The sequence below is a fragment of the Nomascus leucogenys genome, chromosome 12, assembly GCF_006542625.1.
Source record: "Nomascus leucogenys isolate Asia chromosome 12, Asia_NLE_v1, whole genome shotgun sequence".
In the NCBI taxonomy this organism is placed as follows: domain Eukaryota; kingdom Metazoa; phylum Chordata; class Mammalia; order Primates; family Hylobatidae; genus Nomascus; species Nomascus leucogenys.
In genome coordinates, this window is record NC_044392.1 from 3981022 (window position 1) to 4125200 (window position 144179).

General features: G+C 46.7%; 2 protein-coding genes across 8 annotated transcripts; both read right to left on the bottom strand.

Annotated features, from left to right (window-relative positions):
* Positions 1-33615: 33615 nt before the first annotated feature.
* On the bottom strand, positions 33616-38424 carry SMIM12 (small integral membrane protein 12). Of its 3 annotated transcripts, none has more exons than XM_030823387.1 (2): positions 38285-38424; positions 33616-34562 (listed from the first exon to the last, which is right to left on the bottom strand). In XM_030823387.1, the coding sequence occupies exon 2, from the start codon at positions 34258-34260 to the stop codon at positions 33697-33699; it is 564 nt and encodes a 187-aa protein (XP_030679247.1). In that variant the 5' UTR covers positions 34261-34562; positions 38285-38424; the 3' UTR covers positions 33616-33696. The 3 variants fall into 3 exon arrangements, with proteins under 3 accessions (XP_030679247.1, XP_004089794.1, XP_012366955.2); XM_004089746.3 differs by having other exon boundaries at positions 38285-38418; XM_012511501.2 differs by lacking the exon at positions 38285-38424 and adding an exon at positions 36252-36410 and having other exon boundaries at positions 33624-34562.
* Positions 38425-40981: 2557 nt separating this feature from the next.
* On the bottom strand, positions 40982-107932 carry DLGAP3 (DLG associated protein 3). Of its 5 annotated transcripts, none has more exons than XM_030823391.1 (13): positions 103996-104283; positions 103633-103735; positions 85704-85786; positions 82628-83785; positions 78414-78619; positions 78016-78088; positions 64680-64893; positions 64086-64399; positions 63576-63661; positions 47202-47686; positions 46133-46224; positions 45645-45788; positions 40982-44887 (listed from the first exon to the last, which is right to left on the bottom strand). In XM_030823391.1, the coding sequence occupies exons 4-13, from the start codon at positions 83732-83734 to the stop codon at positions 44669-44671; spliced, it is 2940 nt and encodes a 979-aa protein (XP_030679251.1). In that variant the 5' UTR covers positions 83735-83785; positions 85704-85786; positions 103633-103735; positions 103996-104283; the 3' UTR covers positions 40982-44668. The 5 variants fall into 5 exon arrangements, with proteins under 5 accessions (XP_030679251.1, XP_030679250.1, XP_030679249.1 ...); XM_030823390.1 differs by having other exon boundaries at positions 103633-103740; XM_030823389.1 differs by lacking the exon at positions 103996-104283 and adding an exon at positions 100982-101125 and having other exon boundaries at positions 103633-103784.
* Between the last annotated feature and the right edge of the window lie 36247 nt (positions 107933-144179).

Sequence of the window (144179 nt, forward strand, 5' to 3'; positions counted from 1 at the left end):
TTCTTTGAAAATACGAACAATCAAAGCTTGCTCAAGAAGACATAGATAACCTGGACAGTCTTAGATCTATTAACTAAAGTTCATAGTTTAAAACCTTCCCACGAAGAGAACTCCGGGCCTACATGACATCACTGATAAATGCTATCAAATATGTAAAGAAAAAGCATTAACACTTCTACACAAACTCTTCCAGAAAACAGAAAAAGAGGGAACATATCCCAACTTAATTTGTGAACAAGCATCTGCCTGAGTAAAATAACAGATAGTCACAAAAAAAAGAAAGAAATTACAGACTGTAGCCAGGCACGGTGGCACATGCCTGCAATCTCAGCTACTCGGGAGGCTGCAGCAGAGAACTGCTTAAACCCAGGAGGCAGAGCTTCCAGTGAGCCAAGATCGTGCCACCGCACTCCAGCCTGGGTGACAGAGCGAGACTCCGTCCCCCCAAAAAAAGAAATTACAGACTAATACCCTTTGTGAACATAGACACATAAAATCCTTAATAAAAGTTTAGTGATATATAGAAAAGATAATACATTATGACTAAGTTGGCTGATTCTTGGAATGCAGGATTGGTGTAACATTAGAATATCGGAAACACACGATCATCTCAAAGGATGCAAGAAAAGCGTTTGACAAAATTCAACACCTGATGATTATAAACTCAGTTTTCTAAGAATAGAACTTCCTCAATCTGATAAAGAGTGTCTATAAAAACCCTACAACTAACATCATACTTAACGGTAAATTAGGCAAGGATGTCTGACCACACCACTTCTGTTGAATATTTTACTGTCCAGTGCAATGAGACAAGGAAAAGGTAATAAAGGCATATATCTTGTAAAGGAAAAAGTCAAATTATTTTTATTCTCAGATGACATCATTATTTAGAAAATCCTAAGGAATCTACAAGAAGATACGAGAAATAATAACTGAATTTGGCAGGATCTCAATTTACAAGGCCAATTTACAAAAATCAACTATATTTTTATATACCACAAAGGATCATTGGAATTCAAATTTTTAAAAATACTACTTGCAATAGCATTGAAATCTTTTTTTTTTTTTTTTTTTTTTTTTTGAGACGGAGTCTCGCTCTGTCGCCCAGGCTGGAGTGCAGTGGCGCAATCTCGGCTCACTGCAAGCTCCGCCTCCCGGGTTCACGCCATTCTCCTGCCTCAGCCTCTCCAAGTAGCTGGGACTACAGGCGCCCGCCACCACGCCCGGCTAATTTTTTTGTATTTTTAGTAGAGACGGGGTTTCACCGTGGTCTCGATCTCCTGACCTCGTGATCCACCCGCCTCGGCCTCCCAAAGTGCTGGGATTACAAGCGTGAGCCACCGCGCCTGGCCGAAATCATTTTTTTTAAATCTAGGCATCAATTTAACAAAATGTACAAGACCTCTACTTGGAAAACTATGACACATGGTGAAGAAAATTAAAGATCTAAATAAGTAAGATAGATACCATGTTCATGGATAACAAGACTTCATGTTTTTAAGATGCTGGTTCCCCTGAAATTGATTTATAAATTAAATACAACCTCAATGAAAATCTTAGCAGGCTTTTGGATAAAAACTGACCTAGAAAAAGAACAAGATTGGAGCATATACTTTACCTATTTTCAAGATTTACTATAAAACTACTATGATCAAAAGGGTGTGGTATCAACATAAGGATAAACATATAGAGTAATAAAACAGAATAGAATCCAGAAATAGACATACACATATATAGTCAGTTGATTTTTGACAAAGATCCCAAAGTAAATCAGTGAGGTCAGGATTTTTTTTTTCATTAAATGGTGCTGGAAAAATTGGATATGGAGAAAAAAATTAATGTCAGCCTATACTTCACACCATACATAAAAATTAACTTAAAATAGATTTAAAAACCTGAACGTAAGAGCTAATAATATAAAACTTCCAGAAAAATTCTTGATTTAGGTAAAGATTTGTGACATTGAGTTCTTAACAACACAAAAAGTACAAACCATAAAAGAAAAAAAATGATAAATGGAACTCCATAAAAAGTATTAACTAAAAGACATGAAATGATGCTCAGCAATACTAGTCGTTAAGGAAATACAAGTTAAAACCACAATAAAATGCCACTACAAAACCCTGTAGACAAGCTAAAAAACTGATCACACCAATAACACAGGTGAATCTCAAGAGCATGCTAAGTGAAAAAAGCCAAACACAAAAGATACCATACTATATGATTACATTTATATGAAATTCTACAAAAGACAAAACTTTAGTGAGAGAAAGCAGATGAATAGTTATCAGTTTCCTGATCTATAAAATGGAGGAATCATCTCCGTAAGTACTTACCTTCTTCACAAGGTTGTTGCAAGTATTAAATGAGAATTAAATGAAATAACCTCTATAGAGCAAAGTATCATACACATAAGACTTCAATAATTGTTAGCTGTATTTTTAAATGATTATTATTGTGGTAGAGCCTGCTTGGATTCACTCATATCATGTTGCCCTCTTCTTCCTGACAATGCTGCTGGACCTCTTTCTAGACTCCTTGAATCTAGGGGAACTACACAACTAGTTCTCACCAATAGAATGAGGGTAAAAATGATGTGTGTTACCTCTTGACAAGGTAGCTAAGGCTGCGGTGCCTTCTCCATGCTCTCTGTTTGCTGGAGGATAAAGAGGATGCAATGGAGGACTCAGACCCTAGAAGAAAATGGAACCACAGCATGACAGGGGCCTGAGTCCTTGAATGACTGCCTGGAGCAGAGCTGTCCCCATTGCACTGGACTCTGACATAAGCAAAAACCAAACCTTTATCGTGTTAAGCCATAGAGAGCTGGGTTTTTATTTTTGTTATTGTTACAGTATTAGTCTAACTAATCCAATATACCCAGATATATGTATAACCATATACAATACTGCTCTATCCTTATCTTTCCTACTTTGAACACAACTCCTCAAAAGTCCTAGTTCATACTGAGCTCAGCCTCTTACTCTTCAGTTTCCATTCCTGGCCCTATACTTGAACCTACATCTTTACTTCCTGTTACAATCCTGAGTCTACAATCATTGATGAGCCAAATCTCCACCAACAGTCCAGGATGTTAAGTAGCACATCTTTATCGCTAGGGAGGGAGGCACAACCAAATGAACATGGCTTGGTGTTTCAAAGACCTAGACTGAAATCTCTGCTCTACAAATTACCAGTCACATGGCCTTGGCCATGTGATACCATCTCTCTGAGCCTCAGTGTCACTGTCTATAAGATGGGGATAATAATGCCTTCTTCACAGAGTTCTTGTGAAGATTAAACTAGGTAATGGATGTGTAAGGACCCAGCATAGCGTCTGACACACATGAGTCTCTTGGTAGACCCAGAACTACTTTCCCAATTCCCAAAGAATACTAGAGCTGACCAGGCTCCCAGGGGCCAGCATACCATACAGAGGCCTGTGGATGAGTAAAGTGATGCACCTTCAGCCCCAGTAGAAGTGGCATCTGCTCAGCTCTCTTTCCTGTACCCATGGAAACAAAAGTAAGTACAGACCTCTTACTGGAAATACTGTAACAACCTCCTCTAAATCACACACTGACAATACCACCACCAACAGCAACAGTCTAATGATAGCTAAAATCTATTGGGTTTATTGTGTTGTACACTGCCCATGAGAAAGTTGAGATGCTAGAAGCACATTCAATTTTCACAATAATTCTATAAGGTACATATTCTACAGATGAGGAAAATAGGGCCCCGAGAGATTATGTAACCTGCTGAAAGTCACACAGCCACCAGGTAGCACAGCTAGAAATTAAACGTATTCATATGTTCAACCTTTCATTGATTGGGCCAAGAAATTGTTTCTGCCACGTGCCCTGTGCCAGGTCATACACAGGGCCTGAAGACACAAAGATGCAGAGACATAAAATCCTCAAGGTGCCCCAGGGGAAACAGATCATGACTCATTAGCGACAGTCCCATGCAGAATGCAGCCTGTGCCATGCCAGTCCCACTCTGGCCCCTTCCCCCAGCTCTGCTGCCTCCAAAAGCTGTGGAACCCCAGCAACAGCCCAGAGACGCTTCCTGAGGCCGCTGTTTTCCTTGGCCCTGAGGTGAGAGACGGTGTGCCCAACAAGGTGGAAAACAAGGCAGAGGGTGGGGGAAGCAAGAGGAGAGCAAATCTCTCCACCCCATCAACCTGTCTCTGTCACTGGTGGAAGCAGGGATCAGAGGGGGCTGCCTTTCCACCCACCCACCAGCCCGTCCAAGCCATTGTTCCCTTGTTGTGACAGGGGGTTCAACTGGGGTCCACGGACTGGGGGCTTCCTCCCCAGCTCGCCGTGCTTGGACAGCTGGAGGAAACAGGCGGCTGGCGGGCCAGCTCTCCACTCCAACAACAACAGGCTGCCCGCCCACTGGCGGCCTTGCTGGGGGCCCAGCCTGGAGCCAGAGAGGCCACCCCACTCCACCCCGTCACTGGCAAAACATGTTTTCTTGTTTTCCGAAGGGGAGGAGGAGGACTGTACCCATGCTGAGCAAACACAGGCACTGATAAGCATGGACAGGCCTGGCTGCCAGGTGGGGCTGCAGAGGCAGGGCCAGGACCAGGCTGGCCCTGGAGGTCAGTGTGACCAGCCTGCCAGGTTCGGAGTCAGGTTGGGGGACAGAAAGCGCCTGCCACTCCAGGGATAAAGCACCCAACCACAAGCCTTTCAGAGAAAGAGAAGAGACTGCCAGGCCGCAGATACAATCACTGACCTCAGAAGCACAGCAGGCTAGCCTTCAAGAGCTGGAATGCTCTGTCGGGTGCCTGCTCCTCAGCCAGTCTCTATGCCAGTCCCTTTGCCAGCTATTAATATCCTTTTCAGTGCTTGTACAGACCATGAGAAGTGGGGACTGCTGTCCATGGCCTTCTTCAGATAAGGAAACTGAGGTTTAAAGAGGCTGAGTGACTTGTTCAAAGTCACACAGCAATTGGTACCCAAGTGGGATATTTTTATCTGTCTGACCACAAAGTTCATGTGCTTTTCACCATGCCCTGACCAGTCCCAGAGCCCTCTATATTTGTAGGAGTCTTTAGTTTACAAAGCGCTTACCAGGTTACTGTATTAGTTTCCTAGAGAGCTGCTGCGGAAACCATCATCAACCTGCCAGGGCTGTATCTATTATCAGAAAGCTCACAATAGACCAGTTAGGTTAATGTCTTAGTTTGGGATCCCCCCTCCTCCGTCCAAAGCAGGAGGTAAGGATTTGAGTGCAAGATGGTTTATTTGGGGGTTGATCCCAGAAAGCCACCATAAGAGAAAAGAGATAAGGAAAGGAGGAAAGCAATACAGGGTGAACAGGGAACTGCTGTGGGCAACTGGGGCTCAGTCCCACCAGGGACATCTTGGAGACAGCACAGAACAAAATTGTCCCCCAGAAATGCCATCCAAACCACTGTTCCCTTGTTGTGACAGGGGGTTCAACTGTGGCCCATGGACTGGGGGCTTCCTCCCCAGCTTGCCATGCAGGAAGCTGGAATATTTATCCACCACTCCTACACATCATTGGTTGAGAGCTGCCCCCGGCATCTAAACTCTGTAAGCTTCCAGACTGCTCCGTGATTGAGCTGAGTATCTCCTGTATCCAGAGAATGCCCTCAGGCAGAGAAATGCAACTTGACAGCTGTGCAAGGATGGTCAGTACCGAGGGGGTATGGGCAGGACACTGACAGCCCCTGCTACTGTTGGTAAAGCAGGGAGCATCACCCCCATTTTGTAGATGTTAACTCTTGCTCCCCCAGGCCGCACCATCTCCATACCCTGTACACACAGAGACTCTGGCCCCATTGGTCCCTCTTTAGCTCTAAGGAAAAGAATGACCTCTCTCCAAGGGTCACAGCCCCTGCAGCCAACCTCACAGCTCTGAACACCACCAAGAGATTACATCTTGCCGTCCTTGCCAATTCTGACCCTGCCCAGAGAAAGTTCATGTCCTTTGACTCCACTTCACCTCTGTCTTCCATTCCTATCCATGACCTTCCACTTCAAAAGGCTGGGGCAGTATTTATTTTCCCTCTGTTTGGGGGAAGGTCTTAATAGTACTGTCCAGGAAGCAAATAATCAACTCTCAAATACCTTTCAATCATTTCTCCAACTAAGCCCAGGGGCTCTTGTACAAACAAGACCTCTGGTGTCCACCAGCTTAGGGCCAGAGTGCTTGATGTATACCAGAGTGCTAGAATGAGGCCACACCAGGTGTTTCGCTGCACAGATGAAGAAAAGCTCTAAAAGCCAAGTGATTTGACCAACGCAAAACAGCAAGCTGTCCTTCGAGTCCAAGTCTTTGGAAAAAAGGCAGGGTGCGTCCTGCCCCTGGAGGCTTATAACAGAAGCTAGCAAGGGGTGCTTTGCTTTTGCTCTACCATCTGCACGCGTACAGGGATGTGCCAGAGTGGGGGATGGGAGTGGTCAACCCGAGGTGTGGGCAATAAGGGGGTGCACTGTCTGTGGTAAATTTAAAAAGAACAATACAGCTGCCTAAAACTCAGCCAGCTTTTTATTTTCACCATGCACTGGCAATTCTAGAGGATATTAGTGATAAAATAACCCCCAAAGGTGGGCTGCTCCCACCAATCCCCCAGTGCACTGCTGTACTGTGCTCCTCCCCTCCCTTCCATGACCATGGCACACATTACCAATAAAGTCTTTCTTTCCCACTGAAGTGGGATGCTGCCTCAAAATCCATCTTCCACGCATTACTTTAAGCCACTGCATTCTGAGCTGGCATTGGAACTGATCTCTGGCACCTAAGATCCCTAGGACCTAAGGGTCTTCACCCAGGCCCTGTTCCACAGGCTGTTCTCTAACTAGACCCCATCCTGTCAAACTTAACAACTCCCCATCCCCACCTCTCTGATCTCACAGTCCTCCCTCATCTTCCCTTACTACCCTCAGCTCTATTTTTGCTCTGTCCTTATCCAACTCCACACCTGCTTCCTGCCCCAGGGCACCTAAGGCCCTGGCCTGAGAATTCAATCCAAAAAGGCTTGGCCCCCTGCCGGTCTACCTCTGGGCTGCGCTCTCCCTCTGGCCAGACAGCACAGCCCCACAGGGAGCACTGGAAGGTGACTCCTCGCCTGTGTATTCTGCCATCAATGCAACCTTGAACCCACCAGGGAATCCCCTTCAGGGAGACCAGGCCTTCAGTTCTTATGATTATCTGAAGTTACATTATGGATTTACCTATAGGTTTAGTGTCTGTCTCCCTCCAGTGAGAAGTAAATTTCAAAAGGGCAGTAACCTGGTGTGTCTTATTCCCCAGTACCTACAACAGTGCCTGGAACCTGGTAGGCACTCGATAGCCCTCGGTTGAATGAGGAAGTAAATGAGCTTTCAACCCAGATCCGCCTGGGGTAGCCCCCACACTCAGGATGGCTCTGCCTCAGGATGTAACCCCTGTAACAGGCACACCTGCCCTTCACCCCATGTAAAACCTCAAGCCCTTCTGCCGCCCCATCCTCTGCCCATCAGCCACTACTGTGCTCTCCTGCCTTCCCGTGCCCTCACCTGTCCTCTGGTTCCCTGCAGTCTGGGTCTCTCCCCAGTACCTGTCAAACCAATCGGCAGCCCCGACAAATGGAAAGACAGGAGGTGGAAGAGCAGAGTATTTGAGGGCTAGGACGCTCAGATCAGACAGGCCAAACCACGTGACTCTCGGCTGGTTACTTAACCTTTTTAAGGTTCAGTGTATCTTCATCAACAAAATGACAAAAGTAATAATACCCATTTCAAGAGTTCTTAAGGGATTAAAGAGGGAGTTAAAATATACCAGATGTGTAGTGAGTATTCAGTAATGTGTACCATTATTCATACTAAGTTAAAAGGCTTTTGCAATAGTCCAGAGGAAAACTTCCAACCCACTCAGCTTCCCCCAAGGCTTATAGGGATCCCTGAGAAAAATGTGCAAAACAGGCTTGCATAGAACACAAGTTGAAAAACACTGGTCTAACTGCCACCTATTTTGCACTGCATTAATGTCCCTAATTCTTCATCCCTCCCTCTACCCACAGGCTTTGTCCTAACGCTTTGCAGTTTATCTCACTGAAGAGGCAGGGTTTATTTCCTCACCTTTGAATGTGGCCTGGCTTGTGGCCTACTCTGACCAACAAAATGCAGTAGGAGTGACTGGATACCAGTCCTGAGTCTGGGCCCCCAGAGGCCTTGCATATTTGTATCTGCTCTCTTGTGCCTCCACCATAGCCAAGAGAACAAGCCCGGGTGAGCCTGAGAGAGAAGGAGAGACATGTGGAGCAGAGCAAAGCCATCCTGGTCATCCCAGCCGAGGCAGTGTAGACCAGCCAACACCAACCAACCCCCAGACAGGTGAAGGAGCCCATCCAAGATCAGCAAGGCTGCCTGGCCTGTGAGCCATAAGCCCTTACTGTTGTACAGCACTGAGGTTTTATGGTTCTCACACAGAAAAAGCTGACTGATACACCATCCAGCCAGGTATTGGAACCCCATTGTGATCCAGCCTCTCTACCAACAGCCGACCAGCTTCTGCTCATGCAACCTCCACCAACGGGAATCAGATCACCTTCAGAGGCAGCCTGCTCCAAAACTCTGTCTATATTTTGACCTAAAATCTCTCTATTTGTACTTGAAGCCTTGAAACAATCTCCTAGATCCACACAAAAGAAGCCTAGTCTCTCTCCTAGGCCCATCTGTGTGTTCATTTAGAATCCATGCAGAATGCTACTATACGTGCCCATTCCTGCCTGTGGGGACGGCCTCTCTGAATCCTCCACTGTCCCTTATCTCTAGGCCATCGTCTCTGGATTCTAAGTCTGGAGCCAAGATCACATACCCCCAGCCAGCAGCCAGAAACAGGGAGGAGGAAATATCTTGCTCCTTGTGACCTCCACAGTGAGAGATGGAGCTCTGCTTCCCTCCAGGAATCATATGAGATTCCCTCAAATCAAGGAGGAGGCTTAGGGTGCTGGGCAGGCAAAATCAGGGGACAAGTGTCAACAATAATCCCTAGCCTCAAAGACCTTACATTTTGGAGCAGAGGTGAGGAGGGACCTTAGAGATCATCTATTCGACATTTTCCAAAATGTTATTATAACCACGCCGGACAATTCCTGTTCAACATTTTTTTTTTTTTTTTTTTTGAGACAGAGTTTTGCTCTGTCCCCCAGGCTGGAGTGCAGTGGCACAATCTCGGCTCACTGCAACCTCTGACTCCTGGGTTCAAACAATTCTCCTGCCTCAGCCTCCAGGGTAGCTGGGATTACAGGTGCCCGCCACCACACCTGGCTAATTTTTGTACTTTTAGTAGAGACTGTTGGCCAGGCTGGTCTCGAACTCCAGATCTCAAGTGATCTGCCCACCTTAGCCTCCCAAAGTGCTGGGATTACAGGTGTGAGCCACCATGCCAGGCCTGGTTCAACTTGCATGTAAGAAAGTTATGAGTTGGTTTTGAGTTTGCCAGGGACCCTCAGGTCACATAACCAGAGCATGCCCAGATGAACCAAGCGTGCAACCACAGGGGGATCCTAAGGGCTCAGTCCGAGGAGGGGGGACTGAATTCAGAAGCTGATGCTGGCAGGGCGCGATGGCTCACGCCTGTAATCTCAGCACTTTGGGAGGCCGAGGAGAGCAGATCACGAGGTCAGGAGATTGAGACCAGCCTGGCTAATGCGGTGAAACCCCGTCTCTACTAAAAATACAAAAAATTAGCTGGGCGTGGTGGTGGGCTCCTGTAAGCCCAGCTACTTGGGAGGCTGAGGCAGGAGAATGGCGTGAACCCGGGAGGCAGAGCTTGCAGTGACCCGAGATCGCACCACTGCACTCCATCCTGGACGACAGAGTGAGACTCCGTCTCAAAAAAAAAAGGAGCTGATGCTACATGGCAGGGTCCAGTCAGATCATGCCTCCCGACATCACCTCATTGCAAGATCCAAACAGATCACGCCTCATTATCCTAGGCTTATAAAACCTGACTCAGCCCCAGCTCACAGAGACACTGCTTTGGAAACTACCCCTGGCGTTCTCCTTATTTGTTACATGTAATCAAATCCCCTTGCTAAATCTTTCTTGGTTGTGGTCACTGGGTTGATACCCACCAACAGACTGAACCCATCCATGGTGTGATGAACATTATCAACAGAACACTGGGAGGAGCATGAGAAAGGTTCTGTAGTCTAATAAGTTGCTTGAGAAACACTGGTAAGCTTGGGTTTCTTCATTTCTGGACATCTCAGTCTTTACTATGCCAAAGTGCACTGTGAACATCTAGAAGAAATTGCCAGCTTCTCCCTGGTTTATTTGGCCATCCAACTCGATTCTTGTGGAGTATTTTGTAGGACTCATGTTCAGCAGATCACACTTAGGCAAACTGATCTAACCTAACCCCCTCATTTTCAGACAGAAACTGAGGGACTTTCCTGGCCTCACCAGGTCCCTGGCCTCGTGAGAGTCAGCTCAGGACTCAAGGAAGGGACCAGTTCCCAGAAAGAGGAAGCAAAGATGGAGGTAGGGACCTGGGCCAAGGAAACTGCTCAGGCAGTTTCCAATTCCTGGTCTGGTGCTGCCTTCCCTGTTCTGTCTGCTGACATGAGCTCACCGCCAGGTGCAGCTGAACAATGCACACTCTCTATGCCTTCAGGTCTCACTTCCACCTTCAGGAAACGCCTTCCGGGAAAGAGGGGGAAACATCATGGGCTGCACCAGGCAACTCAGCCCTGCTCCCAGCTGCTTCCACAGCCAGAGGGCGGGGCAGGACACTCCGTATCAGCAGGTGCCAGGGCCTGGTTGTGAAGCAGGGATGCTGGAGTCCAGGCCGGGATCTGCCACATGGCTCTGTGACCTTGAGAAACAATAGTTAATTCTCTGAGCCTCAGTTTCTTCAGCTGAAAAAGAAAACACTGACCAGCTGAGACATTTCAAATGAAAGTATCCAGCACAGTGTAAAGGATTCTGCAAACGTGAAGAGTTATTGTTACACTGGCCATCAGATATGAAACAAATTTTCCTCTTTTTCCTAATAAGAGATCCTGAAAAAAGGATTTCTCAGATGGGTCACAGTATCCAGCACAGTGTAAAGGATTCTGCACATGTGAAGAGTTATTGTTACACTGGATATCAGATATGAAACAAACTTTCCTCTTTTTCCTAATGAGAGATCCTGAAAAAAGATTTCTCAGATGGGTCACAGTAACCCTGGGGGCTTCCCTAAAAGGAGGTGTCTCCTATTTGGTTTAGTTTGGCAGGGCTGTGATCTGCCAAGAAACAGAAATAAAACAGCATAACACTGAAGTGTTTATTCTAGAAATATTCACTGAGTGCTGCTATTGTGCCAGAACTTTGCTTATAGTCTCACACACACAAATATACACACGCACACACCATATCAGCTTGCACCTTCATCTCCACACCTTTTCTCTGATGGTCCAGGCTGCCTAGAATGTGCTGCCCTCTCTTCACCTGGTGAATTTCTATTCATCCTTCTCAACTCAGCTGAGGCATCACTTCCTCAGGGAAGTCCGCCCAGCCTCTCCTCCCTCCAGGCTAAGTTGGGTGCCTCCTTTGTGCTGCAACCATGTAGACTGCCATCACTGACCCTCCTATCCCAGAATGACTCTTACCTGTTTGAACACCTGTCCCCTCTAATAAATTGTGAATGACTTGAAGGCAATGACCCTTGAGCCCAGCCTGGCTCATACAGGTTGATTAAACGAATATGTGACTCAGCTTTCAGCTTTCCCTGTTGAGGGAAGCCTCAGATTTTGCCTCCTGCCAATCCTTGAGCCAAGATTCCACATGTCTTCATATGTCCCCCCCAAGAAAATGCATATCCCAAAGCACCTGAGCACTGAGGGTTTTGTAAGGAAGTCAGAGGTGATGCACACCCCACAGCAAAGCCCCCCAATATTCAGCAGACACGTGTATTCCTCAGTCTCCTTCCTATCAGCAGTAGTCCTTGGTGGAAGGCAGAATGAGGCCCCCACCCCCAAGACGTCCATGTCTTAAGCCCAGAACCTGTGAATATGTTAGGTTACATGGCAAAATGGAATTAAGGCTGCAGACGGAATTAAGGTTGTTAATCAGCTGACATTAAGACAGGGAATTTATCCTGGATTATCAAGGGAGTCAGTAAAAGCACAAGAGGAGGCCAGGCATGGTGGCTCACATCTGTAATCCCAGCACTTTGGGAGGCCGAGGTGGGCAGATCGCTTGAACCTAGGAGTTTGAGACCAGCCTGGGCAACATGATGAAACCCTGTCTCTATAAAAAATACAAAAATTAGCCAGGTGTGGTGGCACATACCTGTAGTCCAGGCTACTTGGGAGGCTGAGGTGGGAGGATCGCTTGAGCCCAGCAGGTGGAGGTTGCAGTGAGCTGAGATGGCACCACTGCACTCCAGCCTGGGCAGCAGAGTGAGTGTCTCAAGAAAAAAAAAAAAAAGGTGCAAGAGGAAGGCAGAAGTGGAGGTCAGAGTAATGTGATGTCACTTGAGCTGGCTTAAAGAAGGTGGAAAGTAGCCATGTGCCAAGGAATGTGCGTGGCCTCTAGAAGCTAGAATGGGTAAGAAAACAGTTTCTCCCCTAAAGCCTGAAGAAAGGATGCAGCCTGCTGACACCTGGATTTTGGCTCAGTAAGATCCACTTCAGACTTCTGGCCTCCAGAACTGTCAGATAATAAATTTGTGTTGCCTTAGGCCACCACATTTGTGGTAATTTATTCAGCAACAATAGGAAACTAATACATCCTCCTTCTTGCCCTTGCCCCATACCATGCCCAGACTCTCCTGTCTCAGACAATTCAGTTCCAGCCCAAAACCTGCAGCACATCTCACTCAGTTAAACAAAAGCCCTGCAGTTGCCCAATCTATCCTCCTTTTTTTTTTTTTTTTTTTTTTTTGACACAGAGTCTCACTTTTTTTGCCCAGGCTGCAGTGCAGTGGCACAATCATAGCTCACTGCAGCCTCGAACTCCTGGGCTCAAGGGATCCTCCCACCTCAGCCTCTCAAAGTGCTGAGATTATAGACATGCGACATGGCACCTGGCTTACCCTCTTTATTTATTTTATTTCTTTATCTTTTCTTTTTTTTTGAGATGGAGTCTCACTCTGTCGCCCAGGCTAGAGTGCAGTGGTGCGATCTCGGCTCACTGCAAACTGCCTCCCAGGTGCGAGTGACTCCCCGCCTCAGCCTCCCGAGTAGCTGGGATTACAGGCATGTGTCACCATGCTCGGCTAATTTTTGTATTTTTAGTGGAAGGAGGTTTCATCATGCTGACCAGGCTGGTCTTGAACTCCTGACCTCAAGTGATCCACCTGCCTTGGCCGCCCAAAGTGCTGGGATTACAGGCGTGAACCACCGCGCCCAGCCTCCACTCTTCAAATAAAGAGTTCAGCAACCATTTGTTGTTACTCAAGGATACATACCTTGACAAGAGGGCTTACCCCCTAGCAACTAGTCAAAGCATCCTTCCCAAGCAGATAGTGTGCTCCCTGAGGGAAGTACTGGTAAATGCAATTTTCTCCATCTTATCACTTGTGAAATAAGAACACAACTAATGTGTGGGAGTACCTGCAGTGGGCCAGGAACTATTCTTAGTGCTTTACATGTATTAACTTGTTTCATCCTCCCAACAACTCAGTGCAGCAGGCACTGGTATCATCTCCACTTTATAGTAGAGGAAACTGAGACACAAGGAGTTCAAACAACTTGCCCAAGGTCACACAGCTGAGATTATAATTCAGGCAATCTGACTCCAGAGTCTGGGCTTTTAATCATCACAGTATAGTCTTCCAGTGTATAAGTAAAGGAATAAATGACATAAACATGGATGCAGGTGTGTGCAGATGCTGAGAAACGGTCATTAAGACAGGTCACCTGTGCTTATAATCCCAGCACTCTAGGAGACTGAGGCAGGAGGATGTGCTTAAGCTCAAGAGTTTTAGACCAGCCTGGGCAACATAGCAAGACCCCATCTCTAAAAAAAATTTAAAAATTAACTGACCATGGTGGCATGTGCCTGTGGTCCCAGCTACTTGGGAAGCTGAGGTGGGAGAATGGCTTGAACCCAGGAGATCAAGAATGCAGTGAGCCATGATCACACCACTGCACTCCAGCACGGACAACAGAGTGAGACCCTGTCTCAAAAAACAACAACAAAAAAAAAAGACAGGGCACCTACCCTCAAGTTTCTCACAGTCCACCTGGGGAAGCAGGGGCGAACTGCATCTACAGCTACACAGAGCTCGGAGAGTTTTCCTGAGCAGAGCTCTGGGAGCAAAGGGGAAGGGTATCTAAATTGGACTGGAGTGAGGGGTCAGAGAAAGCTTTCTGGAAGAGGTGTCACTGAGCTGAGTTTTATAGGGTACATAGGTGATCACTGAGTGAAATGCAGCAAAGGCATTGGGTCAAAAGACCCTGAGGCCTAAAGGAGAAATACAGGGACAGGACAGGGGCACAGAGAGACAGAGAAACACTGACTACAAATGGTAGAGGCAGAGAAAAAGCTACAGAGAAAGAGGCAGAAAATAGCTGATTATGTCGTGACTGGCTGCTCCCAGCCCAACCTCCCTCCAGTCCTGGGACAGAAAATAGCCTGGCTGACCCATAGTGTGCAAAGCATTTCCTGTGCAGCTCTGGGGACCCCTGAGCTGTACTTTCTCAGGGGTGGGGCTGGCTGAAGTCTGGGTGTGAGGGCAGAGGAGGAGGGGTCAAGCAGTCCTGGGCCTGGATGAATTCTCCAGAACGAGAGTGGCTGAAGATGGGAAGGCGCTGGTGTGCATATGTTAGGGTCCGTGTCTGCATACGGGTGTGCGTGTGCCCTTGTCCGTGCCCATGTGGGCAACTGCACCTCGACTCATCCATGTGGCTAATCCTGGGTTTCCATGTGTCTCTCCATGGGCATTGAGGGCTGGACGGGCATAGCAGGGCACAGTGGCCACCTTCCTATCTTGGGTACTCAGGCAAAGGGCAGCTATGAGCCTTCTTGAGGTTACAAGCCACCTCCTCTGGGAAGCTGCCAGCTTCAGTGTTCCTGGAGCAGCTTCCACTTGACTCCTTATCCTGCCTGGTCCCCAAAGACACTACCTCCACGTATCCCTTTATGGGTCAATGACTGGTCCCAACTTTTACTGGGGACTGAATGATCCAGAAAGAACTTTCTCTGGGGGTCTTTCCTAGGGAACAGGGGGAGGGGTTGGGGGACAGTTAGGCCTGGCTCCCAGAACCCAGAACATCTCACTGGGGAGGACACCTTCTTTCAGGAAGCTCTCACACTTCCCAAGTGACTTCTCAATGACTTCAGCCTAGTCCTTTTCCCCTGCCCCCTTGTGGAGTCCCTGTCCCCACCCCTGAGCCTCCACCAATGTTGTTTTCTTGTTTTTGTTTTGTTTTCTTTTGTTTTTTGAGACAGAGTCTCCCTCCGTCACCCAGGCTGGAATCCAGTGGTGCAATCTCGACTCACTGCAACCTCCACCTCCCGGGTTCAAGCATTTCTCCTGCCTCAGCCTCCTGAGTAGCTGGGATTACAGGCACGCACCACCATCCCCAACTAATTTTTGTACTTTTAGTAGAAAAGGGGTTTCACCCTGTTGGCCAGGCTGGTCTTGAACTCCTGACCTCAAGTGATCCACTCATCCCGGCCTCCCAAAGTGCTGAGATTACAGGGCTCACAAAGTGCCGGCCCCCAAGGTTGCTTTTTAGATTAACTATCTTTAAACCAGCTCTCCCCATCCTGTCTTTATGCAGTTTGTTATTTTACCCTCTACTCCTGTTAGATTTTTCTCATTCCAACATACGGAGATGGCTTTGAATCTAGAGCACAGGTCGTTCCTATTCAATGGACCTGCTTTCAGAAGCATCCTAGCAGCAGCTGAGTGACCACCAATGGGGCTGCCGCAGAAGGACTCCTGCCCGGGAGGGAAGCTGGGCTTTCATCTGCAGCAGGGTAGACACACCTGCTGCAGGGGTAGTCCAGGTGAAACACAGGTTTTCGGGATGCCCAAAATATACATTCTTGGGTTGGGCACGGTGGCTCACGCCTGTAATCCCAGCACTTTGGGAGGCCAAGGTGGGTGGATCACTTGAAGTCAGGAGTTCGAGACCAGCCTGGCCAACATGGTGAAACCCCATCTCTTCTAAAAATACAAAAATTAGCCGGGCATGGTGGCGGGCACTGTAATCCCAGCTACTTGGGAGGCTGAGGCAGGAGAATCGCTCGAACCCTGGAGGTGGAGGTTGCAGTGAGCTGAGATCGCACCACTGCACTATAGCCTGGACGACAGAGCAAGACTTCATCTAAAAAAAAAAAAAAAGTACATTCTCTTGCTCCCCCCCTATGTTGGAGGTCTCCTGCCCACATCTCAGCCAGGATTACCTCTCCATGACCTTTGGTCTCATACCCTGGCCCAACTAACCACCAGTTAGGATCTTTGATTCCACCACATTTGGACCCATGGAGCTCCCCTGAAAAGCCCATAGAAGCTGGATGAATGCCAGCTTCATCAGCCAAGCCATGCCAGGTCTTCCTGGCCTTCAGGCCCTGCTCCCCTGCTCAGGCCCTGAAGCAGGCCCTGCTCCCCTGCTCCCCTGGTTTCCCAGCAGCTGCACAAATAAGGGGTGCTAGCATCCCGGCCTTCCCGATAAGACAGCAATGAGTTTGTGAACTGAGGAAATGGAACTAACATTTGTTGAGCATATATCCTGTATCTCCCTTAATCCACACAACAATCCTTCTAAAAGGACACTGTAATTCTAGTGAAGAAGGGCTTTCTAGATATGGCAAGTCAGGATTCAAAGCCAGGTATATCTGATATGTGGAAAGGCCAGCATCCACTCCTCCCAGCGTATGTTTATAAGGGGAGGGTCTGATATGGAAGGAGTGTGCACGGGGCAGGCCTCTGGATGAGGCCAGGGCAAGATGACCCCTCCCTGGCCCAGCTCCTAGGACCAGGGCAGAACCTCAGGAAGAGAGAGGGGATCTTCTGGCAGAGGCCAAAGAACTTTCTTTCCTGGGGGATTTTGTGAGAGAAGCCTCACAAGCTGCACTGCTTTGGGGGCCAGTGACAAGATATGATCTGGATGTGGTGAAAGGAACCTTCTCCTACCTTCTTCACGGAGCTTCAAATGGCTCCAGTTGAATAAGGACCAGTGGAAATATGGTGCCACCTGGAACCTGGGCTGTCTGCAAGTTTGAGGGGACCAGGACAGCACTGGACACAGATGGAGTAAGGACTCCTCCAGGGGCCCTGCAGCCCTTCTGTGGCTTGCAAGCCAGGGCCAGTCATGAACCAGCAGGCTGTGAGCACATGAGAGATAGCCCGGGGTCTTTCTGAGTAGGTAGAAGTCTGGGGTCCCAGAAATAGGGGGGAATATGAGGCAGAAAAAGTGGAACATTAAAGCCAGTGTGATTTCATTGGAATCCACAGATTGATGAGGTCAGGGAAACTCACATCTCGTGCACTTTTAGAGATGGGATCAGAAAGGCCAAGTCACTTGTGGGGGCGGAGCTAATGCCGAGCCTTGGTCTCTCTGGCTCTACAGCCACGTACTTTCCAATACACCGGGCTGCCTGGGCCACTCTTAACACCCATTTCCAGACCACAATCCTAGGAATCCTCTTAGCTATCCTCACTTCAGTTCCATTTTTAAGGCTAGTACACTTCTAAGAAATCACCGGCCGGGCGCGGTGGCTCATACCTGTAATCCCAGCACTTTGGGAGGCCAAGGCGGGTGGATCACGAGGTCAGGAGTTTGAGACCAGCCTGACCAACATGGTGAAACCCCGTCTCTACTAAAAATACAAAAATTAGCCGGGTGTGGTGGCATGCGCCTGTAATCTCAGCTACTGAGGAGGCTAAGGCAGGAGAATCGCTTGAACCCAGGAGGCTGAGGTTGCAGTGAGCCGAGATCATGCCACTTGCACTCCAGCCTGGGCAACAGAGCAAGACTCCATCTCAAAAAAAAAAAAAGAAAAGAAAAGAAAGAAATCACCAAAGCAGAGAAGGCCGGGACCATCCCTGCAAACCCCTGCTCTGCTCAAGAGGAATTGTCACACCTGTTCCTTCTTGAAATGTCATCTGAGGAACCATGTGCCTTCTCTGGGAACTGTGACCCTACCCACAGGCCATTGCAGAAGCTGCCTCATCTTACCTAACATGTCTTCTTCCCAGACACTATTTAGTAGTCAAGGGACACAAGTGCCTGTGTGTCCCTTCTTTAGGATTTTTGGATCTAGAAACCAAATTTGATAGTCAGCCCTCCCCTGTGACTGACAGAACCTGGAACACAGAAGACCTGGGGGCTATCAGTGGCCCTGTTTTCCACCACATGGAAGAAATAGGTCTGCCATGAGAGGCTGGGGCCACCCCAGAGAGAGATGCGGAGGTGAGGGGCAGGGAGATAGTACTGGGGAACCTCGTGTCTGTCGCCGAAGCTGCCCTGGGAACTAGTAAGGTCTTTTTGCCTGAACAAGTTGGATTTTGGTCACTTGCCTAAAGCCTGTCCAGCCCCCACATGCCCTTTCCCATCCTTCCCAAGATAGGAAGGACAAGGGGCAGCAGTGCCAGGGAAAAGAAAAGCCCTGGGGGGCAGGGAGGTAGAGGGAGGCACCCGTTAGACTGTCCCTTGGGTTTCCTCCAACAATGGCATCGGCAGTGACATTGTTTGTTTCTGGGATTGAGATCCCTCCCCGGATACCAACACCCCTTGGCTGGCAATCGGGTGAGGCGGAGGTAGGAATTGGTGGTGGGGCAGTTGCCAGTGTCTTTGGAAACCTGGTGCCTGTGGACCACCTTTCTCACACAACTTCACATGGGCAGGGAGGGAAAGAGGAAGAGATCAGATAGGGGACAAGAGAACAGCTTATTCTGTGCTAGAGAGCAAGAGAGTGACCCCAGGCTTGAATGAAAAGGGCTAGGAGACTTCAGAAGCAACCTGGATGCTTGATCAGTACTCAGACACCCCAGTGTGGCTTCGCGTGGACATTTCTCTGTTCTTTGCCTCAAGACCTACACCTATGCAATGAGCAATGGGAGCAGAACATACTCTGGGCTAGAGACCCTGATCCCTCCCAAGTTTGGGGAAAACTTGGCCTCACACGTGATCCCAGATGGGCTCCTAACCTTGGCACCTGCCAAGCTCCTATGAACTCTAATTGCTGTGACGTCTGGGAAGCCACCCATGGTAGGCCAGCCCACAGGGCCTTCCTAGACCTGTCCAACACCCATGGCCTCAGGTGCCAGGCTTGCTGAGCCTCCACTGTTGGTACAGCTGATGGGAAAGGACAGGAAGCTGGGACGTGGGCAGGGAGGGTGAGTTACTCCAAATACAAGATCCAGCCCAACGCTGGTATCTTGAGGCCAGTTTGATGTGCAGAGCAGACAGATTTCAGAATTGGGGTTTCAGGAAACAGACATGTTCAGACCAGGAGCCCAGTCCAGAGCTTAGAAGTACAGACACCCAGCCCCATTCCTCCAAAGGGAGCAGAGGGGGATGCTGACAAGGCTAGTCAGTGTCAGGAAGCAAAGCAGGGCTGATAAACTGTATAAACTGGGCATGTGCAGCTGAGGTTGGATGGCTTTGGTCCGGGTGTGCCCAGGACTCATGCACACCAGGCTGTTGGCAACAAAGCTAATAATTCCAGAGCCCAGCAGCCCACGAAGGCTCAGGGAGCAGCCTGGCTGAGAGTGGTAGGATCGGTGCCTGCGGCAGAGGAGGGAGAGACTACGAGCCACGTACCAGAACTACAATCTATGCTTGGGGGGATGAGTCTGTCATTGACATCAGGGCAAGGCCATATGATTGTCTACAGTTTCTCGCAAGGATGCGAGACAAAGGGAAGAGTCTAGAGTGGCAAGTATTAGGATAAAAAGTCCTAGGGCAGTTGTGGCTTCCCTGGGCCCAAGCCGTCACAATTCACACCTGTATAGGGGCCACAGAACACAAGGCAAACTCTGTTAGTCAGTAAGGCCTGGCCATGACCCATCCGTGGAGCACAGGGCCTGCTTGGGCAGCTTTCTCAGTCCAGCCCCAGAGGTTCCTGGCATTTGAGCGTTAGTTAGACCAAGTGTGCACTGGATTAACTCCATCAATGGAAGGAGAGAACCAACATCAAGAGTCCAAACCCCATAGACGCTCCAAATAGTAGAGGGATACTATTTCACTCAGTTCTCAGCCACCCAAATCCTTTTTCCTCATTCATTTATTTCCTTCCGCTTATCAGGTTCCATGGTTATATCACATCCTCTCACTCAGCACTAGCCAATGGGACATTCTGTAATGATAGAAATGTCTGTCCCCACTGTCTAATACAACAGCCACTAGCCACATGTGGCTAGTGAGGAGCTAATTTTTCATTTTTGTTCATTTTACTTTAAATAGTCACATGTGGCTAATGGCTACCACAATGAACAGAGGCCTGGTTCTCCTACGCTGTAGGGCAGTAGGATCCTCAAGTCCAAACACTTGACTGTATCTGTACACCAGCAATCATTAGAAAGGGATCTCCACTCAGGGCAGGGCTGAGTGACACAGACAAGAGGAGAAGGGAAAGAAATGGAAGGAAAACACGACTAGGTGAGAGTCATGTGCTTTACCTTATTTTGTCTTCACAGAGACCTGCAAAGTAAATATGATTAAGCTCAGATTATAAGTAAAGAGACAGAGACTCAAGTCAAATAACTTTCCTTGTCACACCATTAGTTAGGGCCAGAGTCAAGATCTGAACCCAAGTGTCTGCCTCCAAAGTCCACGGTTTTCCACCTATCAGACAGCTGAGAAAGAGAGTGGCCTCTTCTTGGCACCGGCGGGTCTCAGAGTTGAGCAGGTCAAATTCATGGGCTGCTAGACAGTTCTCTTAACTCGTCTCCTCCAGAGCAGGTCTGCCCTGTTACAACTGCACTGATGTGAACTTCCAGAAATCAGACACACCCAGATTCACACATAAAGCCAAAGGCACATGGCCAGAAAAAATTATCTGTGACTGTGCCATCCATTAGTGCAGATAATTAACGGTCTATTTGATATTCTTGGCATTAAAAAAAAAAAAGGCAGAAGTAATGCTTTGTTTGGGCTGATATTAAAATATCTCTTCATACCCCTGCACTCACTATTTCACTTGCTCACTGGCAGACCAGGCAGTAGGGTCAGAAGTGAGCTAGAAGGGAAGGAGATGAGGATGGAGAAGGAACTCATATGTCTTAGACATCTAGTAAGTGCTAGGTACCAAGCTAAAGACTTCAACAGATTATTTCAAGCAATGATCATCCCTATGAGTCAGCTCTTACTATCCTCATTTTACAGGAGCAGGACTAAAGCTCAGAGGGGTAGGGTGGTATATGCGCAAAGTTGCACCATTGATAGCAGTGAGGTATGACTTCGAAATCTAGATCTGCCTGACTCCAAGCCCATGCTATGTCACACTGGCCAATGGCAGAGATCTAGAAAGCCCATCACTGCTAATAAAGTGATGGACCTCCTTTCCAGCTCACTCTGGTATCATGCCCAAAGCCAGGCTTCTGTGTAGCCATCTCATCTCCCAGAAGTTCAGGCTCCCATGAGCAGGAGAGGACCCAACCCCCAACCCCATTGTGTAACCAATGACAATGAGAGCCAGGCGTCCCCTTTCTTACCCACCACTTTCCTCCCCACACCATGGGGTGCTGCCAGTTCAGCACAATAGTGCATTCTGTGTCCAAAAGCCTCTGCTGGCAGCCCCTAGTCTTTTGCAGCCCCTCCAGACAATGGCAGAGCCCAAAAGGCCTGATAGCTGGTGACAAACGTATGTGAATGACCAGCTCACAGGAAGTGGCCTTCAATAGTCCGATAGCTTCCTGTATCCTGACATTGTGAAGGCCCACTTCCTGTGCTGTCTCTGAAAATACAGCAAGGCAAAGCTGGGGGCGGGTGCAGAGGCAGGGTTGCCCTGTCTACCCCCTAGCCCGGGCTCCCCTATAAAACGCAACTCTGTTTGCCTAAGGATGCCACCAGCCAGTCTCACCTGACTTCTGATTCAAGGGTGAATTCCTGGCTGGTCTCTGACCAGTCCCTTCACCTCTTAACCAAACCCCACCCAAGCTCAGTCAGAACAAAATGACCTATTTTTAAAGATTTTACAGGCTTCCTCAGTCTCACCCCCGACCCCCCCTTCCAAGTTCCCAGGCCTTCTCCTGCTGGGAAAGGCTTTCTCATGTCTACTCACATACCTTTGCTGCACACTAAACCCATTTCCGTGTGTCCACTGGTCACTCTGCCCTGAATGATAACCTTCGATAGGTTTACAAATGCTCATTAAGTCACCCTTCAAGTTTATCTTCCCAGAGCCGATAATCACAATGCCTTCAGCTTCCTCCGTGTTACAAAAAGCAAAGCGAAGCAAGAGAGCTGGGGAAGCAGGGAGGCCTCCTTTATCTCTGGCTCCAGCTGGACTCAGGAAAGGCTCTCCCAGGTTGTGCCTCCCCACAGCACCTCGCCTCCCAGCAGAAGCTGGCCCAAAAGATCAAGCGCACCTGCCAATTACCAGGAAAGCAGGGGCAAGAGGGAGAACTGATGTCTTCTATGGAATGAGGCACTATGCTAAGAGCTTTCCCCTCAATTACTTGGTGAAGGAGGTAGTAAATCCCTATATTAAAGACTAGGACACAGAGAAGCTAAGTGACTTTGCCCAGGGTCACACAGTAGTGAGAGGGGGAGCCACGTGACCCACAGCCTAGTAAGAGGAAACCCATAGTACCCACAGCCTTGCTTGGCACTGGGAAATGGTTTGGATATGGGGGAATGGGGAGGTTACCGTTTGCTCCCTCCTCTCACACCTGCTCTCAGGACCCTCATATCTCACACATGGAAGGTCGTCTCCCAACTTCCTGGCACGGGAGAAACAGTGCTGGAGGGGGCAGGTGGCTGCACCCAGTCCCGCCAGCAGCCTGTCTCTGAGCATTGTTCTCCACGGTCAACAATGACGGCACTGCATTAGCCTCAGGCCATTGTGGTCGCTGGGGTAGGAGACGTAGTGGGGGTTGGGGATACAGGTCAAGAGGTGACAACCCATTCATTCCCTCCTAGTCATTGGAGATCTGAGAGCTGCAGCCCCGTCAGTCAGGAGCCCTGAGCCCAGCATGTCCAGGAATCAGGGAAAACAAAGAGGTCTCTGGAGATGAAAGGAAAGAGGAGGGGAGGAAGCCCCCACTGACTTTCCCACCCTCCACCCTCCACTGTCCAAGGGGAAGAAAGGCCAAGGGCACCGTGAAGCTGGGAGGAACAGCCAGCTTCACTGGAGGTAGACCAGAGCTCCAAAGCCTGCAGACCTAGGCTTCGCTCCCAGCACAACCACTCACTCAACGTTCGATTCAGTGACTTAGGCCCTGAGTCTCAGTTTCCCCATCTACAAAACGTAGAAAACAACTCCTGCTTTGCAGGGCTCTTGAGAGGATTAAATGAGATATCAGAAGCCTCCGGCCCAACACTTAGCCTAAAGGAGCTCAGGGAGCACAATTTTCCTTCTCTTCTGGGATTTGTCTGCCTTGGGTTCCCAAGACTAATGAAGTCCACAGGAAAAGCAGGGTGGCTGCCTTCTAGCCCTTTTCCAAGAAGCCAGGGAACCTCTGCAATCCTAGGACTCTGTGGACCTGGCTGGGCAGAAGGCAGCGGGCGGCTGGACCTAAAGCATCCATCCTTCCTGCCCCTCCAATGCTGGCTTCTGGGCCTGGGGGGACAAGAGGCCGTGAGAGACCCAGAACTACTGACCCCAGAGGGAGATGTAGGATGCTGGGGGAGGGCAGTGCACCATCAGAGGACCCTGAGATGATCTCTAGCCCACCTAATGGGGCTGCATGAAAGACTGATGGGGAGGTGGGCTCCAGGGCCAGGCAAAACACTGACTTGTCATCTGTGGCCAACTCTGACTCCCAGAAAGTTTCTGAGCCACTTCCCCACCCGCCCTCAGCTTTTATCAGAAAACACATGCACTCAGAGAGGAAAGTCTTTACTAGAATATCAGCCTAAACCAACTCAGTCAGACAAGTAAATCTCCTGGAAAAAATAATAGAAGTGATGTTTGAACTCAGTGCTATTTCTAAACCACTCCCTGCCAGGTGGGGTACGTGGAGAGCTGCAGAGCTCAGCTAAAACAAAGGTGGCGGTGTTACCCCCTTCAAAGTCACTGCTCATTGGGAGAGCCTGGGTCACAGCCTAGAGGTGGAAGGCAGTCGAGGCTCTGATAAGGCAGGGGAAGGATGGGACACTGCCTGGGGCCTGATGACTGTTCCTTCACCCCAGAGACCACAGGGATAATCAGCTCACAGAGCCTTCCGGCCTCAGGCGTTTAGTTCTCACTCTAAGGCCTCTTGTGGGAGAGAGGGAGGAGGACCCAACATCAGCCTCTCCCCAGGGTAGGCTGAGCGCCTCCCCATTAAAGGCTCTGGCTGCAGCCGCTCTCCTGTGCAGAGGTTTCCCCAGAGGCAGCAGCCCGCTTCATGCTGCTGCCGCCTGTCTTTCTGTTACTGCTGAAATGTGTCCCCACAAGATTCATATGTTGAAGTCCTAAACTTCATATTTCTTCACAATATGACTGTATTTGGAGATAGGCTTTTAAAGATAAGATTAAGTTAAAATGTGGCCATTAGGGTGGGCCCTAATCTAACCTGATGGTGTCTTTTTAAGAGGAAATTTGGATACACCAGGAGTGCCCAGGCACAAAGAGATGCCCATGTAAACAGGCAGCAAAAGGGTGCCCACCTGCCAGCCAGAGAGAGAGGCCTCAGAAAAACCCAAGCAGGTTGGCACCTTGATCTTGGACTTCCAGCCTCCAGAACCATGAGAAAATAAGTTTCTGAGGTTGGTGAGCCACTCTGTGGTGTTTCATTACGGCAGCCCTGACAAACTAAGACACTTCCCCTGTCTAGGGGTCATGAGCAAGAGTCTGGGGGACCCCCTCCACACACACTCCCAACAGCCACAGTAGCCCGGGCAGGGTCCCCTCAGCTCAGCGCCACCCTCAGTCAACCCTCAGCTTCTCCAGCCTCCTCCAGAAATCTCTACCTGCCTGAAGGCCAATCAGTGAGCCAACCAAGGCTATGTGCAGGTTGGGATTGCTGCAAGACACCAAGGCAGTCCAGGAAGGGCCTGAGGACTCGGAGCAGGGGCAGTGAAACAGGGGCAGAGAAGCAACAAACAGCACAGCCAACAGGCCTCAGGGCTGAGGATCACAGTTCCCCAGCTGTCAGCCACAGGACTACTGTAGGCCTCAGTTTCCCCACTACACTCAGGCACCCCCTCTTAGACCCCAGAGAGAAATCAGGGTCCTAAAGTGCGGCTAAAACGCATGGAATGGAAAAAATACTCCTCATCACAATAACCAACTTTTCCTAGCGCTAACTATATGTGAGTCACTGTTCCAGATGCTTAGGTGTGTTTTCCTCGAATCCTCGCAATAACCCTATAAGTCATACGTTAGTCCCATTTGACACAGGAGACACTGAGAAGAAGCTTGCCAAAGGACTGCAGCTGTAAGAGGCAGTGCTGGGCTCTGAATGGGAGCAGTCTAGCTCCAGAGCTCAGCTTCTTGAGGAGAGCGGATTGCAGAGTGGGAGGTGGGGTGGGGTGGGGTGGGGTCTGAGCCCATCAAGACCCCAGCATGCATCAGCGAGGTGAGAGCCAGCCAAGGACAGGGCTTTAGGGACAACAGCAGCTGAACAATCCACCTTGTCATCAATCAACCAGATTATAAACACACAGGACTCGCATCTGTGGGAAAGACTGTGACCTCCTACCCTCCCACACGTGGGGAAAACAGCTTGGAGAGGATCAAAGGGGCAGAGGTACCCCCAAGAGTTGATCTTTGGTCTGTGTGCTGGGCAAACAAAACTGGGAGGGGGCAGGAAAAGCAGTCTGCAGCCCTCATCAGAGGTAAGTCACATGAGCCACCAGCCAGAGGGGCTGTGGCTATGCCCTACGGCCAGCTGGCACCCAAGAGGGTTTCCCCTCATCGTCAACTCAAGCAAACTGCAGGCCAGAAGCTGACCTTGGTTTGGCATGATGACAAGGTGCAAGCTGGGAAAGGGAGGGGGCATGGGGTGGTTACAGGGCCAGCTCTGCTAAGAATCCCATTATCTTGGGGGAGCCATTTCCCACTCCAGGGGCAGAAGAAGAATCGGTGATTTTCTCTCTTTTATTTGAACTCCTTGGGAATGACAGACAAGTGGAAAGAGGGTTTCATATAAATACAAGAAGGTTTATAGTCTGCTTCTTGAGGAGGTGGGGAAACCAGAGCCTTCCCCATCTCTATTTTCAATGCTTACAGGCTTTACCTACCAGCCCACCCCACCCTCTTAGGCACGTGGCTAGAGAGAAGGCATGAAGGCGAAAATGGAATAAAACAGACACTCCAGAAGCAGTGGCTCCCACGGGATCTCCACGAAGCCATTCTCAGCCCTTCCCAGGATTCCTCAAACCAAAGGGTTGGTCCAAGGGTCTGCCGAGAGGCTGTTGGAGAGCTCCACCTGGTAAGTGCATTAAGAGGATCCCTGGGCTCAGACCCAGGGCCTTGCTGGATTCCTTGGAGTTTTCCCATCCACCCTGCTGAGCTGCTCCAGAGCTTTGATCACTACTACACGAAGGGTTTCCTGAATGCTTTCCTGAGGACATTGTTCCCCACTATAGAGTCATCAGGGTCAAATTCATCATGGGCTATCCTGATCCAGGTCCTACCCAGGAGGAAAATGCAGCCTTCTGCCCAAGCCCCAGTCCCCTAGAAAATTAAGCCAGTAGTTTCTTTTGGTTCATCCCATTACCAGCGTTGGGGAAGGTAACGCTATAGCAAAACACAGCTGCCATTAGCTCTAAGCTACCAGGCACCTCAAAGCACACACCTGGCAGCCCAGCTCCCTATCCTTCTAAGAGACCTGTCCCCACACCCAGCCCCAGTACCTGCTCCATCCCAGAATCACACTCCAGGACTTCTTAATTCATTCAAGATTTATTGACAATGATCATTTGTGGGGCACTCTGCAAGTGGCAGAGATGTAAGAATCGGTACCTGCCCTCAAGGAACTCACAGTCTAGGGGGGATACAGACACACACCAATCCCAGTGCCTTGTAACAACATTCTCACAGTAGAAGAGTGAACACAGGGCTAGAGAAGCAGAGCAGGAATGACAATCTGTGCTTAGGAAAACTGCATGTGGCCCCACATGCTAAATCCTATAGTGTAACTAGGAGCTCACTAGTTACCAGGCAGCCAGCGAGGGAAGCACCAGGGAGGCACGATGTGTAGGGCACATGGAGGTCTCAAAAGTTTAAACAGGCATAACATATTCAAGATGTGGCAAAAACTAGGTTCTATCACGGGGAACAATGGGAGATGAAGCTAAGGAGGTGGGCGGGGGCACGATGGTCAAAGAGCTTGCATGACATGCAAGGGCCTTTCATTTGTTTCCTGTAGGCGAGGAGCCAGGAAGGTCTTTGGAAAGAAAATGCTGGCAGAAATGGGGAGACTTTTCAGGAAGAGACCAAAAGCTTAGGCAAGGAATGAAGAGGACCAAAAGCAGGGGAGTAAGGCGGAAAACAAAGGATGGATTTCAGATGTAGAAGTGGCCACCATGGGTGGGTGATAGAATCCATGGAAGGGAGGGGGGGCAAGATCAAAAACAGCCTGAACGACAGGACAGAGGGAAGAGACTCTGCCAGACACTGCACTAGGTGTCTTATAATGTCAATGTCACCACTCTGTGAAGTAGGCAGAATTAGCCCCATTTTACAGATGATGTTCAGAAAATTTAAGTAACTTCTCTAGTCACACAGCTAGATTACAGAGTTAGGCTTCAAACCCAGGTCAACATTTCAATCATTATATGATATGGTAAATCTAGACAGAGATGGGCGGTATGCTGTTTTGGGTAATGATCTAGAGTTTAGGGGTAAATTCAGAACTAGAGATATACATTTGAGAGTCATCACCACCGGGGTGGGTGAAGCCACAGATGAGGCTAAGACTGTCCAGCAAGAAAACAGAGGCAAGAATGAAGCTGGAAAAACACTCACATTAGAACAGGAGGGAGCAGGGGCAGGAGAGCTGGAAAAGGAAACTGAGATGTGGTGATGTCAAGGGAGAATCCCATGAAGAGAATGTTGTGTACTGCAAAAAGCGAGAATATGACCAGTACATAAGATTTGCAATTACAAAGGCTTTGAACCAAAATGCCCTCACCACCGTATTGGTGGAGGCAGAGAGCAAGCAGTAAAGAGCAACAAAGGGCACAGGGATGGGGTTGGGAGCCTCGAGGAGCTTGGATTAAAAAAAGATTACCTTGGCCGGGCACGGTGGCTCACACCTGTAATCCCAGCACTTTGGGAGGCTGAGGCAGGCGGATCACAAGGTCAGGAGATCGAGACCATCCTGGCTAACATGGTGAAACCACATCTCTACTAAAAAAATACAAAAAGTTAGCCAGGGATGGTGGCGGGTTCCTGTAGTCCCAGCTACTTGGGAGGCTCAGGCAGGAGAATGGCGTGAACCCAGGAGGCGGAGCTTGCAGTGAGCTGAGATCGTGTCACTGCACTCCAGCCTGGGTGACAAAGTGAGACTCCGTCTCAAAAAAAAAAAAAAAAAAAAAGATTACCTCGAAGTGTTGCAGACTCTGTTGCTCTGTTGCATCCACAACCCATGAAGGAAGACGGCCGGGGCGAGATGGTTATGCAAATTACTCCAGCTGCACTTAGCAGCTTAGGCTCAGAGAAGGAGAAATGGAATTGCAGCAGGGGTTGGAAGTGAAGAAACTGGGCAGTGAGAGAGGGAATAAGGGCCCTAAGGACTTTGGATTCTTCTAGATGGAAAAGCTGCCCTTGCTGAGGCGCTAGTGAGGATTTTTTAAAATCTGAATAATTAGAAGGGCCCATTTGGCATTTTTTAACAAAAAACAAAGCCAGGGTTTACTTTTGTATTATGTGAAAAGGATCTGATTAACAGAAAATTGATGTTAACAAGTTTAATTCAAAAAGAATAAACTGTTTTTTAAGTACCAGAGGCACTGCTGGAACAGGATGAAAACTGATACACCAGTTACTAATTACTCTTCACTCTTCAAACTGATTCCCCTAAAGACTTCTATTTAGCAAATACTATAAAATAGGCTGTGTACAGGAAAGAAATAATAGCACATGTATTTGTATTTTATTATTCAGACTGGCTGCCATCCCAACTAGATAAAGGAGGTTTTACTGGGCTGTAATATCTAGCACTTGCATGTTTTCAGAGCACTCTAAACTGGTTTTCTCACTCTTTTCACATGATCAGCAGGGAACACATTCCCCATTTTGCAGGGAAACCAAGGCCAGTAGAGGTGAAGTGGCATACCCCAGGTCACCACTCACATCTGTTGCCTCCAAGTCCAAGGCCCTTTCCTCTCCCAATTCTCCTGATCTGTGACCTCCTGGGCATTCTGGCCAATCTGCTTCTCTCTGACTTTGCAGACTGCACTGATGGAACTACAACTAAGGCAGGTGTGAAGCCTGCAGTCTCCTGACCAGCTTGTGCTTCTTGGTTCTTATGCAAGCCAGTTCTTTCTGTGAAATATTTCTAAGCAGCTCTCAACCACCAGGTCTATGAGGGTCCCTGTTGTCCCTCAGCCAAGGCTGCTCTCTCCCCTAGATCCCTACCTCACCAGGGTCACAAGGATACACACAACTATTGCAGGAAACGTAGGTTCTTCCTGCAATACAATTAAAACTGCTAACATTTACTGAGTACCTACTGGTTGTTGTGAGGATGAGGTAATGTATGTAAAGTTTTAGCATAGTCTGTGACAATGTATGTAAAGTTCTTAGCATAGTCACTATGCTAAGAACCTTATATAATTACCTCATCCTCACAACAACCCAACAAAAATTCTTACCCCTATTTTACAGGTGAGGATATTGAGGTTCAGAAGGGCTAAGTGACTTGCCCAAGGTCATCAGTTAATTCTTGAGGCAGTATTCATAACTCAAGTCTGTCAGACTCTAGAATCCACTTTATTTTTCCTCTGCTACACTGCCCTAGCTCCCTACCCTACAAGAACTTAGAGATCTAAAGCAAAGTAGAAAAGGAAAAGTGAGGCAAGACGGAGGGGCTTTTACATTTTCACTGCCTGGCTCCCAACCCAGACTCTGGCAAGGCTAATTCCATGATGTTTCACTCAGCGGCAGTCCCGCCAGCCTGAAGCCCTGGGGAGCTGACCAGAGTCAAAAGGCTCCCTGGCAGGCTTGTTCTGGCAGCTGCCCAGCCGACTTGTGCTAACGCAGCAACAGGCACAGGAAAGGGTCTAGAAAGAGTGGAAAAGCACCAGACACTGAACCGCTGCAGGGAGAGAAGTGATTCCTGCCGTGCTCGGACAGGACCCTATACTAAAGCCACCACCATCACGGGGCTAGGAAGAGACGGGAGGAAGGAGGGGGAGCAAAAAGCCCCAAGCACGTCCACTCACTCATGTGTTTCAGTGAACTGTGACTGGAAGGCCAGTTAAAAAGAGGGTCACATGCCTCCAAGGTGAATCCGCAAGCATGGAAGAAAACCGGTCTGCACCTTGGTCCATCCCAGCAACCCTGACCTGTCTCTACCCACATCCACATAAACCTTGCTATCTAACGTCACCTGAGCAGAGGCAAAAGCACATATACTATCTTACAGCCACCGCAATGGCTGATTTCAGCCAGCCTGTGGGAAAGAAAGATCTAGCTGAGAATACTAATAGAGGAAGAATACTAATTGCTAGAGGAAAAAATTCAGTGACGACGTGCCCTTGGAAAGGAAAGAATTTAAAAAGGGGCACAATCAAAGTGAGACTGGAAGAAGGGAGCCACCTGGATTCCCAAAGATAGGGGTCTCTCGACCAGACACCGAGTGGAGGCCAACGGGCGGTGACAGGGATATTTTAAAAGATCTGAAAATCCAAAAATGTCCATGGGAAATGTGTTTGCTATTATTTCTGTAGGCTTTCCATCCTCACGTTTTTCTTGGGTTATTAAGCTGCCTTTGTACAGGATGCCCAAAAGTGTTTTGAGGGAAACCAATTCTGGGATCTAATATTTGTAACAAGTTGTTAGATCGCAAAAAAAAAAAAAAAAAAAAAAAAAAAAACCATATTTCTTAGGTGTCATCAGAAGGAGGGGGCAGCCACTGGGTCAAATTAACCCCACGGGTATGATAGCATGCTTAGAATTTTGTATAATGAATTATCAACACTTAAAAACCAGAAGGTTACACACACCAAAAAAACCCTGAATTTCTAGCATCTTTTCATTTTTTTTTTTTTTTTTTTTACCCCCTCTGGAGTTCTCAGAACACCTTTTAGAAAAATTCAAAACTCTAGTACCACTGGATGAGCAGCAGATTGGAAGGTGAGTCGCCACTGCCCCCTTTCGGCAGGTCTGTACCTTCTGCCAGTGTGGTGGCTCATTTGTCACCTGACCTCAGTCAGCACCAGTTGTTTGGTTTAGCCCAGGGAAGTGATTGCAGGCTTGGTAATGCCCAGGACTGCCATAGGGTGGCAGCACTGGTGTGCCCATGAGGCCTGCTCATCAGCCAGAACCTGCAGCCAGAACCAGAAATCTCCTTACTTGGTAGCTGAGTCTCTCCCCAGGCTCCATCGGATTTGTTCCCTGGGAAGCAACAGCAGCTCATTTCCGCATTCCCACTAGGCCTCAGGGACCTAGAAGAAGCCAACGACTCAACCTGCTCCCTCCTCTCAGGCCACCACCAGGTCCTGGAAGGCACCTCCAGCTGGCACCTCTTCACAGCTGGCACCTCTAACTGTTCAGGAACTCCACCCTCACCCACCTGTGAACACCATCAGGCCTCAAGAGTGAGAACCTAAGAAGCAGGGCCAATACCCACTTCCTTTTAGAGGCAGATTAATTCATCAAATGCTCACTACTGCCCTTTGCTGAGTTTAGTTAAACATCAGTCGGCTTCAAGAGGCAACAGCTTCTTATGCTTCTTCCTGCCCTTTGCTTTTACTCCCCTCACAGCCTTACCAGCAACGTCTTAAGTGGTAACATTTAGAAGAAACTCCTAGAGCCCTTTTGGAAAGACATTTGGTGTTATGCATGAGATCCTCAAAACTGCTCAATTATCCCATTTCATCCAAAATGACATTTACTATTTTTACTGTTTATTCCAAAACGCAGGAAAACCTTCATATAAGATATTCGTCGCAGTATCTAAACGAGTGAACAATCAGAAACAATTCAAACGTCCAGCAATATGGAAATTGTCCAGGATAAACTTACGCCATATTCCCACTTGATAGACAATTACGTTGCTATTAAAAACAGCTACAGCCGGGCGCGGTGGCTCATGCCCGTAATCCCAGCACTTCAGGAGGCCAAGGCGGGCAGATCACAAGGTCAGAAGTTTTGAGACCAGCCTGACCAACATGGTGACACCGTCTCTACTAAAAATACAAAAATTAGCCGGGCATGGTGGCGTGCACCTGTAATCCCAGCTACTCGGGAGGCTGAGGCAGGAGAATCGCTTGAACCCAAGAGGTGGAGGTTGCAGTGAGCCAAGATCACGCCACTGCACTCCAGCCTGGGCAATACAGCGAGACTCCATATTTAAAAAAACAACAACAACAAAAAAAAACTACAGACCGCCAGGCATGGTGCCTCACACCTGTAATCCCAGCACTTTGGGAGGCCAAGGCAGACAGGATCGCTTGAGGTCAGGAGTTCGAGACCAGCCTGGCCAAGATGGTGAAACCCCGTCTTTACTAAAAACACAAAAACTAGCCAGGCATGATGGTGCGCGCCTGTAATCCCAGCTACTTAGGGAGCTGAGGTAGAAGAATCGCTTGAACCCAGGAGGCAGAGGTTGCAGTGAGCCAAGATCATGCCACTGCACTCCAGCCTGGGTGACAGAATGAAATTCCATCTCCAAAAAAAAAAGAAACTACAGGCCAGGGTCGGAGGATCACTCGAGCCCAGGAGTTTGAGACCAGCCTGGGCAACATAGTGAGACCTGGTTCTACAAAAAAATTTAAAAATTAGCTGGGCACGGTGGCATACTCCTGTAGTCCCATCTACCTGAGGAGCTGAAGTGGGAGGATCACTTGAGCCCAGGAGGTCAAGGTTGCACTGAGCCGTGATTGTACTGCACTCCAGCCTGTGTGACAGTGAGACCCTGTCTCCGAAAAACCAATTATGATGACCATATAAAGTGGAAAAATGATAATAGTGAGAAAAGTATGTAAAATTAAGTGTACAGTAATGATAACTATCTTTAAAACCTGTGCAGCGAATTAGTAAAAGACAACAAAATGTTAACGGTTGTTATTAACGAGCTGGGAACATGGGTGACCTTTTTAAAATCCCCACCAAATTTTCTTGAATGTGCATATATACTTTTATAGGGAAAGGCATTTATGTGTGTGTATGTGTGGTCTACTTCCATTTAGACTTGAAGGTGCTACAGCCAATTGTAATAATTGTAAAAAGGTTCCTGGGAATCTGTGCCTCCAGGGTTCAGTGCAACCGCACTAGTAAAGCAGTTTCCAGGGCTCCTTGGCACCCTTTAATACCAATGTTATCCTGCTGTAAAATGCCTGTACTTGCCTAACTCCTAAGACCCCCAAATACCATCTGGATGATAAGATTCGATCATTATGGTTCTCAGATACCACTTTAATCAGGTTTTTCACTATACAGTGATGGGGGTAGAAGATGGTGACTGTTTTCAAGCAAATTCACGAGGCACATGTTCGTCCCTGCCCCAAAGTGAACAGTCTGGGCTTCCCAGAACAGAAAAATGCTTTCCTTCCCAGGGGAATCCCATTCCTGAGCTGACAAGACAGATTTCAGTAAGAATGAGCACAAAGGATAGGGCAAAATAGTGAAGGGAGCCAGGTGCATATTTGAATTCTTTCCAGTGCAGACTGGAACTAGACATGCAGGTGTCCCTCCTAAAGGCAACGCCCAAATCCCAGCCATTCCCACTAGAGGCCAAACCGCCTGCCCACAGAGATTGACAGCCAACGTTCATCTCATAACCCTCCTCCCAGCAGTGCACCAGTAAACTCAGATGCCTGAGTGCTTGTGGCCACCACACAACAGATGCGGCCTTCCTCTTCAATGGCCCCTCGGCTGCTGCTGGGTCTGCCTGGCCATCAAGGACCAGCCAGTATTTGTGTGGCTGTGTGGTGTGGGAGGGGCCAGAATAAGCAACAAAGCCAATCAGATGTGGGTTCTGGGGCTCTGTCAACATGGTAGCAGGACAAGTCACCACCCACGGTAGGACCATAGGGCCCTGTGTCCTCCATTAATTCTTCTCTGGGCGGTTTCTGTTCAGCACAGCTTTCGGGGCAAATTCTAGCTTGTCCTTAAGGCTCACCACCTGCGTGTGGTCCTTGCCTAGAAGCTCATCCAGCTTGCGATCCTCCCGGCGCTCTGAGATGCTCTTTTCCTCCTCCACGGGCTGGGGGTCCTTTCCCCTGATGAACCATTCCAGGTGGTAGCCCACAGCCCCGACCACGAAGGCAACAGGGAATGTGACATAAGGAGCATAGGTACGAACCACGGTCCAAAACACAGGCCACATGACATCTGCGGAAGAGCACAAGGCAGCATTAGAGAACCCAGCATCATCTCCCACCAAATAAGAGCAACCCACTAGGGCTCTCCACTTACCAGGCAGCCTGGCACAATTTTTTTTTCTTTTTTTTTTTTTTTTTTTGAGATGGAGTCTTGCTCTGTCGCCCAGGCTGAAGTGCAGTGGCACGATCTCAGCTCACCGCACCCTCCACCTCCCAGGTTCAAGCAATTATCTGCCTCAGCCGATAAGTAATCCCAAGTAGCTGGGATTACAGCTAATTTTTGTATTTTTTTAGTAGAGACAGGGTTTCACCATGTTGGTCAGGCTGATCTTGAACTCCTGACCTCATGATTCGCCCACCTCGGCCTCCCAAAGTGCTGGGATTACAGGCGTGAGCCACCACATCTGGCCAGCCTGGCACAATTTACTGAGCACCCACCCCCATGCAGAGCAATGCGAGAGGTGGGTCCCTGAAATAATCTAGGAAATTTCAAAAGATTCCATTGTTAGGGAAGAAGGAAGGATCTCCATTTTACGGACTGTACCCTTTGACAAGTGTGCACCAATATATGACAATGTTCCCCACAAGGGGACCTCTGAGCCTCACCTAATAGAGCTTCAAGCCTATTGTTGACCCCAGGACCTAATCTGCCAACATTTCAAGAAGGGAAAAAGACGCCTTTCTCTGCTCTATTAAATTTCTCCATGAGCACAGCCAGCCACCTTTTCCCCATGACACACAATTCTATGATGAATCTCCTGCCTCCATGATATGAAAAGTCGTTCCTTTTCCTCATGTAAAGCATAAGGAGCATATTTAAACAGTCAAATACATAATGCATTATCTAATTATTCTGGATTTTAGGTAAATAGATAATGGTTTTATCCTATTCTGAACCTGGCTTTTCTAACAATGGAATAAACCTATGCTTTACAAATCTGCTGACTAAACCACTTCCAAAATATCCTATCTTGGCTAAAGACGGTGGCTCACACCTGTAATCCCAGAACTTTGGGAGGCTTGTAATCCCCATTACTCAGGAGGCTGAGGCAGGAGAATCACTTGAACCTGGCAGGCGGAGGTTGCAGTGAGCTAAGATCACGCCACTGCACTCCAGCCTGGGCAACAGAATGAAACTCCCTCTCAAGAAAAAAAAAAATCCTATCTTCAACCAAACCCATACCCTCATATTTACATAAAAAGCTCCTGAAAATATCACAAATCATTATACATACTCTGGATACCACAGAACTTAAATTTTCTGTGAAAAACCACTGTACAAGCCTGGGGGGCGGGGGTGGGGCGGGGAGTGGAGTGGAATGGCCTCAGGGCTTCCTGAAATGAAGTAGGGCAATACCAAAGTAATGTAAAAACACACAAATTGGATCACTCTAATGGCCATTCTGTCTCAAATGATTATTACCATTATTATCAATTATCAAAGATCATTCAACAGTTATAATAACACAGCTACCATTTATTGAGCACTTATTACATGCTAGGCCTTGGGCTAGGCACTTCATATACACTCACTCTCTTAATCCTCATGTCCACCACGTGAGGTAGATACATAACCCACTATCAGAGGGTTAAGAGACTTGCCCAAAAGTATCCACTAAAAGATCTTTCTGTTTATGCCCCCGTAGGTATTTCTCCAACACAACTATCTCTGATCTAAAGTGAACAATCGAAATCTCACCAAGGATAAGATGATTCTCCCCCTCTCTTTGGTTCCAATTCTCTTTGAAGGAATCCCAGTGTTCTCTGGGCGTAACACTATAAGGCAGCGGTCCCCAATCTATATTTGGCACCAGGGACCAGTTTCGTGGAAGACAATTTTTCCACGGATGGGGGTTGGAGAGGGATGGTTTCGGGATGAAACTGTTCCAGCTCGGATCATCAGGCATTAGATTCTCAAAAGGAGCACACAACCCAGATCCCTCGCATGCGCGGTTCACAATAGGGTTTGCACTCCTGTGAGAATCTAATGCCGCTGCTGATCTATCAGAAGGTGGAGCTCAGGCGGTAATGCTTGCCAGCTCGCCCACCGCTCACCTCCTGCTGTGCAGCCCAGTTTCTAATGGGCTGAAGACCACCACTGGTCTGTGGCCCAGGGGGTTGAGGACCCCTGCAATAAGGCAGCATCATGAAATTTAAAAAAAAAACAAAAACAAAAAAACTGCAGCATCTCCAAGACTCCTCCCCTTCCTTATTGTCTTAGCACCAGGCACTATGATGACAATTTACACACTAATCATCATCTGATCCTCATAACACCTCTATGATGTAGGAATTATTAGCCCAGACTCTTGTTAAGGCCACAAAGGCTCACAGACATTATGTTAACTTATCCAAGATCACTAGAAGTGATAGAGCCACTGATTTTGAACCCAGGCCTCTCCAATTTCAAAGGCTACACTCTTTCTAGTGGGAAGAACACACTGCAGAGGTATATGGTTTCTGTCCAAATCCTGGACTTAGGGAGAGCTTCCTACAGTTTTTTCCCATCAGCCTGGCATTTCATTACCTAGAAGAGCTTCCCTTTTCCCAAACTCTGAGATTGTACTCAGGGATTTGTGAAATTCAGAGATATGGTAATAGTTAAAAGAGGCACCTCTGAAGAATCCCAAACCTAATACTTCTCCATTTTACTTCCACCTTTAAAGCAAGTCCTCTGTACAAGTGAATGCTTCCCTAAATAGCAATTGTCCATTCAGATTTCCAGATGTGTCTTAAAACATATCGAGCATGAGTTCACAACTATCTCTCACATGCAGCATAAAATCTGTCTACCGTCCTGCTCACATTCTAATCATTCCCAAATAAGTCAATTCATTCCTTTATTCGACACTTATAACCACTTACTCTGTGTCACGCACGATGCTGGCTTACCCTGTCTGCGTTTCTAAAGACACTTTAAGCTCCAAAAGGCTAAGAACCATGTCTGTCTGGCCCAATTGTGCCCTATCCATCCAGGCACCTCTCCCACCCTGCCTGGCAGAGTGCCCAAAAAAGGTCTGCTGAACGAATGAATGACAGCCCAAACAACTCCCTAGTGTGAAATCACAACATCCTCCACCCACTCTCCCCCAAAAGGTGGCAGGAGCATAATGGATGCCTTTGCTGATTACAAAAGCCTAAAGACTCCATCATAGTCGTCCCCAGGCAGGGTATAACAATGAAAGAGGCAAAAGTGTCTGAAAAACACTGTGACGCATATTTCCAGCCCGGCATGGAGGACGTCTGCCAAAAGCATCCGGTAAAGGCCAACTGGGCTGCTGGGAAACCTGCCCCAGTGCGGGGGCCCGGAGGCCCAACGAGGCCAGAAGCCGTGGTCCCAAATTCAAGAACTGCTAACAAGGACAGAGGAGGCCTGAGAAGGCGGAAGAATTAACCCTGAGAGTCACTCGAGCGCACTCCAGGAATGGGAGCGCAAGTGAGGTGAGGGTCCATCCAAATGGCTACCCTTCTCCTTTCTGTGGGGCTCCCGGTCCCCTGTCCCTAGCCCACCTAATTCATGGCCTCATCAACGTCTGTCCTCATTGAGGTGCCGAGAAGCCCTGTCAGCGGAGGGCTACCTGGGCTCCCAGACTTGGCACCAGAACACCCGCCAGAGAGGGGGGCCGGCAGATCTGGCCGGGACCGGGATGGACCCTAGGAATCACTCCTCCCGTAACTCAGAGGTTACTGGCCTGGGCTGACCCGACCTGCTCGCCGGGACCGCGCGCTCACCTGCGGCCCAGCCCACACTCCCCAGTGCGGCCCCCGCTCTCCGCCCGCTCGCCGGGAGCACGGAAGTCGCCGCTCCCAGCGGCCCGCGGGACCTTGCCCTGTGACCCTGCCCACTTGCCGCAGGCTCTCTCGGAGCGCAGGGATTGGCTGAACTTTAGCCAAAGGACGGAAGGAAGCAAGGCGTCCGCAACTGGGCCCCACTGCGCTGAAATGGACGTCGCGCCCCCTGGTGGCCGGGAGGTTTCTCAGTGATGTCGCCACGTGCTTTCTGCGTGGAAAAAGTGAAAGATCATCCAGTCATTTTTTTCAACTGATGTTTATTAGGTGTCTTCTAAGACCTAGGTCTGGGCACGCAAAAACAAAAGACATGATCCCTGACCTCAAGAAGCTCTTCTTAGGAGAGTATAATTTAGTGCTTTAAGACCTCTTGGGAGCCGGGCTAGCTTTCTAGTGATCTTGGGTACATTATTAACCTGTCTGAGCCTCCCTTCCCCTTCTGTGTAGAGGTAACAACACCCATTTCGCAAGGATGGTGTGAGAGTTGGATGAGATAATATTTGTAAAGTACTGTGGCAGGCACAAAGCCAGCAGGGAAATAAATGTGGCTATTGTTAGTGTAAAAATAATTCAAATATAGTAAAACCTAAGTATTACATGACCCCGTGGGTACAAGTATTCACTTCCTCCTCTGTGTCCCCACTGTACCCTATACAGACATCAATTTTATCATATACAGAAAAGTCCCAAAGCTCAAGCTTCTTAATGCTCCCACAAGGCCCTTCCCACCCTCATCCCACTAATCTCAGCCTGCATATTTATTTTGCTCGCACATACTAAACCCGGCAGACCACACTGTTTCACACCTCAGTGCCTTACTGATGCTTTTTCATCTACCTTCCCACCTTTTTTTTTTTTTTTTTCAGTTTCACTCTTGTTGCCCGGGCTGGAGTGCAATGGCACGATCTCGGCTCACCGCAACCTCCACCTCCCAGGTTCAAGCGATTCTCCTGCCCCAGCCTCCCGAGTAGCTGGGATCACAGGCATGCACCACCACGCCAGGCTAATTTTGTATTTTTAATAGAGAAGGGGTTTCTCCATGTTGGTCAGGTTGGTCTCGAACTCCCGACCTCAGGTGATCCGCCCGCCTCGGCCTCCCAAAGTGCTGGGATTACAGGCGTGAGCCACTACGCCTGGCCGCTTTTTTTTTTTTTTTTTTTTTACAAGATCTTGCTCTGTCACCCAGGCTAGAGTGCAGTGGCACAATCATAGCTCACTGCAGCCTCAACCTCCTGGGCTCAAGGGATCCTCCCACTTCAGCCTTCCGAGTAGCTGGGACCACAGATGCACACCACCAGGCCTGGCTAATTTTTGTACTTTTTGTAGAGACTGAGTTTCACCATGTTGCTCAGGCTGGTCTCGAACTCCTGAGCTCAAGCAATCTGCCCGCTTCAGCCTCCCAAAGTGCTGGGATTACAGGCATAAGCCACCGTGCCTGGCCATGTAGTGCCCTTCCCACCTTTCTTTACTATGCCAGATTGTGCTCTGGCACAATTTTCAAGCTTAAGGGTCACCTCCAGAGGACGCCTCATACATAGACTGCTTATCACATTAGATACCCTTCCTCTGTTATCTCAAACGGCTCAAAGCTAAGCTCTGGCAGTGAAGATGGAGAAAATGGAACAGTATTGTAGGGGCTAAGGTTCACTGAAAATCAACTGACAAAAGGCAGATTAATAGGAGAAAAGACATACAAAATTTTATTTTAACGTGCATAGCACGGGGCGGGGGGGCGAGGGGGCGGGAAGGGAAGGGTCACAGGAGAATGATTACCCAATAACCCAATGGGGTACAGAAGCGTATACACTCTTTTTCATAGAGGAAGGGGAGAGATGGAGAATATAGACAATTCTTCTGAGGGCAGCAAGTGATTCTTAGGGCGAAAAAATGGACAGAAATTAACTTGTAAATGATTCTCTTTAGAATTTGAATGAGCCCGAGAAGCAGGCACCAACTTGTGAAAAATCCATCCAGGCGTAGTTGGCTTCCTCCGTCTTCTTTTCTGAGATAGATGAGATTTCCCAGAGGGGAGGAAGGCAATTTTGTTTCTTTTGGAAAGACGTTTTCTTGATCAGATTAGGAAATTCTAGAGAGAGTGCCTCCCTATACTTGGGAGAGAAGGTTAGAGGGACCTTGATTCTGAGGCAGCTTCGAAGGCCTCTCAGCATGTCAAAGCGCCAGTCTTTGGGGTATCGCTTTCTGAGCCCCAACAGTACAAAGAAATATTTAGGAGACCGTTGTTAGCAGAACCGGTTCGCTAATTGAATATGTGGAGAGGAGAAGGGAACAGAACTGCCCAGAGTAACTGGCATTTGGTCAGCCAATCATGTGCTAGGCATTGGGGATGCAAAAATGACTGGGACCAACCTGCCTCCAGAGTTCTCTGACTAAAGAAACAGATGGGTCTACAAAATGTCAATAGAATGTAAGAAATGTGATGACAGAAGTATACACACGCAGCACAGAGGAGGATCTTCAGCCCAGCCAGGAAGATTCAGGGAAGGCTCCCTAGAGGAACCAGGCCTTGAGCTGAGTCTTGAGTCATGGCTAGCAGTTCCCTCAAGCAGAATTGCTGAGGGACTCAGGAGCATAGACTTAGAAATCAGATAGCCATGGGTTCAAATCCTGACTCTTGTCTGCTTATCTCAGAAAAGCTATTTACACTCTTCGTTTTAAAAAAAAGACAATAATAGTACCCACTCCTAGGGTTGCTGTGAGTATTAAATCACCTAAATGTGTATAAAGTGCTTGGCATAGTAGTTTGCACCTTCTCAGTGCTCAGTAAATGGTTATTGACATGTTAAGTATTTCCCAACTGTATTGCTCCTTCGTAATGTCCTATGTCCATTCGTGGCATTACTCATTCATTAAGCCAGAAATCTGAGTGACACCTTCAAGGCGTCCCATCTTTGCATTATTCTCCAGATCCAGCTTATGGCACGTATGCCTCCTAAATGTCTATCAAAGTCAACATCATTATCTCTTACCTGGACCACTTTAGCAGCTCCCTGAATGGTCTCCCTGCTGTCTTGTTGCCCCCTCCAGTCCATTTCCTTTCTTTTGGCTGTAGTTTTATCTTTCAAATAAAACTATGAGGTTTCCATCTCAGCCCCCCACCCCCAAATCTATGGGTCCCTTCTGGCCATATCTCCTCCATGCCCTCCACAGCCACCATAACCTGTCACCCTCTCCAGCCTATGCTTTCATTCCCAACACACATGTGTTTCCATGGCTTTGCCCAGGTTGGTCCCTTGGCTGGAAATGAATTTCTCCCTTCTCTTCCTTGACTACAAAATGCTAATTCATCCTGCAAGATCCAACTCACAAAGCAGAAGGCTTTCCCAGACTGCCTGTGCTATGGTTGTACCCTCCAAAACTTACGCTGAAATTTGTCATTGTAAGTATTAAGAGGTGGAACCTTTAAGAGGTTATTAGGCCAGGAGGGCTACACTCTCATGGGTGGAATTGACGCCCTTCTAAAAGGGCAAGTTCAACTCCCTCTTGCCCTCTCACCTGCCATGGGATGACACAGCAAGAAGGCCCTCACAAGTTGCCAGCACCTTGACACTGAATTCCCCAGCACCCAGAACTGTGAGCCAATAAATACCTGTTCATTATAAGTTACCCAGTCTGTGGTAGTCTGTTATAGCAGCACAAAATGGACTAAAACACCCTGGTTGCTAGAGGCTCTCTCCTCTCAATCCCTTGGCCCCTCTGGGAGAACAGGTCTCCCTTTGCACCATAACTTTCTGTTTATACGCTGGCCATGGCCAGACTGTAAGCAACTCAAGCAAAAGGACTGGACCTAATCTTTCACTGTCTATGGGGCTCAGCATAACTACCTAGGCCACAAGAACCAAAGGAGACTCATCCACACCAGACATAGAAAACTCTATGAATAAAGTCATAGACCCATAAAATGCTGTATAAATGTAAAGGTTAAACTCAGACTCAGCCACTTCCTGGCTTCATGGTTTGAGGTAAGCTGTTTAAACCTCTCCAAGCCCGTTTCCTCATCCGTAAATGGGGGTGAAAACAATATCTGTTTTACAGCATTGCTGTGAGTTCAAACCTCACCCATGCCCCAATTTTAGAGATGATAAGACAATCTCAGAGAGGTAAACGGACCCAGCCCTTCTACTGGAGACCTTTGGACAGTCATCCAATTTAAGTCTTCCCAAAGCTGGCTGCTCAGAATCTTGTGAAGCACTTGTTAAAACCTTATTCAAAGGCAGAGTCTATTCACTAAGTCTTGCACCAGGCCCAGGAGTCTGTATGGGATCACCTCCAAACTGACTGCTTTTGGGAATTCAGATCACATTCGAGCCCTCCTCACCTTCCAGGCTTCTGTGTGTATGTGGACCATCTCTTGCTTTTCCAAAGTTGTCTACCAAACCAGTCTATAAAACGTTCATGCCACTCCTCTGTTCAAAACCCTTCTACGGCTCCCTACAGCCCACAAGACCCAGGCCACCTGCCTCAATGAGACCCAAACACTGATATAATCAAGGCTCTGTGCTCCCAATGTCTCTTCCTCCTCCAGGCCTTTGCACAGCTGTTCCCTGATCTTGGAACATTCTTCCCAGCCCTGACCCTCCTTCAGCAGCTAATCTCTAATCATCTTTCTGGCACTCACTCCTGTATTTTAACTGCTTGCTTATTTGTCTGTTTTTCCCATATGACCATAAGCTCCATTAAGGGTAGAAACTACAATCTCGTTCAGGGCTATTCCTGTGGCGCCCGAAAGTGATAAATGTCTGCTGGACAAATGAATGAGAAGAATTAGCTGACCCAGTGTGGCCCAGAAAAGCAGCCAATCCTGAAGGCTTTTCCTCCTGCCTGGAGGTGACACACCAACCCAAAGAACTGCTCAAGGAGTGGAAAGGGGCTTGCTGGATGGAGAATGCCATCAGCCCTCTCTGGTCTAAGAAGCCTGCAAAACTAAAAGCTCATGATTTGGCATTAGACCTGGGTCCGCCTCAGACAGGTCCTGTAACCTGCCCTGAGCTTTGGCTTTCTCTTCTGTTGTAAGGACCAGCCACATTCATGTAAAGCACTCACCCCTTGCCTGACCCACACTGACCACTCAATAAAGCCATCGATACTAGGTTCTGGTTGCCATTTAGCTTCCCAGGAGAGCTCTGTTCTTTGTACTTCCTCTTCCCCCACCCCAGCCTCCACCAAGGTGGCCACCCATAGGAGGCATCAGAAAATGCGGCAGGACTGAAGTTTTTCTGCTGCTGATCAGGAATGACTGGAGCAGAAGGAACATTGTGCCCCTAGGGGAAGGGAAACCAATTATTTGTCAATACCTAACGATAACCACACTCCCGGTTTATTAAGCACATGCTGCGTGCCCGGCGAGCTCCGGACTTCCCTCTCCGGGGGAACCCTGCGGACTGGGAGGCAGAACGGGATACACCGAAACAGGAAGAACGGAGAGCTTGACACCCTCCTTCTCTTCACCCCGCCTGGGCCCCTCCAGGAGGGTCCAGGCCCTTACTGTGGGCATCAGGGGGCCGAATCTCCTTTCCACCAGCTGGCCCATCCCTGGAAGGAGCTCAGGCAACCCCTGCTGTCTCCAAACCAAGAGAGTGGGCTCCCGGCCCCTTCTCCCTTCACCCCCGTCCTCCCACACACGGGACGGAGGTGGCCTCTTCTGGAGAGAGCAGCTGGCTCGAGTGCAGTTCTGCCGTTTTATTTTTCCTGGGATATTCAAGGGGATGTGGGAACAGCCACAGGTGTGGTGAGGGGAAGCCCCCATCTCCCCTCCCCAGCCGCTGGGAAAGGGGAGAGGCCCAGGCGCCCTGGTCCTGGGTTGGTCCAGCCACTGTGGTCCCTGGGCCTGGTGGGCAGAGGGCTGAGGATGGAGCCCCTGGGAGGACGGGGCGGGCTCCTAGGCGGGGTTCGGGATTCTTCATAAAAAGCCACGAAGCTTGATCCCCACGAAGCCCAGCCCCGCGGGGTGGTGGGGGGGATGCAGAGCCCAGATGAGGGACCCGGCCCGGCCTGGCCCGTGGGGGGAAAGAATGGCAGAGATGGTGCCCATGGGGAGGAGGTGGGGACAAAGCGTCGGACCAGGTGGGCGGAGGATCCAGGTGAGGGGCGCAGGGCGGAGAGGCACGGCCCCCTGCCCAGCCCGGGCGCCTTCGCGTGGGATCAGTAAGGTAAAAAACCCACGAGAGTGTGACGGGCCCGGGGGCCGGGGCGTGCGGTGCCGGTGGGGCGGGCGCACGGGGCGGCCCGCGTTCACAGTGACCTCGACGCTGGGTGTACAGTACGGGTGGAGAACCGCGGGCCCGGGCCGGGCTGGGCGGGCCGGACCAGTCACAGCCTGGTCTGGGCCTCGGGGATGTAGATCTCGATGCTGTCGGCGCTCTCGGTGGCCGAGCTGTGGCGGAAGGAAGCGGCGCGCTTGGCCGCCAGGAGCCGCTTGCGCGCTTCCTGCCGCTGCCGGTCCACGGAGTCCAGGGAGCGCTCCTTCACCGGCACGCCCCGGCCCCGCAGGGGCTTCTTTGGTATCGGCGGAGGGACCTTCTTCTCCTCCTGCGAGCAGAGAGCGGCGCTGAGCTGGGGCGCCGAACCATCCCAACACCCCGGTGCCCGCCCCCGCACCCCCGCACCCCTGCACCCCCGCGCCCGGAGCGCTGATGACCGCGTGGCTCCGAAGGCGATGGCGCTCCGAATCCGCCTCGGATCCCGTGACCTGAAGCCCCAGGTGCGCCTGTCCGACAAGGTCAAATCCCCACATTTTTCACCAAAGCGCGGCGCGTTCGAGCGCCCCCTGGTGGCGCCGTTCTCAACAGCTCGCATCAGAGCCGGGTTTTCACTCCGGGTCCCGACCCGGAGGAGGGAGTTCCCGACCCAGGCTCCGCAATGACGGTGCACATACCGGGCCTGGGGCCCTCACCGCAGACAAGGTCCAGCGACCTGGTGGCTGAGGGGACCCTCAAGGCTCTGCCCTCGATGCCTAGGCCCGAACTGAGGACAGTCTGTCCTTCTGTAAGGTCTACTTTTGCTCTCTCCAGCGGCAGCCGCCACCCGCCCCCCGTGCTCCCCCGCGCTGAGGAAGCCTTGGGGGTTCTGGCAACTCAAGCAGTGACGAGCACTGGGGCCAAGCAGACGGCAGTGGCCACGAGCGTGGTCACTCTGGAAGGGGATGGTCACCTATCACCTGTCCGAGGCTGCCCTTGCTGCCCATGCATCCCTTCCCCTGCCCCCTTGTTCGTCCCACCCTCCACCTCTCTGGGGAGGGGAATTTCCCAGAGTCTGGCCTCTTTGCCTGAAGGGACCCCAGCCCCACCTTAGGCTCCAGGAGTTTCCAGCTGTTGGCCTTGAGTTGCTGTAGCTCCAGGAACTTGAGGGTCACATCCTCGATGGAGAGCTGTAGGAGGTCCCAGAAACCCGCCAGGTCCTGGAAGGTGGGCACAGGGAACGCAGTGGGATCCTGCAACAGAGGAAGATGGAGGGAAAGTGATTGGTCAAGGAGGTCTGAGCCCCAGCCAGGACAAGAGAAAGTCCTATCCACCCTTACTGCCAGGAAGCTCAGCCTGGGAGAGTGGGTGGAGGCTGGGAGACAGGGCGACAAGAAAGAGCCCAGGCCTCCCCTTCTTGTGCACAAACACCTGGTCCTACCTCCAGGCACAAGACTCACAGCTACCCCTGCAGGCATGCAGGCCTGGTCTCACCTCCAGCACACACACACTCTGGGTCACCTGCCTGTCTCACCTCCAGCACACACACACTCTGGGTCACACGTATCTGGCAGGATCTACTACTACGGGCACTCACCATGCTTTGCTGACACAGCCGGAAGAACTGCTGAACTTTCTGGGACAGGAGAAGTTGTGTGCTGCCCACAGCACTGCGGATCTTCTCCAGGACTAGAAAGCAGAAGGAAATTCAGGGAGGGAAATGATGCATCTCCTTCCCCAGCCTCCTGGAAGTCTGCCCTGAATGACGCTGACCCCTCGGTTGCTTGGCACTGTGTATCCGTCAGTCTCCTCCAGCCCCAGCCCCAGCCCATCCTCAAGTTCCTAACAAGTTCTCGCTCCACCACACCAAGACTGTATCCTCAGACACTGATGTTCCCTCCTTCATACAGCCTGCATTTCCTGAGTGCTCATCCTCCTTTATCCTTTCTCCCTCCCATATCAGAGAACAGACAGAAACCAGCCCCAGCCTAGCCCTATAGCCTTGGCCAGGCCATTAGCTCAGTGACCACCCATTGGCTAAGCTTTGTTCATCACTCACCAGTGCATGCAAGACTCCTTGGCTCTTTAAGAATGACCAAGTAATTTCATGTACATAACACATCTTCATAGTCACTGTCCCCTCAACTCAGAGATTCTGGGGTAAGACTGTGTCTCCCAGTGGATCTGACTTACAGGAAGGGCCACACTCTCCCTCGGGCCAGGGCCACGTCTCCCTGGCTGAATCTCCCTCATCTATGCCTCAGACGGGATCTGACATTGTGAACCGCCTCCCTCTCTGTAATCTTGGTCCCACCACCTGGATCCCCACACCAGTCCAGATCTGAACGGAGTTCCCTTAGTCCCCATAAACTTGGTGATTGGGACTAGCAGCCATCCACAGAAGGCCCAGCCCTTTGGCCTGCAGCGTCTGCAGTCCCAGCCCTGGCCTCCAGAGCTGCACTGCGTGCACCCTGCTCCCTTTCAAAAGCTCCTAGCATGTCTTGCTGCCGATGTTGACCCGCCACGCTCCAGTGCAGAAGACCAGTGAGGCACCAACTGAAGGGGCCTCCTGTTACACTGCAGCCCCAGCCACCCCCATCAGGGTCTCCTGAGCACACACGAGGCCATGGTCCCCAGAGTCCCCTTGTTCCGATGCCGTGACTCACTCTCCTCGGGTAGCTCATAGTCCTCCGCCTCACGCTCCATCTGCTGGCACCAGTGCTCCAGCTTCTCCACCTCTGCCCGCAGCATCTTGATGAACCACTCGCCGTCCCGTGGGCAGGGGGACGCGCGGCCTGAGTCGGGGAGGCTACGTGAACCGCGCTCTATCCAGGAGTCACGGCGGCCGGCCCCGGGGCCAGGGGTGGGGGCGGGGGCAGGGCCGGGCGACCCATCGGTGGCCGGCGGCTCATACGGCAGTGGGTAGCCCTCGCGGTAGGCCCACTGGCCCTGCGTGTGGACCGTGCGGAAGACTGAGTAGGTGGGGGCCCGGGGCCCAGGCTGGGGCTCAGAGGCGTGCCTCTGGAAGGAGCGTCCAAACTGCAGGGCCTTGTCTTCTGTGGCCACCGTGGCCAGGCCTGCCAGGCCCTCCAGCTCCAGGTCTGCCTGCACACCGGCCGTCACACTGTTGGAGCGCTTGAACCTTGCTCTCCTGGGGAAAGGGGTGGCTGTCATCCCCCATTGCCCAGGCTCATGCCAGCTCTCACCCCCACCCCAAGCAAAAAAAAAGGAAGGGAATGAGAAAGGGAACCTACAGAGTGATGGACGTTAACCTATGCACTTTAAATATATTGGTCCTTGCAACAGCTACGTACATAGTATACCTACCTATTGCACTGCCTCTAGATAGGGGTCATATCCAAGCTATTTAGCAACCAGTTCAGTCCATGGACAGAGCAGATGCTGGCATACACCAGGCAGAGCAGGCACAGACCAAAATGCTGCAGCAGTGCCCTGGAGAGGCTAGATTGCGGGGTGGGCTAGAGGGGTCACGGAGGAGCCAGGGTGGTGGCTTTTTACCAGTGAAGGCAGAAGGTATTTCAGGTTTTTTTTGGAGATGGAGTTTTGCTCTTGTTGCCCAGGCTGGAGTGCAATGGTGCGATCTCGGCTCACCACAACCTCCGCCTCCCGGGTTCAAGCGATTCTCCTGCTTCACCCTCCCAAGTAACTGGGATTACAGGCGTGCGCCTTTTGTCTCTTTTTGGAAGAGGCAGGGTTTCTCCATGTTGGTCAGGCTGGTCTCGAACTCCCGACCTCAGGTTATCCACCCGCCTTGGCCTCCCAAAGTGCTGGGATTATAGGCATGAGCCACCACGCCTGGCCAAAGTATTTCAATATTTTAACAGATTCTGTGTCTATGTTAGTTTACACCAGCTGCACCACAGTGTCCTCAGCTCTTCCTAGAGATGAGTAAACTAAGTAAACCCAGCTTCAAAGTAGCAGAGCCAGGATTTGGACTCGGTGCTGCTGGGCTCCACAGTCCAAGCGCTTCGCACTGCACCAGCTGCTAGAACATCACAGGAAGTAATGCCTTGGGGCAGCTGGAGGTGGAGTGGGCCTGCAGCTGGGAGGACTTCTCTAGGGACCCCGATGGCTCAGCCCAGAGCCTGGCCAGACACAGTTAAGTCAGTGCCAGTGGAGCTGAATTAAGTTGTTTGCAGGAATGACACAGGGCCTGGAAATGTCTTGTCTTTGAGTTAATAATATGCAAATCTTATGCAAACCAGAAAGTCAACTGGCCTTGTTCATTTTTTCCCTGAATTCAGAGTTCTTTTCTATAAAGAAGTCAGTGGCCCCTTAAGATGCATGAGGTTGGGACCAGGCAATACTTTAAGAAGTGGGAGTCAGGAGATGTGGGAGGTGGGGGATAAACAGAAGATCAAGGTTTGGAAATTCAAGGACCACAAAAGAAAAGCCTGTGTGTCCTGAGCTACCTCCACCCCTACATGGTCAGAAGGGATTATGGGGTCAGCTCTAGGGTCCCTCCACCTCTCCAAGAGACTCTCCCAACCCCCGCAACTTCAGCCTTTCTCTTGCTGCCCAGGCCTTCTCTCCCTGCCTGCCTGCCTACTTCTCTCCAGCTGGCAGGCTGCCTGCTGGGAGCCTGTTGCCATAGAAACCAGGCCCAGAAGGATGCTGCAGGACCCAGGAAGGAGAGATGCACTCATGTGCAGTCTCCAACCAGCCCTATGTCCCAACCCCCACCCAGAGAGGGAGAGGAAGAGAGAACATATCCTCATTGCCTCCCACATGGTCTTCCCCTCAGTGTCTGCCCTGTCCTGCCCTGGTCAAGGCTTGCATCCTATCTGCCCTGACGATTAGACTGGCCTCCTTTCAGATACCTCTGCCTCCATCAGTACCCTGCAGAGGAAGAGCACGGGGCCAGGAGTTAGCTCTGAGTTCTAATGCTGGCTTTGTCACTGTGTGCCTTTGTCACTCACCCTCCATCTAGGTCATCCAATGTGTATATGTGTATGTACTTAAAATATACATATTAGATATAAATATACACACATATATACATCTAAAAATACACACATATATACAATTATAGAAATAGATAAGTAATTGCCAAGGTAGTTCCTCTCTCTAAAATTATATTTTGCATATTTTAAGATCTGGGGCCCTCCCCAGTCCACCCAAGACTGGAATAGTCTTCCTAGAGCTGAGCTCTGCCAAGTCATTCCCCTGCTCAAAACCCTTCCACAGCCCCCTACTACCAACAAGACAAAGTTCAGACTTCCCGTACCAGCATTATCTGAGGCCCTGATGTCCTGGACACACTCCTCCTCTTCAACCTCATCTCCCCCGCATTCTCCTTGTTCCCCGAATCGACTCTAAGCGATCCTGACTCCAGGCCTTTGCACACGCTATTCCTCTGCCTGAAATGGCCCTTCCTCCTCCTGGCTCCTTGTCCATTCCCTGCTTACGTCCTGTTTCCCCTCCACTGCCCACAAGACCACTCCTGAGTACCACGCCTCCCTCAGCAGCCCTCCTGGCTTCAGAGGCAGCCCTGCCGTTCGGGCAGATTGTTCTCTTTCTGGTGAGAGTCTTGAGTGTCTAACTGCACTGTTAGGATGCACCTTGACTCGCTTTGAATGTTTTTGTGCCTTTGTGCTCTAGTTAGCTTGTGGCTCCTTCACAGCTACAGCTGTTGCAAACCACAAACGTAAAGGAGGGGGTTGCTCCAATGAATACGTGCCTGATGATCTGCCACACCTGCGTGCTTTCCTGTCACCCCTGCTAAACGCAGCTCTGTCCTTCGGCACTGCCATGTTCGCTGCCTTCCGCCTATACTCTGAGATGTCTTGAGGGGATCCCATGCCATCGCGATGGAAACAGCCATACTGCCGGGAACAGAAGGACCAAGTGCCCCAGGCTGCGTGCTTCTCAAGCCACTGCCTCAGTGAGCTCTCTCACATGTCTGCCTCAAAGGAGACCAAGGAAGTTGAGGAGCTGATGGGATGACCAGAAGCACAGTCCTCACCAACGCTCCTGGTCAGCAGCCAGAGATGTGTACAGCACAAGCAGGAGGCGCTTATCCCTGTGCAAGTGGCATTTAAAACCAGCAGTGTGGGACAAGCTCACCCAAGAAAAGAAAAACAGATCCAAGATCCAAACCCCGGGGGAACACGGACATTTCAGGGGTGGGTGGAGATGGTGCAGCTCATAGAGGAGTCTAAGCCAGAAAGGAAGGGGGAGAAACCCACCAGAAAGTGACATAAAAGCAGAGAGGGGACCGAAAGGTCTCATGAAGGAATGGGCAGCTAACATGGAAAATGCAGCCGGTTAAGAATGAAAGGTGCCCACGGATTTTGCAATCTGGAAGCCACGGGTGATCCAAGCAAGAGTGGGTTTGGTGGAATGTGGGGGCAGATGCAGACTGCAGCAGGTTGTCAGGAGGTGGAGAAAACTAGTCAAGGCAACCCTCAAAAAGCCTGGCTGAGAAGGGAGGAAGACAGAAGAGAATGTACTGTTAAAGAGGGATATTTTGTTTTGGGTGCTTCTTGCTTGCTGTATCCCAAGAGGAAAGAACCTGTGGTGTAGGCAGAATAACAGCCACCAAAGGAAGCCACATCCTAATCCCCAGAACCCAGGAATATGTTACCTTCCACGGCAAAAAGGAATTTGCAGATGTGATGAAGTTAAGGATACTAAGAAGAGGAGACTCTCCTGGATTATCCTGGTGTAATCACATTTTATAAATGAAAGAGGGAGGAAGAAGAGTCAGAGAAGAAGATGGAATGACAGAATCAAGGTTGGAATAATGCAACCTGGGGACTCAACCCACCACTGCTGGCTCTGAAGACAGAAGCAAGCTGCAAGCGAAGGAATGCAGATAGCCTCTATAAACGGGGAAAAGGTGACAAATGGATTCTTCCCAGAGCCTCCCAGAGCCCAGTTTGAAACCCCATTGAGACTCTGACCCCAGATAATAAATATGTATTGTTTTCCATCACTGAATTTGTGGTAATTTGTTTCAGCAGGAATACGACATTAACACAACCCGTAAAGAGAAATGGAATGAAGAGAAGAGAGAAGGAACCAGATATAAGGAAGATAAAAAATAATAACATCTTCTAAACACTTAGTATGTGCCAGGAGAAGCACTTTCCGTGAATAAACACACTCGATCCTCACAAACAGTCCCACTCTATGGGTGTTCGTGTCAGCCCTACTTGTAGATCAGAAAACCAAGGCTTAGAGGGGTTGACTCCTAAGATGAAGGCAGGGCTGGTGGAAGAGGCAAGGGAAGAGATCTAAGTAAGCTGGGGTTTGGCTTGGAAGTGGACAGAAGTCCCACCAGTTGACCCCAATCATCACAATGAAGTGGGTGATGGGGGGTGGTTATCTGCTGGAGATGTCTGGGGAGTAGGGGAAGGAATGAAAATGAGCAGCTTTGGGTGGGGGCAGCAGAACGGAGCGGTTAGGCCTGTGTGCTCTGGAGCCTTGCCCGGGTCCAAAACCCAGCTCGGTGGCTTGTGCCTCATTTCCCCATCTGTAAATGAGAATGATAATAGTAGCAGTTCATAAGATTGTTGTGAGATAATATCCATAAAGAACTCAGAACAGCACCCTGCCTGCGCATTGTGTTAGCTATTCTAGAGAAGTAAAATGGTTTGCAGCTCTCACTGAAAAGAAAGGGAGCTGGACAAACACAATCATCGGAATGTAGCACTGAGAACCCGGGTAGGGCATTGTAGTTATTAATTATTATGATTGCTGTTGATCATTTCCATCTGTTCTCCCACAGTGCTTTGAACAAAACTCTTTTATACTCCATATCACATTGTATCATGGCTGGTTATTTGCATAAGTGTCTCCTCACTAAATAGGGCAGTTCATCACACTGGTTGGTTGGTTGGTTGGTTGGTTGGAAGGAAGGAAGGATGGTAGAGACTACTAACTGTCTTCCAAGATCCACTCTCCATTTTTCCCCTTAGTAACAGAACCCCACCATTTTATGCTGGACACATGGCTACTTTGAATTAAGATTCTTTCCCAATCTCCCTACCAACTAAATGTAGCCATGTGCCTACATTCTAGCCCATGAGATAAAAGTAGAAGTGGCATGTGCAACTTCCAGAAAGTGTCCTTAAAAGGAGGGGGTATGCCCTTCCTTGTCTCTTCCTCCTTCTCGATCACCAGAATGCAGACATGATGGCTGGACCTCAAGCAGCCATTCTGGAACATGAGACCAAAGAGAAGTGCTAAGTGGGGTGGGGGATGAGGAATAAGATAGAAGGCTCCAGGTCCTGACACTGTGGGGCACCTACCAGACCTCAACTAACTCTCCCTGGATTTCCTCTAAGAGAGAAATAAACTTCTATCATACTTAAATCACTGTTGTTTGGGGGGTTTTCTATAACTCACAGTCAAACCCACTCCTAACTATAACAGATGAATTTTTAGAATAGTGAAGTTAAGGGCTTATGTCGCTATTTAGTTTTGGATTTGGCAGTATTTGCTGTGGTCTCCACCAAGAGCTGTCAGCACAGGATAAAAACTGGCTTCAGCTGTGAATTGTCATTAATGCGTAACAATGCGTTCACAATATTTTCTCCCAAGCCTTTAAATGCGGCTGCAGAAGCCTCCTCCCTTTGAGTGCTCCAAGGTGACAATGATTACATTCCTGATGATTCTGCAAGTTGTTATCATGGTTACTTCAGGGAGAGTTTCCACTGCGATTCTACTTCAGGGAGAGTTTCTACTGTTATTCTCTGGGGGATAACATAAAAGCCTCTGGGTAGAAGCTGGATTATCCCAAGAGACACAGTATCCAAGGAAAGCTCTATATCCAGAAGTTGTCGAGAGGTTTTGCCAGGAGAATTTGGCAGCAGGCTGGAAGGGTGGGAGGGGGAGTAGGCAGGGAGGGGGAAGGACGGTGTCGTTTCAACTAGGCATAGCCTTCAAACTAGCTTCTATAGACGCTCCTGTGTGAAGGCATCTAAGAGCCTAAACATATAATCAAGCAGGGGTCACTGAACCCACCACTCCAGCCTGGGGGCTGTGACAGGGATACCAAGGTGGGGCTAGGGTGGGAGATTCAGGAGGAGTCATGAGGGTCAGTCAGGAACCGTCCTAAAGTTGCAGGCTCAGGAATGGAGGTGGCGTCTGCGCCCAGGGCTTTGGGCAGTCAGCTTCTTGTTGCTTTTGCAGGACTGTTCTTGGAGTATAACTTAATGGGGATGGAAGCTTCCTTCCCAGCCCTCAAGGGGCCATTCTTTCAGCACATACCCTTCCCAAGCTCCCAAAGCTAGAGATGACCATAATGTTAAGGAAAGGTAGGCAGGTCTTCTTCCACAGAGTTCTCCAGGAGGCCCTTAGTGGGCACAAGCAGGTATAAGTAGAGTTGTCAGATAAAATATAGGACTCCCAGTTGAATTTGAATTTCAGATAAATAACAGATTTTTTTACTATGAGTATGTCCCAAATATTGCATGTGACATACTAAAATGTATTCATTGTTTATCTGATCATCGAATTTAACTGGGCATCCTGGTGGTTTTTGTTTATTTTGGTGGGTTTTGCTGTTGATATTGTTGGTTTTGTTTTGCTAAATTTACAATTTAAGATAAGGTCTGTCTGGGAGGAATTAGAGGTGGAAGATACAGGCAGATCCCTATGGTTAGACAGACTTGGAGGCAAAAATCCCATTTTCTATGACTTCAGAGGGCCCTTTGCTAATATTCAGCAAGACATCTGATGCATCCATTTATCATGGCCCGGAGTGTGCTGGGTCTAGGGAAACAGGTGCTGTAAGGACATGTTGAGACACAGCTGGTAACTGATTAAGTATGTTCTGTCTCACCACAAGGCCTGAGCATATGCTATTCCTTCTGCCTGGAACCTTATCTCCCATTTTTCACTCAATTAATTTTTGTTCATCCTTCAGATCTCCACCCAAACGTCACTTCCCAGGGAAGCCATGCCTGACCCCTCTGACAGACTCAAAGCCCCATAGTCTCCACTGTCATGGCTCACATGCCTCTCCTTTGTGGCACCCGGCACAGCGGCTACATCATTAATGAGATTCTTAGATTAACTTGGTGGTAAGCTTTGCACGGGCAGGAGCTGTCTCTGGTTCTGCTCACCTTTGCATCCTCAGTGCCCAGCACAGTGTTTGGCAAATAATACAGATCCAAAAAATATCTGTGGACAGATGAATCTTGGCGGGGGGTGGGGGGGTGTGTGCAATGGAGACAGAACTGAAGGGGTGCCAGCCCCCTCTCCTTATATTCTAAGCCAAGTCATCACTGATGCTGGGCAACTGGAAGGACTCACAGACAATTCCCAGACAGAAAGGACAGTAAGTCCAAAATCCTCACTCAAGACGTGAGCAGGGAACACCCTGAAAGGCAGAAGAGAAGAGATATTTCCTGCCCAGCAATTTTTAAAACCAAAGTACAGAGAGAGAAACAGATACTGGGATGAGCGAGACAGCAGTAAGGACAAGAGAGTCAAAGAAAACGGGGCTGGGCTGTGTGCGGCGGGCTAGGCCTGAATGCTGGCCAGGCGAGGCTGCTGGAATTCATGGCTCGCTTTTATGCACCAGTTGGGGCATGGTGTGTGAGGAGTGAGACTTAAAGTGCCAGGGACATAAGGGACAGAAAGGACTGTGCAGGTGTATGACTAAGGACGCCTGCAGCAGACAGGCCAGGAAGCCTGGCCAAAGAGATGGGCCAGATTTCCCCTCTCCCCACCTGTCACTCCCTCTGAATTCCCAGTGTGATCACCTGTCCGAGGCAATTTGGTTCTTTAGATGCTTATTCAACACCATGTCCTCTCCTCAGCCCGCCACATCAAGACCTCACCAAGCACTTACACGAGAGCAAGGAAGGCCACGTTCTCTGCCTGTCCCTGCCCTTCCCTGACTTTCATTCCAAAATGCTGCTCAAATTCGCCCACTTCTCTCTGTATCCACTGCTCTCAGCCTTACCCAGACCACTGATCAATAGAGTAGACTGAATTAACTTAGGAAGCTCCCACTCACACCCTAAACGCATAGAAATGCTGGGTTTTTAAAAACCAAAAAGGTGTTTTTGCTACAATGGTGGGTTTGAAAATAGGAGCGAGAAATTTCTGGGTATCAGAAACAGGAAGGAAATTCAAAGCCCATATAGTGAGAAGGGGTCTAAGCCAAGTGAACCACAGGGAGATCACACCAGACATATGCTAGAGGCTGGATGAAAACGCTGAGGGAGGATGAGAGGAGAGACCCCAAACCTGTGCAGCAAGGGGAGCTGGAAAGAGACCCTGTGCGCAAAGCCGGCAGCCAAGAAGGTCTGTTTCATTTGCAAACTTGGACTCGAAATGCTCATGCCAGGGACGCAGGAATGTGGCCTGGAAGGAGGATGCTGGGAAATCGGAACATGAAGGCTTCCTTGTGTGGAGGTGTGGGGTTCAAATGAGTATTACCTGTGAAACACAAGAAACCTCGAGCCTCAAGGGGAGACATTAATTTTAAAACTTCAAGCAGTGCTTCGGCATGAAGGAAACTGAACCAGGAGGAAGAAGAAGGCAGTAACAAACAATAGTGAACACACAAATTACAGAAACACCTTTGTAAATCTAAACTGTAAAAGCATAAAAGATACAACAGCAGCTGATTTCGCGGAGACTTTTAAAGAGGTATAATCAAACTACTAGATAAACATAACATGGAAGATGGGAGGAGAAAATTAAGAAGGAAATTAAAGTGTTCCAAGATTCTTGTTTTGTGCCTAAGAGGGACAGAAGCATTGACTAATGTTAGACTTTATTAGGAAAATATGAAATTAAGTATATCTGTCAAATTTTTAAGGGAAATCACTACTAAAATGTAAACTTCCAAACCAGTGGAGAGAAGAAGAGAAATAAAGTAAACTCTATTTACTGTTGATCAGTTCAACATAAGATAAAAAATAAGAGAGGGAGAAAGCAAAGAAAAAGCATGTCAACTAGAAAATTTTTAAAGAGATGATAGAAATAAACTCAGATCAGTAATGAAAAATATATACATGGATTAAATATGTCTAAACTCCAGCTATAAATCGCTTACAAGCAACACACATAGGCCAGGCATGGTGGCTCACTCCTGTAATCCCAACACTTTGGGAGGCCGAGCCGGGTGGATCACCTAAGGTCAGGAGTTCGAGACCAGCCTGGCCAACATGGCGAAACCCCGTCTCTCCTTAAAATACAAAAAAATTAGCCAGGTGTGGTGGCACACGCCTATAAACCCAGCTACCCAGGTGGCTGAGGCAGGAGAATTGCTAGAACCCAGGAAGCGAGGTTGCAGTGAGCTGAGATCATGCCAGTGCACTCCAGCCTGGGTGACAGAGCAAGACTCATCTCAAAAAAATAAAAATAAAAATAAAAAAATAAGCAACACATCTAAAACATAAGGATATAGGAAGGTTGAAAATGAAAGGATGGAAAAAGATGTATTGGAAAATTAACCAAAAGCAAGCAGCCATAGCAATAAAAATCAGGCAAAAAAGACTTCAAGGCAAAAGCCATTAGTAAGGATGAAAAGCAGCCTATTTAATGATAAAAGAGCCAAGCCATCAAGAAGATACAACAATCATAAGCTTGAATGCTTATAAACAGCACACTCTCAAACTGAAGTAAAAATTAACAAAGTTACCAGGGAAAATGACATATCCACAATCATAGTGAGACATTTTTAACACACCTCTCAGAACTGGTAGATCAAATGTACAAAAAAAAAAAAATACATTTGAAAAACATAATTTATAAATTTGACCATATATGACAGCGGTCCCCAACCTTTTTGGCACCAGGGACTAGTTTTGTGGAAGACAATTTTTCCAGAAGCTGGCCAGGCACAGTGGCCCACGCCTGTAATCCCAGAGCTTTGGGAGGCCGAGGCGGGCGGATCACGAGGTCAGGAGATGGAGACCATCCTGGCTAACATGGTGAAATCCCGTCTCTACTAAAAATATAAAAAAATTAGCCGGGCATGGTAGCGGGCACCTGTAGTCCCAGCTACTTGGGAGGCTGAGGCAGGAGAATGGCGTGAACCTGGGAGGCGGAGCTGGCAGTGAGCCGAGATCACCCCACTGCACTCCAGCCTGGGCGAGAGCGAGACTTCGTCTCAAAAACAAAAAAAAAATGTCCAGAAGCTGCAGGGGGGCGTAGTAGGGGATGGTTTCAGGATGATTCAAGCGCATTACATTTATTGGGCATTTTATTTCTACTATTATTATTACACTGTAATATATAATAAAATAATTATTCAACTCATCATAATGTAGAATCAGTGGGAGCCCTGAGCTTGTTTTCCTGCAACTAGACGGTCCCATCTGAGGGTAACGGGAAACAGATTATCAAACATTAGATTCTCATAAGGAGCACACAACCAAGATCCCTCACATACGCACGCAGTTCACAATAGGGTTCAGGCTCCGGTGAGAATCGAATGCTACCGCAGATCTGACAGCAGGCGGAGCTCGGGCAGTAATGCTCACTCACCTGCTGCACACCTCCTGCTGTGCCGCCTGGTTCCCAACAGGCCATGGATAAGTACCAGTCCCCGGCCCAGCGTTTGGGGACCCCTGATATATGATATATATACATATAATGAGGGAGGTCTCAACAAATTCTAAGCAATAAATACAATAGATACATAATATGACCACAGTGTAGCAAATTTGGAAATCAATAATGAAAACGCAGTCCCCTGTCAAAAAAATTCATTTGAAAACTAAAAAAAAAAAATTATTCTAAAAATTCATAGGTTAAAAAGGAAATTATGATAAAAGTGATGAAAGATGAAAGTTACATATTCAGAAATGTACAATAAAAATACCGCTTCTCAAAACTTATGAGATATAGCCATAAAAGGATAGAGTTACAAGGGAAATTATAGCCCTAACAGCACATGTTAAAAAATAAAAAATATTGAAAGTTAGGGATGAATTCAAGAGGCATAAAGAAAGACAAACACAGCAGACAAAAGAAAATCACCAAAAGTAGAAGAAATATGAAAGATTGCTCACCAAAACGAAAAACTAGTTTTTTTCAAAGACGAATAAAATATAAGTCTCAACATACGTATTTTTTTCTTTCCCCCCCTTTTTTTTCTTTGACACAAGGTCTCACTGTCTCAAAGACAGGCTGAAGTACAGTGGTGTGATCAGAGACCACTGCACCCTCAAACCCGTGGGTTCAAGTTATCCACCCGCCTCAGCCTCCCCAGGAGCTGGAACTACAGAGGCATGCCACCATGTCCAGCTAATTTTTGTAGAGATCAGGTCTCACTATGTTGCCCAGACTCGTCTTGAACTCCTGATCTCAAGCAATCCTCCCGCCTCAGCCTCCCAAAGTACTGGGATTATAGGTATGAGTTACTGTGTCCAGCCTAAAAATATATTTAAATTATAAAATATACAAACCTCAGGCAAGGCTGACTCAAGAAAGACAGGTAAGACATAAATACATGGTATTAGAAATAAAAAGGCAGCCAAGCACAGTGGCTCACGCCTGTAATCCCAGGACTTTGGGAGGCTGAGGCAGGCGGATCACCTGAGGTCAGAAGTTCGAGACCAGCCTGGTCAACATGGTGAAAACCCGTCTCTACTAAAAATACAAAAATTAGCCGGGCATGGTGGCAGATGCCTGTAATCCCAGCTACTCGGGAGGTGGAGGTTGCAGTGAGCCAAGATCACACCACTGCACTCCAGAGTGAGACTCTGTCTCAGAAAAAAAAAAAAAAGAAGAAGAAGAAGAAGAAATGCAAAGGGAGATATCAATAATATCAATATAGAGATGCAATAAATATTGATAACATTTTAATACTATGAGAAAGAATATTTGTGCCAAAAACTTTGAAAACTGTCAATTTTTATAAAATGTTTCTTTTTTTAAATAAAATATAAATCACCAAAATGATTCAAGAAAAAAAATAAAACCAGAATAGGTCAATAATCACAAAAGAAACCGAAGCTGTAGTTTTAAAAGTCTCTCCTATCCCCAAAAGGCATCAGGCCTAGATAATTTTATAGGCAACCTTTACCAAACCTAAAGAATAGATAATTCTTGTCTTACACAAATTGTTCCAAAGAACAAGAACACAGAGAAACCTACTAAATTCATTTTAGGAGCCTATCTTAGCTCTAATACCTGAATTGAATAGCAGCAAAAAATTGTAGGCTTACAATTATTATGATATATCACTTATGATATATTCATAAATCTAAATGATTTAAAATTTTAAAGTAGCAACTGTTCAAAAATCTAATAATGTATATAAAAATAATATAGCAAAACTGTAACAAAAACCCCTAGAGCTCCACATAGCTATTCTTTGTCTTTAGGCATGAGAACCCTGATTCTTAGCTAAGTAGTTTACACCCTCCACATTGCTTCCCAGCCAAAAGACTATATAACCCACAGCCTCCCTTGCAGCTAGGTGCCACCATGTGATGAGATTTTATCCAATGTGATGAAAGTGGTTGTGTGTAACTTTCAGGAAGTCTTTTTAAAAAGGAAGGACTGCATCCCTCTTCCTCTTTCCTCCTTCTCACTGCTCAGAATGCAGACATGACTGGGGGAGCTTGAACTTGACGTCCCTAGACATGAAATGATGTACAAAATAGAAGGAGCCTGGAGTTCTAACACTGCATGCCCTACATCTAAGCTGGCTTTTTTTTTTTTTTAAGTGAGAGAAAAATACACTTGTTTAAGACACTGCTGAGGCCCTGTGACTCACAGCCAAATTTAATCCCAACTGACAATGGGATCAAGCAGGGTTTATCCCAGGAATGAAAGAATGGAAAATCCATTCATTCATATAATTCACCATGTTACACATGGAAGGAGAAAAATCTATGATCATCTAAATAGATTCTGAGAAAGATTCAATAAAATTTCACTCATATTTTCTATTTTAGAAAATAAAAATAAGATGCTTATCCAACTAGGAATAGAAAGGGATTTCCTTAACCTGACAAATGGTATCCATCAAAATTTGCAGCAAACATCATCTTGAAAAAACATAGCCACTAAAGTCAATACTACTGAACATTGAACAGAAGTCCTATTCAATGCAATATTACAAGAAAAATAAATGAAAATACAGATTTAAAAGAAATATCTTCACACACAGAAAAATAACTGACTATATAGGAAGCCCATCATGATTTTCAGATAACCTATAAGACTAATAAGAGAGACCTAATTCAGCAGCAACGTTACTGAATACAAAATCAACATACAAAACATACAAAACCTAACAGTAGAGGCCGGGTGCGGTAGCTCATGCCCGTAATCCCAGCACTTTGGGAGGCCGAGGCGGGCTGATCACCTGAGGTCAGGAGTTTGAGACCAGCCTGGCTAACATGGCAACACCCCGTCTCTACTAAAAACACAAAAAGTTAGCCGTGCGTGGTGGCGGGTGCCTGTAATCCCAGCTACTTGAGAGGCTGAAGCAGGAGAATGGCGTGAACCCGGGAGGCAGAGGTTGCAGTGAGCCGAGATCATGCCACTGCACTCCAGCCTGGACGACAAGAGCAAAATGCCATCTCAAAAATAATAAAAATAAAAATAAATAAACCTAACAGTGCTACCACACACTAGCAGTGCCTAGTTGTAAAATGCAATAGAAGAAAAACATCCCAATCACAATAGCCACCATATTGCAAAACACAATCACCTTTCTTCTGGATCATGAAAAATCCTCCTAACTAGCCTTCTCGTTTCCACTATTACTTTCTTCGAATTCATTCTCCACTCAGCAGCTTGTGATCTTTCATGAACATAAGTTAGATCATGTTGCATTCCTTCTTTAACCTTTACATGGCTACTCATTTCTCATAATTAGATTCCAATTCCTTATCATGTCCATGCTCTGCATAACCTGCCCCTGCCTGTTCTCCAATTAACTCCCTTCCCACTCCCCTGCCCCACTCCACACCAGCCGCATGGACCTTCTTTCAGTTCCCGATGCATGTCAAACTCTTTCCTGCCCCAACACCTCCACATATGCTGTTCCCTCTCCCCAGAATGCTTTTCCTCCAATCATCACCTGAGACTTCTTAGTCAATCCTCAAGTCTCAGCTTAAATGTCACCTGCTTAATCTAAATAAGGTCCCTTCTCTCTTATCTCCTCCTTTTTTATTTCATATTCCCTCATAATATGCAATAAAATCCCACTACCTATTATATCATAATGTGTTGTCATATTTTTATTCAAGGATTATTTATTCATTGCCTTGATTTCCCTCTAGACCATAGCTCCTGTGAGCGCAGGAGTCATGTCATTGATGTTTCCTGAAGCATTTAACACAGTGCATAGGAGCTATCATACAACATGTGCTTAGTAAGTATCTGATGAATGAATGAATCAATCAATGAATGACAAGAGTTTGCTGATTTAGCAAGAGTCTCAGCTAGAAGGCCTGCAGCACTCTTCCCAGGATTCAAGGGTTATTAGGAGGAATGTGGGGAACCCCCACCCCCCCGGACCTATCTACACAAGGAACCAAAAAGCCTCTAAAGGGAATGAGTGGGCTTGGTGGTTCACGGGATAGCACTAGAATTGGGGGTGGGTAGGATTCAGAACATAGAGTTGCATCCATCCATGACTCCTACCCCATCTCTCAATAATTCAAGTCACAGATTTGCAAATTGAGTTTGCCACAAAATGCTATTTTTCTGAAATCTTTGTGGCACAGTAAAAGTTTGGAGGGCAGCAGCTTTAGAAGTCATGCAGGCAACCAGGGCAGCATTATGCCCCCCTCGATGAAGGCATTTACAGCCCCAGGAGCATACAGAACTTCAGGGAGCCAAATCAGAAGTTGAGAAAAATGGTGAATCCCATAGGAATACCAAAAAAATTTCATCAGGCACAAACACAAGACATCCCGATGACATCCCAGAAATAGCTGGGGAAATCTGGGCGAAGGACGGCAACTGGGAACAGAGCTGCGAGGAACCACTGCTAGTGGGACACTAGTTTTTGTGTGTTTTTGTTTTTTGTTTTTGTTTTTTTTTTTTTGAGATAGTCTCGCTCAGTCGCCCAGGCTGGAGTGCAGTGGTGCAATCTCAGCTCGCTGCAACCTCAGGCTCCTGGGTTCAATCAATTCTCGTGCCTCAGCCTCTCAAGCAGCTGAGACTACAGGAGTGTGCCACCATGCTCAGCTAATTTTTGTATTTTTAGTAGAGATGGGGTTTTGCCATGTTGGCCAGGCTGGTCTCAAGCTCCTAGCCTCAAGTGATCCACCCACCCTGGCCTCCCAAAGTGCTGGGATTACAGGCGTGAGCCACTGCGCCCGGCCTCGGACATTAGTTTTATTCCTCCAGTCGTATGGTCTGGGAAGCTCAGATTACCATGAAACCGTTATGGCCAGCCCCTGGCAAGTTCCCAGACACCCTTTCTCCCCACAGGCACCCAACAACAGAGAGGCCTCTTTCTGGTATCCCCTCCAGAGCTGGCAATGCTAATTCTTCAGTGAAAATTAAGGAGTCAATGTTTCTGAGGCCACCTAATGCCAGAATAGTGGCTGCTGGTAATTGTACTATCTCAGGTACACCACAGACTCAGGCATGTAATAGGTACCCCCAACTGCTTAAATGCTTGTGTGAGCCAAATGAGGAGGAGTGTCATATCTGCCAGGGGCCCCTGAGAGGCAATCTTCCTGTTTGTTTCTTTTTGAGCTCACATACTTGTACACCACAGGATGTAATGAGGGATTGGCAGATCCTATCATCCCCTGGAAAGGACAATTGCTGGAGGCCTGCTCGGCACCTACATGTAACCTTTCCCATCCTCTCCTTCCCTGCAACTGCTGTATATCTCCCGTCTGCCTCTGAGCACCTGGGGTGGGCATGGGCACAAGAACTCTAGGTCTGATAACTCCTCTGGTGACATCTCTATGGAACAGCCCCTGTGGCTGCTCTGACCACCCTCTATAAAAAGGCTTGCTCTCACCTCCAGGAAAAGAGGATGTGCAGGAAGACTGGGCTAGTGGGGACACTACGCAGCCCTCTCTCCTCCTGTCTCCCAACGAAGCCTGGGCAGTCCCACCGTGACCTACCTCTTGTCCTCTTCCACCTGCACGCCGATGGAGTGGAACTCCCTCCGGCTCCTGTTCTCGGTGTCCGAATCTGAGATCGTCTCCACCTGGTGGCAGGGTGGAGGAGTCAGTGGCTGTGGCGAGCCAAGGTGAAAGCCCTTCCCGGGGAGAACGGCTAGCAATGGCTGCGCCCCAAGCCAGCTGGCAGGTCCTGCAAAGACCATCTGCCTGAACGAGATGAGAGACCCAGGCGGTCGGTCACAGGCCTCAAAGTGGCAACCACTGGGCACGGCCCTCCAGCGCCCTCCATTAGCCAGGAGAGGCGATGGTGCCAGGACGAGGGACGAGGGACGAGGGAGTGGGCGGGGGCTGGCTGGAGCAGCCCCGTCGATGTCCAGGCACGGGGTTCACTTGCAGCTCAAGGCAAGCCAGAAAGAATGTCGACATATCCAGAAGGCCGCTTCCAGCCCCTCACCCCAGCCCCGACCGGCCAGGGTCAGCGCCTTTCGTGGGCGCCTCCCCGTTCCATACCTGCACCCCAATGGACGGCCGCCACTTCCGCTGCCGCGCCAGGCTCCGCAGCTCCTCCCTGCCAGGGATGGTCTTGATGATGAGTGTGGGGGGTTTGGGGCTGGCCCGGGGCGGCACCGGCGCCAACTCCAGGGTGCGCGCACCCATGGCGGGGCCGTCCAGCCCGTCGGCGGAGCTGCAGCGCCGGGCGGGGCCCTCGGCCGCCGTGAAGCTCTCGTGCGCGGAGTCGGTGCTGCTCTGGGCGGTGATGGAGATGCGGGGCGGGGCCTGGCTTCCCGGCGGGATGGGGGGCGGGGCCTTTCTGAAGTTGAAGGCTGTGGCCGGCGAGCGCAGAGACGCAGTGCGTGAGGCTCGCGGCCCTGCCTGGGTCCTGGGCCCGCGCCCGACTCCCACCCCCAGGAGGCCCTACGGGACCCTGCCGCGGCGCGCACTCCACGTGCTGCTGCACACACGCCAAGGGACGCTCTCCCCGTCATCCGACCCCGGGAGCGAGCGATCTGCGCGGGTCACAGCACAGTCGAGGGGGAGGCCAGAACCCGGACCCAGGGCGCTCTCCAGCCTAGGGCCGGGCCAGGGGCAGGGAGGTGTACTCACAGGAGCCGGGCCTCCCTGAGACAGCGGCAGGGGCAGCGAGGAGGGGCAGGCAGTCGTCGTCTTGAGAGCAGCCGGCCTGGATGGCCCGGAGGTAGCTGTGGCTCCGCATGCGGAAACAGCCGGGCAGGTCCAGGGCGTCCACGGCCTGGGACTCCAGCTCCCCAAACACCGACCCGCACACGGCCTCCAGCTGCTGGTTCAACTCATCGCTGAGCTGGGGGCAGGGCGTCAGGAGGACAGTTATGAGGTGCCGGGAGGGGGTGGAAGTCCCTGGGGTGCTCTGCCTTAGGGGAAGACCTCTCTATATCTGCAGAGGCTGTGGGCGACTCTTCCGCATTTGAACTACAAGAAACCCTAACTCTTTGCAAAGAAAGATGGGGGCATCTCTGCCCCATTCTGCTCCCCAGGCTTGTCTTGGGGCCCAGTCTTTCCTCTAAATATCCCACCCCCACCCCCACCTCCACCCCACCTATGCCTCTTCCAGGCGTCTGGCTGGCTGCACTCCGGGCTGCACACCACCGTGTTTTCCTCTCCACCTAGTCCCATCCCCTGACGTTTCTCTCACCTGACCCCGACAGAGAGGACCAGGGACCTGGCATGCACCCTCCTGCCCAGTATGGGGGTGGGGACTTCATGGAGGACACCTTTTATTTTATTATTTATAATCCATTACATTACAAAATTGATTGAAAGCTATATATATATATATATATACACACACTATATATATACACTACATATATGTACTATATATATAATATATATATAGTACATATGTACCATACATATACTATATATATACTACATATATATACTATATATACACACTACATGTATATATGCTATATATATATAAAATACCAAGTGGCAGGATGGAAACTAATGCGTAAGTGATGGAGCAAAGTTATTAACCTGCCAGTGTCCCAAGCCTTCCCCCACCTTCTTTTTTTTTTTTTTTTTTTGAGACAGAGTCTCTCTCAGTTGCCCAGGCTGGAGTGCAGTGGCGTGATCTCGGCTCACTGCAAGCTCTGCCTCCCGGGTTCACCCTATTCTCCTGCCTCAGCCTCCCAAGTAGCTGGGACTACAGGCAGCTGCCACCACACCCGGCTAATTTTTTTGTATTTCTAGTAGAGACGGGGTTTCACCGTGTTAGCCAGGATGGTCTCGATCTCCTGACCTCATAATCCGCCCGTCTCAGCCTCCCAAAGTGCTGGGATTACAGGCGTGAGCCACCGCACCCGGCCCTTGCCTTCCCCAACCTTCTATCCACTCACTCGGGTTCTGGCTTAACCTGTGGGTTCCTTCTCTACCCTCCCCCACTGAGGAAAGCTTAGCCATCGCTGGATGAGGTTCTTGGTTTTGTTTTTGGTATTTTGGTGGTGCAGAATCCATGGCGTTAAAAAAAAAAAAAAGTTAAAGTATGAAAAAAAGCAAAACAAAAATTTGTTCATGGAACTGTGCCGCACGCCACCACACAAAGACTAAATATACCACAGAGGTTGCAGCTTCATTCACATTACATGAGAAAACTGGTGCAAAGAAAAAGTAAAGGCAGGAAAAGGTGCTACCAGAGGTAAGTGCTACACCCAGAATACAGGTGACAAGGTCCTGAACATTGCTCAAGATGGGCACATATTTAACCCTGAGCTTCCAAGCAGGCAAAGCATCAGGGAGTATAGCCTCAGAGTTGCCTGCATGGGCTATGAGTGAGACTTCTCCTAGATTCAAGTGCTGGCTCTACCACTTCCTAGCAGAATGGCCTGGGAAAGTTAAAGCTTGGGGGCCTCAGTTTGCTCTCCTGTCAAATGGGAGTGATAATGGTACCATCTTCATAGGGCTATTGGGGGGACTCAAAGAAAAACATGTGAGGCATTTGGTACAGGCACTGGCACACAGTAAGCCCTCGGCTAGCGGCATGCGAAGGTCTCAGGGCCTGCCTGGTAAACACAGGCCAGATGCCCATGAGAACCACAACAATTCCTGTCCCTGAGACTAAGAGACAATCATCCCCTGTGGATGATTATGTGGAGTCCATTGGATGAAGTCCTCGACAGCATCCCATGGCAAACGTAACAGCAAGTATCACATGGCTGCCTCTTGTGACATCTCCCAGGAAAGATTCACGGCATTATCTTGATGTGCAGTCAACAGAGGCTCAAAGGAGTGGCCTGATCCATGTGTAAACTGCAGCTCCATGTTTCCACAATTCAGCCTCCAAAGCATAACATGGTTTCACTGGATTCTACTTCAAATAGAGCCATTTCTATTCCAATCTATTAATGGACAAACAAGACCCAGAGAGGGCAGATGAATTGCCTAAGGATGCCCAGCTGGTAGGTGATAAAACTGAAATTAAATGTCATGCTTCCTGGCTCCCATGTAAGGCTGATTGAGCAACAGATTCTCTTGGTGAGCTTGTTAAACCTACATTAACTCAGGCCCCACCCCAAGGATCTGAACCCAGGGTTAACAAAACACCTCTCTTGCTTTGGCTGCTTAGAAGCTCAGAGCCAAATTTGCTGGAGATTTAGATTCATTGGTTGCAATGTGGGCCTGCTAATTAAAAAGAAGGATTGTCTGAACTTTTTGAAGCTTTTTCTAAAGGAGCTTCATTACAAGTGCATGGAAATCCCAGGCCATGGAAAATCAATCTGAGACCCCGTAGAAGTTAAGTTCTATCATATTTGACTGACACAAGCCACACTTGTGTGACAGTTGTGGCTTTCACCATGATACTCTATCATCTACCTCTCAGTCTTTCTGTCTCTGTATTTCTGAGGCACCAAAGACAACAGTTGCCAGTGTATTTCCTAAAACACAGGAACTGAACTAACTCCTGCTATTTCTGGGCTAGGCTCAAGACACTCCCCAATTAGAACAAATGCAGCCCAGCGTGTCCCTCTTGGAGCACAGGGGAGCTCATCTAACCCTAGCAGAAAGCACGCTGGTCTCAAGTCCAGACACCAGGGATGAAAGGAATCTCACTCCGTAGTATATTTCTGTATCTCTAGCCCTGTTCTGTGTATAAAGCACTAGGCATAATATCTGGCACACAGTAGATGCTCAATAAACTTTAGGTACTATTATTAGCAACAAGAGGCTGCTAAATCACGGTGACAATACCACTCAGAATGAGAAGTGCCTGTTTCCCTGGGGTTCTGCATCTCTTGAAATCCCACCCACAGGCAATACTCACAACCAATTCTATCCAAGGCAGACAAAAGAGGGCGAACAACTCCCTGGGGTCATACACCTGCCAGCTCAGCTGGCCAAGAGGAGCTTCTGGGGTTCCAACAGGAGACCAGGACACAAGGGGAACACGGACTCAGAGACTCTCAGAGAAATATTACACCCAAGTTGATCTTTACTATCTTACAATTATAAAACTGTAACATTGTACTGTGAATGCTCCTATTATCCCTGCACCGACTTGCACCCTGCTTCCCCCAACACCCACTTACAGGAGACTCAAAGTCAAAGAATCCCCTTGGGATGAGATCCTTAGCCTTTCTCCGAACCAGACTGGAATCAGTAGCTATTTCCAAGCTCATGGAATATTTAAAGTAAAAATGCTTCGTGTCTGATTGGAAATTGTCCAGACTAGAGTTGGTGGGTCCGACAGGGGGCCAGGCAACATCCTGTATGCTTTACTTGCGTTATTTAGTTTAGGTAACCTTTAGAAAACTCTCCCATTTCAAAACATTGGATAAAATATGACAAATGTTGCTTTATATGCATAGCTGAGCTCACAAGAAAGCGAGATAAGTCCCCAGGGAACAAAAGCAAAGAGGAGACTGGAAAATCAGAATATTAACTGTGTGAGCCAATGCTGCAAACAGCCCAGTGGAGGCGGGAGGTGGGGGCAGGGGCTGTTGGTCTCAGCGTTTTGGTAAAAGCTTAAGTTTTAACACCCACTTGGGCATAGGAGGAAGGCTTCGGGCCCACATGAAGCATGGAATTGGAAAGGAGAACCTGCATAAAGTTAGGAAAAGTGAAACCTTTGATGAAAATGTAGACTAAAATAAAAAAATTAGTCATCACCACAGGCTGATGACAAGGAAGCTGGTCTGAAGTACAGGGATGGCGGGAAAGGAAAAGAGGCAAATCCCCTAAGAATCTGTACCTGCAAGCTTGTCCTCACACAGCCACGGTACTGTGTATCTGCATGAACCTTCATGGGCCACACCCCCAAAATTAAAAATTAACATAAAATAGTCCCAAACCAGGGATATTCTAACAGAAGCAATTGCAAAATATTTCCTGGGGAACTCACTCCTAACCCAAGCTGCTCACGCTTCTCACAGATAAATTTCCACTGAAGGTGAGTGTACCACGTGGGAGATAGCCTCTGACATACCTCCTAATGATCTCCATCCCCTGGAACTCACACCCTTGTGTAATCCCTTCCTCATGAGTGTGGACCGGACTTATTGGCCCACTTCTAATGAATAGAATATGGCAGATACAATGGGATATCACTTCTGAGATTAGGTTACAAACAGACCCTGGCTTCCATCTTAGACAGCTTTTCTTATTCTCTTTCTCTCAGAGCCTTTGCTCTGGGGGAAGCAAGCTGCTATGCTGTGAGTAGCCCTGTAGTGAGTCCCACATAGAAGAAATTGATGTCCCTGGTTAGTAACTAGCAAGGATCTGTAGCCTGCCAAGAGCCATGTGAGTGAGCACGGAAGCAGATCTTCACCCAGTCAAGCCTTGAGATGCTGCAGCCTTGGCCAACACCTTGATTGCAACTTTCTGAGACACTTGACCCAGTCGCACCCAGCCAGGCTGCACTCAGATTCCTGACCCACTGAAACTGTGAGATAATACATATTTGTTGTTTAAAGACACTACATTTGGGGATAGCTTACATAGCAATAGAAAATACAAATTGTGACATAAACAAAAACTAAACTTTTATTGAGTTAAGCCATTGAGAATTCAAGATTTCTCTGTTATAGCAGCTAGTACTACCCTAGGTAAAACAAAATAACTTTTAAGTGATGTTTAAAAGTCCTAAGCTTAAAAGATGGAACTGAAAACAGAAGAAAATACGACTCTAAAGCAGGACAAAACTGTCAAAAACCACCATTTTATCGTTCTGCAAATCAATCAAAGACATACAACAAAGAAACATGTATTCATAAAAATTACTGAACTTTGGGTAAGAATAGCACAACTCTATCGTATTCTTGCCTGAGGCTGCCCTCGTTCACCAGGCCCCCGACACTATCAGTTGCAATACTTCAACAAACGTGGTGCCGCCTGTGAAAAATCAGCTGCTTCACTGCCTCTGCCAGAGGGCTCCACTTAATTTGGGGCATTGTCAGTTATAATATCAAGAACAGGGAAGGCCAGAAGCACTGTTAGGCTGGGTTTCAGCAATGTTTTGGCCAAACAATGGACTGGCAAACTAGCCAGGAATTTATCAGAAAATTCCAGGGAGTGAGACAGACCAAGGGAGTTTGATAAGCTCTCCACATATCTTGGGTTAACTTGAAGCTAGGTGAATGCACAGCAGAGACCAGAGAAGCCTGAGCCACCCACACATCCAATGGAGCCTATATACGTGTGCAGGGGAAATAAAAGAGTCTGGTGAAGAGTAAAAGCCAGGGTAGGTTTGAAAACAACCTGAACTTTGCCCTCCCCAGCTCAGACGTAGAACTATAGGCAGAGAAAAAGTCTAACTAGCTTGAGGTTCTTGAGCACAACCTCCGAAAAATCTCTGGCTGAACACTAAGCTATGCAGATATGGGGGAAATCCCTAAGAAAAAAGGCTTAAAAATAAAAATAAGAAGGAAATAAAACTGAATGGAAACATCAGAGGCCGCATGTTGTCAGGAAGACAGATTTCACAGATTACATTCAGGGATTAACAAACAAATAAAGCAATAACAATCTTCAAGAGGAAAACATAAGAATCTAGAATTACTACAATATATTACCTAAAATGTTCAATATTTAACAAAAAATTATGAGACATGCAGCCGGGCGCGGTGGCTCACACTTGTAATCCCAGCACTTTGGGAGGCCGAGGCGGGCGGATCACAAGGTCAGGAGATCCAGACCACGGTGAAACCCCGGCTCTACTTAAAAATACAAAAAAAAATTAGCCGGGCATGGTGGCGGGTGCCTGTAGTCCCAGCTACTCAGAGAGGCTGAGGCAGGAGAATGGCGTGAACCCAGGAGGCGGAGCTTGCAGCGAGCCGAGATTGCGCCACTGCACTCCAGCCTGGGTGACAGAGCGAGACTCCGTCTCAAAAAAAAAAAAAAAAAAAAAAATTATGAGACATGCAAATAAACAAGAAGGTATGCATATCCCCAAATGTTGGATTTATCAGACAAAGACTACAAAGCAGCTATTATAAATATGTCAAAGAATTAAAGGAAACCATGCTTAAAGATTTAAAGGAAAGCATGACAACAATGACTTCATGAATACAAATCACAACAAAGAGAGAGAGATTAAAAAAAGGAACAAATGGAAATTCTGGAGCTGAAGAGTATAGTAACTGAAATTAAAAATTCAGTAGAGGGGCTCAACATAATAAATGATCAGTAAACATGAAGATGGATCTGTATAAATTCTCCAGTATGAATAATGGAGAAAAAAAATATTAAACAGAAATGAACACAGCCTCAGAGGCCTATGGGACAACATCAAGCATACCACCATACATGTGATGGGAGTTCCAGAAGGAGGAGGAGAAAAAAGAGGAAAAGGAAGAGACAGGGCAGAAAAAAATATTTGGAGAGACAATAGCCAAAAACTTTCCTTTTGTTTTTATTCTTGTTTTTTGTTTTTTGTTTTTGTTTTCTTTAGAGATGAGGTCTCACTATGTTGCCCAGGCTTCAGTGCAGTGGGTATTCACAGGCACAATCATAACATATTGCACTACAGGTCAAACTTGTGGGCTGAAGCAATCCTCCTGCCTCCACTTCCCAAGTGGCTAGGGGTACAGGTGCCCACTACTGTGCCTAGCTACCAAATTTAATTAAAAAGCAAAAAACATTAGAGATCAAAGAAGCTCAATGGACCTAAAGTAGGTTAAACACTAAGAGATCTATATTCACACAAATTACAGTCAAAATGTTGAAAGCTGAAAACAGAGAAAATCTTAACAGCAGCACAAGAAAAACAGTTCATCACATAGAGGGAAACAACTCACTTTTCATCAAAAATAATGAACACCAGAAGGCAGTGGAATGGTGTATTCAAAGTGCTGAAAGAAAAATAACTGTGAGCCAGGAATTCTATATCCAGCAAAACTATTCCTCCAAGATAAAGTAAAAATAAAAACATTTCCAGATAAATGTAGACTGAATAATTTATTGCCAGGAGACTTATATTATGAGAAGCACTAATGGAAGTCCTTCAGGCTAAAAAGAAAATAAAGTAACACCCAATGGTAACTCAAATACAGAAGAAGAAACAAAGAGCACCAGAAATGGTAAATATGTGAGTAAATACAAGAGCCTCTATAAATATATTTTCCTCGCTTCCTCTCTTAACCTTTTTAAAAGACGTAAGGTTACACAAAGCACTTATTATAATACCAATGTTGGTTTATAACAAGTGTTAGGTTTAAAACATATATAGGTAATATATGACAGTAATAGCACAAAGGGGGAAAATGAGTTATAATAGAGCAATGCTTCTATATTTTACCGTGATTATATTTTGATAAGCTACGATATACATTGTAATTCCTAGTGCAATCACTAGGAAAGTAACTCAAACTGTATAGTAAAAAAATTAACAAATAAATGTAAATGATACGCTAAAATATTTATTGATTTAATACAAAAGAAGACAGTAAAGAAGGAACAGAAGATCAAAAAATGGTATAAGACAATCCAACCACATCAATCACCACATTAAGATGTGAAGGCCTGGCATGGTGGCTCATGCCTGTAATCTCAGAACTTTGGGAGGCCAAGGTGGGTGGATCACTTGAGCTCAGAAGTTCTGAGACCAACCTGGGCAACATGGTGAAGCCCCATCTCTGCAAGAAATACAAAAATCAGCCAGCCATGGTGGTATGTGTCTCTAGTCCCAGCTACTTGGGGAACTGGGGTGGGAGGATAGATTGAGCCTGGGAGGTCAAGGCTGCAGTGAGCCATGTTCACACCACTACATTGTAGCTTAATGACAGAACAAGACCCTACCTCAAAAACAAATTAAATAAATAAAATAAAACATGAGTGGACAAAACACTCATTCAAAAGGCATAGTGATAAGATAAAGCAAAAAAAAAAAAAAAACCCATTAGATGCTGTCTACAAGAGACATACCTTAAATCTGAAACACAAACAGTTGAAAGTAAAAGGATGGGGAAAAGATATACTATGCAAACTATAACATGAGAGAATTTTCCAGAATTGATGAAAAACAGGAATCCACAGATCTATGGAGCACACACATGAACATATCATAGCAAAACTGCAGAACAATGAAATCAAAGCAAGATCTCAACAGCAACCTGAGAGAAATTAAAACTACTTACAAAGACAATCAGGATGATAGCAGACTCCTTAATGGCAACAACAGACAGATGACAAAAGAATATCTTCAAAACACTGAGAGAAAATAAATGTTAAGCTAGAATTCCCACAATAAGCTAAACTGTATCAAACAGTATGGGTAAAATATATTTTTGTTAAAGTCCAAGTTTGCTACTAACAGATATTTGCTGAAAAAATTACTGAAGAATATACTTTAGGAGGAAACAATGAGATGTAAGGAGGTAAAGTGAGGAGTAAAAAAGGTAGAGATGTGAGTGTATATCATCAAGAGCTAATAATATAAAAAGTAACAATAATAATAGAGACTAATTTGACAGGTTAAAAGATAGAACTAAAATACTGGGCCGTAAGTCCACATAAGAAGGGAAGAAGTCAAGGAAATTAAAGTGTCCTAAGATCACTTAAGTATTTGAGGTGATGGGTATTTCAATTCACTTGATTTCATTATCCACATTGTATTCATAAATCATAACATTACTTTGTACCCCATAAATATATACACCCACAATTTGTCAATTTATAATAAAAATTAAAAGTAAAATAGGCCGGGAGCGTTGGCTCATGCCTGTAATCCCAGCACTTTGGGAGGCCAAGGCGGGTGGATGAAGAGGTCAGGAGATCGAGACCATCCTGGCTAACACGGTGAAACCCTTTCTCTACTAAAAATACGAAAAAATTAGCCAGGCGTGGTGGCGGGCGCCTGTAGACCCAGCTACTCTGAAGACTGAGGCAGGAGAATGGCGTGAACCCAGGAGGCGGAGCTTGCAGTGAGCCGAGATCATGCCACTGCACTCCAACCTGGGCGACAGAGCGAGACCGTCTCAAAGAAAAAAAAAAAATTAAAATAATAATAATAATAAGTAAAATAAATGCTGAAAGAAATCAAAGAAGAACTGAATAAATGGAAATACATCCAATATTCAAGGATAATAATACTTAATATTGTTAGGAATACAATACTCCATAAATTAATCTACACATTCAGGGCAATCCCTTCAAATTCCCAACTATATTTTTTATAGAAATCAACAAGCCTACCCAAAATCCATGTGTATATGCAAAGGAAACACAAAACACAAAGCAATCTTTAAAAGGAGTAACGAAATTGTATAATTTCAGCTTACCAAAATCAATCCTTACTACACAGTTACAGCAATCAAAGCATGTGGTAATAGCATAAAGATAGGTTCATGCAGACCAATGGAATAAATTTTAAGGTTCATTAATAAACACATGCATTTATGGTAAATTGATTTCAAAAAAGGGGCCAAGAAATTTCAATGAGGAAAGAAAAGCCTTTTCAACAAATGATGCTAGGAAAATTGGATATCCGCATTCAAAAACATAAAGCTGGGCCCCTAACTTGAATCACACACATACACACACACACACACACACACACACACACACACTACTCACAGTGGGTCATACATCTAAATATAAATGTTAAACTACAAAATTCTTAGGAGAAACATTAAATTTTTGTGATCTTGCATTAGACAAAGATTTCTTAAATTTTATGCCAAAGCACAATCAAGAAGAGAAAAATTGATGAATTATGCATCATCAAATTTAAAATGTTTTGTTCTCCAAACAACATAAAAAATATAAAAATACAAATTACCGAACGGTAGAAACCACTCAGCTGACACCTTGATCAGATTTCTAGCCTCCAGAATTGTGAGAAAATAAATTTTTGTTGCCAAAAAAAAAGAAGAACAAGAAGGGAAGAGGTCATCAAAATCAGAATGTCGGCCAGGTGTGGTGGCTCATGTCCGTAATCCCAGCACTTTGGAAGGCCAAGGCAAGTGGATCACCTGAGGTCAGGAGTTCGGAACCAGCCTGGCCAACATAGTGAAACCCCGTCTCTACTACAAATACAAAACAGTTAGCCAGGTGTGGTGGCGCACACCTATAATCCCAGTTATTCGGGAGGCTGAGGCAGGAGAATCACTTGAACCCAGGAGGCAGAGGTTGCAGTGAGCAGAGATCTAGCCACTGCACTCTGGCCTGGTCAACAGAGCCAGACTCCGTCACAAAAAAAAAATTAATAAATAAAAATAAAACTGTCTTAGGGCCTCTGTATTGTTCAGAAGGAGTACAGAAAAAACTGTCAGCCTCAGACATTAAGTCAAATATGCATATGAAAATTATAAGGGTAACCACAAAGAATAAAATAGAATATATAACTACTAAACCAGTGTGGGATTTGGTGGGGAGAAGAATAAAGAAAACTCAAACCAAAAGGAGGCAGCAAAGGAGCAGGAAAGCATCAGCCCAAAGGCAAGATAAATAGAAGGCACAAAATAAGATGACAGAAATAAACCCAAGGGTTAGGGCTAGGGTCATCACACTACCCTAGGTTTAGGCCAAGGGGTAATCACAGATTATCAGTAATCACAATAAATATAAATGTACTAAACTCTCAAGCAATTATCAGGATGGATATAGGTGAAATGTAGCTATAACTATTTTCAAAAAATATACCTGAGACATAGACAAAAAGCTTTAAAGTAAAAGATGGAAAAAGGTGTTCTAGGCAAATACTAAACAAAAAAAAATAGACGTAAGGGGAAAAAAGTATGAGACATAATAGAGTGACATCTCTATTGCTTTAAACTTACTTCATCTTCTATAAAGCAAGAATAAGAAGCCATACCTCCAGGCTAAATATGTCAAGTATATGTGATGTTAGATAGTGCAAAGTGCTAAGAAGAAGGAGAAAGAGCAGGAGGAAGAAGGCGGAGAAGACCTCGACAATGACAGTACAGGGAAGGGGAATAGGAAAGGCTGGAAGGGGAGCGTTAAATTAAAATTTTAGGGCATTTGGGAAAAGACCTGAAAGAAGTTAGGAAGTGATCCCTGAGAGTGGCTGGGAAGGTGACATCCAGGCAAAGGTAGTGGCAAATGCAAGGGCCCTAGGGAGTCTAGTGTGGCTGGAGTGGGAGGGAGGGAAACAGCGTTAGGAGAGGAACTCAGAGGCAGCTCCACTCCAGCGAGGTCACCAGGTCATGCAGGCCTTGAAAGCCATGGTTGGTTCTTGATGTTTACTCTGAGCAAGGTGAGAGTTTTGAACAGAAGAGCTGGTGTGATTATAGTTTTTAAAGATCACGTGGGCTGTAATGAGAGAGGATGAAGTGGAGCAAGAGCAAATACAGGAGACCAACTAGAAGGCAGTGCCGTCGTCCAGACAAAAGGACATGGTGCCTGGAAGAACCGGTGGCAGTGGAGGTGGTGAGGAGTGGTTGGATCCTGGATATATTTTAAAGGTGGGACCAGCAGGATCAGCCGAAGGATTGGAGGTGAGTTGTGAGAGAGAGAAAGTGGTCAAGACTGACTTCAGGCTTTTAAACCAGAGCTTCTAAAGAATAAAGTTGACATTATCTGAAATGGAGAATTCAGAGGATAGAGCAGCAACTGCGGCAGCGAGGGGCGGGAGGGGATTGTGGAGGGTGTGTGTATCAGCAGTTTAGTTTTGGACATCTTAAGTTTGAGATGGCTACTAAACATCCAAATGAAATTTCAATACAGTTAGACATATATGCCTGGCATTTACAGGAGAGTTTGGGCTGGAGATATACATTCGGTAGTCATCAGGCTCTCAGCCATGAGCCCGGACAAGATCACCTAAGGAGTAGGTATAGAGAGAAGTCCAGGGGCTGAGCCCTAGAAAACTCCAGGGTTTAGATCCTGGGGAGTTACAGAGGCACCCAAGACACAGACTGAGGATAAGCAGCCAGGGAGGGAATCTAGGAGAATGTAGAGGGTGTGGTTTCCTCCAAGCCAACCATGTAAAGTCTTTCAGGAAGGAGGGAGTCTTCAACTGTGTTACATGTGGCTGATGGGTGAGGTAAAATGAGGGCTAGGCATTAACTCGTGGGTTTAACAACATAGGCTGGTCTGATGTAAAAAGAGAGCTGTGCCAATCAGATTCCCTGCTTCAGGCAATGGAACAAAGGAATACTGAGGGACTGCAGCAGTGAACAATGACAGCCAATGTGGACAGTCTTTTGCGTTGCATTTTTTCCCCAGCATACAGTAAAAATAGCTAACCTTTACTGAGTGCTGGCTATGTGCCAAGAACACTATTATGATGCCTATTTTTAAAAAGGGAAAGTGGGGCTCAAAAAAAGTCAAGTAACTTGCCCCAGGTCACTCAGCTGGTAAGTAGCCAAGCTGGAATTCAACCCCATCTCATGTGTTTAATCACTAAACGCTGCTGCTTCTGTCTAATTAAGGGGAAAGTCTACACTTAGATATGGAACTCACATTTATAAAATGCCATTTTCGGGCCAAGTACCTTGCGTTTGCATACATTTTCTCACTGAACTCTCACAAAACCCCTGCAAAATAACTGTCCCTACTATTGCCATTTTAAAGATGAGAAACAGAAGTGTTGAAAAGTAAGGTTTCTTGCTGGTGGTTCCTCAGGACAGAGGGGTAAGGTGGCAGAATTCAGGCCCAGGTCTCATGTCTGAGACTGCAGCTTGGCCTGTGCCCCGTCTGTACAGATCAATCCTACCTTTTACATGGGGGCAAGGAGGGAGCAATCGGGCCTGTGAAGAGCCCCAGGGCACTGGCGTTGCCCTTACAAGCTCATCACTTTGAGGACGCTTGGTGGGTTTTAAGGCTGTGATTCTGAGACTCCCAGCCTGAGTCAGCTCCAGGAGTCCTCAGGCAGGTTTCCCAGTTTCCCCAGAGACAGGCCTGAGCTCTCTCCACAGGCAGACCCTCTGATTTTAAGACCTAAGCTGAGCATGGGACTGAATCCCCTTTTCACTCTTTCCTCCAGGCATACTGGGCCTCTCCCTACCTGTCCAGTGGTGAGGGAACGGCTGTAGCCAGGGATGGAGCTCCGGGGGTGGATCCGGGGTGGGACACAGCAGCTGGAAAAGGGCGAAATTCCGGAGTCAGAACAGTGGACTGCTAGGAGGTGGGGGAGGGGAGATAATAGCACTGGGGTCTCTGAGCAAGTCCTATTCCTCAGAACCCCCGAAGAGAGATCCCTTAGGAGACCCTGGGTAAAGAGACTCCCAAAGAGGCACCAGAGAAGGACTCCCACCAAGACCCTCCCTTTACATGGAGCGGAGTGAGACACCCCAGTTGAAACCTAAGCAGGACTACCTGACTGGCACCCACTCTACACACATCTCCCGCAGGAGCCCAGCATCAGCCTCCCGACCCCACACCCCCCGGCCTCCCTGTCCTTACTTGATCCTGGCCTGGTCCACGCTGGAGGAGCGACGGGTGGTGAAGCGTCGGGCGACTGCTTTGGGAGATGTCTTGGGGCTGCCGTCTGAGTCTCCGCTCTCCTCATCCCCCATGGCTTTGATGTAGCTGCCACTCCGCATCCTGCGGCAGGGGATCTCCCCGTCCTTGCCACCAGCGGGGTAACCCCCCCAGTCATCTTGCGGCACCTGCAGGAACAGGGGTCTCTGTCTCTCAGACATGACCCTAGTAAATCTAGAGGCCAGGACTCTTTGCCCACTGCCAGTGAGAGGTGCTCTGCCCTGGCTTGAACAGGCACACTCAGGTACATGCAGAGGCGGAAGGGGAGGTAGGGTCTCCGGCTGTCCCCCTCCCTTACAAGAGGCACCTCGTCATCCTCCACAGACCTTCTGCACTTAATTAAGGGCCACCTAGAGAGTCTGAGGGAGTGACATGGCAGGCGTCAAGCGGTTGATGATCAGAGACCAAAGTGACCTGTGTCAATCCCATGCCCGGCAGTCAGGCATCACCTGACCTCAGTCACCCTTCTACCCCTCCTTCTCCTTCGTCCTTTCAACTTGCTTACATTCCAAATCCTTTCTCCTTCCCCGCTGTGGGGAGCCACAGAGGGCTTCATGCAGGGGAGTGACATCAGATTTGTGTTGCAGAAAGAGCTCTCCCACAGTCCAAACAGAGGCTGGATTGTGGAGGGCCAGGAGCAGGGCAGAGGCTCAAGTGGCAAGAGGATGACCAATTAGGAGGCTGATGCTGTTATCCAGGCAAGAGATGATGAGGCCTAAATTAAGACAATGACAATGAGGGGGAAGAGGAGATGGAAATGAGAGGTGTTAAGGAGCATCAGTGAGCCTGATTAGACGTGGGGGATGAGGGGGCGGGAGGAGTCGAGGATGACTGCCAGGCTGCTGGCTGAGGACCTGGGGGAGGGTGCTGCCGCTCACTGAGCCACAGAACCCCAGAGAAACAAGTCTGGGGAAAGGTGGTAGGGTCGGGCTTGAGCACCTTGAGCTTGGCATAGAACTGTTGAGCAGGTGGTTGGATGTCAGGTTCTGGGATTCGGTGGGGAGATCGGGGCTGGAGGCGGACATGTGGGAGTCATGGGCGGCAGCTGAATCCATAGCAGTGAATGAGACAGCCCAGGGGAGAGAAGAAGAGAGATGAGCAGAGATCCACTGACATTTAAAAAGGGACTGTGAAGAAAGGAAGAGGAGCCTGTGAAGTCACCTGAGAAGGAGTGGGCAGAGGGGTAGGAGGGAAGTCAGGAAAATGCCATGTCATAGAAACAGGAGACATTTCAAGAATAAAAGGAGTCGATTATGTCAAATGCCACAGTGCGTTCAGAGGTTAGTAACTCAGGCTCGGGAGTTAGAAGATCCATGTGCAATTCTGGCCCCATCACTTGCTGGATAGGTGAACTTAAGCAAAACGGATTAACCTCTAAGTGTCAGTTTCCTTGTCTGCGAGTTGGTCATGATACTTATGCCTACATCAGAGGGTTGGTGGCAAAGAGAAATGAGCCAATAGAGAGTTTCCAGGACATAGAAAGTGCTCAATAAATGGTAACAATTATTATAGGCACCGAAAAGTAGCTTTTGAAGATAGCTCTCAAGAGATCATCTGTGGCCACTGCCAGGGCATGTCAATGACAGGGAGTGTGGAAATCAGACCACAGTGAGGGGAGAATTGAAGGGAAGTGAAGAGTAGGTGTCTATGCTCTAAGAACTCGATTATGAAGGACATGGAAGGTGGGATGGGGCTGCAGAAATATTTTTTAGGATGCAAGCGACTTTGCACATGTTTTCAGAATGATGGAAAGAGCCAGTAAAAATAGTCTTTAAACCTCAGAAGAGAGAATAGTTCAGGGATGGAGGGGGTCATGAGGAGATGGGCTCAAGCCCTGGAGGAAGGATCAGCCTGGGATGAGTGGTCCTAGGTTTTCCTATGAGCCAAGGAAGGGGACGAGGGTGGCTGGGAATCTGGATGCGTCTAGAGAGATGCTGTCAGGAAGCTGAGGGAGTCCGTGATGTCAGCCTACACTTTGGAAAATGAGGTGTAAGTGAAGACATGGGGGAGAGGACTGGGGGAGGTAGGGAGGATTTAAAACACTTGTTGTAAAGAACAGGTTAAATGGGGTAGGGATGGGAGCTCCAAAAGGGGTAATGCCTCAGGGACAGCATAGGGTTCAGGGGAAAGGTGGAGACTCTGGGGATGAGATGGGGTCCCTTGAAGGAACCCAAGGGGAGGAGCAGGGCTCTTCAAGGGGCTGGGGCTCAATTGGATGATGGGAAAAAAGAGATGAGGCTCCATAAAGAAACAGGGGCTGAGAGTGGACAGAGGGATTCTGGAAAAGGCTTAAGAGAAAGCTGGTATCCAGTGGGAGAAACAGGGCTTCAACAATCAGATTGGGAGTTCAACAAAGACACCTGGCCACATGGGGCCAGCCTCCCCTGCTTTTGTACCAGGGGAGCGCGAGGCTGTCTGGAGGGTCCCTATAGCCCTTTGGTTCTTCTCCACATGGGCTCAGACTTCCCAGTCCTCAGAGGCCCTGGAACTCCAGACCGGAGGGATCATTCCCCTTCCCCATTCTCCACAGAGAGCAGCAGGCAGGTGGAGAGAGGCAGGCCAGCAGATGGGAAGGCCACACTGCAGGGCTCCCACTCTAGCCACTGCAGAGCTCCTCGCTTCTGCAGGACACTGTGAGGTGCATGTTAAAAAGGAAGCCCCCAGGGAGGTCAGGGCAGCCCTGGAGAAGCAGCAGGGAGCAGCGAAATGGCAGCAAGTCTTCAGGGATGGCAAGGAATTGGCTATGGGGGAGAAAGGATGGGTGCTGCCTCCCTGGACCCTTCAGTTCCCAGCTTAGAGCACCTCCCTACCTGGGGGGGGGGGGGGCAAACCAGGCCAATCCAGAAGTCCCTTCTTGCTTGCACTGTAGCCCTATGTGCTCCCTTGGGCCTTCATGAGTTCTCCAGGAGAGCCCTAACTTGTGCACAACTGACCCAGCAAGGCCAATGTCCCACAAAGACACACGCAGCCTCTATTCTCCACACCTTTGAACATGCTGTATAGTCTCTTCCCAATACACCTTTAGCCGGCACTCAACAACTGCAACTCCTCCACTGAGATTCAGCTCAGGGGACATTCCTCACCCAGGTCAGTGAGGTGTCTCCTCTGTGTTCCCAAGATGCCCAGGGCTCTCTCCTATCACAGCCTCATCACGCTATATTCTATCTGCTTCCTTGTCTATTCCCGCTCTACACTGTGAGCTCCTCACAAGCAGCATCTGTATCTTCATCTTTGTATCCACAGCACCCAGGAAACATTCATTGAATAAATAGATCTGTATCAACTATGTGGAATGTGGAAATACACTGGACCTCCAGAACTTGTATTGACTTTTTCCCCTAAAATTATGGCAGGACTTAAGAAAATGATGTGGGCTGGATGAGGCTGGGGTGAAGGCTCCATAAAAACTAAGAATCAGAGCTCCTGGCCTCACCTGCAGAGACCATAGAGGTGATAAGACAAGATGAGAACAGCGTGCCAGCTACCCCCTGCACCACCCACTCCCAGGAGGCCCTGCCTGAATTGTATCAGGGCTGAAACCCAGTTTGTCCCCCAGCCTAGGAAAGCACATGAGACACATGAAACTCCCAGGACCCCTCCACAGTTTCGGCTGTCCCACCACAGGTACCCCAGAATGACAAACTCAGCAGAGGCACATTCTAGAAATAACTGATCTTCATATTCAAACAACTGGGCCACCTGGATTATAGCAGAAAAGAGGGCTGGAGAAGGCTTTGGGGCAGGAGAACTGCTTTCCAACTGCCGACCTTCAATCATGAGAGCAGCTACAGCTAAGGTGTACCTCTCTATGCTGTCCACTGCCTGCCCTCAACTTCATTATGCCTCCAACCTCCTAAGACAGAGATCAGCACAGCCTGTCCAAAACAGTAGGTCAAGGAGAAGTCTTCAGGGACAGACACATCATTAGAACAGAAGGGCCCCTTCATTGCACAAATGGGGAAAGTGAAGCCCCAAAGGAGCTCAGAGTGACCCAATGGGGCAGGGCAGAGCATCCCAGCACCCAGGCCCTCCATCACAGGGACAGCCGGCTCCCACCCAACCCTTTCCACTGCTCCCTGGTTGACAAGACTGGTGAAGGCTGAGGACCCTGTTCCCCAACCCCAAAAAAGCCTCACCTGCAGATAGTGATAAGTCCTGGCTTTGGCCTTGGTCTCCGGACCCAGGAGCCCCTTGCCTGGCCCGGCCCCCGGGTATCCATCCCGGCCCTGGCTGACCATCATGGTATGCCAGGCACTTCGCTTGACCGACTGTCCATCCAGTGACATGGACATGCCAGTGCAGGCAAGGCAGCGGCCTTCCGACCCGCCCGAGCGTCCCTTGAAGCTCAAGTCCCGGTAGGACCCATCTGGACCCTCCAGGCAGAAGGGACCACCAGGCTCCCCAGGGGGCCTCCCACCCGCCAGGAAGCCACTATCACTGTCCAAGTTGTCATCGGAGCTCCACCAGCCTGTGGACTTGGCCTGGTGCCGCCCATCCCCCTTGCGGTCCTTGCTCTTGCTCCTCTTGCCGTGCCGGGACTGGTGGTGGTGGTGATGGTGGTGGTGATGGTGGTGATGGGAGGTGTGGGGGCCTCCGGAGCCCGGGCCGGGGTAGCTGTCTCCTCCAGAGCCACCTCTTCCCTCAGCCTTGGGCCCATTATAGTCCCGCTTCCCCGGCGCCTCCAGAGAGTGGGACTTGGCAAAGAGCTTCTGCACAGAATGAACCAGGTGCCGGATGCGGCTAGGGCTCTCACTGCGGGGCTCTGGGGCAGTGCCAGTCCCTGGCGCTGGCCCGGGCCCTGCCCCTGCTGGCCCTCGCTGGTATGGTAGTGTGTGGAAGCCATCTTGTTGAACTGGCAACTGCTTTTCAAACTGATCCAGGAGTGTAGGAGGCAGGCGGGGGGCACCCTTGCCCTGTGGGTGGCCCACACAGTCTTCACAGGTGTCGAAGGGGCCCTGGCCAGGGTACATCCTGGGGAAGGTGCTGCTACCCCCCCCAACCCCGGCCCCCCCTGGCCCTCCCTCAGGGCCTACCGACGGCCCCTCACTCAGGCTCAGGGGCCCTTCAGGAGAAATGTGTCCCAGGCCAGCTCTCGGGGCACAGAAGCGGGGCTCGGTGGAGAAGGCCTCCCTGGAGCCCAGCAGGTATGGGGCCCTGGCAGCTGGGCCCACGTCCATATGCTGTTGGTCAGCAAAGCGGGCTGGGCGGGGATGGCTGCCTCGGTCGCCATGGTAACCCCTCATGGCCTCAGCAAAGGCTCTTCATAGTCTTGGGGGCCAGGCCCCAGGAACCTCCTGGAAAAATAGGGAGGAAAGGTATTTGAATTGAACAGCCCTCTTCACCTAAAACCATCTTTTATTAGGCATCCTTGTATCCCTTTGGGTAATACATATCAATTTATCATGACTAATCATACTATCCTCCCACAAATGGACTAGAAAGTCCTTTAAATGGTCATAATAGACATAGACACTCAAGGGCACAAAATAATCCCATCATTCAATGAATGCTGCAAATCTGATAAATACTTATTCACAAGAGGATATTCCCCCAGTCAAATGGGTTTTGAAATGTCCTTAGAGACTGGGCACAGTGGTTCACACCTGTACTTCTAGCACTTTGGGAGGCCAAGACAGGAGGATCACTCGAGCCCAGGAGTTCGAGATCAACCTGGGCAACCAAGGAAGACCCTGTCTCCACAAAACAATTTTTTAAATTAGCCAGGTGTGGTGGCACATGCCTGTAGTCCCAGCTACTTGGGAAGCTGAGGAGAGAGGATCACTTGAGCACAAGAGCTCAAAGCCGCAGTGAACTATGATTGTATTATACCACTGCACTCCAGCCCAGGCAACAGAGCGAGACCTGGCCTCTAAATTTATATGTATATATATTTGTTTGTTTTTATATTTGTAAATGTATATGAATAAATATTTATAAATGCATATATATTTTATATATACATAGAAATATTTTTATCTATACATATATACACATTTATGTTAAATATATAGATATACTTTGGTGTGTGTGTGTGTGTGTGTGTGTGTGTGTGAATATATCCTTAGATTACCAAAAACAAAAGGATACCTAGGGAGACATAAAATATTCAAAGAAACCAGTCTTTAGGTGAACTAGCTTTTAACAAGCTGGCATTAGACAAATAGATCAACAGTCACATCTCTAGCCCAACCCTGCCCTACACCCCACTGTTGCAAGAGCCAGGCCTCAGGGTCACAGCTCCCAGCTGCTGTGAACAAAGAGAACACTGGACCCAAATCTACATATCCAGCACCATCCCACAGAAAAATCCCTCGCCTTCCTTCCACACCCCATGCATTCCATATGGCTGCAGGCTCATTCTCCCTCCCCTGTGGACTGAAATAAGGAGAATCTGAGATGACTCTTCCTCCTTCCTCTTCTGGGTTCCAAATATTTCCCCTACGAAATTACCCCTTTTGCTTTTTACCCCCACCCTCCATTCCCATTCCACTGGAGGGGAACCATGAAGGAGGAAAATCCATAAAGAACAGCAGATACACACAGTAGCATCTGAATCCTAAACTGGGATTGGAACCCAGGAGTTCCTTCTCCCAGGAACAGAGGGAAGGCAAGGCAGGAAAGCGATGGAGAAAAAACTCTGGAACCAGTGCCCCTGGCCCCCATCCCAGACTTGCCAAGGCTACAGGACAGAGAGGTCAGCTCTCAGCAAGAGCTGCCTCCAATCAGGACTCCAGGAGCTGCCAGGATAGGAGCTACAGCAGGAGGGAGTGACAGCAGGAGGGACAGGGACAGAGGAGCTGGCAGACGGTGCCCTCTCTCATCCTCGACCAGGCTCCTGGGCCATCTGCTGACTAGGAGGGATGACAGACTCAAAAGCTCCAGACAGCAGCACCTCTGAGACTCATTCTCTTTCTCCCTACCACCACCTCCCCACACCCACCTTTCTTCCAGATCCTGCTCACTCCTCATCTCCTACTATTTCCCAAGTACTTGCTATATACCAGGTATTGTGCATACCTGATATTCTCTAATCTTACTGAAATCTTGTAATGCAGATATTATCCACATTTACCCATGAGAAAATTGAGCTCAAAATGGTGAGGTCACAAAGCCAGTAAGTGGATGAGTCACTCTGAATCAAGATTCAAACCCATTATTCTGGTATGAGAACCTGAGTCTAATCCCCATCTCCCAGACTCTTCTATCACTCACCATCCAGGGTGTCCCATCCTTGATGTCAGGATCCCCACCACCAGGCAGAATCCTAACTTCAGAAGGCTCAGGACCACTGAATCCTGATGGAAAAGAAAAGGATGGTAAGCAAAAGGGGAGAGATGTTTTCCCACATTCCTCAGAGGACCAGTCTCTGGCCCTGACAGCTTCCCTTCCCAACTCCCCCAAACCAGGACTGATTGGATCCCCCATGATGCAGCGCCTTTGAACCCCCAGGGAAATGAGGTTGGCTTCATTATGCAAATACATGCAAATGAGCTTACAGGTTGGACTACCTCCAACTGCAGGTGTCTGTGGGATCTGTCCATGGTGCTGAGCCACTGCATTTTTTTTTTTTTTCATTGCCCTCAAATATGATTCCATTCCACAAACATTTATTGAACAGCAACCGTAAGCAAGAGAGTGAGAAGTGTATAGAGGTGATTTAAGAGTGGTCCCTGTCCTCGAGGGGTTTATAGTCTAACAGGGGAACAACCTCTCACGTGACAGAGTTATTTCAGGACACTTTATTTTTGCACTAACTGTTCCCTCCTCCTAGAATTTCCTTTCATCCACCTCAAAGCCCTCCCCCTGGCTAACACTTACTCATATTAAGCCCCACCTTCCCTTAAAGACTTTCTGTGCTCTTATTCTAGGTTATGCTCTTTATCGGGCTTTTATAACACCCTGGGTGTCCCCATGAAAGCAGCTATCACACTGCACTGAAAATGTCTGTTTCGGTTTCTATCTCCCCATCTAGAATGTGGTCTTCTTCAGGATACGAACCAAGTCCTATTCATCTCTGGATGTCCAGCACCTAACTCAGGGCTTTACCCAGAGCCAGTCCTTAATAAACATTCACTAAGTAGACGAATAAATGGCTGTGCTGGAAAGAGGTACCAAAATGTTAGGCTACTTCAGATGAGGATGGGACAAGATTCAATAGAGGGCAATCAAGGAAGACCTCTCAGAGGAGAGGATGTTTGTGATGGAGTACAAGATGTCTGTGTGTCCCATACACATAGGTGATGGGGAAGAGAACGTACCCAGTGGAGGAAACAACAAGCACAGGAAGAAGAGGTGTGCAAATAGGAAATTCTAAGGAGTAGGCTCGGAGAGTTCTGGCAGACAGGGAATGGCAAATAGTGGGAACAGAAGAGAGAAAATCAGAAAGGAAGACAACTCTGAAGTTTGCAGCAGCCATGGCTGGAAGACTAATGATGCCATTATTAGATTAGGGACGTCAGGAAGAAGAGCTAGCTTTGCAAGCATGATTAATAGTAGTGGAAGAGGCACAGTCAGACATCAGGAAGGACTTCCTGACCCTGAAGGATGTGAGACAATGAAGAAGATTGTGGTTTCCTAGGAATCTTCCATAGAGGACAAGGTGAGACACACCCAGCCCCTGGCCCACCCTGGAGCCTGGACTGTAGAAGCTGTTGGTTACCCTGCCCAAAGAGAGACTGGGGTGACCTCATGGATACCAACTGCCTGGCTCTAGATGACAATTCTCTTCCGTTGCCCTTCTTTGGGGAAACAGAGGGAATTTCAGATCAAGATGGCCTTTCAAGTCGTTGTTGAAAAAGCACCTGGAAGCATCTCTCTGCCTTGGAAAGAAGACAGAAAGACAACCTGGTCCTTCATCCATGTCATTCTCTTCCCTCTTCCTGCCCCAGGCAGGATCCATATCTGAGACTCACGGCACAAAAGGCCACTTTGACAGAAGCCCAGACCGTCCCATTTGCTCTGTGCGCGGCGACATCAAGCTAGAGCCTCACAGAACTTCCCAGGGGTGGACATTCCCAGGTGCCCCTCTGTCTCCTGCTTCACACAGGTGCTGCTGGCAAGCTGCTCAGCTTTCATCAAGATCCTATGAAACTTCAGCCCCTCTGGCATCAATCCACGTTCTCCTTGCTCTTGTCTTGGAGAAGATGGGCCCTATAATTGCTGCTCTCCAGACAGATCACCCCTCAACTCCTTTACCCAGATCCTACAGGGCAGCCCTGTATAGTGGTAAAGCACAGGTCCTGAGACCAGAATGTATGTGACACCTGACGTAGCAGAGGCGGCCTACCCTCTCTAAGCCTCAGGATACTTGGTCACTTATCTCCCAGGATTTCAATGGATATCAAATAATAAAATCACTCTTACAAACTCTAAAACATTAATGCAGTGTAATCCCTCATGAGAAGCCTTTCTTTTGGATTTACAAAATCCCCAGTGTCCAAATAGTAAACAATATAATCAAATCCAAATTACTGGGAGCAGGAGATATCCAATTTATGGATTTTCTAAAGAAAATATTTAATTAACAACTGGCTTCCTCCTATATATTATGCTTTATGATCACATTCCTCCCCCCACATCACCCGCCTTCACTCCATTACTAAACAAAATCAATGGGAGGGAAAAACAAGTGAGGAAGGGACTAATAATTCAATCCATCACTATGCCCTATGGATTTTGCTTCCTAAAAAAAAACAGATGTGCCATTTATTCCATATCCACCAAATCACTGTTGGCTGACTCGCTAAAACTCATTCCCAGCCTCCTTGTCCTTATCTCGGCCTCCTTTGTAACTACAGGCCACATGATTCCATTTTGGCTAATGATATATACATGGATGCATGATGAGGGTTTCTGGGAAAGACTTTGCCTTTGTGATCAAAGGGGTAGGAATTGCTAGTGCCATCTTTTCTCCCCTTATTTTTGGCTTGACTACAACCATGATGGCCAGAGCTAGGACCGCTATCTTGCCACCACAAAAGTCTTAGAGAACTGCAGAGATGTCAGTTCTGGCATCATCGGGCCATGGAACCAACATGAACAGTTGCTTTACTCCAGGTCTGCATGTGATAAGGAATGCGCTCTTTATTTAAACCACTGTTGGCCAGATTTCCTGTAGTATTTACAGCAGAAAGCACTGCTAATGAATCCAACTGTTCCTGAGAACACCATCTCCTGCCTGCATGTCTGCACGTCTTCTCCTAACTGGTCTCCCTGCTTCCGTTCTTACCCCGCTCCAATCCAAATGGTCATTTGAAAATGCAAATCTCATCATGTCACTTCTCTGCTTAAAACTCTTTATTGGTTTATTGATGTTCTTAGGATAAAATGCCTTCACTTGTCCAACAAGGCCTGCAGGGTCTGGCCCTTCCTACTTTTCCAACATCCTCTCACAACATGCTCCCCTTACTTTCTCTGCAGCAGCCAGGACAGTCTTTTGTCAGTCCCATGATCCCTCGCATCACGGGGCCTATTCCCCCTGTTGGGAAAGCTTTTCCTACCCACCTCTGCCTTGCTAACTCCTACACACCCTTCAGATCTCAGCCCAGTTGTTGCTTCCTCGGGGAAGCTTTCTCTGGCCTCCCTGACTAGGTCAGATCCCCCTGCTGTTTGCTCTCAAGGCACCGTGTACCTGTCTCTTATATTGTTACCATTTTAAATTTGTGTGACTCCTAGATTGTCCGTCTCTCCCACTAGAATGTAAGCTCCACATAAGTGCAGGAATTCTATCCATTTTATCCACTGAATTCTCCCCAGTCCCTAGAACAATGCTTAGCATATGGCAGGCATTTGTTGAGTGAATGTGAGTCTACAAAGAACAAGATCCTTTCATTTATGATATTTTATGTGATTCCCACAACTATTCCAAAGGATAGATATTATCCGCCCCCCACCACCTTCCAGTGTACAGAAGAAGAAACTGAGGTTTGGAGAGGCTAACTGAGCTCCCCAAGGTCACACTGAGAGCTGTTGTCAAAGCCAGAAGTCAAATCCAGTGTTGGCCGATTCCAAAGCCTTAGCTTTTCTCCTGTCTGTGTTGCCAGCCCAGAGAAGTCAAACTTATTCAATGCCATTCTGAAGTGGGCACAGTAATGGAAGTGAATATGTTTTTTTAAAGCAAACAAACAAATAAAAAGACCTCACCCATACATATCTCCCAGAGCTAACCAGAGTGTGATTTAGCCTTTTCCCGTGTGTGGTGAGCACTGAGTTTATACCAAGCCCAAGGTTAGATTAGTATAGAATAAAGGATGCTCCCTGAAGTCCTATGACAATTCTGGGTGCTGGTGTTATTTTCCCATTTTTATTGCACCAAGTCATCCATCCGCTATCCCAGGACACAGAGAGCTGCCCAAATGGTGAACCGAGGGAAGCAGCCACTTTTGCAGTAGCCTATGGCTGGCTGGAAAATGGTGAGTGAAGGAGTCTGGGAGGGTGCCGTGTGTGACAAATTCTTCTCTGATGCAGCTCAAATCTATCTGGGAATGGAAGAAGTGGCACAGATGCCGTCACCAAGAAATTACCCAATTTAGCACCAACTACACAATCCAGCAATTAGTTTCTTAAACCGGAACTTGCTGGGGGCTGCCAGGCTGGCGGGGTTGTTGTTACAAATCTCACTGGGAAACCAGCTGTGTAATTCGCCAGGAGGTTGTCACTGCCCCAAGCAATTACCTTCCAGAAAAAGAAGGAAAATGGGAGAAGGAGTCAGAGTGTTTTCTCTCCCTCTCCACCAGGGCCCTGCCCAGCCAAATCAGTTGGTTTTCCTTTCTGGAGACCTAGGCAACTCACAAACTCCCTTGATTAAAGCAGTTGTTGGTGTGGACTCTGTCATCAGACTCTGTGGGCTCAAATCCCTTTCCACTCACTTACTGGCCGTGTGTACTTGGGTAGGTGATTCACCTCTCTTAACCTGTCTCCTCATCTGTAAAATGGGGATAATATTAGAGCCATAATAAAGGTAAGAATGATGTAAGGTTTAGCAAGGTAAAGCATATAAATCCCTTAGCGCTGTCCCTGGCACATGATAAAGACTCACTAACGGTAGCTGTCTTTATCATTGTTTCCTCCATTGGTTTACAGTGTGACATTGGGTAGGTCACTTAATTTCTCTGGATGACCATCTAAGACCAAAGATACTCACCTGGGGAAAAGATAAGGGATTCTTACTCTAGATTGTCCACATCTGGGTACCCAGAGATCCAGGTGTGTTTGACAAAGGCCAGTATCTCAGCGTTTGGCACAAAGTGATGCCTTGGGCCAAGATGAAGACTTCAAAAGTCAAATTTTAGCCAATTCACTCCTTCCCCAGGAAGCTGTCTGGGAGAGCTACAAGCTGGACATGACGATCCAAACAGCAGCAAAATGTTAAGAGTTGTTCCCTTGTGAAGGTCAGCCCTATCCAATCCCCTCACCTGGAGCCTATGAGGTCATCCCCACACCAGTTCCAACACAGCAGAACTTCCAGCAAGTGAGGCCTAGAATTCATTTTGCTGCTGTTGGCCTGGCTCCTCCATGCCTGTGATAAGCCATGTGTGTCCCTGGGATCCCAAAGTTTTAGGCTTTTTCTACCCACCCCCTCTCCCTGTGTTAACCAACCAGTATAGACAGGATTGTGCCTCGGTGTCTCTGTCCAGCCCTTCACCCTGGGAGCCCTAACACAGAGCCTCTGACCTGCAGCTCATACCCCTGATTATTCAACTGTGCCCATGGATAGGCATCCCTCTGCCCCCTCCGGCCCAGCCCCATGTCTCTTCCTGCATCCATTTCTGCCTGAGCCCCACCGACTGATTTGACACTGGCTTTGCTCAGATGCCTGTGGCAGGATCTCTGTAGTTGGGCTGGTGTCCTAGTCCCTGGCCTCCCTCACCCCCACTAGCCAGCCCTGTTGCTGAAGACTTGGCATGCCTTGTATCCAACCCCACTCCCTAGGATCCCAAGGGAAATCACCTCCTCTTCCCCTCACTGCCCCAGAAAATGGAGAAGGAAGAAGGGGGAACAGAACGGAAGGAGGAAGGCTTGCCGTTTTATTCATTCATCCTTATTACTTTATTTAATCAACTCTTCCTAGGGGCTTAGGGCAGAAATTTTACAGAAAATGGGTTTACAGCTCCAAAACACTCGAGCCATTTAGGCAGATACAAGTCTAAATCCATCTCCTGACCCACTGGACAGTGCTCGGCCTGTGAATAACCCACACTACCTATAATCTCTTTGAAAATCCCACCTCAGGGGGCTTTGCACTTGATGTTCTCTCTGCTGGAACACTCTGCCCCAGATATTCCCATGGTTTCCTCTGTCTCAGAAGAGACAGAGAGGCCTACCTGATCACTCACTCCAACTAAAGTTGAGCTGCAACCCTGGGTATGCTCTATATCACCTGCTTCATTGCCCTCAGAGCACTGATTGCGCTTTGAAATTATTTTCTTTGTCTATTGTGTGTTTATAGTATGTCTCCCCACAGTAGAACATAAGCTCCAGAAGGGCAGGGACTGTGTCTGTTTGCTGCAGCATTTTGAGTATCTAGAACAATGCCTGCCACTAAACGTTGTTCAAAAAATACCCATTCTGTGAATGAATGTTTTCCCTTGCTGCCCTCACCCACTCTGCTCCTGTGTACAATGGCCCACAGAAAGGACCTCCACTCCTTTCTCTTCAAAGGCTTTGGAGAGTCCTGGAGAATCTGGTATTAGAAATCCAGCCTCTGTACCCAGCCTTGTTCATGATGTTTGTCTAGACGCTCTGCTTAGCAGGTAAAGATGGTTCTTTTCCAATTGCATCTAGGTCTCTCCCAGATATGTCCTTCTGCATAGCTCAGGGAAGGTAGTGGAGGGAGAAGGAAAAAGGTGGCCCTCCCTATGCTGCAGAGAGAAAGAATGAGGCACAACTTTCAGAGATGGGCTGCAGGAGCAGGGTTCAGGGTCTACCACCCAGCCCCACATAGGTCTCTTCACTCAGACTTGCTGGGCCCCAGCTCCCTTCCCAGCTAGGGCCATGTACCCAACAGGCCTCGGAGGAGGTTCCTCCTCCTTCTCCAGGGCTGCCATAGGCAGTTTGAGACACAATTCAGCCTGATCAGCCTCACTCCTTCACGCCCCCTGATTGCAGGCATGGCCAACTGCTTCCAGCCTTTACTTAGCCATCTCTTCCTTTTCTGTCAACTGAACCAATTCTTAGGCTGTGCTGCCTTATCATTTCCACTTTTCCCCTCTCCTGAAAGTCTCCAGGGGCCTTCTTTGGGGAAGACTGCACACTGCTGAGAGAGAGGACTTTTGGACCACAACTCCTCTAGGACTCTCGTTAGGGGCAGCTGGTGAGAAACTGTGGCTTCTGGGTCTCAAGCTAAACTGTTTTGAGTTCATATCCCAGGTACACCACTTACTAGACGTGTGGCCTCAAGGAAGCCTGTTTGCCTCTCTCAAGTTGAGTTTCCCCATTTTCAAATGGGAGCAAGAGTAGTCCCTTTCTCACTGTGATGTCACAAGGACTAAGATAATGCAGGTAAAGTATCTAGGATGGTGCTAAGGGTTAGCTATTGCTAACTAGGGAGAAACTACTTAAATGCATGAGACTTGGAGACAGGGAGAGGATCTCTAGACAGCTTTGGGCAAAGGCTGTAACTATCCATACATGTCTTGGTTTGGATCAGAAATGGGTACTCTGAAAACTCATCTGTTTCACGCATGCAGGAATTTCCGTTTGTCTGGAGTCCTTTTGAAGACCTCCCACACCCTAAGCGTACCAAAGACAGCAGAGCAAAGACCTGGTAGCCAAAGATGGTAGCACCTGAGAGGACTAGAAGACCTTGATTTGCAGACTCCCACAAACCCGTGTAGCCAGGGTTAGTGTGGTCTCTCTTCCAACTCCGGGGATCTGGAAGGGAAAGCCCAGCAACCTCATAGCTGGGTATTGGAAAGCCAATCATCCACCTCCATCCATTATGTCACAACCTACCTTTATGCCCATGAGCAATTTGTGTTATCTGCCTGAGCCTCCGTTTTCTCATCTGTAAAATGGGATCACAATACCTACCTCCTTAGCTTGTGGCAATGAGTAACTAAGCTGACCTATCCAAAGCAACTGCACATATGTCTCCATATGTTGGCTTCTTTTGACTTTAGCACCAAAGCACCTTCTTTCATTTGTATGTGATTTGGGCTGGTGCTGCCCTAGCTTCCAGGATGCTCCACACCTGAGCCTGCCAGGGCCATCAAAGAATAGCACGTAGGAGCCCAAGCCCATGGCAGGGGTCCACTGGGCAGGAGTTACTCAGCCTGGCCATACCAATGACCTTTCCTACTCTCTGGCCCAGGCATCTGGTCCCCTCTTGGTGTCCACAGCTTGGGACTGCCTCCCGAAAGCACACTGTCCTATAAGCTTTCTGTGTGAGCTGGGACAGGGGCTTCTAGCAACAAGGCCTGAGCCCTCCTTCTGGGCCTTTGCCACAGGAGAGTCCAGCACAGGAAGCCAACCACGAAGGCTGGCTGGTTGGCTGACTGCCAGGTTCACGTCGCGGCACCTCCCACCCCTCAGCTCTGCCTGAAATCCTGCCTGACCTTCAAGGATGTCTATACCTCTGCTCTCTCTGGGTTTCAGAGAAGACAGCCAGGAGCTGAGGGACACAGCATGAGAGCACATAGAGAGAAAATGCAGCACAGACTGCAAAACCCCTGTCCTCCCAACCTTAAACCCTCTGCTGCTGCACAGGTGTACTCTCTTCCAAGAGGCCTCCCCTAAAAGTGCCCTCCCATCAATCCCAGGACACCACAACTGCCAGCTCCTCTTGGGTCTCATATCTCTATTCCCCACAGTAGGGTAAAGAGTCATTTATAAGCTGTGAGTTCCTTGAAGGCCAGGATTCAGGGGATCTATCTCTGTATGGACAGACATGGCATACAGTAGGTGCTCAGTGAGTTCAGGGTTAGCAACTGAGCCATTAAGGAGTGCCCCACAGCTGAGGCATAGTGAAACAGGGAGAAACAGGGGGGAAAAGGAAGGCAATGACTCCCTGCAGCTGGACCAGAACTCCCCAGCAGATAGAACTGCTCCAGCGTGATGCGGCTTTCCTAAAGAGCTGGGAGTGTCCCGTCTGGGGAGGCATGCAAGCAGAGGTTGAGGACTGCTTTGCAGAATGGTACAGAGTGCATTCAAGCACTGAATACATTGAATACATTTCAGACCAGACAACCTCTGGTGCCTTTCAACTCTGAAGTCTAAGGTTAGGCTCCTGAATACCTACAACTGTCCAGACCCAGTGTTAAGTGCTTTAGATGTTTTTCTTCGTATAATCCTCACAACTATCCTTTGCAGTAGGCACTATTATTACTCCCATTTTACAGGTGAGGAAACTGAAGCTTAGAAATGTAAAGAAAATTTCCCAAGGTCACACACAGATGGTGGAAGAAGGATTTGAATCTGAGTCTGGGTCCAGGCCTGACCAAGGCCCAGGCTGAACAGAACACTTTTATTTTTTATTTTATTTTACTTTATTTTATTTATTTATTTAGAGACAGAGTCTCACTCTGTTGCCAGGCTGGAGTGCAGTGGCACGATCTCAGCTCACTGCAACCTCTGCCTCCCAGGTTCAAGCGATTCCCCTGCCTCAGCTTCCCGAGTAGCTGGGACTACAGGCCCGTGCCACCACATCTGGCTAATTCTTTTTTGTATTTTAGTAGAGATGGGGTTTCATCATGTTGGCCAGGATGGTCTTGGTCTCCCTGACCTCGTGATCTGCCTGCCTCAGCTTCCCAAAATGTTGGGATTACAGGCGTGAGCCACCGCGCCCAGCCTCAGAGCACCTTTAAAGTAGCATGTCTTCCTGACCAAACTGGTCTGAGGAGGCTAATAGGTGGACCCCAGTGTGTCCTTTCTCATCACTCAGCCTCAGGAAACCTTCCGTCTCTGTCATCTCTTCCTCATACACAGCTATACATTACCCCAAGATGCTCATTCACAAATTAACAGGTGTTCAGCCAGAGGCAAATTACACAGCCACAGTCATCCACACACAACTTAACACAGCACCTGACCTCATCTGTATAGTCACTGTCACGCTCTATACACAGACCCACACAAACTTGTTCCTATGAGGGTTCATACACCTCATGTGCATTTCCATCCGATAGATCCTTTTTCCTTTTTTTTTTTTTTTTTTTGAGATAGGGTTTTGCTCTGTCACCCAGGCCAGAGTGCAGTGGCACTGTCACGGCTCACTGCAGCCTTGACCTCCCAGGCTCAAGCAATCCTCCTGCCTCAGCCTCCCAAGTAGCTGGGACTACAGGGATGTACCACTGTGCCTGGCTAATTTTTTATTTTTTTGTAGAGACAGTGTCACTACGTTGCCCTAGCTGGTCTTGAACTCCTGGGCTCAAGTGATCCTCCCGCCTTGACCTCCCAAAGTGCTGGGATTATAGGCTTGAGCCACCGTGCCTATCCATCCAATAGACTTCGATGCTTGTGTGCATAGAAGCTGCACAGATACAAAACCCTAAATACATGTCCACATGTTTATCCCCATATGACAGAAATACATGTTCACTTCACAGCATTTAGGCACCCACATCTGCTCAAGGTCGTTCATTAAATCCTCCCCAAACAAGAACTTTATCCACTATTCCCAGATCCAGTACTAGGCCCAGGTAAGCCATGATGCTCCTTCTTTCTGGGGTTGGCCAGGCAGTCCAGAGAGGGGAAGAAGGCTCAGCCTGCCTGTGATGGATGGAATTAATCTACTGAGCTGGAGAAACTAAATAATTAAATCCCTAATCACCCCCCAAGCCAGCCCAGGCCAATATAGCTGAGGGAGGGAGGGGGCTCGGAGGCCCAGACCAATATCCTAGAGAAAAGGAGGGGCTTGGGAAATGAGGCACAGGCAGAACCCTCTGGGGGGGTCTCTCAGAGGAACTCTGCCAGCCAGGCATACAGACAGACAGACAGACAGGCCTGGTTCTCCAGTGCCACAGGCTCCCTTTCCATGTGCAAATGAAGCAGCTTGGGAAGACGGCCTGCCACCATCCACTGACACAGGGAGAGAGGAGGGGCAGAATCCTCGTTCCACCCTTCCGGAGCCCTTCCTGCCTCACCTCGAGGTGTGCCCTGGGGGTCTATGGGGATGGCAAGCAGGACCCTCAGAGTGCCCAGGGTGGAGGCAGACAAGGGGTCTGCTCAGTGCGGAGCTGATGTGGTCTCAGCCAGGCCTTGGCCCACCCCTGCCCCACTGAGAACAGACTCCGCCTGGTGCAGATGGCAGGGGAGGACCCCTCCACACAGGTTCACCTGCTATCCTTAGGAAGTGGGTCCAGCACGTGGCTAACAGGCTGAGGATGGGGCAGAGGCCCGGGCAGGGGGGCTCAGGAAATCAGCCGGGGAACAGGCCCCAGTCCGATTGGCTGAAAAGTGGGTCATTTTCCTTTTGAAAAATAGTGAGAAAATGGAGAAGTAGGTCGGGCTCATATCCCCTCAGCCCCAGGCACCATCCCCGATTTGCGGGGTAAGGAGAGAGGGAGATGCCCGAACATGCCAAAGCCCCATATACCCTAGGACCCTGGCCAGGGCCCCACAGTGCAGGAAGCCAAGGTCATCATTACTCAGGACATCCAAGGACACGCACACTCCGAGGCCAGAGCTGGAACACCAGCCCCACCCTGCCCCAGGGGTTCTGGGGTGAAAGGAGCTAGGGCTGGGGCCAAGCTAGAGGGGTGGGGGCTTCCGCCCGCAGGACCCTGAAGAGCCCCTCCCATCCTCGTGTCTGCTGTGATGCCTCCTCTCCTCTCTTCTCCTCCCTTTCCTCATCGTCCACGTGGGCAGAGTCGTTGCCATGACACCGCGGGCAGGTGGGCGGCTCTGGCGGCTGTTTCGGCCCAACCCCCATGCTCACAGCCCAGGTGGGAGGGGAACGGCTGCAGCACCCTGGCCCCCAGCCCAGACGAGAGAGGAGAGAGGCAAGAGGCCCCCTACACCCCTAGAGCCTGGAAGGGGCTCTATCACTGGACTCTCCGTCATGAAGCAACCCAGCCCCATGCTTGCAGGTCCGGGGGAGGAAGTGTCAAAGAGGATCTTAGGCCTTGACCACTCCCCTCCACCAGAAGTCCCTGGAGTGGCATGGGGTGGGGCAGACCCCCAACTCCCACTTCCTCCTTTTCTTAGCAGCTATCCTCCCAGCTTTCCCCGCATACTATTCCTTAGTCTCTTCATGCTAGCAGCTGATTGGTCCTGCCTGAGGTTTAACCTCAGTTGCTCATTTTGCAACACAAGCTCAATTCTCCATGCTCTCTTGGGAGAAAGGAAAACAACCAGGCCGGGTGCAGTGACTCACACCTATAATCCCAGCACTTTGGGAGGCCGAGGTGGGCGGATCACTTGAGGTCAGGAGTTCGAGACCAGCCTGGCCAACATGGTGAAATCCCCGTCTCTACTAAAAATACAAAAATTAGCCAGGTGTGGTGGCAGATGCCTGTAATCCCAGCTACTCAGGAGGCTGAGACAGGGGAATTGCTTGAACCCAGGAGGCAGAGGTTGCAGTGAGCTGAGATCACGCCACTGCACTCCAGCCTGAGTGATGGAGCGAGACTCCATCTCAAAAGAAAAGAAAAGAACAAAAGTTGAGACACTCAGAGAAATTACTCGCCTACTGCCAGACCACAAAATGTGTTATAGAAATGGGGATCCCTTCCTCTAGGTCTCCCCGTATACCTGAATTCACATCACAACCCTGGGGACAAATCATTCCTAAGTCCATACTTGGCTAAGGCATCCACACCACCAGGGTAGAGGACCAGGAGTGAAGCAGGAGAAGAAGGGAAGAGGTTGGGGCCAGGCATTAGAAGCTGCCTAAGGATGTTGTCCCACCCCCACCACATCTGGCTTCAGGAAGTCTGGGCCATGCCTGAGCTCTCCATCTCTGAGCTCTCCGCAGCCATTCCCCTTCTCTCTCCAAGTGTCTCTAAGTCTCTCTCTGTGGCTCTGACCTCCTAAGACCATTCCCTTTGTTCAAGACCTGGCTCCCAACTCCTGTTCCCTATGGCAGGAGCCCTGCATCACTGACAGGGTGGAACCACAGAGACCCGGCATGGCAGCCCTCTGCAGCCTGGTTGGCAGGAAGGAACATACATGGGATATTGGTGACAAGATCCAAAAGGAAGGGAGAACTGCAGTCGGCATTAGCTGGAGGGTGTCCAGCCTGTCATGAGGTGTTCATGACATACATACCACACATACACATAAAGACACTTTTACTTTCCTCCTTAGCCTTCCCCTACTGAAACAGCAGATGTGATTAAAGTACAAGCACATGCATGTATATTTGTGCATGCGTGTGTTTGTACATTGTGTCTCTTTTTCTCCACTCCCACTGCTGGCGTTCTACGTCAGGCCACTCTTATCCTAATTGCTCACCAAAGCTATGACAACAGGTTCCTAACTGGTCTCCCTGCCTTGCATGTTGTTCCACCTTGATCCTTTCTCCTCACTGGCTGCCAGCTTTCTAAAATTTCTTTATTCAACAAATATGTATCGAGTGCCTACTCCAAGCTGAATACTCTTCTGGACACTGTAGATACAGCAATGAACAAAACAGGTGAAGCTCCCGTGCTCATGAAGTTTAGATTCTAGTGGAAAAAGAGGGATGATAACCAAATATATAAAATAATGGTGGTGGCAAGTACTGAGATAAATAATAATCGTAATAATAATGGAGTGAGGAGACAGAATGACAATGGGCTAGTTAAGATAGACTATTGGGGAGGTCTTTCCAAAAACGTGACTTTTGAGCAAAGACTCGGATACAGTGAGGAAGTGAGTTGCCTAGAGAGCATTTCAGGCTGAGGGGAAAAGCAAGCGCAATTGCCTCCACATGGAACTGTGCTTTTTATGAAACAGAAAAGAAACCCATGTAGGAGTGGCCCCTGAGATCCAGGAGGTAATGGGGGCTTTGCACACATAGCACTCACGTTGCTCAGGACGCACTACACTTTGGTTTTCACTCTGAGTGAGATGGAAAGCCACTGGAAAGGCAAGACCTCATTTTCCTCTGGCTGCTTTTTGGGGAAGAGTCTACGGAGGGGGCGCTGGCAAGGGTGGAAGTGGGAAGACCATCTGGAACATTTCCTGTCACTGAAATACCTATTCCCGCAGTTGCTCACCTGGTAAGCACCTGTTCAACTTTTAAGCCTTAACTCAAAAGCCTCCCCTTCTATGGATCCTTTACCAAACCTTTCCCTTCCCCACTCCAGAGCCAACCTACCTCTCTTTAGGTCCCCACTCCCTCCAATGAACACTTACGTGTGTCTACCCTCCTTAACACTCTCCTTATTTGGTTCCAGGTCCTTTACCCTCCCAAGATTGCAAGTTACCTGAGGTCAAGGACCATCCCTAGTGCCCAACACAGCATGTGGCAGATTAGAGGCATAAAATACACGCTGGTTGAATGAATGGATGCATTGGGTGAGGCACGTGCGATGGGGAAGGGTATGTTTGCAGGCTATTGTTAACCCAGATGAGTGAGATGCACATATATATGGCCATGGGTTGTAATCAGACAAGTGTTAGCATATGCCCACATATTCCTGTAAATTCTGTTCATAAGTATACATGTTAGCATGTATGTGCATGCTGACAAATCCCCATGTTGGTATAGACACTCCTGTAGATTTGTTAATGGATGTACATGTTAGAAAGTGCACCTATGTTGATATATGCCTATTATGGCACAGACAAGTAATATACACATGTGCCTGTACACGTGTATTGTCACGTCTTTCATGTATGAGGCTTATGCACGCACTTGGGCCCCCCCTCTTACTCACTGCCCCTTTCATCCACTAGGACCAACTTGTTGAATTTTGAAACCTCTGTAGCAATGTCAACGTTTAAGCCCTGATCCTCTTTCCCCACATACAGCCCTGAGCACCACAGCATCTGAACAGCCTGGAGCCTGGATTTCTTACTCGGCTATCCCCAAGACCTTATAGGTTTTCCCTCTGCAAACTCCTTTCATATGATGGAGAACAGTTGGCTCCCAAGGACATGAGAATTTGAGAGACCTCAGGGAGCCTACTTTCTGGATAAGAGCTACAAGTAGCAGGGTGATCAAGCTCAAGCTAATGGGAAGACACTTTTGGGTAGCCCAATGTTCAGTCAGAATCGGTCTCTCTCTCTCTTTCTTACATTTATTCACAGGTTTGCCTTAACTTGTGTACATATATTCATATGTGGTTGATACGGTACATATATGCATGCCCCACATACATGCTCATATGCATGCTTACACTCACACAAAGGCGTTACTGGATAAGCACACCACACACACACACAGACACACACACACTGGTTTAATTCAGTAATTTCCTTCACATTCACATATATACATGAATGCATACATAGAGTCATATATACATACACACATCCACACTTATACAAATAGATGTGCTTATACACATATACACAGCATACTCACATATACTTATGTACATACACATAGTCATATACTCACTCACAGGCAGAAATACACAGGCATGTGTGGTGCAGTCCCAGATCTTGCAGAGATATCCAGCCCCTCCCCTGGCTTCTATCCTTCATATTCTCTCCAAGTACATCACAAGTTTGCATTTGCTCTCTCCTCTTGCTAGTCTCCCACTTCTCTATTTGGAAAGTTGTTCCTGTTATCAATGAGATATACCCACTCCTGGACACATCCCATTCCCACCCACTCTCAGCGGGAAAAAATCGTCATTTTTTCTTAAAAGGGCTCTGTCATGCCCTCATCCCATGCCTAGAGAAACGAGTATTTCCTCAGACAACCTGGGTAGGAGTAACAATAAAGTAGGTGTACCTCTTCAAACCCAGGAGACAATCCCCCCGTATACGCAACCCCTTAACTCTAAAAAAGAAAGAATGAAAGAAAGAGAAAATATCAAGGCCAAAATCCTTCCTCCCAGCACCTCTGGGTAAAGGTCTAACACTCTCAAACTCCAAAACAGTTATTGGGGCAGAGGAAGAAATAGTAAGGAAATTAACTGTGGGCGCTAAAACCTCCTAGAAAACACCCCTTTTTCTTCCCTAGAGGGCAGCTTCATGATCAGTGAATCCCTCCCTTCCCAGCCTGTGGACCCTGCCAGGGAGAGGGTAGACCAGGAGGCTTAAAAATGTAAAGGGGGTGACCTGGGCTCAAATAACAAAAGAAGCAAGTATTTTAAAAACAGAAGCTGGGAAGGGAGCAGGGAGGCAAGCTGCAAACACCTCCTGGCAGGGAAGCAGCTGCTGGAACAGTGGATCAGGAAGAGCAGGACTCTCCAAGGGGCCAGGGAAAAGGGGGTGGACATCTAGCATTTCATGTGGGGGTGGAGGGGTGACTGCTTCAGGCAGTAGCAGCAGCTCCAAAGTAAAGTCTTATCAAAGCTGTTATGTAACCAAGGGAGCTGAGGAGCACAAACACCTCCCCTCCCCAAACAGGCACCCACACCCACACCCACCACCTCCCAGCACCCACAGCAGAGGAAAACTCAGCTCCTCCCAAGCAGCTAGAGAAGGCAGGAATCATCTTGATGAGGTACATCAAAAACATGATGGGTGAGGGGCTCCTTATGAACTACAAGTCACATGTGGGAAGGGATCAACTGGTTCAGTTTGAGGTCCCTAGATACCTCTCCCTTTTCTTGAACTCCCTGCCACACCCAATTTTTGCCCAGTATTATCTGGAAACTGTGTTCTTCCTCCCCTCACAGGGAGGATCCCATTTGAATATTTGATTGTGCTCTTGGGGATGGGAAGTGAAGCCACTATCAACCCTTCCTGCCTGTTGTTCCCCTACAGACTCATCTGCATGTCCTGACATTTGGCTCTCATCCCCTTGGGATGACAAGGGAAGGGACCTTGAGAAATAACTCCTTGCTCTATTCCCTTCACGGTTACAAAGACGGTGCATAAGAATACAGATACTTGAAATGACCCTGACTCTAAGCCATAAGGAGAAAGATATCCAAGAGAACTAAAGACTGAAACCCAGACCTCATCCCTCCATTTGAATATTTTTTACTCCCCCAGATCTTCCTCTTTTCCCACTGCCCTGTCTCCAGTAGCCTCCTCCTTCTCTTCTCCATGGCACTGAACAACCCCACCCACTCCTTGAATCCTTTGCTTAAAAATCTTCCTCCCCAACAAAAGTCTCTCCCAAATGCTGCTCTGAGCTAGGTTTGGAAGTGGGCAGAACACAAGACAGGCTTGCAGAATATTTCAGTGTCCCCGTCCCAAATCCCAAAGTATGATGGGCAAGGGAATATCAAGTGGTCAATGAAGTTATCCTGAACTCCTGAGCTGTAACCACCCCACACCTAACCAGAAAGACCCACGTTCTCTTAATCCAGAACCACCTCGAGCCTGAAATTCCGGGACCCAGTAGGTGAAAGGCTGGTATCAATATCTCTGAGCTTGTTGCGCTAAAAAACGTTCCCAGGAGATGAGGACTCACAGGCACAATATCATTCTCCAACTCTACCCTGATAATAACAGTACAATGGTTTTGGAAGGGAGAGAGGGAACTGAAACAGCAAAAGAAGAGAGGGCCCCTTAGGGGAAGGGTTCCTAAATACCGCTAACAACTGTGAGACCTAAACCATAGGGAGAACTCCAAATCCATATTTCCATCCAGGGACTCTGCCCTTGGAAAGTGGGTCATCTGGGAGAATTTTTCTAGTGAGCCCTCCCCACTGCCCACCGCCTTGCCACCATCGAGACCGAACGAAGCCTCATTCAGCACTCGGGACAGCTCCAACGGAGCAAATCCCCGCCGAGTCCCACTCAGCACCCGGGAGAGTTCCCGGCGACATTCCCGGCTCCGGTAGCCAGAAACCCAGGATGCCAGGAAGGAACAGGTTTACCCCACCACACACCCCCTTTAGAACAGAAGCCCCTCTCCCCTGCCCCTCCCACTGTCGCTCCCATCCACCGGGGGCACCTGACAACCCCCCCACCCTTCCCTCTATGTCCCAAGAGAGAAAAGAAACCCAGACATGGGGCTTCCCTGAGGGAGCCTTGAGAGAGGACCCCACCCACCTTCCTTCAGCCCTGAGCCTCTCAACGCCACTCACAGCTGGTTCTAAAAACCACTTTCCTTCTTAACCACCTCCCCAAAAATAAAAGAAATACTCACGTGGGGGCTCCCAGCCCTGCAGACAGATGTGGTGGGGGAGGCAGAGAGAGGTAGCTCCCCACACCCTGTTCTGAGCCCCCTTTCTGAAGGAGCCAGTTCCCATCTGGACTGGGGGGAGGAGAGACATGTGGAAGCACTGAGTGAGGGGAGGGGAGAGGGGAGAGGGGAGGGGAGAGGGGAGAGGGGAAGAAGCAGGAGCGAGGGACTGCGGGGCGGGGGTGTCGAGATGGGGGCGAGGGAATCCTTTTTAATTTCATTCTCTCCCCATGTCTACATCAGCCCTGCAGGCTCAGCTCTTTAATATTTACACACAGGAAGAGGAGAGGATGAGAAAGAACAGAGAGTGAGGGGGGCAGGGGCTACCTGAGCTCAAAGGGCATAGAAGCAGGGGCCTTTGGGAGCTGGGAGCTTGGGCCCCCGACACCATCCCCAGCCCACTTCCACTCTGAGCTCTTAACTGGAAGGAAGAAGAAGGAACCCTGGGACCATTCTGTCCCTTTGTTAACAAGACACTTTGAAGCTGCATCAGAAAAAGATCAGATCCCCACCCACATACCTGGACACCCCCACAAACCCAGATTTCTTGGGTGCCTTATGTGCAGATGGTAGAGACAGTATTCAGGCACAAGCATGTTCTGATGCTTGGAAGCATGTTTGCCTGTGGGCTGCTGTGTAAAACACATGAACATGTCAGCTAGTATGTATAAGGTTATACAAGCATGTTCTGAGCGTTTTCACATGTAAACAGCCCATGCAATCATATGCAAGCCTATGTAACCATATGTGTAAACCAGCTTCCAAGCAGCCTCCCCGCAGTTCTCCAGCTACAGTCCTAGGGACAAGGCCACCCACTTCTCCAGACTCCCTTATTCCCAGACCCCTCCCTCAAAGCCTCACTTTTTCTGTCTGTGACATGGGAAGAATGGCTGGTAGGAAGACACGCTGCATGGAGCCCAGGGGCCTGACAAGTTATTAGCAACGATGAGCTGGCAGCTTGTTACCATAACGATGGTGCCACCGCCTCACCCCAGCTCAAACCCAGACTCCCCAGACGGCAGGAGGCCCGCTGAGCCAGCAGCCTTCAGACTGGGGAGGGGAGGGGTGGATAAAGAGGAAATCAAGACATAATGCTTGCATAGTGGAGGGTACGCAGCTGTTCTTCCAACCCCCACTGAGTGACAAAGCTTTGACTCTACCAAGTGGGAATGAAATCAGAATCTGGGAAGGTTTCCTGACCATGGGGATGGTAAGACCAGAAGGGGTCTTTGGAAGCTCCTCTAGGCAAAAGTTTTTATCATCATTTGCTCCCTTCATCACCTCACCCCCAAAAAACTAAAAAACAACAAAATACGGGGCCCCTTGCTGAATTTCAGTCTCCCCACCTGTAAAATGGGGGTAATCCCTTTATTGTTTGTCCTAGACTCCTGGAAGATTTCATTAGAAAGGGTTTGGGGGTAACTACAGACCCTTCCTAAATCAGACAAGCCCCAGAAGTTTCTCTATTCATTAGGAACCCAGTAAAGTAAGGAATGGTCCATCCAGCTAGAGGCAAAATGCACTGGAAACTGGGGAGGATGAAGGAAAACGAGCTTAGCCAGCTCGAGCCCCAACATCAGCTGGAAGAGATGATGTTAGGTGTCAGGCAGCCGCTGAAAGCAGGTACTAACATGAGAAAGTCTGGGAGTCTGGCCTGTAGCAGCTCCAGTCCCTCACCAGCAGGAATCAAGACAAGACAAGCCCATGGCCTACCTCGGTGGTGGGTGTGGCTAGGAATCCCCATCCCCAGCGACATCTGTAGCGCCCTCTCTTTGGCAAGGAGTCCCAAGTTGAAAGATGAACAGCCTTAGGCTTTTTGAGTCTTCATTTCTTTTCCAAAAATCCCCTGTACTCAGCTCTGATGGGGGTGGGGAGAGTTCAGGAATAGAAGGCAACATGGAGGATTGCAAAGTTCCTCGTCTAAGATTAGCCTAGGAACTCACAAATTTGTTGTGTGACCTTGGGCAAGTCCCCTCCCTTCTTGGGGCTTCAGAGTCCCCAGTTTGTAATGAAGAGGTTGGACCAAGTCAATTCTAAGGTTCCTCTCCTGGCCATCATTCTACAGCTACATACAAGCTCCCTCGCTGGATGTGAGCCCCCTGGCACAAAATTCAGCGGGCCCTGCCTGCCAGATCAGTGGGGCAGTGGCGGGTGGGAGATGCGGGGGCTGATGTGAGGCCGTTCATCCTATGTTCATGTTTCTTTTAGAAACACCTGCCACCCTAGCCCTCCCAGCTCCCTTTTTAGACCCTGATTCACTGCCAACTCACGAAGCCTCTCCCTCCCCTCCCTCCTCTCTTCTCCCCCCCCTCTCTCTTTTAGGCATTGGCAGCTGGGTGCAGAAGTAGCCCCAGCATTCAGGGAATGCTGCGCAGAGGTAGAGGGCAGTGTCCCCAGGGTCAGAGAGAGCACACCGGGAAGTACCACTCTCTAACCTTGGCCCAGCCCAGTTCTTTGGGTCGCCGAAAGACCTGGGCTGAAGTCTTTCTGTACCACTAACTAGCAGTGTGTGGCTGTGGGAAATGCAATTCACTTCTCAAGCCTCAACATCCTCATCTGTAAATTCGCATTATATTTGGTTGAACCATATGAAATTGCTGTTTCTGTAGGTTAAATAAAAACAGTCGAATACTGCAGTTTCATACGGCTTAACGTGATACCTGTCCTGCCTGCTTCCCAAGGCTGTTGGGGAAATAAGAAGAGTTCAGTGGGCAGCATTTTCAAAAGCCTTGAACTAATATGAGGGCATAATTTTATTATTATTACTTCAAAGAGCTTAGTACAGACCCACCCGGAGCCAGTGGACTGAACCAATGACCCAGAACTTGAAGGTTTGGGACTTGGAAGTCTGGGAGAGCACCACCTGCTCTGATGACTAACAGGGCAGATGCTTCCACCTGGCCTCCTCATCTCCTAGCTCTAAAAGTCCCTTGGTGAAGCATTATTGAGATGACACAAGTTCCCAGGCCCCCAAAAGGAGAAGCGGCACACGCAGGCACATACTCCAGCTTGCCCCAGATCCCCCCTCCCACCCACCAGGGGCCTCAGCGTGCAGGAAAGACACGACCAGCAACTTCCCAGAGGGCACCCCCGAGGCAGGTGAAGGTAGAGACCAAGGTGGGGAGTGCCACAAAGCTCTTGCCTGAATCAAGGGTCAGGCGTCCCCAGAGAAGGGGGGAATGATCTGACCTCGGAAAAGTCTCATCTCCCTGTCCCATATCCCACCAGGAATGGGGGGACGGTGGGGAGGACAAAGCACAGGTGTGGGTGATTCAGAGTGAACCGCGCTCAGATACACTCTCTCTCACACAGCCAACGCACGCGCGCGCACACGCACACACACACAGTGACACAGGGCAGATACCGGGACCCACTCACAGAGACAGTCACACCGGCACACACATCCATTCACACACTCACAGACACACACAGGCACACATGGGGACAACACACACTCATTCACTCACATGTCCACAGATGCATACACAGTACCACCCTCCACACTCACGCTGCATACACCCACTAACATGCACACACACTCTCGCCCACAGTGACACACGCACACACTCACGGCACACACTCACGGCATACACTCACCGGCACACACAATCGCCCACAGACCCACACAGTGACACACTCGGCACAGACACACAGCGACACGCACTCACATTCACACACCTGCAGAGGAAACTTCTCTCCGGATCTCCCCAACACCACGACTTCCCCCCACAACCAGCTGGCTACTCCCTCCCAGACCCGAGCCTCCAGCCGGGCGAGGAGGGCTGGGCCGGGGCTGGCCTGCCCCCGCGGCCCTGACCAGGAGAGGGGGTCCGCCGTCCGCGTGGTCCCCTGCCCGCCCCTCGGGTCTGGCCCGCGGGCAGCCAGGCCGGGGCAGGGGCGGGGGCAGCTAAGGAGGCCCAGCCCCTCCCCCCTCCCGGGGCCGGGAGCCGAGCGCCGGAGCCCGGGGCGTGGGCGGCGCCGGGGCCGCAGCCGGGCCGAGCCTGGGGGGCGCTGCAGAGGGCGCCGCGAGCGCGGCCCCGTCCCCACTCCTCCCCGCGGCTTACCTGGCCCGGCTCGGGCTCCAGCCGGGTTACATGGTGCCGGCGGCCCGGGCCGGGGGCGCTGCGGCGTTGGGCAGGCGGGCAGGGACCGGGGCCCGGCACTGCGGAGCCCCCAGCTGAGGGGCCGCGCCGGCTGCGGAGCCCCGAGCGAGCGCCGAGCGGCAGCGGGCGCGGGAGCGGGAGGCGGCCAAGCCACGGAGGCTGGATTTCCCGGGGACCGGGAAGGGGAGGCGGGGGGATCCCGCCCGCGCGCTCCGCCCCCGCCCCCGCCCCCGCCCCCGCGCAGGGCGGCCGAGCAGGGAGAGGGAGAGGGAGAGGGGGAGGGAGAGGGAGAGGGGGAGGGAGGGGGAGAGGGAGAGGGAGAGGGAGAGGGAGGGGGACCGAGCTCCCCGCCCCCGCGCGGAACCAGGAGGGCCGAGGTCGCCGCCCGCGGGCGGCCGCCGGGGTCCCCGAGGAGCGCCCACCTCGCTGAGCGACGGTGCTGGGGGCGCCCAGCGTAGGGGCAGGAATGAGATCCCCCTCCCCGGGGACCCAGGAACAGGCACCCGAAGTGTCACGGCCACGCACGGCCGACCTGGACACAGGGACCCAAGCCCGGCGGCGGGCGGGCGGGCGGGCGGGCGGTCGGGGACCAGCTCAGCCTCACGGACCGGGTCTCGCCCCGCGCCGAGGCTCAGTCACGCCCTGAATGTCACACACAGTCCCCAGGCCCGTCCGCTTAGGAGACTCTCCTTCGGGCTTTCCCGGTCGGCCGCCTGACCTCAGCTCTGGCCTGGGGTCAGGGAGCCCCCCCTCTTCTGCCCCAGCCCCTGCCAGGATGGGGCGCTGTGCCCGGCCTCGGAGCCGCTGGCAGGCGTCCCCCACCCACAGTCCGCACAGCCGAGGCATCCCCAGTGTGGAGGGAGAGCCCCGCTGTACCTGCCGCCTGTGCCGGGCCCCCGCCCCTGCCCACTGTGCCCGCCCGCCTCTGGGCCCTGACCCTGGGATTGTGCCATGGCGGGGTCGGGGTTGGGGGAAAGGGACTGTCCGAAGCACAGCTGGAGGCTGCGGAGCCCGGACACAGGCTGCGGGAGCCAAGAGGCGGAGAACTGACTGCAGCAGTCCCCTGGCTTGAATCCGTCTTGGCGCCCAGAGCGATGCTGTAATGGGGGGGAGGGGGCCGCGGTGGGGAAGCCGCAGGGGGAGGGGCTGAAGATGTGGGGGAAGGGGTGGCTCCGGATTCCGGCTTTCCAGGGTGGGTGTGAGGGAACACGGCCTCCGGCGCTGAAAGTTGGGGGGTGAAGGTTCAGTGGGCAGCCTTAAAGCCCTCTTCCCTCCTCTACCTTTTCCGGTCTTGAAAGCTTGGGGTGGTGAGGTGTGGGCTTGCGAGGCTTGAGAGACTGTCCACCTCTCTAGGAACATACCTTGGAGTTGTTCTGATTCAACGGCCCCCACCCCGCACCCCAACAACTCCCTGCTCTCTGTTTCCCTGTGGGGCCACCGGCTCTCCTCCCTGTATAAAGGGGGAAAGTGAGGCACGGAAAGGAGAAGCCAAAGGCCCAGAAGAGCTAGAACTGGGAGCCAAGACCTCTTTTCCCCGGGGAGATGATGTTTTAAGATGCCACATTACATTAAATAACATGAGGGGCTTGGAGAGCCCTCCTCCCAAGGGATACCTGGAAGTCTGGTAAGAGACTAGTAGGATTGATCACCTACCCTGCTGCTCACAAGAACAGTTCATTGTCTCTTCAATCGTGAACTGAGGTTGCTGACCATTTCCAGCCCAGGGTTCAGTCAAGAGCAGATGTCACGAAAATAAGAAAGTTGTTCCCAGGAACCCACTTTAGAACTGAAGGAAACATCTCACTTTCCGTGGAGCATAAGAACAGCCGTCGGGCCGAGCGAGGTGGCTCATGCTTATAATCCTAGCACTTTGGGAGGCCAAGGCGGGCGGATTACCTGAGGTCAGGAGTTCAAGACCAGCCTGGCCAAGATGGTAAAATCCCGTCTCTACTAAAAATACAAAAAATTAGCCGAGTGCAGTGGCGCGTGCCTGTAATCCCAGCTACTCAGGAGGCTGAGGCAGGAGAATTGTTTGAACCCGGGAGGCACAGGTTGCAGTGAGCTGAGATTGTGCCACGCTGCAGCTTGGGCAACAGAGCCAGATTCAGTCTTAAAGAAAAAAAAAAAAAAAAAAAAGCAACAGATTAGTGGCTCATGCCTGTAATCCCAGCACTTTGGGAGGCTGAGGCAGGCGGATCACCTGAGGTCAGGAGTTCGAGATCAGCCTGGCCAACATGGTGAAACCCTGTCTCTACCCAAAATACAAAAATTAGCCCGGTGTGGTGGTGGGCGCCTGTAATCCCAGCTACTCAGAGGCTGAGACAGGCGAATCGCTTGAATCGGGGAGGCAGAGGTTGCAGTAAGCCGAAATTGCACCATTGCACTCCAGCCTGGAACTCTGTCTCAAAAAAAAAAAAAAAAAGAACAGCCATGATAGAGGATGCTAAAAAGCAGCACGGTGTTTTCGCAGTTCTAAGACCTGTATTTTGTAAACTATTCTGAAACTGGAAAGCATCTTACAATAAACGGGGACATTTAATATGGCTCTTCTACCTTTCTGTTATAGCTATTAGAGTTGGTGCATTTTAGAATTGAGAACATAATGTTATTTTCATTTGTTCATTCAACAACCCTTTACTGATTATACCTGGCACCTTGCTAGCCTCTTGGGGGCATACAGATTAATCAGACAGGCTTACCTTAGGCAGTGTTCTCCCATAGCCATCCAGTGATTAATAAGTGATTAACAAGGGAGATGGAGATGTAAACCAATAATTACTATCAGGGCCAGCTTCATGGGAGTGTGACCTGTGTAGTCGTACAGAACCCCACATGTAGAAGGGCATCACTCTTGGTAGAATATTCTGCTGTCACTGTCTTAAAATTGTTAATAATTTTTGAACAAGGGGCTCACCCTGGGCCTAGCTCTGCCTAGGTGAAGAGGACAGTCAAAGAAGCACAAAAAGCTGGGCGCGGTGGCTCACGCCTGTAATCCCAGCACTTTGGGAGGCCAAGGCAGGCAGATCACGAGGTCAGGAGATCGAGACCATCCTGGCTAACACGGTGAAACCTCATCTCTACTAAAAATACAAAAACGAAATTAGCTGGGCATGGTGGCGGGCGCCTGTAGTCCCAGCTACTCAGGAGGCTGAGGCAGGAGAATGGCGTGAACCCGGGAGGTGGAGCTTGCAGTGAGCAGAGATCACACCACTGCACTCCAGCCTGGACAACAGAGCGAGACTCTGTCTCAAAAAAAAAAAAAACCAAAAAAAGAAGCACAAAAGAAGCAGCATTTGAATGGAGTCTCAAAGACTGGGAGAGAGACTTTCAGGTAGAGGGTCACATGTGCAAAGACAGAGACTCACTCAGTGTCAATCAGTATGACAGGTGCCTTAGTTGATCTTCCCACTGAAAGCATGATAAATAGCAAAAAAAAAAAAAAAAAGATAAAACATTTTTGTTAAAACACAATAAAGAAGAGAATATACATGTATAACTATGTATATTTTTAATATCCTTAAATGTATCAATGTGCTGACAAGAAAGTAAGAATCACTCCAGCCAAAATCTAGGTAAAGGCAGAACCAGAGAAGTAAGCAGAGCACTGAAGCCACCTTCAGCCTTGGAGGCTGTGAAAGATGTATTGCAAAAAGGGCACCAATTCTCTACCTCCACCCGAATCCATCTCCTTTGCCCTGTGACTTTGCAACTCCCTGCATCAAGAGGTGGACTCTTTGGAACAAGGATCTCTGAGGAGAAAAAAAAAAAAAAAAAAAAGAAGAGGCAGACCCTACTTTCCCACCCCTTAAATCTGAGCGGACTTGTAACTTGCTTTTACCAGTGGAATCTGGAAGAAGTCATGGTGTGCCAGTTCCGAGCTTAGGCCTTCAGAGACATGAATACTTCTACTCTTTCTCTTGGTCTCCTGCCTTCACTATAAGAACAAGCCTCAAGCCTGAGACAGCTGGAGGATGAGTGACAAGGTGGAAGAGAGCTACACCATCCCAACCATCCCAGCCAAGATCATCATGGACCAGCCTATAGCCAGCAGATCTCCAAACATGTGAGAGAGCCCAGGCAAGAGCAGCAGAGATATCTACCTGTCCACAGCTGACTGCAGACACATTAGTGAGACCAGCTGAATGAGAAGAACCGTCAAGCCAATTTGAAGGCTCTTGAGCAATAATGAATGCTTATTAATTTAAGCTACTGAGCTTTGATATGGTATGGTATTATGCCACAATATTATGGCATTTAAAAACCAATACAGGGTCATTTGCTGGCAGATGAAATTTAACTTCAGTTTTCATGATCTCTCAGGGCACCAGAGATAAAAGATAAAACCCGAGTCTGCCCAAGATGGTCACATACTCCCCTGCATAAGCTTAGAACCCCAAAGGGCTGTACTCTCAATGTACAGGAGAGCTAGAAAAAAACCTCATCCCCAAACCTAGGAAACTAAGAAAATTGCATGCTTTAAACCTTGGCAGTAGTAGTGAGTGTAGGAAGGAAGAATCACCTCTTGAGTATCCATTACTACAAGTTAAATTTCACATCACATGCAGTCGGATCCACTCTACCTACAGGATCTGGAAAAACTCAAGCCAAGAATTTGGTATAAAATGTACCAGATTGGTAATGCCTCAGGCGCCCGGCAGAAGCAAATGTAACTCTTTGTCTCAGGCCTCAAATAATTTCCACAGATAAAATTCCGAAGAAAATGAATAACTCACAGTTAAATGTCTACCACTGAACACACAAGGAAACATGGCACTGCAAATAAGAAACAATGTGATTGTTCATTTTTATGTGTCAACTTGACTGGGTTAAGGGATACTCAGATAGCTGGTAAAACATTATTTCTCGGTATGTCTGTGAGGGTGTTACCAGAAGATATTAGCATTTGAATCAGTAAACTGAGTACAGATCCGACCTCATCAGCGTAAGCAGGCACCATCCAATCCACTGAGGTCCCAAATAGAGCAAAAAAGGCAGAGCAAGGCAAAGTTGCTTTCTTCTTGAGCTGGGACATCCGTCTTCTCCAGCCCTCAGACGTTAAAGCTCCTGGTTCTCAAGCCTTCAGCCTCAAACTGAGAGTTATACCATTGTCTGCCTCTATTCTCAGGCCTTTGGGCTCAGGCTGAATTACACCACTGGCTTTCCTGGTTTTCCAGCTTTCAGTCAGTACATTGTGGGACTTCTTGGCCTTCATAATTGTGTAATTCCCCTGATAAATCCCCTTCCATATGTCTACATATAGACCACTGGCTCTGTTTCCCTGCAGAACCCTAACTGATACAACCAGCAAAAACAATACATAGTAGAAAAATACCTGCAAATGACAACTAATAGTATTATGAGACACAGAATATAAAATAACTACGTTGAGTATATTTAGAGAAATAAAATAATCTTGCTCCTTTGGCTTATTTTTCTTGTCTTATTGTGCTGGCTGGGTCCTAGAGTACAATGTCGGATAGAAGTGGTGATGGTGGGTGTATTTGTCATGTTCATAACTTTAATGTTTCTGACAGTTCTTCTTTAGGATGGCATTTATTATAGGGTTTTTGGAGACCCCTCTTGATCAGGTGAATGAAGTTCTACTTTATTTCTAATTTACTGAGAGTTTTTATCAAATGTATGTTGAAATTAATCAAAGGCTGGATCTTTTCACTTGATCATATAATGTGTTCAATTATATTTAGAGATTTTCCTAATATTAAATTTTACTTTCCTGGGATAAACCCAACTCACTCATAGAGTGTTATGATTTATTTTACATAGATAATATCATCAGATTCAATCAGCAAATATTTTGTTTTGGATTTTTGCATCTATATTAATAAACAAAAATAAGCCTGAATTTTCCTGTCTTTGTTTTCTATGATTTGGCATCTAGGTTAGTCTAGCCTTATAGAACGAGTTAGGGAAGTATTACCTCTTTTCTTTTCTTTTCCTTTTTATTTTTTTTTTGAGACAGAGTTTCAAAGTAGCTCAGGCTGGAGGGCAATGGTGCGATCTCGGCTCACCGCAACCTCCGCCTCCAGGGTTCAAGCGATTCTCCTGCCTCAGCCTCCCAAGTAGCTGGGATTACAGGCACTCCACCACGCCCAGCTAATCTGTAGCCGCGCCCAACCACCTCTTTTCTTTTTCTTTGAAAAAGTTTGTATAAGACTGGAATTATCTGATATTTGTAAGTTTTTGTGAGATTTGTGTAAGACATGTGTTTCATCTGTAGAACTGGTGTTTATAATTTTTTTTTCCTATTGCTTCTATTTCCTTAACAGGATGTATTAGTCTGTTCACACACTGCTGTAAATTACCCAATTCTCACCCGAGACTGGGTAATTTATGAAGAAAAAAGGCTTAATTGACTCACAGTTCTGCAGGCTGTACAGAAAGCACGACTGGAAGCCCGCAGGAAACTTACAATCACGGTAGAAGGCAAAGGGGACTTGAGCACGTCTTCACATGTAGGAGCAGGAGAGAGAGCGCAAAGGGGGAAGTGCTATACACTTTTAAACAACCAGATCTTGTGAGAACTCACTGTCATGAGAATGGCAAGGGGGAAATCCACTCCCATCATCCAATCACCTCCCAGGCCCCTCCCCCAACACTGCGGATTATAATTCAGCTTGAGATTCGGGTGGGGACACGGAGTCAAACCATATCACAGGACTATCTAAAGTACTAGTTCAGGCTTTCTATTTTTTTAACCACTTCTAATAGGTTATATTTTTAAAGGATATGTCTATTTTGTCTAAGTTTTCAAATGTATTGCCATAAAGTTATTATAAAATTATTTTATCATTTAAATCTCTGCTTTACCTATAATTATGTCCTCTTTGATAATATGTATTTGTATCTGCTTTCTTTTTCTTGATTCACATTGCCAGAGATCCATATTTTAATCATTTTAAAGAATTAGGCCAGGTGGGGTAACTCACGCCTGTAATCTTAGCACTTTGGGAGGCCAAGGTGGGTGGATCATTTGAGGTCAGGAGTTCGAGACCAGCCTGGCCACCATGGTGAAGCCCCCGCCTCTACTAAAAACACAAAAATTAGCAGGGTGTGGTGACGAGCGCCTGTAGTCTCAGCTACTCGGGAGGCTGAGGCAGGAGAATCGCTTGAACCCAGGGGACAGAGGTTGCAGTGAGCTGAGGTCACACCACTACACTCCAGCCTAGGTGACAGAGCGAGACTACTTCTCAAGAAAAAAAGAATTAGGCCAAGTGTGGTGGCTCATGCCTGTAATCCTAGCACTTTGGGAGGCTAAGGTGTGAGGACTGCTCGAGCTCAGGAGTTCAAGACCAGCATGGGCAACATAGTGAGACCCTGTCTCTATTCAAAAAGAAAAAGAAAAAGAATCAAATGCTTAACTTCTTAACTTTGTTGATCTTCTCTGTTGTATCTTTTCTAATTTGCTGATTCTGCTCTCGTTTTTATTATCTACTTCCTTCTACATTCTTTGGGTTTACTCATTCTTTAAGTAACTGCTTAAGTTGAAAATGTAATTCCTTAATTTTCAGCTTTTCTTCTTTTTTAATATAAATATGTAAGGCTATAAACTATCTTTAAAGAACTGTTTTAATTCCTTAATATTCAGCTTTTCTTCTTTTTTGGTATAAATACGTAAGGCTATAAACTATCTTTAAAGAACTGTTTTAATTCCTTAATTTTCAGCTTTTCTTCTTTTTTAATATAAATATGTAAGGCTATAAACTATCTTTAAACAACTGTTTTCACTGCATCTCATATGTTTTCATTATCATTTAGTTCTAAGTATTTTTAAATTCATATTATGATTTTTTTGACCTATGAGTTATTTGGAAGTGTATTTTTCATTTCTAGATAGTAATATTTAGTTTATATTTTTGTTATTAACTTCTAACTTAATTGAATTGTGATCAAAGAATCTTGCCTGTATGGTACTTATTCTTTGAAGTTTGTTGAAACTTGCTCTGTGACTAGTATATGATCAAAGTTTGTAAATGTTCTGTGTGTGTGTGCAGCTGTCAGTCTCCAAGGTGGCTTCATTTACTCTCATCTCATTGTATGTCTGGTCTTGGGTAGCCTCCTCCCATGCTGGATAATAGGGATAATATGTACAAGCAATAGAATTTGCAGAAATGACAGTGTATGCCTCCTGAGGCTAGATCATAAAATACATTGCAGCTTTCACCTTGCTGTCTGAGGTAGCTCAATAGCTAACTCTGGGAAGCCAGCTGCCATGTCATGAAGACATTCAAGCTGACCTACATGGGGAGGAACTGAGCCCTCCTTCTGAGGTAGGAGGTGGGACTCAACTGCAGAGGTGGGGACACGGGACCAAATAGAAAACTAGCTAAAACAGGGCTATGGCAGAAGCAGCTTTCTATAAGACATGCCCCCCGCAGTGTGCCATGTCAGTTTACCATTGCCATGGCAATATCCAGATGTTACTGCCCCTTTCCACGGCAATGATCTGACCTGGCAATGAATCCAGAAGTTAACACCCTTTTCCTAGAAATTTCTGCATAAACTGCCCCCTAATTTGCATATAATTAAAAGTAGGTATAAATATGAGTGCAGAACTGCCTCTGAGCTGCTACTGTGGGCACACTGCCTATAGGGTAGCCCTGCTCTACAAGGAGCAGCAGCTCTGCTGCTACTGTGCATGGCCACTTCAATAGAAGTTACAAGTTGCTGTCTAACACCACCTCTAGCCCTTGAATTCCTTCCTGGGTGAAGCCAAGGACCCTCCCGGGCTAAGCCCCAATTTGGGGGCTCATCAGTCCTGCATCACTTCCAGCCATTAGCACCAACCTCGTGATTATGTGAGTCAGTTTGACGCAGATCCTTCAGCTCCAGTCAAGCCATCAGATGACAGCAGCTCCTGACAACATCTTTCCAAATTTCATGAGAAATCTTAAGCCAAAATCACCCAACTAAGCCACTCCTAAATTCCGACCCACAGAATCTGAGAAATAATAAATACTTGTAGTTGTTTTACATTACCAAGTTTCTGCAGCAATTGGACAACTAAGACAATTCTGAAGAAGATTTTGTAGTCTCCAACCGTAAGAAGCAGAATTATGTATATGTTAAGCCTCTGTTTTTCAATTTCATTGTTCATATCTTCAACATATTTACTAAATTTCTATCTGTTTGACCTATCAACAACTTTTAAAATGTGTTGAAATCTCCTACCATGGTGGAGGATTGTCTACCTCATGTCTAATGTAGCCCTATCAAATTTTCTTTATATATTTTAATTCTACTTTATTAGGTGCATGCATATTGGGATTGAAAAGGCAAAAACAAAACTATCATTATTTTCAGATGACATAATAATTAACTAGAACATAAAAAAGAATCTCTACAAATTGTTAGAGTACTTGTATTTAGCAAGGAGTCTGGATAAAATATCAATATACAAAAGTCATTCGCATGTTTATATTTGTACAATAATAAAACATAATTTTTAAAAGTATATCATTTACAATCATTACAAAAAGTTATATATTAATAATAAATATAGTAAAAGATTAATAAAATTATGAATATTTGCTGATAGTCATTTTAAAAGACTTAATAAACGGAGAAATATTTCACATTCATGGATTAAAAATTATAATTTGCAATGATGTCAGTTCTTCCAATATTAATCCCTAGATTCAATGCAATTTTAATCAAAATACATGTCATTTGATAACCTGATTCTGAAATTAGTATGAAAAAGTTAAGAATCAAGAACTAAGTTACAATTTTTTAACTTTTTATCATGACAAATTTCAAACATATTTTTTAAATAAAATAGAAAAATATCTCCCCATGTATTTGTTACCCAGATTCAATTATTATAAACTCTTAGCCAATTTTGTCTAATATATATATATATATATATATATATATATATATATATATAGTTTTTGAGATGGAGTCTTGCTCTGTTGCCCAGGCTGGAGTGCAGTGGTGCTATCTTGGCTCACTGCAACCTCTGCCTCCTGGGTTCAAGCGATTCGCCTGCCTCAGCCTCCTGAGTAACTAGGACCACAGGTGGGCACCACCATGCCGAGCTAATTTTTGTATTTTTAGTAGAGACGGGGTTTCACCATGTTGGCCAGGCTGGTCTCAAACTCCTGACCTCAGGTGATCCACCTGCCTTGGCCTCCTAAAGTGCTGGGATTACAGACATGAGCCACCATGCCCAGCCGTAATCTATACTTTCTACTCTTCCTCTCTTTGTACTATTTTGAAGCAATTGCTAAACATTGTACTTTATCAATAAATATTTTAGTAGCTATCTCTATAATAAAAAAATTTTTGTTAAACATAATCACAATACCATGACATCTAAAAATTTTAATAATTTCTTAATATCATAATAATCATTAAATATCTAGTTAAATATCCAATCAAATTTCTCTGATTCCTCTTATACATTATAATCAATTGATGTCATCTAAGTCTTTTTTTCTGAGATGGAGTCTCACTCTGTTGCCCAGGCTGAAGTGCAGTGGTATGATCTTGGCTCGCTGAAACCTCCACCTCCTGGGTTCAAGCAATTCTCCCACCTCAGCCTCCCGCGTAACTGGGATTACGGGCACGCATCACCACACCCTGCTAATTTTTGTATTTTTACTAGAGATGGATTTCACCATGTTGGCCAGTCTGGTCTCGAACTCCTGACCTCGAATGATCCACCCACCTCGGCCTCCCAAAGTGTTGGGATTACAGGCGTGAGCCATGGCTCCTGGCCCTCTTAAGTCTTTTTTAATCTGTAGATTCCCTCCTTTTTTATTCCAGCAATTGTGTTTGTTGAAGAAACCAAATTGTTTATCTTGAGAATTTCCCAGTTTGGATTTTGCCTCTGAAGTTTTATCATATTTCTCTATCCCTTATATTTCCTGTAAATTCGTAATTGGTTTTAGTGGTTTGATCAGATACAGGTTCAATTTTTGGGCAAGATTTCATTAGTAGTGTTGTATATTTCCATTAGTGGATATATATATCTTTTGAGTAATGGTTACATAGATATACATACATGTAAATTTTCATCAATCAATACATTAAGATTGTACATTAGGTTGTATATATTAAGATCTATACTTTTAAGATGGACTTTAGTATGTTTTTTTAACTCAATAAAAATGAAATAAAAGTAGAAATTTGGTTCCCTTGCATATTGCAAAGGTGACTAATAAGGATTTTGTGGGGTTTTCTTTGGTAAAATTATAACTTTTTTTTTTTGAAACAGGGTCTTACTCTGTCACCCAGGCTGGAGTACAGTGGCACAATTATGGCTCACTGAGGTCTCAACCTCCCAGGCTCAGATGCTCCTCCTGCCTGAGTCTCCAGAATAGCTAGGACCACAGGCACATGCCAACACCCCCCTAATTTTTGTATTTTTTGCAGAGACAGGGTTTTGCCATGTTGCCCAGGCTGGTCTTGAACTCCTGGTCTCAAGAATCCACCCACCTCAGCCTCCCAAAGTGCTGAGATGACAGGCATGAGCCACTGTGCCCGGCCTTTGGTAAGATAATGAACTCATGCATTTAAACATGTTTGATATATTTTAATCCATTGAAGGTACTCTTCTATTATGCTCTATTTTTCCCAAATTTGACCAAAGGTAGCTTCTTTAAGTTGGCTGCTGCGTCCTTCACAAGCCCATATTTGGTAATTTCCTTGCTTTTTAAGACAAGAAAGCAATTCAATTAATTTTGTGCATTTTCTGTACAAAATAGCCATTTTTTCCAAGGATTCAGAATGCTTTTAATTCAAAATGGTATTAAAAGCTCCAAACTGGGTACTAGGAGATCTCATTAATTAACCTAAACACTTCTGAAGAAGAAGAATAAAGAGGTGTTATTTGCCTTATCAGGATCAGGACTTATTAAAAAGATATAGCATCAATACCACGTGGCGCTGGCTCACAGAGACAACATGATCAGTACAATAGACTAGAGAGCTCAAAAACATATTTATATGTGGAACATAGATGTGTAACAGAGGCAGCATGGCAGATAAGTGGGAAAAGGAGGGAAAAGGATTACCCATTTGGAAAAGTAGTTAATTGAATTCCTACTTCACACAATACACAATTCATCTCCAGTTGGATTGGGTTAATGATTTAAATGTCAAATGCAAAACTCTTAACAGAAGTTGCGGGCAGGCACAGTGGCTCATGCCTGTAATCTCACCACTTTGGGAGGCCGAGGTGGGTGGATTACTTGAGGCCAGGAGTTTGAGACCAGCCTGGCCAACATGGCGAAACCCCGTCTCTACTAAAAATGCAAAAATTACCTGGGTGTGGTGGTGCGCACCTATAGTCCCAGCTACTCGGCAGGCTGAGGCACGAGAATCACTTGAAGGCAGGAGGTGGACGTTGCAGTGAGCCAAGATTGTGCCACTGCACTCCAGCCTGGGCGACAGAGGGAGACTGTCTCAAAACAAAAAATAAATAAAAAGAAGTTGCATTTGTCTGGGTTCTTTTGACAAACAGAACCAACAAAGGTGTGTGTGCGTGTGTGTGTGTCTGTGTGTGTGTGTGTGTGGATGGATGGATAGATAGATAGATAGATAGATAGATAGATAGATAGATAGATGCATAGATAGACAGACAGGTAGATAGGTAAGTATAATGAATTGGCTCACACAATTACGGAAGCTGAGAAGTCTCAAGATCTGCAGTAAGGCAAGCTGGAGACCCAGGAAAGCTAATAGTGGAGTTCCAGTTCAAGTCCAAAGATGGAAGAAGAACTGATGTCCCAGCTTGAGGACAGTCAAGCGGAGAAAAAGAGTTCTTTCTTACTCAGCTTTTTTATTCTACTCAGGGCTTCAATGAACTGGATGAGGTCCATCCACATTGGGGAGGGTGATCTGCTTTCTCAGTCTGCAACTTAAATGTTAATCTCATTCAGAAACACTCTCACAAACACACACAGAAATAATGTTTAACCAAGTATCTGGGCACTCCATGACCCACTCAAGTTAACACATAAAATTAACCATCACAGAAGTATAGGTAAATGTCTTTCTGACCTTGAATTAAGAAGATTTTCTTAAACAAGTTGAAAAAAAAAAAAAGTACTATCTAGGAATGAAAAGCTGGATACCTTCGACTATATTAAAGTTAAGAACTTCTATTCATAAATCATCTTAAAGAAAGTGAAAAGACAAACTATAAATGGGGAGGAGATATTTGTAACATACATAACTGACCAAGAATCAGGATCTAGATTTTTTTTTTAATATGAACTCCTTCAAATCAATAAGAAAAAGGCAATCAAATACAAAAATACATGATACATAAGATACATGAGCAAGATACATAAGCAGGCACTTCTCAGAGAAAACACATATAGCAGATCCACACTTGAGGACATGCTCAAATTTATTAGTAACAAGGGAAATGCAAATGAAGAACAGAATGAGAACCCAATTTGCTCTCATCAGATTGGCAAAAGTTAAGAAATGTGACAATCTCAACTGTTGGACAGAATATGAATCAACAGGATTTCTTAAACACTTTTGGTGGTGTATAGATTAGAATAAGCATTTTAAAATAATTTGGCTTGCAAAGTTTGCCATTCATAGTCCCTCAAGGATAACACACAAAGTTTTAACAACCAGTACTACACGGGACTGACCGAGCAGAACAGACCCAGCCAAACCAGATGCTAGCCAATAGTTCTGCTGATGTGTACTGTCCGACTACTAATCTTACATACACTTAAAACTTAGCATTTCACCCCTAGTTATTAATATGTACCCAATGGAACTTCTGCTCATATTTAATCAAAAGACAGATACAAGAATATTCATAGCAAGATTGTTCGTGGTAGGGGAAAGAAAACTAGAAACAACCAAATGCCCACTAACAAAAGAATGGATAAAATAATCACAGAATAGTCACACAATAAAATATTATATACAGCATGAAAAACTGTGAATCAATCTAAGTGAATATAACATTGAGGTTTTTTTTGAAAAGTCCCAGAAGATTATATATACCATAAAGTGACTAAAACTGAATAATATTTAGGCCACATATACATTTGATAAAACTATAAAAACAAAGGGAATGTAAATCACAAATTTGGTAAAAGGCAAAAGATTTACACAATTCGAAGAGAAACCAGAGTATAAATCACAAATTTGGAAAGGAGGAGGTAGAGTTGTAGGATAGGGGAAAGTCAGGGAGAGTACTCTTGTAGCTCTTGGGTTGGGTGGTGGGATTCTAGGCATTTATTACATTCTTTTACAAATATCTACAGATATATATTCATACACAAATAAGAGGTCCATGTGCACTGATGACAGTGAACCATAAACCAAGAATGATGATTTATCAAATTCTATGAATCTTAAGTCCATTAAAAAATAAAAGACAAAATATGAGCAGAAAACAGAAAATTTTAAAGAATGACCAAGCAAATAAGGAAAGGACCTAAATGGAACATCTAGAAGTGAAAAATATAACTGAAACATATAACTCAATAAATTGGTTTTACAGCCAACTGGAAGTAGGTGCTAATAGAATCAATGAATGAGAGAGCTGAAAAATACATACAAAAAGCATCCTAGAGAGAGACTGTGAGAGACAAGTTAAGAAGGGAACATTAAACAGCCCAAGGTATATCTAATCGGAAGCCCAAAAAAGAGGGAGAGAATGGGGCAGGAGCAATACATGGAGAGACAAAGGCTGATGATTTTCCAGAACTGATGAAGATATCAAGCTATGGACGCCCAACAAATTTCAAGTACAATAATTAAAAGGAAATCCAGACCAGGCACAGTGGCTCACACCTGTCATCCCAGCACTCTGGGAGGCCAAGGTGGGCAGAACACTTGAGCCCAGGAGTTTGAGACCAGCCCAGGCAAGAAAGCAAGACCTCATCTTCACATAAATACAAAAAAAATTAACCGGGAATGGTGGCATGCACCTGTAGTCCCAGCTAATGGAGGCTGAAGTGGGAGGATTGGTTGAGCCTGGGAGGTTAAGGTCGAGGCTGCAATGAGCCATGATTGCACCACTGTACTCCAGCCTGGGTGACAGAGTGAGATCATGTCTGGAAAAAAAAAACACACACACACACACACAATAAGTTCTGGTGGATTTCATACACACACACACACATACATAAAGCTTAGATTATATATATATTATATATTTTATATATGTATATATATATCACAACCTATGAGGTCGATTCCTGTATCATTAACCTCATCTCTTACCACTATCCCCACACAGTTTAATCATTCTGAAATGGTACTTGGATTTCCACTTCCCTTGAATGTCTCTTATTTCAAATTTCCTACAACTATTTTGGAGTTTATACATTCTTTCTATTCTTTTATTGATTGCTCTAGAAGTTTTAGCATATATACTTAACTTATCAAAGTCTGAAGTTAATCAGACTCCAAAATACAAGAAACTTAGACACACTGTAACTCCATTTTTTCCTCTCTGTCTCTATATATATATGCATACCTACACACACACACACGCAATTGTCATATGTTTTAATTCTATCTTTGAAAAACCCACTAGACCTTATTATTACAGTTTTTTTTTTGAGACAGAGTGTCTTGCTCTGTTACCCAGGCTGGAGTGCAGTGACACAATCTCAGCTCATTGCAGCCTCTTTCACCCAGGCTCAAGCGATCCCCACCTCAGCCTCCCGGGTGGCTGAAACTACAGGCACACACCACCATGCCCAGCTAATTTTTGTTTATTTTTTGCAGAGATGAGGTCTCACTATGCTGCCCAGGTTGGTGTCAAACTCCTGGACTCAAGCCATCCTCCTGCCTTGGCCTCCTAAAATGCTGGGATTATAGGTGTGACCCACCATGCCCGGCCCTATTAATCCACATATTTACCATTTGCTTTTTTATTATTTCTTGCATCCTAGACTTTCTTTCTGAGGTATTATAAAATCTCACAAAGGTTTCGGTGCAGGGGCTACTTCTTTTTTTTTTTTTTTTTTTTGAGACGGAGTCTCGCTCTGTCGCCCAGGCTGGAGTGCAGTGGTGCGATCTTGGCTCACTGCAAGCTCTGCCTCCCGGGTTCACGCCATTCTCCTGTCTCAGCCTCTGGAGTAGCTGGGACTACAGGCGCCCGCCACCACGCCCGGCTAATTTTTTGTATTTTTTTTTTTTAGTAGAGACGGGGTTTCACCGTGGTCTCGATCTCCTGACCTCGTGATCCACCCGCCTCAGCCTCCCAAAGTGCTAGGATTACAGGTGTGAGCCACCACGCCCGGCCCAGGGGCTACTTCTGAGTAGTCCCAGCTACTTGGAAGGTTGAAGCAGGAGGACAGCTTGAGCCCAGGAGTTTGAGCCTTCAGTGTGATATGATCATGCCTGTCAATAGCCACTGAACTCCAGACTGGACAACACAGTGAGACCCCATCTAAAAATATAAAAAATAAAAATTTCGTAAAGGTAAGCAGAAATCTCAAACGTTCTGAGATTTTTCTTTTCTTCTCCTTTTTTTTTTTTGATACAACTTCTTGCTCCGTCACCCAGGCTAAAGTGCAATGGCACAATCTTGGCTTACTGCAACCTCCTCCCAGTCTCAAGCAATTCTGCCTCAACCTCCCAAGTAGCTGAGACAACAGGCACACACCACCATGGCCAGCTAATTTTTGTATTTTTTGTAGAGACATGGTTTCACCATGTTGCCCAGGCTGGTCTGAAACTCCTGAGCTCAAGTGATCCCCCCGCCTCAGTCTCCCAAAGTGCTGGGATTACAGGCATGAGCCACCATGCCTGTAACCCAGAATTTTTGTAAGCAAGCAAAATGTGGAGGCTTTAGGCCATGGCTAGCCAAGCCATAAATCTGCATACTCAGAACCCAACCATTCAGGGAAGGGCCTCTCCACAGTGGCAGTTGACTCCAGTCATTGCCATGTGCCATTGTTAGTGGAATTGAAATGCTGCTGCTTTGGCTTGATGCCTGAGATTAAAGTTATCTCTTGTGAAATGGAGAGAATGATTTTTCTGTGTTATGCTCAGTTGGAGAAGTCCTGCAGTGAAATTGCCTGAGCTGTTAGTTATATGGCTCTTTTTCTCACTGCCATGGACATCCAGGCAGGGACTCCAGAACCTCAGGCCCTAATGATTTCACAAGAGTCAGACTCCTGCTGCAACTCCATCCCTGCTGACGTTATCACCACCACCGCCACTAGGAACCAATGAAGCAGGAACGCAGCCATGCCACATGCAGGGGGAGCAGTAATTCAGCCGTAGCCTGAAGGCCACGGAACTTGGAGGCTGCATTGCATTCAAGGGAGAAGATTTGTGTTTTTGCTCCTTGGAAGTAAGAAAGAGATGCTCCCTTTGAGGAGTACTCAGTGGAAGGAGGAGGGGATAATAGTAAGGTTGACTGAACCTCATTACGTTTTAGAGATCAGTGGTTTCGAGATCAGTGGTTTCGTTCTTTCAAATCAAACTCATAACCCATGTCTCCCAGGGTGCACATCTACCACCGGAGTGACCAAATTTAAATTATCTCCAGTATCACCCTCTGTCTTGTACCTGGAGCCAGCACTCCGTTCCATTACGTAGGATCTATTGCTAGAGTTGGTTCATGCGCCCAACTCCTATTCATAGTGAGTCTCCCTCACTGACTTCTGATCTCCTTCCCTGCCCTCCGGCTTCTGTTGGGGTCACCCGCAGTCCATAGTCATATTTGTATATGTCTGAAATAGGTCAGGACTTCTTTTCAGAGATTACTCAGGCCTTCTGTATATCGTAAATACAAATGGATACAAAGGGAAGAGATTTGCCTAACTTTTCTCCGAAAGACCTGAGCCCTAATTCGTAACTAATCATGGAATTCTGTTACATTTATATAATTTAAAGCAGTTTCAGAGGTACATTTTTAGAGTACATTTTTCATTTTTAATGAATTAAATTTTTAAAATTTAAATAGTTTTATTAAATTGTAATTGCATTGTGTATGTATATAGATGTGTATATATATCTACATACAGTGCATAAATTAGAAGTGTACAATTTGATAACTACGTCACAAAGTAAACATATGCCTGTCACCAACCCTGATCAAGAAACAGAACATTATCAGTATGCATGTATATGTTCAAATAAGAAGGACTCGGTGGTAGGAGAAAGAAGAACCCAAGATCATCCCAAAGTTTGGCTTGGATGACCGAGCGGATTGTGGTGCCATTCACTAAAATAAGAAACACAGGAGGGAAAGGAGGTATGGAGGAGAAAATTAGAAGTTTGATTTTGAACATGAGTTGAAGATGCCTATGGAGCACGCAAAATAATATTTCTAGTGCTCAGCTGGAATTATGGGATTAGAACTCCAGGGGAATGTTGGGGCTGGATAAGTAGATTTGATGACAAACACGTTTTTGTGCTTCTCCCAGACTTAAGAGAGAAATTTTTAATACCAAAGTATTGACATTCTTGGGATGTTTCAATGCTTTAGGAAATTTGCTTAACCTCTCTATCCAGTCTCCTCATCTATAAAATTGGGATAATCATGGTACCTACCTACTTTATAGAATTCTTTTTTTTTTTTTTTTTTTTTTTTGAGACAGGGTTTCGCTCTTGTCGCCCAGGCTGGAGTGCAATGGCACGATCTCAGCTCACTGCAACCTCCGCCTCCTGAGTTCAAGCAATTCTCCTGCCTCAGCCTCCCAAGTAGCTGGGATTACAGACATGCACCATCACGCCCAGCTAATTTTTGTATTTTTAGTAGAGACGGGGTTTTACCATGTTGGCCAGGCTGGTCTCAAACTCCTGACCTCAAGTGATCCACCCGCCTCAGCCTCCTAAAGTGCTGGGGTAACAGGTGTGAGTCACCACGCCTGGCTAATTTTTGTATTTTTATTAGTGATGGGGTTTTGCCATGTTGGTCAGGCTGGTCCCGAACTTCTGACCTCAGGTGATCCACCCACCTCGGCCTCCCAAAGTGCTGAGATTACAGGTGTGAGTCACTGCGTCCAGACTTACAGAATTCTTATGAGTAAATACTGAGTATTTAATGAGTAAATGAATGTAAAATGCTTAGGACGGTGGCTGGCACATAGGAAACACTCAGTAAATGTTAGCCACTCTTTCCTATGGGGACAACAGAACTAAATATTTGAAATGAGAAGTGCTCTCAATATTGGGATATTTACAACTGCTTACTACAAACAGGTGTTATGGAAAAAAAGCAGATGAACCCAGCCAATAGCCTCTTTGAATTCAGGCAAAAGGAGTCGATCTCTGGTCCCTGTGCTTTAGAGGGCCTTACATCACACACACATACACACACACCACAATTTATTAAAGAACACATCGATATCTGTCTCTCTGAATCCAGAGCTGTTGAAATTGTATCTAATAATTATATCTTAAAAAAACGGCTTAAAAATAGCAACAATCGAGAGTATTAAATGAATATAAACTTTGATATAAAACGTTGGCATGATATTCTTAAAAGAATAATGTTATGTTTTGATATTTAGCCAACAAAAGCACATTATTTCCAGGAAAGAAAAATATCTATTTTCTAGGGTTAGTAGAGAAGATTTTGAAATTTGATGATAGAATGGACAAACATGTAAAATGGATAAAAAAAAGTAATGATAAACAATCACTGTCTGAGATGGCGAGTTCAAAATGAAATTAATAGTTTAACGGGCAACATAGTGAGAGAAGAAATAACAGTCGGCCCTCTGTATCCACAGTTCTGCGTCCAAGGATTGAACCAACCAGGGATCGAAAATATGCAGGAAAAAAATGAATGGTTGTGTCTGCACTGAACATACACAGACTTTTTTCCCTGCCATTATTACCTAAACAATACAATATAACAATTATTTATATAACATTTACCTTGCATTAGATATTATAAGTAATCTGGAGATGATTTAAAGTACGCAGGAGGATGTGCATAGGTTATATGCAAATACTATGCCATTTAGTATCAGGGGCTTTCTCATTTGCAGATTTTGGTATCCAAGAGGGATCTGGAACCAGCCTCCCATGGATACCAAGGAACCACTGCATACATAAAATTTCAAAATGTTAACTATTACTCCATTCAACTAGATTGTGCAGGAACCAGAGTCATGTTGAACAACTAACTTTAATATATATAATGTGAACTACCAGAAGAAAATATGGAAGTCAAAAATAATTAGCACATCATTAGTTTTATGCTTGCTGTAAGAAGTACAAGATTTTTTAAAATTGGGATGTAATTTATAGGCAACAAAGTGCACAAATCTTGAGTGTACAGATCCACTGTTACATATGAACCTGGGAGGTGGAGGTTGCAGTGAGCCAAGACGCCGCCACTGTGCTCCAGCCTGTCTGGGCAACAGAGGGAGATTCTGCCTCAAAACAAATGAACAAACAAAAATCTGTAGAGTAGAGACTATTCCAGACCAGCTTTCATAACACTTAAAAACAAGGCTCAATCCTCAATATCAGAGGATAAATATGATCTTAAAGTAACTTAGCTGACTCATGAGACAAAGGCCAAATTTCTTTAGAGAAAGACACTAAAATTCTGTAACATACATTTCACAATGCCTAACATCCAATCCAAAAATAACAGATACACCAAGAAACAGCAAAATGTGATCCATAAACAAAAGAAAAAATAGTCAATAAAAACAAACATCAGAAATGAGAAAGATTATGGAATTAGAAAACAAAATAGCTATCATAGATATGTTTAATATATTCAGGAACTTGAAGAAAAATATGAATATAATGAAAAGAGAAATGGAAGATTTAAAAATAACTAAGCCAGGCATGGTAGCTCACACCTGTAAGCCCAGCACTTTGGGAGGCCAAGGCAGGTGGATCACCTGAGGTCAGGAGTTCAAGACCAGACTGGCCAACATGTTGAAACCCCGTCTCTACTAAAAATACAAAAATTAGCCGGGTGTGGTGGTGGGCACCTGTAATCCCAGCTACTTGGGAGGCTGAGACAGAAGAATTACTTGAACTTGGGAGGTGGAGGTTGCAGTGAGCTAGGATCATGCCACTGTACTCCAGCCTGGGCAACAGAATGAGACTCGTTTCAAAATAAATAAATAAATAAGTAAATAAATGGAACTTCTAGGTATGAAAAATACAACATGAAAAAAATCACTGGATGGAATTATTAGCAAATTAGAAACTGGAGAAAAATATCAGTGACACAATAAAAACTACTCAAAATGCAGAACAGAGAGAGGAAAAAAGGGTGGGAAAAATAAACAGAGACTCAATGGAACAATTTCAAGTGGTTGAAGATATTTGTAATTGGAGTCACAGAAAAACAGGAAGAGGAAGACAAAATACTATCTTAACAAACAATCCAAAACTTGTCCAAATATGGTAAAACCTCTAAAGTTGTTGATCCACAAAGCCCAAAGAACCCAGAGCAGCATAAACACCAAAAAAAGCACATAAAGGCACATCATACTTAAATTCCTAAAAAGTGGTGATAAAGGGAAAATATTAACAGCAATCAGGACAAAACACAAAATACGAATAAGAGAAACACAAATAAGGATGGAAGCAAATTTCTTATCAGAAACACAGCAAGTTCCAGAAGACGAGGAATAACATCTTGAAAGTACTGAACAGAAAACAAAAGCAAAAAAACTCCATCAACCTAGAACTCTATATGCAGAGAAGATATTCTTCTAAAATGAAGAAAATGAGCGAATTGATGGTATGTAAATTACACTTCAATAATGCTGTTTTGAAAATCAAGAGAAGCTGAAGTTTGTTTCAGACCAAAATAAACTGAGATAATTCATAGTCACCAGGCCTGCACTTGCAGAGATATTAAAGGAAATTCTTAAGGTAGAAGAAAAATGATCCTAGATGAAAACATGGATCTACACAAAGGAATAAAAAGTGCTGGAAACAGTGCCTATGAAAACATTTTTATTATTTTTTAAAGTCTGTAAACCATAATTAACAGAGGGGACGTGGGGAGTTATTCAGCGGATGTAGAGTTTCAGTCACGCAGTATAGGGAGGTTCTGGGGATTTGTTGCACAACAAAGTGCATGTAGTTGATAATATTGTAGTTTATACTTGGAAATTGTTGGGAAGGTGAATTGTATGCTACGTGGTTTTTTTCTGCCACGATTAAAAAAAACTGACATTTAAAGAAAAAATAGTAATAATTTGTTATTGGAGTTTATAACATATGTAGAAATAAAATGCATGGCAACACTAGTACAAAGGACGGGAGGGAGGGCACAGAAGTATACTCTTGCGAAGTTCTCATATAATAGGTGAAATGTGAAGTAGAATAATATTAGTTGGAAGTTAATAGAAATAAGTTTATATATATATATATATATATATATATATATATATATATATATAGTAAATCCTAGAACCCCACTAAACAAACAAAACAAAGAATGTAGCTAATAAGCCAGTAGTGCGTGGAGATTAACTAAGAATTTTAAAATACTAACTCCAAAAGAAAATGGGAGAAGAGGATAAAGGAAACAAAGAAGAGATGGGAGAAATAGAAAAGAAAAAAAGCAATATGGTAAATTTAAAATCAACCATGTCAATAATTACATTAATTATAAATAGTCAAAACACTCCAGTAAAGTGGCAGAGATTGTCCACTTTATTTTTATTTTATTTATTCTTTATTTATTTATTTTCAGAGAGAGAGTCTTGCTCTGTCACCCAGGCTGGAGTGCAGTGGCGTGATCTCAGTTCACTGCAACCTCCATCTCCTGGGTTCATGTGATTCTTGTGTCTCAGCCTCTTGAGTAGCTGGGACTACAGGCAGGCACCACAACTCTCTGCTATTTATTTTATTTATTTATTTATTTATTTATTTATTTATTTATTGTATTTTTAGTAGAGATGGGGTTTTGCCACTTTGCCCAGGGTGGTCTTGAACTCCTGAACTCAGGCAATCTGCCCGCCTCGGCCTCCCAAAGTGCTAGGATTACAGGCGTGAGCCATATTTATTTATTTATTAGAGCTTTGTCATCCAAGCTGGAGTGCAGTGACACAATCATGGCTCACTGCAGCCTCAACTTCCTGAGGCGCAAGTGATCCTCCCACCTCAGCCTCCTGAGTAGCTGGGACTACAGGCACATGCCACAACACCTAGCTAATTTTTGTATTTTTTGTAGAGATGAGTTTTGCCATATTGCTGAGCCTGTTCTTGAACCCCTGGCCTCAAGTGATCCTCCCACCTCGGCCTCCCAAAGTGTGGGGATTACAGATGGGAGTCACTGAGCCCAGCCAATTGTCCATGCCTGGCGCAGTGGCTCATGCCTGTTAATTCCAACACTTTGGGAGGCCCAGGTGGGCAGATCACTTAAGGCTAGAAGTTTGGGACCAGCCTGGTCAACATGGCAAAACCCAATCTCTACTAAAAATACAAAAATTAGCCAGACATGGTGGTGGCACCTGTAGTCTCAGCTACTTGGGAGGCTGAGGCATAAGAATCGCTTGAACCTGGGAGGCGGAGGTTGCAGTGAGCTGAGATCCCGCCACTGTACTCCAGAAAGTGAGATTCTGTCTCAAAAAAAAAAAAAAGACAGGCTAAAAGTAAAAGGATTGAAAAGATACAGCATGCAACAAAATAAAGTGAAGTGACTATATTAGTATCTAACAAAGTAGACTTCAAAACAAGGACTATTACCAGCGATAAAGAGCTACATTTCATAACAGTAAGCAGTCAATTAAACAAGAGGGCATAACTCTAAATTTACATTCATCTAATAAAAGAGCTTTAAGCAGCATAAAGCAAAAACTGAGAGAAGAGAAAAACAATAGACATATCTGCAATTATAGTTAGAAATTTCAATACTCCTCTCTCAGTAATTGATAGAACAAGGAGACAAAAATTAGTAAATACGTAGGAGACTTGAAAATTATCAACCAACCTGACCTAATTGACATTAATAGAACACTCTACCAACACAGAAGAATAAATATTTTTCTCAAGTGCACAGGGAACGTACACCAAAATAAGACCATACACTGAGCCACAAAATAAATCTCAATAAATTCAAAAGGATTTCAGTCATACAGAATGTGTTCTCTGGCCACAACAAAGTTACATTAAAAGTAAAAAACAGCCATATATGAAACTAACTCATGTCTGGGAATTAACATAGTTTTAAATATTTCGTGGTCAAAGAAAATATCACAAGAGAAATTAGAAAATATTTAAAACTGAATAAAAATGAAAGCACAACATATCAAAATGTGTAAGGGTATGGCTAAAGTAGTGCTTAGCAAAGAATGTGTACTTTTTTTTTTTTCTTTGAGAAAGAGTCTTGCTCTGTTGCCCAGGCTGGAGTGCAATGGCGTGATCTCTGCTCACTGCAACCTCCACCTCCTGGGTTCAAGCGATTCTCCTGCTTCAGTGCCTGGGATTCCAGGCGCCTGCCACCATGCCTGGCTAATTTTTGTATTTTTAGTACAGACAGGGTTTCACCATGCTGGCCAGGCTGCTATCGAACTCCCAACCTCAGGCGATCCACCCGCCTCGGCCTCCCAAAGTGCTGGGATTACAGGCGTGAGCCACTGAGCCCGGCCAAGGTATACTTCTAAACGCTTATATTAGAAAAGAATAAAGTTCAAAAATCAATAATCTAAAACTCCACCTTCAGAAAAAAAAGAAGCATATGTTAAACTCAAAGAGAGTTTCCTTCTACTTATTAGTAGAAAGAAAGAAATAATGAAGATAAGAGCAAAATAAAAAAAGTAGAAAACAAATAAAAGAAAAAATCGCCGGGTGCGGTGGCATGTGCCTGTAATCCCGGCTACTCAGGAGGCTGAGGCAGGAGAATTACTTGAACTCGGGAGGCGGAGGTTGCAGTGAGCCGAGGCCAGCCACTCCAGCCTGGGTGACAGAGCAAGACTCTGTCTCAAAAAAAGGAAAAAGAAAAAATCAATGAAACTTAAAGCTGTTCTTTAAAAGGTCAATAAAATTCATAAACCTTTAATTACAAAAAGAAGACACGATTTATTGATGTCAGATATGAAAGGAGAAAATCATGATCCTACAGGGATTAAAATGATAACAAGATAATCTTATGGCGATTTTATATAATAAATTCAACAACTTGGACGTAATTGACAAATTCCACGGAAGAAACAAATAGCTAATACTGACTGGAGAAAAAACGGAAAACTTCAATATCTCTATATTCTTGAAGACATTGGGCCAGGCACGGTGGCTCACACCTGTAATCCCAGCACTTTGGGAGGCTGAGGTGGGAGAATCACTTGAGTTTGAGACCAGCCTGGGCAACACAGGGAGACCTCATTGCTACAAAAAATAAAACTAAAAAAACTAGCCAGGTGTAGTGACACACGCCTGCGGTCCCAGCTACTCAGGAGGCTGAGGTGGGAGCATCGCTTGAGCCTGGGGGGTCGAGGCTGCAGTGAGCCACGATCGCAACACTGCACTCCAGCTTGGGCAACAAAATGAGATCCCATTTAAAAAAAAATTGATTTTCTAATTAAAAACATTCCCACAAAGAAACCTCTCAACCCAGATGAATTCTGGTGAATTCTATCATTGTTCCATCCAGCTGAACCCATAGCTAGAGTTTCCCCAAAAGCAATGGCAGGGGAATTCCTTCGAGGGCCTACTCCAGACCTTCTGGATATGGGGCTTGTTCGAATTCCAAAGAAAGAGGCACTAAACACCAGGGTGATCAGTCCAAAACATATATTAGGGCAATTTGTAGCCTGATGCAGTGATCATTGCATTGAACAGAGAGAAAGAGAGGTTCTGCCTAAGTATGTCTGCAAGGAGGGGGATCAGGTTATGGAGTTGATATGAGGGTTTTAGGAATTTGGCTCAGAGTAAGAGCTAGTTTCTCCTACATGTTTAGCAATGTGTATTTCAGGCAACAACCTAAACAAGTTTATGAGTGTCTAGGAATATTCAAGGCCCAGGTTTGGGTTCAAGCCTGCATATGATAAAACATGCAGCTGGCCAGGGCACAGAGCAGTCAAGGCACTCTGTGTTTCTCTGTCTGAACAAGAGGAAAAATGGGAAGAACTGAGGGACCCTAGAAACATCAAATAAAAAATAATACCTTCTACACAAAACATTTTCAGAAAATAGATAAAAACACTTCCCAACTTGTTTATAAGATCAGCATTGCTGTATTACCAAGGTCATACAAAAACCTCTCAAGAACAGAAAGCTATTGGTCAATATACCTCATGAATATAAATACAAAAAGTCTACAACAAATATTAGCAAACTGAATCAAGCATGAAATTTAAAAATATGTCTTGATACCTGAAGTGTAAGTATTCCAAATTAGTTCTTCTGTCAAGACTGCCCTGGCTATTCTAGGTCTTTTATATTTCTAATATGAATTTTAGAATCGGCTTGTCAATTTCCACAAAAATAACCCTGTTTGGATTGTTACTGGATTGTATTAAATCTATGGATCAATTTGAGGAGCACTGGCATTTTAAAAACATTGAGACTTCCAATTCATGAGCATGGTATATCCCTTCATTTATACAAATCTTCTTTAAGGATTTCTTAAACATTTTGTAGTTTGCAGTTTATAAGTCAAGAACATCTTTCGTTGGCTTTGTTCATAGGATTTGTGTGTGTGTGTGTGTGTGTGTGTGTGTGTATGAGTGCATACACTATAGTGACTGATACTATTTTATTTTATTTCCTAATTATATGCTTCAATACCATTGTTTTTGCACATGGATCTTACATCCAGTGTCCTTGGTAAATTCATTTTTAAATTCTAATAGTCAATTCTTTGGATTTGTACACAATCATCTATGAGCATTGATAGTTTTATTTCTTCCTTTCCCATCTTTTTAATATTTATTTCTTTTTCTTTCTTTATTGCACCAAGCAACGAAACTAAACCCTCATAGGCACATTATAGTCAAACAGCCGAAATCCAAAGACAGTAGGAAGTCTTAAAATCATACAGAAGACACATTTCAGTCAAAGGAGAAATAAGATTGATAAATATTTTTCCAAAGAAAATATGCAAGCTAGAAGACAATATAATGACATCTTTAAAGTGTTGAGGGGGGAAAAAACTGGAAACCTAGAAAAAATTCTTCCAAAATAAAGGTAAAAATGTCAGGTAAGATGGTTCATGCTTGTAATCCCAACACTCTGGGAAGCTGAGGCAGGAGGACTGCTTGAGGCCAGGAGTCCAAGATCAATCTGGGAAACATAACGAGACCTCATCTCTATAGAAAATTTAAAAATTAGCCAGGGGGATAACACATACCTGTAGTCCCAGCTGCTCAGGAGGTTGAGGCAGGAGGATTGCTCCTGCCCAGGAGTTTGGGTGGGATTGGGCAATGATCACACCACTGCACTCCAGCCAGGGTAACACAGTGAGACTCTGCCTCTAAATAAATAATTAAGGTGAAATAAAAAATTTTTCACAGCTAGGCTGGGTGCTGTGGCTCACGCCTGTAATCCCAGCACTTTGGGAGGCTAAGGCAGGCAGATCACAAGGTCAGGAATTCGAGACCAGCCTGGCCAGTATGGTGAAACCCCATCTCTACTAAAGATACAAAAATTAGCTGGGCATGGTAGCGCACACCTGTAGTCCCAGCTACTTGGGAGGCTGAGGCAGAAGAATTGCTTGAACCTGGGAGGCGGAAGTTGTAGTGAGCCGAGATCATGCCACTGCACTCCAGCCTGGGTTACAGAGCGAGCCTCTATCTCAAAAAAAAAATTTCAGAGCTAAGAATAGTCTTCATTAATAGATCTGTAATACAATAAAAACTAAGATAGACCATAATAAGTCAATATTGTAATATCTAGGGTAAACACTGAAGGAATTATAAAAGAATGTATAACAAAAGAGTTAATAGAAGTGAAACAAATTTAAGAATATCTGATTAATTCAAAAGAAGGCAAGAAAAATACGTAAAAGAACAACAAAAAGGTGAGACGAAGAGAAAACAAATAGCAAGATGGTAGATTTAAACCAAAGCATATTAGTAATTACACTAAGTGTAAATGAACTGAACAATCAAATTAAGAGATAATGTTGATCTAATTAGATAAAAAAAAACCAACTATTTGGTTTTTATGAGATTCCCTTTACATAAAATGAGGCAGAAAGATTGAAAATAAACCATGGAAAGGATTTACATTATAAAGTATATTGCTTCCGGCAAGGGCTTTCATAGTGCTTTTTCATAACGTGGCAGAAGATCAGAATGGGAAGCGAACATATGCACAAGAGACCAAACATGAGGGGCAGCCTCACTCTGTAACCAGCCACTCTCGGCCAGGTGCGGTGGCTCACGCCTGTAATCCCAACATTTTAGGAGGCTGAGGCAAGTGGATCACTTGAGGTCAGGGGTTCAAGACCAGCCTGGCCAACATGGTGAAACCCCAGTCTCTACTAAAAATACAAAAATTAGTCAGGCATGGTGGCTCACACGTAATCCCCGCTACTCGGGAGGTGGAGGCAGGAGAATTGCTTGAACCAGGGAGGCAGAGGTTGCAGTGAGCTGAGATCGCACCGTTGCAGTCCAGCCTGGGTGACAGAGACTCCATCTCAAAACAAAAACAACAAAGAAGCCACTCTCATGGTAACGGATCCAGTCCTGAGAGAGCTGCTAATTGCAGAGTCCCCAGGACCCAAACACCTCTTAAACATCCCACCGCTTGTCAACACTGTTACACTGGGAACTAGGTCTTCAATACATACATTTTGGGAGACAAATCATACTAAACCATACCAATGCCTTTTATCAGTTTTGAAAAGTTTTTGGCTCTCATTTCTTTAAATATGCCCTCTGCCCCATCTCTCCTCTCTTCTGGCACTACATCTACAAGCATAATGGCATTTTGATTGATCCCTCATGTCTTTTATGACCTATTCTTTTAAAAAATAATAATAATAATAATGCTTGGCTTGGCGTGGTGGCTCACGCCTGTAATCCCAGCACTTTGAGAGGCCAAAGCAGGCAGATCACTTGAGGCCAGGAGTTGGAGACCAGCCTGAACAACATGGCCAAACTCGTCTATACAAACAATTAGCCCATATTGGGTACTAGGCTTAATACCTGAACGATGAAATAATCTGTACAACAAACTCCCGTGACATGAGTTTACCTATATAACAAACCTTGACACGTACCCCCAAACCTAAAATAAAAGTTAAAAAAAGAAATTAGCTGGGCGTGGTAGCTCACACCTGTAGTCCCAGCTGCTCAGGTGGCTGAAGTGGGAGGATCACCTGAGCCAGGAGGCCAAAGCTGCGGTGAGCTGTGATCGCACCACTGCACTCCAGCTAGGGGACCAGAGTGAGACCCTGTCTCAATAAATTAAATCAATAAATATAAAATAAACAAATAAATATATTCTTAATTCTCTTTACATTTTGTTTGGATATTTTCTAATGACCTGTCTTCAAGTTGGCTAATTTTATTATTATCTACATTCAGTCCTCTCTTAAGTCCATTCAAGGAATTCCTAATTTCAGATACTGTATTTTTTAGTTTGAAATGTCCATTGGTCCTTTTTTTTTTTTTTTTTTTTTGGAAAAAGGAGAAACTCAGTGTTATTTTTTGTTTTCTTGGCAAATGGTGATACCTGGGGAGTTTAATCAAAGTTGGGCTATAGGCTCAGTTTGGAAGCCCAACTCTGATCAGTCATTGCCAATCACAGTCTTTGCTAAGCAGTGTTAGAAGGGGACACTTCTGGCAAACACCATTCTCTGTTCCATTTGCAATGGAAATCTGTAAGCATTTCTTTTAGCAGGGGGTATAAGCTGCTGTTCCCATTTGCTCAAGTTTGTCCCACCTTGTGATAACAGCAGGCTTTTCAGAATGGTCATTCCTCTGAATTAGCCAGAGGAATCTATTTTTTCAGCACAGCCTCTTGTTTTAGTTAAAATTCACAATGCAGAAGATAAATTATAGCACAGAATCTCAAACGTCTCCGCTTCTGACATTTGTGCTGCTAATTAGTTTCTGCTCATTGTTACGTTCCATCTTCTCTGTTTTACTTTGGAAAAAAATACATAAATGTAAATATATTTTCACAATGGAAAATATTCAAATTTCCATTTCAATATTCAGAAGTAGATGTATAGTTTCAGTGTCTGTCCTGAGCATGTGACAAGTGTTTAGATGCCACATTTCATATTCAATCATATTGTATTTTATTTATACAGCACCATAGAAGCAAATCTGCTCAAACAAAGCCCAATTAAAAACAAAATCTTACTTGGGAGGCTGAGGTGGGAGGATTGCTTGAGCCCAGGAGGTCGAGGCTGCAGTGAGCCATGATCACACATACCACTGAGCTCTGGCCTGGGCAACAGAGCGAGACAAAAAAAAAAAAAAAAATTCCAGCATGGAACTGGAGGTTAAAAAAAAACTTCAAAATAATGAGCATTTTATCTCCAAATATCAGTTGCGTCCCATTTGTAAGAATTATCACCACTACAAATTGACCCCTGATATATCCAAGCACTATATGAAATGTCTTATGGATGCTGCCTCCTCCTTTACACCTGGGAAAAACTGGGCATGTGGAAGGGCAACATTTTGCTAAGAGTCTATAGTTGAAGCATGATGGAGCTGAGATTTTATCCGAGGTCTCTCTAACTCCAGATCCCATGCTCTTTCCCATCTGTATTCCAGGCTTTCATCATGCCTTAATTTCCAAGCAGAATTTGACAATCTAAGCAAAATGATTTTAATTAATTGGAATATTAGACTTTGCATTTTCTTTCAAACCAAAATGATATCTAATTTTTTCTCAGCTGACATTTTTACAAAGACAGTTTTCTCCTGTGGTTCCCCCTTGTCTCTGAAAACTGCTGCTGTACTTAGAGTGTTCAAGGGTAACCTACCCCACCTCTAATTTCTTCTAATGCCCCGGGATAAAAGTCCTGGCAGCTTACAGGATGTCGAGAGGTCCTGGATCACTCATCCTCCTGAATGGCTGAAGCCAATAAAATATTTGATAGCAGACTTTTCTCACTTTGTTTCCATCAGGTTGAAATGTTAGTGATTCCTTCTTCCCAGATATCTCTGGTGAAATTTTACCATGTAACATAAATTACTAATGTTTATTGATAGATTTGCTTCTGGCAAGAGGTCGATTAATTTGTTGAACTTTATAGGGTTTAGACTGAGAGAAATTATACAATATCGAATTCTGCTTATTAGCTGTTATTCTATTGTAAAAGAATCCCACATCCTGCTAATGTTATCTATAGTTGTCAAATCAATAATTTTATTCTTTTTATGAATTCCAATTGTTAAAAAATATCCATTTTTCACTCATTTGTTAATATTTTCCTCTATTTTAAAATCACTTTAATTATCATTATATCATTACATTATTATAATTATTTAATTATAGTTTGGGTTTTTTTTTTAATAGTTTGGGTTTTTTTTTTTTTTTTTTGGAGACTGTCTCTCTCTGTTACCCAGGCTGGAGCGCCATGGTGCAACCACAGCTCAAATGATCCTCCCACCTCAGCTTCCTGAGTGGCTGGGACCACAGGCGTGCACCACCACCACACCCAGCTAATTTTTAGATGTTTTTCGTAGAGACAGGGATCTCACCATAAAGCCCAGGCTGGTCTCAAACTTCTGGGTTCAAGCGATCCTCCCACCTTGGCCTCCTAAAGTGCTGGGATTATAGGTGTGAACCACCATGCCCAGCCTATAATTATTTAATCACAGTTACTTAAAGTCCTTGTTTTATTACTTCAACATCTGGATCATTTATGGGTCTGTTTCTATTGTCTCTCTATTCTCTTGATTATCAGCCACATTTTCCTGCTTCTTTGGATATCTAGTGGCTTTTTATTTAAAAAGAACTGCAGAAACCTGTATATGAAAGACCTGTAGAGGTTCTGCATGGTATCTCCCACCAAGTTCCACCTTTCCTGTTTGGCAGGTAGGATGAGGGACGGATCACCTCAATCCAATCAGGAGTTAACTGAGACAGAGCTGGGCTGCAGTTTTAATATGATGCAGTCCATGGCTGGGCACGGTGGCTCATGCCTGTAATCCCAGCACTTTGGGAGGCCAAGGTGGGAGGATATCTTGAAGCCAGGAGTTCGAGACCAGCCTGGCCAACATGGTGAAGCTCTGTCTCTACAAAAAATACAAAAATTAGCCAGGTGTGGTGGCGCACACCTGCAGTCCCAACTCGAGAGGCTGAGGCAGCAGAATTGCTTGAATTGCTTGAACGTGGGAGACAGAGGTTGAAGAGTCAAGATCACACCACTGCATTCTAGCTTGGGCAACAGAACGAGACTCTGTCTCAAAAAAATATAGATGATAGATAGATAGATAGATAGATAGATAGATAGATAGATAGATAGATAGATAGATAGATAGATGATAGATAGATAGATGATAGATAGATAGATGATAGATAGATAGATAGATAGATAGATAGATGATAGATAGATAGATGATAGATAGATAGATGATAGATAGATAGATAGATAGATAGATAGATAGATAGATAGATGATAGATAGATAGATGATAGATAGATAGATGATAGATAGATAGGATAGATAGATAGATAGATAGATAGATAGATAGATAGATAGATAGATAGATAGATGATAGATAGATAGATGATAGATAGATGGATGCAGTCTGCCTGCAATGCATTCCTGTTTTCATGTGAGGGCTTCCTAGGCTTCTGATTGAAAGTCTTGTGGCTCTCTGTCTCCTCAGCCCTGTTAGACACAGGAGATTCCCTTGGAAAGTTCTGAGCTTAGCACTTTTAGCCTTTTTCCCAAGCTCCCTTTCACCCTCGGAGCTATAAACCGGCTAATTTTTTGAGGGGGATACCATCATGTTTTTGTATCAGGCCTCGTTCCTCTAATGGGACTTTGTGTTCTAAGCATTTCAAGATTAGGGGGGATTTCACCCTGGCTTTTAGAAGCCCTCAACCTAGCTTCCCAGCCTTCCACACTCAATCTCAGGACCTGGAAAATGTCACACAGCTACAACCAGCTGTGTTGTTATTGTTGCTGTTGTTGTTTGTTTCACTCTTGTCTCCCAGGCTGGAGTACAATGGTGCGATCTCGGCTCACTGCAACCTCCGCCTCCCAGGTTCAAGCAATTCTCCTGCCTCGGCCTCCAAGTAGCTAGGATTACAGGCATGTGCCACCATGTCTGGCTAATTTTTGTATTTTAGTAGAGACGGGGTTTTGCCATGTTGGCCAGGCTGGTCTTGAACTCCTGACATCAATTGATCTGCCTGCCTCGGCCTCTCAAAGTGCTGGAATTACAGGCATGAACCACCATGCCCAGCAAGCTGTGTTTTTTCAGACCCCAACTTTTCACAGCAGCCCCACTTAACTACCAAAAATCTTGCAATTGTAGAAGCCCTCTGTACGAATGAAGCCCAATACTCAGTTCATACACAGAACAAGCAAATGTTCCCAGGAAGAAAACATCCCATGACCATCAGCTCAACTCAGAAGGGATACTCCCTGTCTGAATTCTAGTTCTAGTCACTGATGCTTCCAGAGCTCTCCAGTATCTTAAACATATGATTTTTGTCATTTATTTGGCTTTTTCTCGTTATTGCAAACAACAGTGCAGTGTTAGGGTGCTACCTCCTATACAAATCAGTATCTCAAAGTACAAGTTTGATTTGAAGGAGGAACTGGAAAAAAAAAACCCAGCTTTCAATTGTCAGCAATGATTTAAAGGATTGCCAATGACAAGCCTACAGTCATGATGCTAATATGACGAACAATGAAAGATATACAGGGCAAAATTCCGGCCAAAATTCTAGAAGTATTCTTTGGCCATGAAGACATAGCTTCAACTGTGCTGATACCAATGACATTTTTGGGTGTAATTCCGATTATACACACTATTTTCTGGATATACCCAGAGACGGAACATATTGATGAAACACATCAAATCTGACCTCGGAACTACTCTCAGACGCATTATGGCAATCCCAACTAAATGCTGCTAAATAAACTAAATTGAATCTATTTAAGATATGAGATGTACTGAAAAAGTTAAATGAGACAACCAACATTCTCAAATAACAAATTATGGTCTTTGGTGGAAAAACATATTAATTTTAGAGATGTATTATTGTTAGTTGATTTGCACTATTGTTTGCTATTTAAAATGTTAGTAAAAGCTTAGGTAAACAATTGACTAATGCTGTCGTTTGGATGCTTGTCCCCTAAGCCTCCTGTTGAAATTTGAGCCCCAGTGTTGGAGGTGGGGCCTAATGGAAGGTATCTGGATCACGGGGGCAAATCCCTCATGAAAGGCTTGGTGCTGACCTTGCAATTACGAGTGAGTTCTCACTCTGTTAGCTCCTGCAACTGCTCGTTTCAATGAGCCTGGCACCTCCCTGCTTCCCTCTCTTGCTTCTCCTCTCACCACGGGATATCTGCACAGCCAGCTCCCCTTCACCTGCCGCCATGAGTGGAAGCAGCCTGAGGCTTTCACCAGATGACCTATCTTGAACCTTCTAGGCAGCAGAATCATAACCCAAATAAGTCTTTTTTCTTTATAAATCACTCAGTCTCAGATATTCCTTTATAGTAATACAAACAGACTTAAACAACTAAGTTTAACTACTTTACTTTTAAAATTAAAAAATATTTCTGTAGGTATTAGAACATGGTTTTTCTAGCTTGGAAGAAAACTGCATATGAAATATACAATCAAAGTGAAATTTCAATGAAATATAAGGCAATTAGGACAATGAAAGGAAAATGTTTGCATGACAGTGACTAAGTTCACAGTCAAATAATCTCAAAAGTAATTTCTACAGAGACAATTTTTTGACTGTTACAGATTGAGGTATTAATTGATTGAAGAGAAATCTGAACAAATTTAACAACAAACTGTCCTTATACAATAGTGAATTTCTGTTTTTTAATAGACATCTACAGAACTCTCCACCCCAAGTCAACAGAATATACATTTTTTTCAGCACCACACCACACCTATTCCAAAATTGACCACATAGTTGGAAGTAAAGCTCTCCTCAGCAAATGTAAAAGAACAGAAATTATAACAAACTGTCTCTCAGACCACAGTGCAATCAAACTAGAACTCAGGATTAAGAAACTCACTCAAAACCGCTCTACTACATGGAAACTGAACAACCTGCTCCTGAATGACTATTGGGTACATAATGAAATGAAGGCAGAAATAAAGATGTTCTTTGAAACCAACGAGAACAAAGACACAACATACCAGAATCTCTGGGACACATTCAAAGCCGTGTGTAGAGGGAAATTTATAGCACTAAATGCCCACAAGAGAAAGCAGGAAAGATCCAAAATTGACTCCCTAACATCACAATTAAAAGAACTAGAAAAGCAAGAGCAAACACATTCAAAAGCTAGCAGAAGGCTAGAAATAACTAAAATCAGAGCAGAACTGAAGGAAATAGAGACACAAAAAACCCTTCGAAAAATTAATGAATCCAGGAGCTGGTTTTTTGAAAAGATCAACAAAATTGATGGACCGCTAGCAAGACTAATAAAGAAGAAAAGAGAGAAGAATCAAATAGATGCAATAAAAAACGAAAAAGGGGATATCACCACCGATCCCACAGAAATACAATCTACCATCAGAGAATACTACAAACACCTCTATGCAAATAAACTAGAAAATCTAGAAGAAATGGATAAATTCCTCGACAAATACACCCTCCCAAGACTAAACCAGGAAGAAGTTGAATCTCTGAATAGACCAATAACAGGTTCTGAAATTGTGGCAACAATCAATAGCTTACCAACCAAAAAGAGTCCAGGACCTGATGGATTCACAGCTGAATTCTACCAGAGGTACAAGGAGGAACTGGTACCATTCCTTCTGAAACTATTCCAATCGATAGAAAAAGAGGGAATCCTCCCTAACACATTTTATGAAGCCAGCATCGTCCTGATACCAAAACCTGGCAGAGACATAACCAAAAAAGAGAATTTCAGACCAATATCCTTGATGAACATTGATGCAAAAATCCTCAATAAAATACTGGCAAACCGAATCCAGCAGCACATCAAAAAGCTTATCCACCATGATCAAGTGGGCTTCATCCCTGGGATGCAAGGCTGGTTCAACATACGCAAATCAATAAATGTAATCCAGCATATAAACAGAACCAAAGACAAAAACCACATGATTATCTCAATAGATGCAGAAAAGGCCTTTGACAAAATTCAACAACCCTTCATGCTAAAAACTCTCAATAAATTAGGTATTGATGGGACGTATCTCAAAATAATAAGAGCTATCTATGACAAACCCACAGCCAATATCATACTGAATGGGCAAAAACTGGAAGCATTCCCTCTGAAAACTGGCACAAGACAGGGATGCCCTCTCTCACCGCTCCTATTCAACATAGTGCTGGAAGTTCTGGCCAGAGCAATCGGGCAGGAGAAGGAAATAAA

What these genes read in the sequence shown, in the direction of transcription:
- SMIM12 (XM_030823387.1), bottom strand. Translation starts at nt 34,260, where the DNA reads ATGGTCCTACCGTGGGTGGTGACTTGTCCTGCTACCATGTTGACAGAG.
- DLGAP3 (XM_030823388.1), bottom strand. Translation starts at nt 83,734, where the DNA reads ATGAGGGGTTACCATGGCGACCGAGGCAGCCATCCCCGCCCAGCCCGC. An exon ending in CAGGTGGAAGAGGACAAGAG is followed by an intron (nt 47,687 to 63,575) that starts GTAGGTCACGGT and finishes CCCTTTCCCCAG; the next exon opens with GAGAGCAAGGTTCAAGCGCT. An exon ending in GGAAACTCCTGGAGCCTAAG is followed by an intron (nt 44,888 to 45,644) that starts GTGGGGCTGGGG and finishes CTCTGCTCGCAG; the next exon opens with GAGGAGAAGAAGGTCCCTCC.